Source organism: Scardinius erythrophthalmus, assembly GCF_964197995.2.
Source record: "Scardinius erythrophthalmus genome assembly, chromosome: 10".
Taxonomy (NCBI): Eukaryota; Metazoa; Chordata; class Actinopteri; order Cypriniformes; family Leuciscidae; genus Scardinius; species Scardinius erythrophthalmus.
In genome coordinates this window covers 14,936,246-15,069,503 of record NC_138230.1, presented here as the reverse complement: position 1 = coordinate 15,069,503, position 133,258 = coordinate 14,936,246, and the positions used below count along the sequence as shown (strand labels likewise).

The 133,258-nt window shown below is 39.6% G+C and overlaps 2 protein-coding genes across 2 annotated transcripts in view; both read left to right on the top strand.

The window, feature by feature from the left end:
• Positions 1 to 18,533: 18,533 nt before the first annotated feature.
• Positions 18,534 to 76,470, top strand: grin2da (glutamate receptor, ionotropic, N-methyl D-aspartate 2D, a; the record flags this gene model as incomplete). Its single annotated transcript, XM_081376521.1, has 13 exons — positions 18,534 to 18,614; positions 34,064 to 34,330; positions 42,937 to 43,265; positions 56,827 to 56,941; positions 58,180 to 58,385; positions 60,762 to 60,930; positions 61,221 to 61,374; positions 63,217 to 63,342; positions 63,578 to 63,807; positions 66,588 to 66,748; positions 70,513 to 70,700; positions 71,863 to 72,095; positions 73,450 to 76,470. 13 exons carry the CDS (start codon positions 18,534 to 18,536, stop codon positions 76,468 to 76,470), a joined length of 5,280 nt encoding a protein of 1,759 aa, XP_081232647.1.
• Positions 76,471 to 119,547: 43,077 nt separating this feature from the next.
• Positions 119,548 to 133,258, top strand: part of cacng7a (calcium channel, voltage-dependent, gamma subunit 7a) — a gene marked incomplete at its 5' end in the record, with an annotated part of 16,943 nt that continues 3,232 nt past the window's right edge. The window contains 4 exons of the mRNA XM_081376910.1: positions 119,548 to 119,743; positions 124,428 to 124,514; positions 127,582 to 127,722; positions 133,179 to 133,258. The exon at positions 133,179 to 133,258 is cut by the window's right edge and continues 66 nt beyond it. Coding sequence (XP_081233036.1) covers positions 119,548 to 119,743; positions 124,428 to 124,514; positions 127,582 to 127,722; positions 133,179 to 133,258 — 504 coding nt within the window. The remainder of the gene's footprint in view (positions 119,744 to 124,427; positions 124,515 to 127,581; positions 127,723 to 133,178) is intronic.

Sequence of the window (133,258 nt, the reverse complement as noted above, 5' to 3'; positions counted from 1 at the left end):
TGGTTTTATACATTTTGACAGATTCTGCACATCTTGTTCGTAAATTAGACGGAAATTTTCAGTCTGTCCAACTTCCAACGTTGTTTTCTGCGTATTTTTGACTCAATAAGCTGTTCATGAAAGTCAACATCGTCAATGACATTTTCCTGTTTTTTTTTTGTTTTTTTGATGATTTTTTTTTTCCTGTCCAATGTTCATAAGAATATAGCTTTAGGCTGACGAAGTTAACATGTTAATAGTGCGTTAACACAATCTGTATGATCTTTAAATTTGATAGTATGATGACAGGTTATTTTAATGTGTTATGAACTTGTTCTATTCTTTGCCAGTTTTCATGAAATGGTATTATTTTGTGTTACAGAGGCAATCTTGCAGGATTGTTTAATTTTTTCCGTCCACGTTACACACGTTATAACTTAGCACACTTGTAGGAGTTCCTTTGTCTTCTACATTTGGCAAATAAATTTGAAAAATATACCTGTGGTATTTGTTAGTATTTTGCTGGCTTTCAGTTTATGAACATACCAGACTCAAAAATGCACCTTTAGGTTTATAGAACAGATAATATTAGATGGCTACCCTGCCTGCATGGAAGTCCTATTACCAGTTTTGTGAACCATACACAACGCATGACTCATAACTATACCAAATTAGGAACAAAGTAAAACATGAACTGGGATTCAACCAGAATTTTATTAAACTGAATTAGATTAAGTACACTTTCTGCTTGAACTTACATTGTTTTTCCGTCCATGTTACATACGTTAAATTTGACATCAACTCAACTTTGATCAAAGTTTACTAGTTTACCATTGCCAGATTTATCCTGCCTTTCACACAGCTGTACCCCAGGTTTTCTCAGGATGTTAACCTGAGGACAATGGCTTTCTCCATGAAGATTGATTTTGCAGGCTGTTGTCCTTGCAGTTGGCCCTAAACTGTGGAATCGCCCTCTATCCATGAAATAACTGCTTCCTTCTTTGAGCTGAGTTTTCTATTTACTTCAACTGCTCAGTGCTCTGGTAATATCAATGGTATGACCCATTTCATGAGCTGCCATAATTAAAATTTAAAATCAGAATATGAGCATAGCTCACTTACATTAACCAAAATACAGATTCAAAACGCGTGCACCAGTGATTGAATGTCAAAGCGCGGTTTGAACGCCCCGCCCCGGAGTTGAACTGGAAGTTTTGATTGGTTTTGCACCCGAGTCAAAGGTTGCTCCGTTGCAAAATAAATGTAGCGAAGTTGAATAATTTATTTTGATTTCAACTCAAGTAAAAGTACCACAATTTAATTTATAAAAATTTTAAAAATGTAAAGAAAGTATCACCGGTAATACCGGTATCACCGGGGGTGGATGTTGGAGTTTTTCCCTCTTTTCCACCTCGCTTTTAAATCTCTTATGAATGCCTGTGCGGCCGTGCACATTTTACTTTCGCGGCAATTCGGGGGCGGCAATTTCTTGAATGGTGAGTTCATTATTATTCTTAATGAAAAGCAAAACAGTACAGTGACACACTTAAAACATAGAACTGTCAGTAACAAAACAAGTAACGGCAGCCTCATTCTCGTGTGTGTATGTAAATGAGTGTTACCTCTGAAATCTTGAAACCAAATCTTCTGCCATCAGCTTGCCTCACTCTCGTCACATAAATGAAATCTTACTCCTGTTGCTGATCTGTGCTGCGACTCTCGGTTTGCTGAATTAAGTATACACTGAATTAAGCAGACGCGTTCAGATTTTAATTGCAGTGTCTGTTCTCTAACTGAACTAAATGCTTTTTATTACTAAAAATCGTTGCTGTGGGCAAGTGATGTAATCGGTGTGCGGCTTGCAGCAAGCCTACTTGGAGGTTGCTCTGTCACAGCTCAGGGAACTCAGGGAAGTCTCGTATTCTTTTAAATAAATATTCCGTGTTCAGTACAAGTCAAGCTCAAACAAAAGTGTTTTTTGTATAATGTTGATTACCATAAAAATATTTAGGCTTGTCCCTCGTTTCTATTTAAAAAAGAAAGAACAAAAAAGCAACAATCAAGGTTGCAGTGAGGCATTTACAATAAGTGAATGAGGCCAATTTTTTGAAATGTGAAGCTTACATTAACTTGTTTTATCTGTTTGTGTATTAAAGTTGTAAAGCTTTTTAAGTAGCCTACTTTTTACTGTCATTTAGGTGATTGTTGTCATGGTGACAAAGTTTTGAAATACAGTTTTAAATACAACTTAACCTGATTTTAGTTCGAGAAAAGAAAAAAATACTTTGTAAACACAGTTTACATCTTGTAGCTATACAATTAACAGAATTTTAACATTTATGGATTGCCCCCATTCATTGCACCCCATTGTCAGTGCCTCACTGTTACCCAGATTTTTGCTATTTTTCCCTCAGATGTTTCAGTTACAATTCCTTAGGATGTATAAAAATGAAATAAAATGAGATAATTGTTGGAAAACAGAAAACTTGTGTAGAAACAGAAAATTCATGTGGATAGCTTGTGGATTTAATCACACCGCTGGAGAAACAGTATTAAACAATTGAGTTTATTTTTATTTCTTACTGGCTATTCCTCTAAAACTGTTATAGCTTGAAACATATGTCAGGCTAGCATTCAGAAGCCACACGGTTTGCTCATCAGAGCCACACTTAAAGTGATTGTATTGAAGATGAAGAAGCCCATTTGACGGATAAATCCAATGACACCAGTATCAAAGGATGAGAAGAGTGACTATGAAGCATTCAACTGTAACACTCACCCTGGGATTGTTTCTCATTATCTCTAATAAAGTGCAGGGTTCTCGTGTAATGAAATAAGCCTTCAGGTGTGTTGTCAATGCTTTTCTGTTTATTATTTATCATCCCCCATTTTTATTACTTTAGTCCACTTCACACAACAATGCCCCTAGTCGTAACAATGCTTTCGGAGTAGAGCATCACAGCCAGATGTTTCTGCCCACTCCATTACTCATCATCTTTATTTAAGTGCATTGGCAAGCACGGCAACTGCGCTGTCGTTCTGGACATGGCCGGAATCTGTCCTTTGTGTGCAATTTTTTTTAGTTCAATGCCTCAATGTTATCTCTATGCCTGGACTACGCTGTTTTTAGTAGATGCATCTCCAAGAATATTGTCCATGCATATTTCAGAAAGAGAAAACAACATAGGAAACTTAAAAAATGAAGTTAAGTCACCTTTATTTCTATATGCCTTCATACAAAACAGATTGCTTCAAAGCAGCTTTACATTGATCAACAGGAAAATAATGATTCAATGATGCAAACTGGGTTCAGTTAAAAGAAAAATAGTGTCATTGTTTAGCATAAGTCAGTTCATTTCCCTTGTACGGATCGTCAATTTTTAAATTGGTTCAGTTCGGCTGTAAAGCAGCTCTGCAGAAAACTGTGACGTCATCGTCTAGCTCAGTCCAATTCTCTTCAGATAGTGTCATTGTTCAGCTGAAGTCAGTTCGGTGTTGATTCAGTTCCGTTCAAAAACTGTAAAGACCATCAAATATAAAATTAGTTCTATTCAGCTGTAAAGCAGCTGTGCAGAAAACAGTGATGTCATCATCTATCTCAGTTCAGTTCTCATCCGATAGAGTCAGTGCAATGAAATCAAATCAACAATATTGTTGAATATTGTGTGTCCCCAACTAAGCAAGCCATAGGCAACAGTGGCAAGAAACCCAAACTCCATCAGGTAATGGATAGAAATGGAGAATAAACCTTGGGAGAATCCAGGCTCAGTCTGGGGGCCAGTTCTTCTGTGGCCGGCCAACAAATGAACATGGTGTAATTATGATTTAAGGACATCACTTATAATATTTCATTCAGTTCTTTTTGCTTGAAGATCGGGATTCATCATGCCAGTATTGAGATGAAGCTGGCATAAGGGATCTGTGCAGAGGACTCCAGAGGATCTGTGCTGATGGCTGTCGTGTCAAATGGGGATCCGTTTCTAGGGCTCATCAAGTTGACATGGTCTCTGCTGACATTCAAGGATACGTTGTGGTTGTATCTAGGTGCAGGTCCATAATCTGATGTGGATACTGACCGGATCTGGCTGACTACGTTAACCTCTGGATAAGGATGAGAGAGACAGACCAATATTAGCATATATGCCTTTCCTCTGACGAGGTAACAAGTACATCGGGTGTTATAGGAAGTGATCCTGGTTCCGGTTGATCTAATTTATGCTGCCTAACAATTAGTTATCTGATTTGAATAATAGAAATTGATTATGTGTTCGGTGACGTGTATGCCAGGTTAAAGAGATGTTTTTAGACTAGATTTAAACTGACAGAGTGTGTCTGCTTCCCGAACATAGGAAGACTGTTCCAGAGTTTAGGTGCTAAATAGGAAAAGAATATACCGCCTGTGGTCTGTTTTGTCATTCTAGGTATTATCAACTGGCCAGAATTTTTAGACCGCAAGACGTGAAGGACTTTAATGCGTCAAGAGCTCGCTCAAGTACCGAGGCAGGGCTTGACTGCAAGAATTTCACTCGCATTTGCGCAAAGATGCGCTGAATGAAAATGCACATTCATTCTCTGACAGTAGATGGCACTTATGGAACAGCAGAAATTCAGCCGTTACCCGGGTAACCCTGTAAACAAAGCAGCTGCTTCTTTTGTTTCTGAACAGTATTTAAATGTTTCAAACAGCCAGTCAGATTTATCTATTCGCTATGGTGTTCATCTCAGCACCTATTACTTAATACTTAAAGACTTAATAGATAGTTGTTTAAATTTTAATCTGGACTAAAACATGCCCCGATATTGATCGAAAATGTTCTGATTTCTTATTACTGCTCGGTAACACTTTAGTTGACATTTGTTAATTCATGTTCATTATTTAAATTCATTATTTAGATCAAAAGTTGTATTTGTTAATATTATTTAATGCACTTGAGCTAACATGAACTAACAATGAACCGTTGTGTTTCTGTTAACTAACATTAACAAAGAATAAATAACTACTGTAACACATACTATTTCTCATTGTTAGTTAATGCATTGACTAATGTTGACTAGCGAGACCTTATTGTAAAGTGCTTTACAAAAATTTAAAAAATTATATTTTTTTTGCACTTTAATATATTTGAAACATTTATTTACTTTATAAATGAGTTTTTATAAATGATTTTTTTTATTGTATTTAAATGTTATTATTATAAAAAAAATTATATATAATAAAAAGTTATTAAACCTGTTTGGAGGACAACACTTTTTTTGTAACTTAATTCAGTACAGTGATAATACCATATACTGTGATGAAAGCTTCAGCAATTATTGTGACATGTCTAGTATATATATAATATTATTATTATTATTATTATTATTATTATTAATAATATATATATATATACATTTTTTTTTTTTTGCTTGTAAATATCTCATTTTATCCATTTATTAAGGTAAAACACATTATTTTATAAATATGCATTTATCAACATTTTTTTTAAATGCGCTCTGAAATATATTTCAACTCACGAGCACATGTGCTGCTTGGGGAAAAAAGGAAGCATCAAGCCCTGTGAGCTGCTAAACCATTTAGCCAGAACCAAATATGGTCGTACTTCCTGGTTCTAGTAAGAACTCTAGCTGCTGCATTTTGGAGCATATGCAGTAAGTGATTGTGGGATGAAAATAAAGATTAGGATGAACTAGGAAAATTACATTTAGGGCTATGTATATTAGATCAACAGCAAAAGTAAAGTTGCAAGAAACTCCGAGACACCAGCTGGAATTTTATTGATTGAACCACGTTGGCTTTAACTTAATATGCATTACTCGCTCTAATACCATCAGTCAATCAAGGCTTAAAGTGGAGAGCACATCAATCACTAAAGTCCAAAGCAGATTCTCTTTTGTGTAAAGACACTGGGGTGCATACTGATTGTGCCAAATCTTGTCGTCTTGATCCATGTAGCAAATGCTTTTGTGATTTAGGTTTTCAGATTTGGATAATGTGTCTACTTAGGTCAAAAAGCTCTTTAGTGTACAAGCAAATAGGCCTATTTGTGGTGAATCTGACCATTTTGTCTTTTTTTTTTTTATTCACAGAGCTAACACTCACTACAATGTTGAATTTGTGCGAATCTCAATTTGTAGGAATTCTAGCTGAGCAGCTGCCAGTTTCATACACCAGTGAGCAAGACGACCCGCTCCGCTGATGCCGGGAAAGTTATCGCTTCAGGTCGCCGAACCGCGATGGTTGGCTACTGGCAGGCCTTCAGTAAATTTAATGTTACAGCCAAACATAACAGATATAACACTCATTGATGGCACTGATCCAGATTCAGTGGCATCTCTAATCTAGCTGCAAATCCCATAACTGGGTATGGTTAATTTATTAATGATGCAGTCATAGTTATTATCTATAAAGCATGCATACATTTAGTATTTATTAGTGGATGGATGAAGAGCAAGGTGATTAAAAGCAACAGTGCAGATTGCTCATGAGGCATAGTTTTAAAATAGTGATATTATTAAATACAAGACTCATTAGGCATCCAAATGAAGACAACAGATTTAATAGATCATATTACAGTAGGGATTAGGGATGTCAAAAGTTTGACCAAGTTCATCCTCGTCATGTGCGTATAAGTGAATGATCTGTGAAGAGTGCTTGCATCTCGTGTTAATACTGCTGCAATGTGAGCGATGCGCTACTTGAAAATGCAGTCTTGGCAAGATATTAATATGAACACAGCCGGTTTTGTGAATGTAACTTATAGCGTTAATTAATGTTGTTAAACAACAATATTGATGAGAAAACCAGTTTCTTTTATTCATTTATTTATCTCTTGTTCAATTATTAGAAATGATTAAAGGCCCAATTTTCTTTTTATTCAACTAGATTTAAATATTTATTTATTAAATCGTGTTTAATATAACTAGTTTTTGCTGTGAAAACTGTTTATAGAATTAGGCTATGTAATTTCAGTGTGGCACTTAACTACTGAAATTTTGGTATTGTGTCAATCCATAATCCAAAATCAAGGAGACTAACATGTATATTGTACAGTTTAACCTGAAAATTTAAGCTTCGCTACAACCTCAAGAAAACTAACCTTTAAAATATATTTTATTTAAATAATTTAAATAATATAATATAGATAATTGACCCAAAAGTCATGCATGTATTTGAGTCCCTTGGTCTGCAGTAAAGTGTATGTCTATGTCTGTCTCTCTCTCTCTCTCTCACACTCACTCACTCACTCACTCACACACACACACACACACACACACACACACGTATTTTTTATTTTTTTTCTTTACATTAGAAAAAATGGCACAGTATGACCCACTCACAGATAACTAGTAGATGTCATCAGGGACGGTTCTGTTAGAAATACTCGACAGCTCCATGATCCACCGCAGTCTTGGAGATTGCAGTGATGTTTCCTGATGTGGTAAATGCAGTCTAAAATCTATTACATCAGCATCAGGCTGCATGCCTTGTGCATGTCATTTTATAGCTTTCTTTTTTGAATCCTTCATTAACAGAGCATTGACACATTTGTTGCTACTATGCTCGCATCTATTAACTGAAATTCTACAATTTATGGCCGAAATTGTGAGTACTCAATGATTTCCATTTCATCAGTGTTGGAATTTTTCTTCTCCTATATTAATTTCTTTATAAATACCACAATATATATACAAGATTATACTGTATTCAATTTTATAATTAATTGTGGATAATTATTATATATGGTATATTTAATAATTAGGTCTATTCATTTATTATTAAATATACAATATATTTGTAACAATTATTAAAGGGCCCCTATTATGGATTTTTGAAAATGCCCTTTCATGTAGTGTGTAACATGGCTCTAAGTGAATGAAAACATCCTGCAAAGTTTTAAATCTGAAAGTGCACCGTATATAAAGTTAGTGTCTTTCAAAAGTAAGAGTCGACTCTGAGTCAATGAAATGAATTGTTTTTCAAACGAGTCATAAGCCGTTTCGTTGTGACGTCAAGACGAAACATTAGCATATTGCCTGCCCACTTATTGCGCGCAGACACCAGGGAAAATTGAACCTCAAACCGGCAGCTGATTCCTGTGGATACGGGATAGCATCATGTCGTGAAGACGCTGTGCTCTACAATGTGAAGGTAAAGCCAGTTTTTTTTTTTTCACTGCCCAAGGACGAGCATGTGTAGAAACAGTGGTTAAAATTAATCTTTACCACGATATCACAGCAGTATAATCCTAAACTTTTGCTGTGTTGAAGAACCCTTTATTTTACTGACGACTGCTTCTCAAATCTCGGAGTTCAATGCAGGATTTGCAAACCGCTTGCTCTTGAAAGATGGTGTTAAAAATACTTAATTTTGAGTTTTATATTGTGTAGGTCTCAAGCTAACTGGTTAACTCACATTATTACTGTCTTACTAGTCTCAGTCTCAGACGTCACGCCCACGGAACGTTGGCTAAACGTCTGATGCATATGGTACACTTAACTGGAAACACTTCAGGAATGTCGAAGTCGTCATCTGATTGGTTGAATTTTATCGGATTTCCGGGGGGCGCAAGTGTCGCGTTTATTTTCGGTCAGCCGGGAAACAAAGCGCAGACGTGTGATTGCGGAAGAAAAACTGTTGTGTTTACATGAGTGACAATGAGCATTTATCAAGATCAGCTAAACGTAGGATTCTCAAAAGTATACGTGCACGAACAGATCAATGACTTACTGCTTGTTTTCTTCTCCTTCTTTGATTTTCTATGCTGACTGACTTGTTGCACGCCAGTCTATTGTTGTGGGGACATTTCCACGCCCCGAAACGTGACGCTGAACGAAACGAACTGTAATGGGGTTGTTTGACATGTCGGTCAAGCGGCCTTATGGGCGGGCCTTGGCCAAAGAAAGCTGCGCGAGACTACTGTCTTACTGAAATTCTTCTGCTAATCAGTTGTGGGCCACTGTTACCTAAAACTGTCTGTTAATGCAGATCGTTCTCACTACTTTGAGGAAAGATTAAGCATGGAGCAAGATTAGTTTTACCAACGTTTATGTTATATCAGTCACGCTAGAACTCAGCTAATGCACTGTTATTGATACAGTTCCCACATGTTCACCACAATAAATTAGAAAAATATTCTGTAAATAAATTAATACAAGTAAAATAATTGATTTGTTGATGGACATGCACTTTTTCATGCTGATGGTGAGGAATTAACGTTGCAACATCTCATAATGTACCTCAAACGGAGTAGTGAATCAGCACTGAGAAACGTCCTGCTCGAGTCGTCTTTGCGATGGGTTGAATAACTAGTTCTTCCGGTGTTTCATCATCGGTCTCGCTCTCGGGATTGATATGGTAAAATCGACGTCATTGTTCGTTACTGTATTTAGTTTACGGTGTAGGAAGCCTCAGGACAGCTGACGTTGTTATGGCAATGGGCGTTTTTGTTTTCAACGTGTGCGCTGTACGCAGTAAACCAATCACAACATACTGAGCTGTCTGGCCAATCAGAGCAGAGTAGCTCGCGGAAAGGAGGGATTTAGAGAGATTTATTCATTTGACGAGTCGTTTGAGAATCATTGAAAATGTGGTGATGTGCAAATTTATATTATGAGGAAATTAAACAGTTTTCTGACCTTTGATGCATGTAAATCTGTTGTAGGAGACTCCAAAACAACATTAGAAAACTTTAAAATAGCATAATAGGGGCACTTTAATTGTTTTTTATAATGAATTAATTCTTCTCTCTGTGTGCGTGTGTATAAATATATAATAGTTTTAATTTTTTTTGCAAGAGATGAAGAATTAGGGAAAGGGTTGTTTTTATAACAGAACATGTTTTAGATTGTGTGAGATTCACCCAGTTTTAATTAAAGGTTGCAAATTGACAAAAAAAGGTAGGCCTAATGGTTATTAGTGAGTTTTTGTCACATTGTTTTTGTCTTTTAGATTTAACGTCAGCTGTGCAAGGAAACTCAACACTTGCTGTTTGTGGTTCTTCTTTATTACATATTTTTGTTACATTTGAAATGGCCTTGTGTTTGTAAACCTATCACTGACCCTATTTAAGTGTGAGAGTTCCATCTGCATGGTGGAGAGGGCCCTGAGGCCCCCGGCCGGCCTGCAATTCCCAGCAGCTCTCTTTAAGAGCCTGTGTCTGAGCCAGCTAAATATCAACTCATTAGCTCAGGCAAATGGGACTGCAATATATAAATAAATAAAAAACGGAAAGAGAAAAGAAAGAATACTGAATCCATTTAAGCCCTGGTGAGAAGCACAGGAAACACATGAGAGGGAAAGGGTAGAAATGAGTTTTCTTCCCATATTTTTTGCTTGTTTCAGACCTTCTTGCTACTGTCCTTGGTCTGTCCTCATATTTCTTGTTCCTCCCCTCTCTGTTTCTATCCCCCCTCTCGCTCCCTGATTTTTCTTTTTTTGGTATGTCTGTTCCTCCCTGTCTGTGGCCTATATCTTTTGCTCACACTTCTATCTGCTCGCAACCTCTTTCACCTCTTGTGGTCTGTAATTTCCTGGAATATTCAGCCATGCTGAATTTCGCCCTCATGTTCCCAAGCCTCTTTCAAATCTGATTAATTAAATTATTGTTAAGAACACTGGAAACAAGGTCACAGCGATGCCTGTTGATTACTTTCCCCTTGTTGCAGAATACAGCAGAGCCGGATGGCATGTGTTGATTCATGGATGCTTGGAGCCTCACAGATACCGTAACACCCTTTTTTTTTTTCTTCAGTTTTTTAACACCTCATTTACAACAACAATATTTTCATCATGTCGTCCTTTTGTGGACACAAAAGACTGCACCAGTGCCCAATCAACTGAAAAGTTATTTTACCTTCTTCTGCTTTTACCTTCTTTTACCTACTGTTCTCAGGTGTAATCTGCTCTCTCGCAGCGACACGCTCTTGAAGCGTATGCATGAAGTAAAGCATCTATGGTGCAATAATTTGCTATTCCGTGCTCCTCGTGCTAGTGGACGCGTGCCAAACTGCGTGGAAGACCGAATGAAGATGTTGTTTCATAAAATGACAGAACCGATTTTGCCAGGTGGGTCTGTGAAATGGAAATGGCAATTTGCACCCAGGGACTAATGATGGCATTATCGTACGCAAAACAAATATGCGATTAAATATTAATTTAATGCTGTAAAGATGGGCTTGTGTGTCGAGGCACGCTGAAATGAGTGCCTGTTGCACAGGGGATGGAGGTGCCCTGAAGCGGACCGGCACATCAGCATATGAATTAAATATTTTTTTAGGTGCTCCGTGTGCATCACCCCTGTTGCAAGGGACAAGGCTGGGCCTGATGGAAAGGAAGCCATCTTTAGCTGCATGAAATTCCATCTCTGTCAGAGCCGGGGCCCTGCAGTGGCGTGAAAAGCCGTTCGATCTTGACAGAATTTAATTTGTTTTTCTTCACTTTTCTCCGCCTTTCTTTTGGGTTGAGGCTGTGCAATATGTTGCTAAGAGGATGTTTTTTGTTGGGAGGGGAGCTTCAGTTTGATTGTGAATCCAGAGATAACACCTCACTATAGAATCCTTTTCCACAGAGAAAGTTATTGCATTGCACGGAGAGCACTTGTGTGTGTGTTCTTTTGCACTTGCAAGACCGAGGGGACGGTGGCTTACGTCAAGGTTGCTCGCTGTAATGTATTCAATGAATGGGGTCTCTGCTCTGCTAAGTATCCAAAGTAATTAACAGCAGGTTTTCAAGGTATTGCATATCATTATGTCATTAAAACTGTCCTTTGTGGAGGAGTGTGGGAGTCAGTGGTGGACTGCATGACCTCTGAAGTGACCGTGGGGCGTGGGTGGATATTTTCTCATGCATTGCATTGTACAATAACATCACTCTGAACTCTGTGTTATAACCACACCTAGGCTTATATGCTGTGAAATGGGTTGCAAAGGGCAGTGGGATCCGTCTTTGTTAAAGTCAACATGAAATCAAAATTGACCTTATTTACTTGCTTGGAATACACACTCCTGCTCATATTTTACACTGATGCACATTATTCAAAAGATTTTTTTTTGTATTCATATTTTCTGTATTTTTTTGTCTTTATGTTCTTTCATCAAAATGTATTAACTTGCTCCACCTCTGAAACAAGCAACAACAAAAAGTCTTTGTAATCTTTCATCATGATGTAATAATTTGCTCTCCTCTGAAACAAGTCGACAATTCCTCTTATTTTTCAATCGTTTCCACCTGGACCCTTTCTGATATGCAACAACCACGTTCACAACCCAATCAATTCCAATGGATTAAATTAAGTCCTGCCCTAGACTAAGAAAAACACTTAACTTTCTTTGTTGGAAAGTATTCCTTCATGAAGGGGTTTCATAGCAATACCATAAAAGAACAATTTATGATTCCCCAATGAACCTGTCAGTAAAATATTCTTAGAAAAACCATTTTTTTCTACGTGTGAAGAACTTTTTTTCTACTTCATTGATGTTTAAGGTTCTTTGTGGAACCATAATGCCAATAAAGAGACATTATTTTTAAGAGTGACAAAGTGGAAGAAAATTGTTTCTTTGGGGTACCAAAAATGGTTCCTCTATGACCCTTTTGATTTTTGTTTCTAAAAATGTACTTTTTCTCTTGTTGAATATCCCATTTTACCATAACATAAATAGGTTATGACAAACGTTTTGATGTTTACTGTATTTTTTTAAGCAATAGAAATGTTGAATCCACCCAGAAAAGTCTTTGTAAAACCTGCACCATGAGTTGTGAATGATGAAGGGCTCATGCTGTTATATGAGACACGGCAGACTCCACTATAGCTCATCTCCATGTAAGAATCACAGACGACCGCATGCAAGACAGGCACTGCTCGACGCAGAGACAGTGATCTACCCACATCCCTTACAGCAAAAACAACAAAAAAGACCTGCAGGGCTGGTGGCTTGCTCAGCATCCAGGTCTTTCACAAAAAAAGAGGCTTTGATAGTGATGTTGAAGTCAATACTGCCCAGACATAGGAAATGGCAAGGAAGAGGTCCATGGTGGGCTTTTTCAGAAGCTGATGCATGACATACCCACATTAGCATCTCTTATATATTTATTTATTTTTATTTCTCTTTTTTTTTTCCCCCGAGAGAGTTCAAGTTCAAGTTCAAATTACTTTATTGTCCTCCTTGAGGCAAATTGTTTTGGATAAGTGCTTCTCTCTGGGAAGCACAGCACTGCACTGCAGACCTATGATCTGAACAAGTGACCATCTGTTCAGCCCTCCATTGTTCTCCCAAAAAGCAACTTGAACTTGTTAGAAGAAATCTGCAAGCTACTCAAAACTCCCCACACAGATCTTACAGTGCTACACACCGGCATATTTAAAGGGGTTCATTGAGGAACACTGCAAGATTTTTGCAGTCATTCAAGTCTGATGAAAGAGCACTGCTGTAAATGTACCTGCAGCAAAACCCTTGTGAGGTGGAGGGATGGGGAGCAGCTGAAAAGTGAATGATCCTAGAGATGTCATTTAGGGACAGAATGTTATTTAAATGTGCATTATTAACATGAAAATGTCCTGAAGAGCCAGCATTTTCCAAAGGTTTGGAGTAAAGAGTCTTTTGAGGGGGAGAAAACGACTATTGCTCTACAGATTACAAAAGCACAACCAGTACTTGTCAAAGCACTGTACTTAGCCTTAGACATCCGTAGAAGCACAAATTTGTTTTGAAAATAGGGCAATTTTAGATGTAGAATACCTGTGACTATAAGAGCAATACATTCTTGTTAGCTTTGTGAATAGATCCTGTTTGGCAGCATATGCCAAGTCATACGCATACTGGAAAGTCATGAGGACTAGGAGAACAGATTCCAAGCCAGTCAATTTCTCAGAGTCACTCAGTCGGATACAGAGCTCCACAAATGTACTGCCGCGTATGCTAGTACCTCAAGCTGAACCACGCTGAAAAGGACTTGCTTGTTGAGCAGCGAGCAGCACTTATTTGATTTTCGCCCTTCAGTTACCTTGACAATTTCCACGGTTTATCTTTTTTGTAGTTCTGAAAGACTAAAAGGACAGTTCACTCAAATTTTGTTGTTATTTACCAACCCTCATGTCGTTCCAAATCCGTGTGATTTTTCTTTTTCAAGTGGAGCACAGAAGGTGAGTTTTAAAAAATATCCTGCCACTCTTTTCTATATATTGAAAGTGAATTTGGGCTGGAGCTGTCAAAAATGATAAAAGCCCCACCATAAAGGTATTATCAAGATGGTTCAAACAACTTGTATGTTCTGGTCTTCTGAAGTCACAAGATAACTTTTAAAGACGTTTTTCAGACACGTGTTGTTGTTTTTTTCTAACAAATTAGCTGAAATTCTATTCTTAAATATTTGATTAAATGCCATCTTCATTTCAATTTATTCCCAATATTGTCAGTGGCTAAATGATTTTTCATATGTGAATAAAATTGACATTTACTGAAATATAGTCTACTCGAATGAATCCGAACCAAATTAAGAGCTTGTGAACCGGAATCTAGGCCTAATCAACTGGCAAACCTGTAGGCTATTGATACCAATTCATATTGCTACTTCTTTCATGAATGTCTATATTACTAACATTAAACAACATTTGTTAAAATGCTAGTTTGGCTCATTTTGCTTAAGATTACTTTGCTTAATATTATTGGTTCAGCTTCTTGAGCATCAGAAACTGTCTGTACAGTACATATTGGAGAGCAGTGATGTGCTAAGATGTGGTCACAAAGCAGAAAATGTATTTTGCCTTTACTGTGCACCACAGAAATCTCAAGACATTTTCTCTTTGACTCATTTCATCATGGGGTCACTCGTCCCAGAATGAGTCGATTCTGTTTATCAGCCCTGAATGGAAACTTAAATCTTTATTGCCATCAGACTCTTGGGGAGACAGCATGAACTCACACAACAATATTTACTAATATGTTTACTATCCATTTAGAGTTCTACATAGGCTACCATTTACATATTTTATTCTCTAATCAACAATAGCAGAATTTGAATAAGACGAGTTAAGTTGTGGGGTCGTTGTCGATTTATTTTAGACCTGTGGGTTATTCCGAGGCTGGGGTATAACTCGTTTAATTCTGTGATCGCAGCATTAAGTTATTTTTTTGTTTTCCAGCAGCTGCTTTGTCACAAAATCAAGCATGTAATAATGAAATGTTTGCAATTGTAAAAAAACATCAAAATGTTTACCAAATGATTGTGAATTTATTGCTTGGTGCCGTTTTTATCTCTGTGGGCAAGTTCATTCATAAGTGTGGTTTCTTGAAGGTTACTTGTCATTTAACAGAAGCTTTCTACTAGTACACAAATGGCAGGAGCTGTTTCCCCTAGAGCAACACGGTATTAAGTGCCTTGATGAAAGACTTGATTGTGTTAGGCTTCACTTAGAAACTCCCCAGTTTATGTGTCAGCCCTGCCTAGGATCACATTTGTGACGTCTGTTTTATCAGCCCAGTCTTAATCACCAGACGGCTACTCACAGAGGCAATGACTGGCCAAATTGCCTGACTTAGAGTGTTTTCACACTTTATACGATTGCTTCAGTCCATACCCAATTTCAGCTGCTCCCCTCTGTTCTGCTCTCACACTTTTCTCCCGATGTGCCGAACCGCTTCTGTCATCAACATGTGGCAACAAGCTTTTAAATTATGTTTATGCTCATTAACGTTTGCTTCACCTTTTTCGGTTTTGCAAATTTATTTCAAGCACATTATTTTATAAAAGCATAATTCATATCCAATACATTTTTATATGTATGAATTTGAAACAATGTGGTGTGTCTTAAAGCTTCTCCTTTCTGTTTAGAAGGGCTTGAACTTCTCCGTCTGGTTTCTTGTCGATATTGTTGCTGAATTCAGTGTTCCAGCGTCAAAAGCAGCTCACTGTTTAAGCTCGCCTTTAGAAAGTCAAGCTCACAGAATTTAAGGGCAAAATGTCTTGCCGTTTTGTCAATCACCTCCGTTTTTGCACTTTAAATACACCTATTAGCAAAACTTAACCACTGGCCTTGATGACAAGAACCCTCGACCTCATTGTCACAAGAAAGCATGCAGTTCCTTGTATTTCTTCATTAAAATAAAAACACCTGTCAACGCAAACTACCAAACCGGACTTCAAAAGTCTGAAAAATTGGGTTTTAGTGGGGCACATAATTTATTTTCGTGAATTTAGATGTTTTCACCTCGCAAAAATGTAACTTTATTTGCAATTCACTGCATGTTTAGATGAAAGTCTAATGATTTTGAAGTCTAATGAGGTGTGTGCTGGACTTCCTACTCTACTGTGTTTTAAAGAACCTTTTTTCCACTTTCTTACTAATAACCCATTTGGATCAAACATAAGGAGCTTTATACCTCCACAGTTTCATTTATAAGCATACTTAACTATCCAGAACAGATGTTCCTATCTAGATTCGGTCTACTGTACGGGTTATTGTTTTCTTCTTCATCCGTTACTTTGGATTTCTTTGAAGCGGAATTATAGTTTTAATGGATTTTTATGCTTGATGCACAAAAAAGTCACCTTCTCTTGTCTTCAATCACTTTGGATTTCAACACATGGAATGAGAGCTGAAACGTATAGCCCTTTTTAAAAGCCTGCTGTCCACTTTGAAGTACTGTGCGCTAGACATATTAGTCAAATAAATTTTGTTTGTGTTCTTCCGTTTAGTCCGCAGTATTTTTGCCCTACTCGCCACTGCAGTTTTTGCCCATAGGCCCATAGTAATGATGTCCTGAATTATGCAGCAGACCCTCTTGATAGTCCCTTTTGCCTTTACTCAGAACTCCCTTATAGGCATCTGTCCTTTACGTTATTGAACTCACTCTTAAATATTTCTCTTTTTACCTCCTTTGCTCCTACATTTCCACCCACCCTCTCTTTTTTCCCACTTCCACTTTTTGCTTCCATTCAAACGTCCACTTCTCTTTCATTTTTTTTTCACCCCCTATCCTCTGCCTATTGGTCTTTCCCAAACGGATCTTGCTTTCCCAAGTCTTAATCCCCCATTCTGTGTCTTTTTCCCAGTGTCAAAAGAACTGCAAGGAGAATTAATGGGGGAGAGAGAAGGAGGAAAATGAGAAGAAATTATGACGTCAGCGTGCCTTCTGGTTCAAAGCTATGACATTAGCAGCTCCAGCTCTGAAACGTAGCCAGTATGACGGAGAGATAGATGTTCATTTGCGTTTGTGTGCATGTGGGTGTGTGAATGTGCTGCCAGACCCTGAGTCAGTGCATTACTTAATATACACGTTAGTGCAAGTATAGGTACGTTTGTGCTATACATCACACAGTATATCGCACTATTGCTTGTCTGTGCACTCGCGTACATGTTGTTTGTGCATAAATAAGTGTGTTTAGTGGGAGGTTAATTAAAGAGAGTGTGTATGTGCACGTCTACTGCAAAGGCGGAGGGATGGGTGGGTAGGTTTTGATGGCTGGCGTACAAAGTGACTTGAAAATGATTCATGGTGTTGCTGGCGCTTACATGGCCTGCCATTTGTATCAGCACAAGCACGCCGTCTCTCCCTCCCTCTCTCGTTCTCGTGCGCTCTCGCTTTTTTCTCTCATTGAATGAGGAACACAAACAAAAGGCACAGAGGGTGGCCCTTATCCCCTCTGTTCTTCTTTATTTTCACTTTTATTTACTCTGTCTGCTCTGGATCCACCCAGGCAGAGATGGATGCTTTGCGACCAGGCAGATTTATAGCGGAGATTCGAGACACTGTCCTGCGTTAAAGGATCTAATGCATGAATCAATGCAGAGGAGGTAATGATTTCCCACGTTCCCCGGGGAATGGTGAGGTTCAGGGAGGTGAGATGTGTCAGCTTTCTTCTCCAATTCCCATGCAGGGACTTAACTACCTCTGCCAGGTTAATGTATCTTGCTGTCTGGTGGTGTCCTAATTGATGTTGATGGACTGTACGCTGATGGCTTGCCTTTCATGTTTTCCCTCGGTTCAGTTACATTGTTTCTAACAGTCCTTCTTTCTTTTCTCCCTCTAGGTCTCGTTCCAGCATAAAGCGCTACCCACCCAAGTGACTCTCTGCCCGTGTTATGGCGGCGAGGCCCGCCCTTTCGTTTCTATTGGCTGTGCTGGCGTGCACTGGGCCGGCCCAGCCCTCCCCCCCACTGCTGCTCCGCCCCCGGGAGAGAGAGAGGGACTCAGGAGGGGCTTCGGGCGGAGTCAACATCGCTGTGGTTCACTCTGGCTCCTCCCACCTCCCGGAAACGAGCGCTGGGGTGGGGGGCGTGGGCGGGGCCTCTTCAGCGGGCTCTGGCTCCGGTGCCGGGCCAAGCAGCAGCAGCAGCAACTCGGGGACGGGTTTTCTAAGTCGGGCCTGGTCAGGACAGGTGGGTGAAGGTGTGATGACACCGTGGGGTCCCGCGAACGTGATCTGGCTGGCCGTGAACGAGAGCAGTCCTGGAAGCCTCTTGCTACAGTTATGCGAGTTACTGGCTACCACTCCACTACAAGGCCTTGTGTTTGAGGAAGAGAAGCCACCACCGCCCAACCGGGCACCGTTAGCACCTATGCTGGAATTTGTCTCGGCCCAGACAGGAGTGCCTGTCATTGCTGTGGGAGGAGGGGCTGGTTTGGGGAGGGAGCCACAGGTAAGAGTTAAGATTCATTCATAAGATTCTTAGATATAATGGTTCTTTATGAATTTGAGAGAATAGAATCGGGTGTGGTGTTCGTACAATTATGCAAAACTGACATTTCCAGGGTCTTAGAAGCAGAAGTTATCATAGTTAGGTAAACTTCTATAGTGGTGAACTGAAACCACAACAAATATAATTTTGTGTTCCCATTTGCACCAATAGCAAATTGTAAAAAATAGTACAATTTCATACTTCCGGGTTTTTGGCTTCTGGATTGGCCCACGCTGTTTTTTTTTTTGTTTTTTTTTTGTTTTTTTGCGGTAACAGCAATGGCTGAGCCTAAATAGAATTGTACGAATTAAATACCATGAAAATGTTTGAACTGTCTTGATGATTTTTTTGGTGAGTCTACAAAGCTCTAATTAAGAGCTAAATTTAAGAACTAATTCGAAATGACGGCACTTTGGTTATATCATTCTCTGTGTCTGTTTGGTGGGACTGTACATGATCACACTGTTTTTCGCGATGTGCTGGGGAAATCATCGGCTGGCAGCTCCGTTCTCGCACAGACCTGATCTGCTGATTCATAATAAGAGCAGGACCGCTTGCACCCAGGACAAGCATACGTTTCTGGACATATCTATCATAAACTGCAACACTTCTGTCATCTTTAAATTATATTTCATCTCCTTCACTCACATATGCTCCAGTCGCCATCATCTTAAAATCTGTAATAATGCACAGACTTAACAAACCCATTAGAAGCAGTATTGTTGCTGTTGCACATTGTATAGTTGCTCTGCTTATAGATTAATGAAAAGACTGTGATTAAGGTAAGTTGTATACAATGTGGTCATGAAAATAAATAGTTTTAGTTTCATTATTTTAATCGGTCAGGATTAGTAATAACATATGCTTGAATGCGGGATATTATGTTGTGACATATCCGACAGAACGGCGAAACCAAGACATAAGATATTTATATTATAAATAAATGCTCATCATATGGTGATACGAGCAGGGATATTACTGAATGAGTACATATTTCGGTGACATGACAGCCAGTGAATTAAGAAACAGAGAGTGGCTGTCTAGCTACAAAAAAGTACAAATTAATTTATTTGTACATTTTATAACAGCAACTTGGAAAACAAGCAAAACAGAAAAGTTAAGAAGCGATATTTAAGAAAAGAGCGTACTAATGTAATAGTTGCAGACCCGTAGTGGAACTAATTTTACACCGCAGTGACGTAATTTCCAATTCTTGAGAAATTAGCCTTTAGCGTTACATATGAAAATATAAAAAACTTGATGGATTTACATTGTTAATCATTGTGGAAACGTGAGATCACATTCTGTGAAAATAGTCCATTGGTGTGGCTGTCTGTTAGAGCTGTAAATATGACACTATATATGACAACAGATTGGCTGATGACAGTAAATGAGCATGCACAGGTCACAAGCTATTCGTTAGCGACTATTCTGAGCTCTGACATGGAAAATAAAAGTTAATTTGACGCTTTTAGGAGCCCTTTGAAAACGTATTTATCATGGGTAAAATTTCTATTATATAATATGATTTATTTGTTTATATGTTGCTTGCAGAAAAATTGGCATGAATCAACAAAGATGCTCTTTGTATCTAGCAGCAGGTACTAACTGGACTAGACTAGCCAGACAAACCCTGACCTAGTCTAATTGAAATAGACTAAAGCTCATTATCCTTTTTTTTTCCTGGAATGCACAATAACACTTTCCCCAGAGATATAATGGTATTTGGTCATTTTTCAGCCATGACCTCAGTTGTCCTATCTGTGCACACTGCTCTCAGCGGCCTGGAAAAGCACTGAGCTGTCTCCTAGATATGCCTCTTCTAATTTTAGCAAAACAGTGAATAAAATAATTATTCAAAGTATTACGCATTAGTCAACAATACAGGTCAGCCGGGGTTTGAATGGGCAGTAAACTGAGTAAAATGTTGTGTAAGAGGCCTGTGTACAATAGTAAAAATATTTGACCAAAGTTATGGTAATTACTTTTTGAGCTACGGTGCCTATACACAATAGAATGTAAGTATTGGCACAGAGGAAAAAATACAAGGGTTTGCAAAAGTAATACTCCATCATTTGACCATAAGTTGAGAAAATTGCCCTCCAAAGTAGTGTCTTCCCTCCAAAGACATGTCAGAATGTCAGATGCATGAAAGCATTTCTGATTGACTGAAAATGTGTGTGGGCCACTCCCAGATGTTTATAGAGCCTAGGGCTGTCACAGAGACAGGTGGGATGTTTCAGGACACATTTAAGTGATTGTCAGGATTTGATTCAATGGATTCTAAAGAAAACAGCTTAAAGCCCCTTTAATCTAAATGTAAACTAGGAAAATGACACTGTTTTTATAGTAAGGTGCCATCAGCAACTGAAAATCATGTGATGTAGGCCTATGTAGTGTTTTGTACCCACTCTGTGATACACAAACACATCCGGTACAACTATTATGTTCAGAAATGAATCAGTCAGAGGCCTTTTGAAGGTCTCTTTTGTCACGTAAGCCTCATGCTGTCTTCACATGCCCTGGATTTACAATATTTAAAATCTCTGTCTGTTTCGTACTTCTTTTCCATCCTTTGAACAAACACCGTCTAGGCTTGTTTGGAAAAATCCCTACTTAAATTATTCATTCTGCAGCAACCAGTATCTGCCTCTCGCATGTGACGGTGGACTAAAAATTCACCGTGTCGTACCACTTAATAAGATTTCAGCATAATTAAGGTGACCAATTAAACTCGAATAAGTTTCAGGCTACCTGTGTTGTTTTACTCACTCTCAGGAGACATCCTCTCTGCCAGTATATTTCTCTCCTGTGGAAAAATATTACATTACTTTTTCATTTGCTTGCTTGGGCTTTAATTAACTACATTTAGAAAGGCTCATGTGTTGTGGATTGGTGTGAGCGTGGGTTTGGAGTCATGGAGTTAACTCTGTCTCGCAGAGCACGTCTCCAGAGACTTCCTTTACCTCTTCACAAACCGCCAACCAGAGCACGGCACGAAGGAGTCACAACTGGTTTAATTAGGACAGTAATTAATTACATTATGTGGTTAAATATTCTGGTGTGAGAAGAACGTAGATGTTTCAGCCACTACTTTTGCACCCTCTGCATGAGCTTCGAAATCTGATGCTGAAAATCCATTTTCAAGTGTTCAATGTAGATTGATTTCAGCCGAATCAAAGCTGCGGAATCAGAAGAGACTGAAGTAATACTGGTATTCTTTTGAAAACACAAACACCTCAGGCACTCGCTCCCCCCCAAAACAATGAAAAAGATACATGGAATTGCATATTTCTTCAGATTTTGGTAAACATAGCCTTCCAGGGTCCATTTTATTCTTTGAAAGCTTTTGAATAAAATAAAATAAAATGCATCACTTAGTCCATCTGGACCTCAATATGGCGCATAATGCAGTACATATGATTATTGGCGTCTCAGGGGCACAAGCTTAGCACATGCACAACTTCTGGTTCAACTCTAGTGCGACGCATATGAAACCAGCAGAATACGGACGCTGATGCAGAGCTATGCAATGCTATAAAATGTATGACATTCATGCAACACTTCAATACATCCTGAAGTCTTTCAAATCTCCCCAGCAACAGCACTAAATGTGTCATTGTGGATTCCAGTAATTTCAAAGGCTGTGACCTCTGAATATAAGTGGGCAAATGTTAAAAACATTATATTAATAGCTGTTGAAGTGTTCCTAAAGGAAGGCAGGCCACTTAGATCGCTGGACTCTTCAATTATCTATTTGTGATATGAGTGAGAAATTGGGACAAATGCATCTAAACTTCTACTCCTAAAACAATAGAGTTAAAATAAAAAAATGTCTCTTGTCTCTTTTAAATAGGTCATTTTTAAAGGGGGAAAAAATGAACATTGATTTAGATATTTTTGACCAATAGACTTGATCTATATGTTTCCAGAAATGTGATGTGTTTGGTTTGGTTGCTGAGAGGATGCAGAGCAGGCTGTTCCATTTCTCTATGTACAGAATGTAATCGCTAACAGAAGGTACTTCATTAGCACAGATTTACATCTGAGGTCATTTAGAGCAGAAATTGATTTAGTGGTGTGTTTAATGTACTGTATATTGTGTTGCAATTTAATCTAAACCTTCCCACTTGCAATGGATTTGATGCATGCAGCAAATCTAGTTTCAAGTGTTCAATGTGATTGATTTTTATTTTGCCGAATCAAAGTTGCTGCATCAGAAGAAACTGAAGCCTGTTTGTACTGGGAGTCTTTTGAAAACACAAACACCTTGGGCACTCATTCTCCTTCCATAAAAGAATGAAAAAGAAATGCAGGATTTCATATGCATTTGAGTTTAAAAGCAGTAAAGAAATTACTTCTACTGCTACTAATATTAATAATTATACATATTTACTATTTATGGCAATGTTATAGGTCAGGATAGTATTTATCAAGATTTTAAATATGGTTATTATTATTATTACATATTCTTATAAATCATTTAAAACAAATAAAATCATCATAATGTATAATTACAATTTAATGTATGTATGTTTTCCATTTTTCATATGCATGTCAAGATCTGACTCTCCCTTCGTCTTGCCCTCAGTAAAATATAATAAAAGATATAGCCTATAACTGCTCCAATTTCAGTGCATCAAATTTATCAAGATGATTCCAATACGAAGTTGAAGGAAATGTAGAAATGTAGTCCTGTGGAAAATGTAACCTGACCCATTTAAGTGCTTCACTGTTGCAAGTTACTGTACAACTGTAAGCTCTTTCAGCTTTTACAAGCTGGTCTTCATTTAAATATAGAGCGGAGGTGAGCCTTTATGCTCGGTTAATGCTTCTCTGCAGTCGTGACATTTTTGTGCTCATCAGGTTTGCGGCTCCTCTGTCTGGTTATTATTTGAAAGACTCAGTGTAATAGCCTGGCTTTATCCTTTGGTCACACAGTATGAACACTTGTTTTGCATGTTTGAGGCGGTTGTATTCTAATGAGCCTGTTGGAATATGTGCTGATTGCCTTGAATTTTGACAGATATGCTAAAAATTCCTCAGCTACAGGTATGCATTATGACTATACTAACAGTCAAAGTGTAATTATGACACACACACACACACACACACAAAAAAAAAAGAAAAAGAAAAAAAAACTGCCAGATTGCCAAGGTAATGCCTAGGGGGAAATTATTCATACGGGGAAAGTACTGTGGAGTTAATTGAGACTTTATTTGCATAAGAAGTGTTTGTATCATGGAAAAGCTGTTCTAGATGAAGAAAAACTTATCAGTGAGTTCAACCGCAAGTTGTTAGTCATTTAGTTGATTATTATTTCAGGCGTCTATACTCTAAAAAAAAAAAAAAAAATGCTGGGTTAAAACAAGCCAAAATTTGTAGTTTTTAAACACACTGTTGGGTAAATAATAGTCTGAAGACATGCTGTGTTAATCTCATCTGACAAGTTGGGGTGCTCATTTAGCCTAACCCAGCTTGCTAGGTTACAAATTTAGCACAGATGGTAGCTTATTTTGAGAAAAATTCTGGGTTGATTTTACATCGTAAAATGGTTATTTTAATATTTATAGAAGTCTATAAAGAAATTGGTTACCAATAAACTCGAATTGGAAATTTTGGCTGACATAAAATTATGGAATCATGAATAGATGACGCATTCATTTTAAATAAAATTGTCAGCTTTCTATTTCAACATCATGTCAATTATTAAAATCCATAAATAATCATTTATTTAAGGCTTTAAGAAGCTGAGCCAGTACAACCGTGGAAATATAACTATGGACTCAATTATATATAATATCAATTATATTATATTATAGATCTGCAAAGATGGGATTAAATACAATTCAGTGTATGAAATCCTAAGCTAATATTCATATTTACAAAGGGATGTCAATGGAAAAAAATGCATTAAAAATAACAACAAAGTTTTCCTTGTGTAAATGTTCTCTGTTAGACATTGGAGATCACCTCCATATAGTGGTGCAGGTATGACATCACTTTGTAGGTCAAAACGCGGAAACAAGTATTTTAGCACTTCCGTTCCATCGTCCTGAAGTCAGTGGGTTTTTTAAATGGGAATTTTGGTTAAATGGAACACAAGCTCAAGACACTTTCCAGTTTTATTCTATGACATAAAATTCTGTAGTACCCCACTCGTGATTTTATTAAGCTGTTACGTGTCTTAAAAGTTGTATCAGTGATTTCAGGCCCAAAAATAAATGATCACATTCATCTAATCTTTCCTAACGATCCGCTAGCTGCCCGCCCCATAAGCATGCCGTCAAAAAAACGCGTCTCTCTAGGCAGCCTAGGCTCTGAGATCTGCACACAAAAACAGTTGCTTTCACTACCACTCAAAACCAAAATAAATAGTGTTCCAACCAATCACAGACAGGGGTGGGTGTTGTGAGGTTTTCGCGTGCAGCCATCATAGGCAGCCGTGCACGAGCGCAAAACCTCACAACACCCACCCCTGTCGGTGATTGGTTGGAGCACTATTTATTTTGGTTTTGAGTGGTAGTGAAAGCAACTGTTTTTGTGTGCAGATCTCAGAGCCTAGGCTGCCTAGAGAGACGCGTTTTTTTTGACGGCATGCTTATGGGGTGGGCAGCTAGCGGATCGTTAGGAAAGATTAGATGAATGTGATCATTTATTTTTGGGCCTGAAATCACTGATACAACTTTTAAAAACGATGGTTGCTAACAAGTGGCTAAATGGGACAACAGCGGCAGTCGGGAACATTAAAAATCGTCGGAAGCTCAGTGTGGTTGAATTCATGGGCCCATGGTGTAGTTCATTTATAGTTCCCTTTCAGTCGCTCACGTTCGACGTAACGTCGACGTGACGACGTAATTGGGATCACTTCAGGGAGCCCTATCAACTTCGAGTGTCTACAGAACGAGCCAATGAACGTTGGCGTGCGTGAATCGCGTCACGCGCCCCGCCCCGCCGCGCGGGTATAAACAGGAAGCGGGCGCACGCACACATTGTCTTTCACTTCGGAGCCGAGCTTTCGTGAGACTTCTGTCTACAAAGAGATTCAGCCCTTGAAGACTTCAAAGAGATCTACTCTCTGCCTACAGTGTTGGTGTGACGGCGCGATCAGCGGTGGCCGCGAGCATTGCAGCTCACAAACTGCTGTTTTCACAGCACTATTGTTCTGTGTTTGTGTGTGTGTGTGTCGGTTCGGTGGGCGTTTCCTTGTGTGTTTATTCACACCGCGGCTACCCCTGGGTGCCTCAGCACTGAGAGAGTATTTTTTCAACCTTTTTTATTTTTACTAAAAGAGCAACACAAGCGTGACCCTGCGTCTTTTTCAAGATGTCATTCCGCTTGTGCGTTTCTGGATGCCGTCGTTCCCTGGCGCCAGACGATGGCCACAGCAGTTGCCTCTCGTGTTTGGGCATTCAACACGCTGAGGCAGCTTTTGTGGATAGTTCATGTTCCCATTGCGGGAATATGACTATCGCAGCGCTTAGATCGAGACTGGCTTACCTCAAGAGAGGTGCAGTCCCCTCGCCTATGCCCCGATCTAGTGTCTATTCTGCCCCGCAGAATAGACCTACTTCGGTGCATGACCAGGGTGATCTGAGGATTACCGTGAGGGCTTCCCCGTCGAGTCATCCTCCGCGGGCCCCTCACGCCTCACAAGCGCTGTCGCCATTGGGGCTCCTTAGTGAACGTCTTGGTCCTTCTCCGGAACGGCCAACCGTTTCCTTTGGGGCTCCGGCTGATGACCAGATGTCGATCGCAGCATCGGAGGGGGAGCTGTCCTCTGGAAATGACGACTCGGCTGCGTTGCCCCCCTCGGGGTGTGTAGCGTTGTCCGAGCCGGATCCAGAATGGACTGCTATGCTTTCCCGGGCCGCCGAGAAGGTCGGGCTTGCGTGGAATCCTCCACCACGTCCCGAACCTTCTCGGTTGGACGATTGGTTTCTCGGGGCGGGCCGTGCTGGTTCTCAGTGCGCCGCCCCGGTACCTTTCTTTCCGGAAGTGCATGAGGAGCTTTCTAGGACGTGGAAGGCACCGTATAGTGCCCGAAGCCGTTCTAGTGGCTCCTCACCCCTCGCCACCCTCGACGGCGGGGCAGCTAAGGGGTATGTGGATATCCCCCCGGTGGAGCGGGCCGTCGCGATGCAGCTGTGTCCGGCGTCCGCTTCCTCTTGGCGGGGTAATCCACGCCTCCCGTCCAAGGCCTGTAGGTTTTCGTCCGGTCTAACGGCGAAGGCTTACAAGGCCTGTGGACAGGCTGCTTCCGCCCTCCATGCCATGGCGCTCTTGCAGGTCCACCAGGCCCAGGCGCTCATGGACATGAACGAGGGTGGTTCTGACCCAGAGCTCCTCCGGGAGCTCCGTGTGGCAACCGACCTCGCCCTCCGGGCGACGAAGGAAACCGCACGTTCTGTCGGTCAGGCGATGTCCACCTTGGTGTCCAGGAGCGCCACCTTTGGCTCAACCTGGCGGATATGAGGGACACCGATAAATATCGGTTCCTGGATGCCCCTCTTTCCCAGGTTGGGTTGTTCGGCGACGCGGTCGAGAGCTTTGCCCAACAGTTCTCGGCCGCACAGAAGCAGACGGAGGCCATCCGGCACATCCTGCCCCGGCGGACCGCTGCTGCTCCCACCCGTCCGCCGGCCGCAGACCCTCCGTCTACTCGTCGCCGAGGTCGGCCTTCTGCGGCGTCCTCCGCTCCCGCTAAGCCCCAGCAGCAGCAGCAACCATCCAGGCCTCAGCGCGGAGCAAGCCGTAGGAAGCCGACCCCGCCCGTCCAGGCCGCTGCCAAACCAGGAGGCAAGCGACGGTGCAAACGACCCTGAGACGGGCGGCCCGGAGATGGATCAAGTTGCTCTTCAGGAGATGGCGAAGGCGCCACTCCTTCCCCCGGTGGAGGGCCGGGCGGAGAATCTTTTGTTTCCTTTTCTTTTTGTTCCGCCTCTGACCCACGGGTCAGTGGTACCCACATTTTCAAAAAAAGAGCAATTTCTGAAACCTCTGGGCCCCAAGAGGGCGTGCTTGGCAGTCGACGACGCCGCCATGCCTTGTCACTCCCGAGCCCCTCTTTCATCGCCAGTGAGCAGCAGTGGCTGTGTTCCGGACGTGCTCTCGCCTCCTCACACTCACTCTGCCCTTCGACGGAAGCAGGTATGTGCTGCACCACACACTCAGACCCCACTTCGGGCCGCTGTGCCGTCCGAGTCGGGTCCCTGCATTCCGCCGCGCTGCCCCACCCCGGGTACGTCTGTGGTGCCGTTAGTCCCGCTTGCTCGGTCTCTGGGAGCCTGGTTAACGCTTCCCAGCCCGTCTCGCTGGCTCATCCGTACCATCAGACTCGGCTATGCGATTCAGTTCGCCCGGCGCCCCCCTGCTTTCAAGGGCATCCTGTTCACCCGTGTTCTGGCGGACAATGCCCCTGTGCTCAGGGCAGAGATCGCAGTCCTACTGGCGAAGGACGCGATCGAGCCGGTCCCTCCAGCCGATATGAAGACCGGCTTCTACAGCCCGTACTTCATTGTACCCAAGAAAGGTGGTGGGTTACGACCAATCTTGGACCTGCGCGTCCTGAACCGGTCCCTTCACAGGCTACCGTTCAAGATGCTTACGCAGAAACGCATTTTCAAATGCATCCGTCCCCAAGATTGGTTTGCAGCGATCGACCTGAAGGACGCGTACTTTCATGTCTCGATTCTCCCTCGACACAGACCGTTTCTCCGCTTTGCGTTCGAGGGACGGGCATATCAGTACAAGGTCTTACCCTTCGGGCTGGCCCTGTCGCCCCGCGTCTTCACGAAAGTCGCGGAGGCGGCCATTGCTCCCATGTGCGAGCGTGGTGTTCGCATCCTCAACTACCTCGACGACTGGCTTATTCTGGCCCAGTCGAGAGAGCAGTTGTGCGAACACAGGGACATGGTGCTCAGTCACCTCAGCCACATAGGGCTTCGGGTCAACTGGGAAAAGAGCAAACTCACCCCCGGGCAGAGGATCTCTTTTCTTGGTATGGAGTTGGACTCGATCAACATGACAGCGCGCCTCACCGAGGCCCGTGTCCAGTCAGTGTTGAACTGCGTGAGCATGCTCAGACGCAGAACAGCGGCACCACTGAAACTGTTTCAGAGGCTCCTGGGGCATATGGCATCTGCAGCCGCGGTTACGCCGCTCGGATTGCTTCATATGAGGCCGCTCCAACACTGGCTCCACGATCGAGTCCCGAGATGGGCGTGGCAGAGCGGCTCGTGCCGGGTCCAAGTGACTCCGCACTGTCGCCAAACTCTCAGCTTGTGGTCGGACCCTTCCTTCCTGCGGGCAGGTGTTCCCCTGGAACAAGTGTCCAGGCACTCTGTGGTCTCCACGGATGCCTCTACCACCGGCTGGGGGGCCACGTACAACGGGCATGCAGCTTCAGGTCTGTGGACGGGGCCTCAACTGCATTGGCACATCAACTGCCTCGAGTTGTTAGCAGTACGTCTTGCACTGAGCCGTTTCAAAACGCTGCTACTAGGCAAGCACGTACTGGTCCGTACGGACAGCACTGCGACCGTTGCGTACATCAACCGCCAAGGTGGTCTACGTTCCCGCCGCATGTCACAACTCGCCCGCCATCTCCTCCTCTGGAGTCAGAAGCATCTGAGGTCGCTTCGTGCCATTTACATTCCGGGCCTGCTCAACCGTGCAGCCGACGAGCTCTCACGGCAGCAGGTGCTACCGGGAGAATGGCGACTCCATCCCCAGGTGGTCCAGCTGATTTTCAGGCGCTTCGGGACCGCTCATGTAGATCTGTTTGCCGCCCCGGACACGTCTCATTGCCAGTTGTTCTATTCTCTGACCGAGGGGACCCTCGGCACGGATGCTCTGGCACACAGCTGGCCCCGGGGCCTTCGCAAGTATGCGTTTCCCCCAGTGAGCCTTCTTGCACAGACCTTGTGCAAAGTCAGGGAGGACGAGGAGCAGGTCTTGTTAGTTGCGCCGTATTCGCCCAACCGGACCTGGTTCCCGGAACTAGTGCTCCTCGCGACAGCCCCTCCCTGGCCCATTCCTCTGAGAGAAGACCTGCTCTCTCAGAGACGGGGCACCTTATGGCACCCGCGTCCAGACCTCTGGAAACTCCATGTCTGGTCCCTGGACGGGACGCGGAGGTTCTAGGTGACCTACCCCCTGCGGTAGTTGACACCATCACTTCCGCTAGAGCCCCCTCTACGAGGCGCCTCTATGCGTTGAAGTGGAACCTGTTCGTTGACTGGTGCTCCTCTCACGAGGAGAACCCCCGATCTTGCTCGATCAGAGCCGTGCTTTCCTTCCTGCAAGAAGGGCTGGAGCGAAGGCTGTCTCCCTCCACCCTTAAAGTGTATGTTGCCGCTATTGCCGCACATCACGATGCTGTTGATGGTAAGTCTTTGGGAAAGCATGACCTGATCGTCAGGTTCCTGAGGGGAGCAAGGAGACTGAATCCTCCTCGCCCACTCTCTATACCCTCTTGGGACTTGTCTCTGGTCCTTTCGGCACTTCAGAGACCACCCTTTGAGCCTCTGCAATCAGCTGAGTTAAAAATTCTGTCCTGTAAGACAGTACTCCTGGTTGCATTGGCCTCTATCAAGAGGGTAGGGGACCTGCATGCATTTTCGGTCGACGAATCGTGCCTAGAATTCGGCCCGGATAACTCTCACGTCATCCTGAGACCCCGGCCCGGATACGTGCCCAAGGTTCCTACCACTCCCTTCCGGGACCAGGTAGTGAACCTGCAAGCGCTGCCTTCGGAGGAGGCAGACCCAGCCCTGGCTTTTCTCTGTCCCGTTCGCGCTCTGCGTCTGTACGTGGACAGAACGCAAAGCCTCAGGACCTCAGATCAGCTCTTCGTCTGTTACGGAGGCCAGCAGAAAGGGAAGGCTGTCTCCAAGCAGAGGATGGCCCACTGGATAGTGGATGCCATCGCCTTGGCTTACGAAGCCCAAGGCGTGCCCTGCCCGCCTGGGTTGAAAGCCCACTCCACTAGGAGTGTCGCTTCTTCCTGGGCGCTGGCTCACGGCGCCTCGCTGACAGACATCTGTAGAGCTGCGGGCTGGGCGACACCTAACACGTTCGCTAGGTTTTATAGCTTACGTGTTGAGCCGGTTTCTTCCTGTGTGCTCGCTTCTACTAGCCGGTAACACCGAAGTTCCCGCTCTAGTGTCGGCTTGCTGCGCCACTCCCTTCCTAGGAACGGATACGTGGGCTTTTTACTCCAGTCGAGTTCCCCATTGGCGAACCCTGTGAGTTCCTCCGCACCCCTTCGGCAGTCGGACGTTGCGGAGCGTCCGACGCCAGGCCTAGTGCTCGTATGCTTGTGTAACTTGTGCTAGGCTGGGTTCCATATGTGGTGATCCCTGCGGCGATCCCATACGTGTATTCTTCCACGACCAGTTCCCTGCGGTGAGCCCGTGTCTTCCCTTGGCAGAGTCTGCTCTGCCGTCACTGTCCGGTGTGTCTCCCCCTTCGGGTGGAGCCACCCCAGTGACATTCCATATGTCGCACTGCCCCTTCGGCCAGTCCATATGTGTATTCTCCACATGTTACCTCCCTTCGGGCAGGATGTGGCTCCGCAGCGTTCTTTCCCCTGGAGAGGTACGCTTTCCCAGTGTTATCCAAGAGTTCCGCTGTGTGGGGTATAATGGAACAGCAGTTGAACTCCCTCTACGCAGATCTTCCGCCCCAGCAGTTGGGGGTCTGAGAGTCTTGCGTAGGGCGCTGGATGTGGCAGCAACCGTGGCGTTTTCCATGGGATCCCAATTACGTCGTCACGTCGACGTTACGTCGAACGTGAGCGACTGAAAGGGAACGTCTCGGTTACTGATGTAACCCTCGTTCCCTGAAGGAGGGAACGGGAGACGTAACGTCCCGTCGCCACCGTTGCTGACCATCGCTGCATGGCCGTCACAAATCTCGGCTCCTCAGCGAAAAACAATGTGTGCGTGCGCCCGCTTCCTGTTTATACCCGCGCGGCGGGGCGGGGCGCGTGACGCGATTCACGCACGCCAACGTTCATTGGCTCGTTCTGTAGACACTCGAAGTTGATAGGGCTCCCTGAAGTGATCCCAATTACGTCGTCACGTCGACGTTACGTCTCCCGTTTCCTCCTTCAGGGAACGAGGGTTACATCAGTAACCGAGACGTTTTTTTTATTTCTGGTGACTGCATTAGGCTTCAATATCATAAACTTTTGTTGATCACAGAGCTTGTTTTTTTTTGCGATTATCCAAAAGCCTATGCAAAAATCCCATTGGGTTTTTGATGAGGGAACCAGGGTCATACCTCCACCACTGTACCTGTGTGCAGTGACAGCTTTGTTGATTATAATGGGTTCCATCTTGTATAGTCATATCTCTTCAATTGCTCTGACACGGTGGATGTTTGTTTGTGCAAACCTAGTGTAAGGAATGCCAGTAAGAGTAAAGGCTGTGGTCTTTAGCGTCCTTTTTAGCGCATCCGCCTCCCACGCCGGAGGGTTTGAAGTAGGACCGATTACACTTGCAACCCTAGCAAATGAAATTAGTGCAAACTAAAGTGATGTTAAGCAACAAATAGATATTCTGAGACTTACAATTATATTTTGGTGCAAATAAAGCAGGCGTTTTAAACTAACCAGTTTTAGAGTGTTCAGACACAAACCCCTCGCTCTCGCTGAGCACTTCACACTAACATTTCTGTATGTAAACTTCTCTTAAGGCATAAATGTTTTTAATATGCTATAAGCTTTTTTTTTCCAGCCAGGTCATGCTGTTGATATGCATCGGTGCGGTTAAAATATTGACTCTAATGTGTTGTTTTAGCAAATGCAGGATACACAAAACATCTGCCCACAAATAATTCTTCAAAGATTTACAGAGGTCATGCTCAGCTTGCCTAAAAAAATAGACAATTATAAAGGCAGCACACTTCTCATTTAATGGCCAGTGTCACCAGCAGGCACAAAACAGGTGTCATGCCACATTCATGATATATTTGATCATGATTATGATGCATTAGCAAGTGTCAGACTAAGCGTTGCTATTTTTCACTATCAGAAATACGGCTTTATGTCAGGGTCATAAATCTCCTCGATTGTACAGTGGAATGGTCACCTTCCGGGGTATATAAAAAAAGACAGTGAGGTGAGCTGAAGCCGAACAAACTGTTTCGAATCCCAAAGCAGCCAAGGACACTAATGTCAGCTGAAACACAGGCTTATGAATAGCAATGAATCCTTTACGTCATGCTGTGTGGGTATTAAGAATAACTGTATTGATCTGAATGAGTAAGAAGCAGAGAGTAAATGGAGGGAAGGGAAAAATACCGGATGAATGAGAAATGCTGAAATCTAGAACTACAAACAGAAATTTAAAAATGATTGCTATTTACTTAAAAAAAATTCTTGCAACAATATTACACATTATATTTTTGAGTAGTTAAGGCTTGATTTCTTTCATGGAATCTACCTGAATAAATCATGTAAAATCCCTTAAATTATTAGTTTATGACACAATGAATTCAATATTTTTTATTTTAAGTTGATGCTCAAAGGTGTGTGAATTAGAGTAAATGGAAATAACCTGTTTATATTTGACTGAGTTTTATTGTATAATTAAAAGATTGTATGGTGCTCTGCACAGAAACAAACTTGTTACTGCTCTAGCATTATAACAAAGTTATTGCTCAATGAATAAAGCAACATGCTTTAGAGTATCAATACATGCAGTTATTCACAACCTAACCATAAGCCCCACTCCTCTGCCCAATGGTAACGATCAAAACTTCAAGAAACTTTCAAATGTCAAACATAGCTGAACATTAAACATTAACAGATGTTTCCCTTTATTCAAAAACACTTAAAATAACACTTCATTTCAATATTTACTCTCCATTTCCAGCCATGTGTTTTTCTCTTAATTTGATCAGCTTAATCGGTTCCTCAATTCAAGCCTCAAAACTGCTTCCTTGAAACAATTAGGAACATGTATCTCTTCTAAATTTTTTCTATACAACATGTCACTGAACCACAATTTTCCTAAAATATTTAAACAATATTTTTAATTATCACCTTAATTTTTTTTGAAAATTACAAGAACCATGATTAAATTTTTTACTGTGATTTGGAATCTGGCTATGATGCCCTAGACCAGAGGTGCCCAATCCTGCTCCTGCCGATCGACTGTCCTGCACAGTTCATCTCCAACCCTAATCAAACACGCCTGTCTTTAATTTTCAAGTGAACCCGAAGACCTTAATTGATTGCTACAGGTGTGTTTGATTAGGGTTGGAGATGAACTGTGCAGGACAGTCGATCGGCAGGAGCAGGATTGGGCACCCCTGTTCTAGGCCTTTTAGAAGTACCCCTCTTTATGCAAAATATTATGTTGGAAAGTTTTACTATGTCCCAAATTTTCTTATTCTTACAGGAGAGCGGCTCCGTCTACTTGCAGTTCTTGTGCTCCACTAGCCTGCAGCTGGATGTCATTTTTGAAGTCCTGGAGGAGTTTGATTGGACGGCGTTCTCTGTGGTTACCACACGCCACCACGGCTATGAGGATTTTCTGGCCATGGTAGAAGGCATGATAGATGGCTCCTTCATCGGTTGGGAGAGAAAGAGTGTGGTGATGCTCAACCTGACCGATGACCCGGGAGGGGCTCGTACCCGCAGGCTGCTAAAGGAGAATGAAGCACAGGTCAGGAGTGGGAATGGAAAAAATGCTTCCCCTTTGAATCCTTTCGTAATTTAACACATTATATTATCAGCATAAAACTTGTAGTGAATGTAAAATTTAAACTAACCTGAATTTCAGAATGTCTTAGTATTTGGTTCGTCTCTCTTCTGCTTTAATGACAGCAGCACTCAAGCAGCTGCTTGAACTCAACAAGTTTGTGTAAAACCTGATGATCATGTTCTCCAGCGTGATCAAAGAGCATCTTGAGCTTCAATGGAAGCAAGAACATCTGACTGCCTGTACAAAGAAGTCACATGATCAATGCTACAATTTTTTTTTTACATGTGATTAGTGATATAGAATTAGTGCAGGGTAGTTTTTTTTTTTTTTCTTCATATCATTATTATGGAAGCTTGTTTCTGCCATGGAATAAAACAATTTTAAAGATAATTGGAACGTTTTATCTCACAATTCTGACTTTTATTTCTTAATTGCGAGTTTATATCTTGAAATTCTCTCTTTATAACTTTTTATAATAAACATGACTTTATAACATGCAATTCTGACTATAACTTGCTATTGCAAGTTTATATCTCGCAATTCTGACTATAACTCGTAATTGCAAGTTTATCTCGCAATTCTGACAGTATAACTCGCAATTCAGACTTTATAATTCGCAATTGCGAGTTTATATCACGCAATTCTGAGAGAAAAAAAATCTGAATTGTAAGATAAAAAGTCTCTATTACCTTTTCATTTTTATCCAGTGGCAGAAACAAGCTTCCATACATTATGTATTTTTACATTTTATTAAAAACAGCTGAAATGGTTCATTTCCAGATTTTATTTATTTATTTTAATTTCATTTTCTTGTATATCAATTTACTATTTTCTTTTTTCAGTCTAAAATTTAAGGTTCATAGTCCAGATTATTTATGTGATCTGACTTTTTGTCCCACTTTTTTTATTAATTGTCATTCATTAAGTAATGTTACATATTTATAAATTCTAAAATGATTTATTCCAGGGTTAATGCACAGATCAAAAAAATAACAAATAAATAAATGATTATGACAGCTCACATTAAATATCCCAAATCTTGGTATTTTCAAAGGGTTCACAATCAGCGTTTTTGTTTAATCTGTTCATTTTTCTGTTCATTTATCTTCATGTAAATCATGTAAACCTTTTTTTAACTGCACTGCAGCTCTTTTTCTCAATTGTGGCTGAACAGTTCATACTCTTCCACGGTTTCTTTTCCTTTCATTGAACTAGCGTTCCCACTCCACCGCTCCACCAGCTCCCTGTTAATTTTTTCCCATTTTAATTCAAAGTGGCTTCACTGGCAGCACAATTAACAATTGTATTACAAAATCAGTCTTGGTTAATTATAGAAGTATGAATATGACAAAGAAAAGAGAGAAGCCAGCTCTAATGCCCCAGAGCAATTATTCTACAGAAATTCAAAATAAGAAAAATATGGTAAAGCTCCTCATGCATTCTGTAAGTCGCTTCCTCCATATTCCCAACTTGATTTCTCGATTAACCTTCCCTCTCATCGCTCATGTATTCGTTCCACTCTTTCTTTTTCTTCTCTCTTTCTCTGACTCTACTGCATACTTTGGCCTTTACGTGAAGGCTCCAAAAGAGAAGGAGGTCATGTGACCTACGAAAGGGGAGATGGCATCAGTAATGTTAGAGAGCAGCGTGACAATAAATGACAGTTTCCATCTGACCCAAAGGTGGCCAACTCAATTCCCCACAGGACTGGTCACGCCAGCAGACATCCTCTACGTTCAACAACTTGACTGATTAATTCTCCACAGTGTCCAAGTACCCAGACTTTCAGCCCCTAATCAGTGACTGATACAGGAGCACATTCAAAGTGCCTGTCACGTTTCCCGCATGGAAAAGAATGAGGAAAAAATTGGGGTCAGCTTGATGCTATGCTATTTTTTTTTTTCTCCTCAAAATTATTAAACATCAGTTCGGTTTTTGTAAGGGCTCAACAGACACACATTACATCAAAGTGCAGATTTTATCAGCAAGCTTTGTTATAAATGTAAAAACTCTGCCTCCAGTGATTCGCTTTAAAGCATAAGCTTACTCGCTATATTTTATTTTAATAAGCTTGACAAGAAAGAGCAGCATGATGATAAATTGTAAACTGCTCCATTGTCAAAGCTGCTATAAGACTAAATAATCCATTCCCTCTTCCCATGTGTGTTTAACCCTCAGAGACCCAGTGTAGCAGAATTGCAAAGTTTGTATAAAGCAATGAAAAAATGCATAACAATCTCAATTGAAATTGATTTCAAAACTTTCACTTAGTGCATCAAAAAAATACAGTGGTGAAATTTTTTTCTCGCTCTTCGCTTGGGGGATAAAAAGAAGTTTGAAATGCGTGACCAGTGGTGTATCGTTTGAAATCGTTAATTAAAATATCTTCATTTGTGTTTTGAAGGTGAACGAAAGTCTTACGGGTTTAGAACGACACGAGGGCAAGTAAAGGACGATTTTAAGTTTTGGGTGAACTAACCCTTTAATCATAAAAGAAACAACAACAAATAAAAACCCAGTATGTGCAAAATAAAACCAGTTGGTATGCTTTGCTTATTACTGTGACAAGACAACTTCATTAAAGGAATATTTCACCCAAAAAATAGTGACTTCAAAAATCGGAGCGCTGTAGGCCAATAGAACGCAAGTGAACGTGTGAAATCCCTTTGAGAGTCCAAAAGGTACATTTAGGCTATGTTCAGACTCACTCCAAATCGAGTTTTTGTGCATATCTGATTGGAATCCGATCACATTTAGCAAGTGTGAATGGCAAAAAAATCGCAAGAAATGCAATGAAACGTGGATTGAAATCCTATTTAAATCGCATTTTCTGGAAATCTGTTTCAGTCTGAACGCTCTATTCGGATTTCACGGTTTATGCCACTTTCTCACACCATGTAAACATGGCCAACGTTGTTATAGGAAACATTCTGAAAGTCACTGCAGAAACAAGGTTGTGTTTATGCAAAGTGCCAGTCTGGCAGAACTGTACAATGTAATGGAGACATGCTGAATTTTGCTCATTTTTGCTGCCTCAGAAGATGTAGTAGTTCAGCATGGTGGATATACTTTTTCATGTTGTAAATAAGACAACATCTGTATTGCAAGTCGCTCCATGTCACGTTTTTTTTTTTTTTGGCTTATACCTACCTTCGCAACGTCATTGCCATAGAAACTAATGCAGTCATTCCTGAAAAGAAAAGAGCAGCAAGGGACACACAAATTGGATCTGAACAGTTGTGATGCACGATGTAGATGATCAGATTCCAATCGCATACACAAATAATCGTATTTGGACTGACAATGTGAACGTAGCCTAAGACGGTGTCACATTATGACAGTGGTTTTCAACTCTACACATTTTGAATGTCCTTATTTAACACCCCTGACAGATCATCAGCTTGTTTGGAGAGAGCTTCATGAACTGAACTGAGTGTGTCAGGCAAGAAAGACAAACAAAATTTGCAGAGAGGTGGGTTATAGGACCAGGATTGAAAACCACTGCATTATGGTTTTTACAACCATGATCCTAATTTGAAAATTAAAACAAAATTGTGATTTATACCTTATGGAATTGTACAAGTCTGTCAACAGCCTCTGTTGGACTGATCTTAGTCTCCTTCCCTGAAGCACTTCCTCACCACCAGATTGTTTTTCCAGGAGGTCTTGGACAATCTGATTAAAAACATGCTCGAGGTCCAAGGCTATTGCCCCCCCACCCCCCTCCCCGGCACATTGTTAGCCCTGGTTTGCACTGGCCCGACAGTGGAAAAGCGGGTAATACAGGTGACAACTTAAGGCTATAAAATAATGGAAGGGAATAATTACATGGACAAATTAGTCATGAAGAAAAACACATGAATACATAGCTGTTTTGGCTTATCAGCATCTATGCTAAAGCTGTTGCTGGCCCTTATTGATTGATTTTGCACTGCTCTCTCTGTCTCTTTATGGTCATTTAAAGAGAGTGAAGAGTATCAGTAGACTACCTTCAATTCATGGAAGATGTCCTCTTCCACACTGGTGTCTGTCAAAGACTTGAAGGGCTGCAGTTCTTGCTACCTGAATTTGCTTTTCACTGAAAAGTAATTTTAACAATAGCATGAATATAGACATTTCGGGGGTTTTCATATTTAAGTAAAACCTAATTGACCTAATTGGCCGCAAACAGCAAAGCTTTGAAACCTAAAAACAAGCCCTGTGGACTTTCTAATTTCAGCTTATGCTTTAAGCATGGTTGCTTTAATTAGCACATTTCTTAGCAGTAGCACATTTACTTACCTACATTGCTTAACAATTGTACATTCCAAGATTTTCTCAGTTTCAAACATCTTCACACCTTGATATTGAACTTTCACCAGCACGATGAAAGCTGTTGGTCAAGAAAAACACAAATTATAACGTCGCTAATGATAAATGAAGTCCAGCGAGCCGTTGCAGTCAGAAGCTCCATATGTCATCTCACAAATGTTACATTAAAGTGAAATTGCAGCTAATTTGCAGTTAATTTGCATTTACTTGAATGTAAACAAATGATTGCAGATGAAGCGTGCATGTCACATATGATAAGTGAAAATAAACTGTTCTTTTCATACCCAGCCAGAACATAAAAAGTTCAACAAAACGCCTCTTGCTGGATTGGATGATCATTTTTCTGCACTGCCTTAGTTTTGGAGAAGGGTGTAACCGCACATGTAAATTCCTGATTATCTAAGGCTGAGCACGTGGGGATGCACATAAAAAACTGAATTACTGTATGGTGCTCACTATTATTTGTGGAACGTATTGTATTGCACGGCTATACTATAGTATGAGACATAAAATGCGTTTTACTGTCAAAATTTGCCAGCACAAATGACTTGAAAACATCTAAATTAAGCAGTTAAAAAATATGTTCTATCTGTTGGAATTATATCTGTACTCTCATGGTCGTCCCCCATTAATCAAAGAGGAAATAATTTTCAAGGACCAGGAATAAGATCCACTCATCACCAGTGTCAATTATGTAAACTCACTGTAATTACACTAACTTTGACCACTGATTTACACTGCAAGTGTTGATGTCATTTAAATCAACACCAGAATCAACACTTTTTAACTCTGGTAAATTAACACCATAAAACAACTCTAAACATCACTGCATATTTTGCTGGTGAGAAGCATCTGATTATACTATAGCAGGGTTTCTCAAACTCCTGCACAGTTTAGCTCCAACCGTGATCAAACACACCTAGCTGTGAGTTTCTAGTGATCCTGAAGACATTGATTAGCTTGCTCAGGTGTGTTTGATCAGGGTTGGAGCTAAACTGTGCAGGACAGTGGCCCTCCAGGACCGAGTTTGAGAAACCCTGCACTATAGCAATATGGATATGATCGCACAAGCTCTGCAATTTGGCTCTCCTGATAAGTCATGTCACGTCATGTCATGTAAAAAATAATAATGACAGTTTCACTTTCAATTAAAATTAATACTTCATTTTCCACTAAAGTGGCTCTTCAGTGTTTTCATGTTTTTACTCACGGATGTCCGACTTCGGCAATCTGAACAGAGGAAATAAACCATAGAAGGACCATGTCAAAGGCGGTGGAGCCTCAGAGCACACCTTCCTATTGCATCATCGCCACGGACAAATGAACCAGCCGAAGCAAACTTTTCCAGAAAGTTCGCTGTGGCAAGCTGTTTCGGACTCTCGATACGAACTCCAAACGTACTTCATTTTGTCCTGATTTTGTTCGAAATGATGTCGCATCAGTCCGTTCTTCGATTTCACAAGTTCTAAATTATACCCTGATGCAAATTCATCTATATGTTTTCTTTTTAAACAACTAATGGCTTCCTAGAGCAGTGCTTGACATTAATGCTTTTTTTGAAGGGGCAAGTAAAAGTAGCCTGATTAAAATGTCATTAATAAAACATCACTAGCCACCAAAAATGTGGGTGCAAAAAGGATTCAGATTTGATTACATTCAGTGTAAATGGCGATAGATAATGGACAATGAATTGACATTAAAGGGGTGGTTGATTATGATTTCACTTTTCTAACTTTAGTTAGTGTGTAATGTTGCTGTTTGAGCATAAACAATATCTGCAAAGTTGCAACGCTCAAAGTTTAAAGCAAAGGAAGCTGTTAAAAAAAATAGTTTTTTAAGGACTAACGGCTGGTAGGGACTACATGACATTCCTCCCGAGTTAGTGACATCACTAACCCTAAAATTGACATAAACCCCGCCCCCGGGAACACGCAGTCCATGTTGAGAAGAGGAAGAGTTGTTGTAGTAGAGCGCATTTGATAGTCTGCTCAAGATGTCGCATCCGTCTTTTCACATGCAATAACACAAATGAAATAGCATGTCACTGTGTAGAGATCTTACAACAGTTCCCAGACAAGCGATTTCTAGATAATCATGACTAATTCATCAACTAACCATTCAGAAACGTCCTGTTGCATTCTACGTTGTCACTTCTTGAGTCTCTCCATCATTGTCCGACTCCAGTTTAACCATTTTAACATTTACATTTTATTGAGTTTTTATATTTATAACATCTTGACCCACTGCTCTGCACATTTTGTATGCCCTTATTTAATAGTTAATAGTACATGAGTTACGAGTGAGACACAATATTGATTTTTTTTTGTTCTCGTCAACCAAAGTAGTTCCAAACAAAGCCAAAGCAGAACTGTTGTGTGTGTCCAAACAACACACTGCAGTGATTTGTTTTTGAATGAATCGGGTGGGTCTGTGATTCAATGACAGACAGTCACTTGTTCATAAAGACAGACAGTCACTTGTTTTATTCTTGAATGAATCAGCCGTTTGAATGAATCCATTGCATGAACCACCTACTGGTGGTTTAGTTCATTTTTATGTTTAAACATATCTTTTAATATTTATTTATTTTTTCAATATTTTATATTTGGATATTTACAAAAATGTAATTTAAAACATTAATCTCATAACATTATTTATTCAGTTTAAATGCATCCATGCCACCTCTAAGCTTCATTAAACAGTCTGTGTACATACATCTAAATACCACTTTAATTGCAGCTTTCCTCTGCAGTGAAAATATGGATTTTGTTCTTACTGATTTCATTTAATTGGTAACAGCCCTTCAGTGTCTTATTATTATAATTGAATATATTGATAAAATGTAAGAATTTGACACACAAGATGAATATTAAGAAATAATGCTATTTATAAAGGTACAAAATTCCCTGGAAATCAAGGGGACTAATATCACAAAACAAATCTGCTGATTTAAGCAAGTAAGCACCAATAGAACACTGATGAGAATATTGTTTCAGAATTACATTTACATTCTTTTCGGACAGGATTTTTTTTTTTTTTTACTTAGACAAGCACATAACAAGGCTTAATGTCGAGCCCTGTCTACAGAAATACTGAAAGGTGAAAAAACATCATCACATCATGAATGTCAATGCTTGGGTGTCTGAGGTTAAAATGTGCAGAATGAATGGAACCAGTGCCACGTGACAGGATTGTCATCAACCTCAAGTTTATTTTAACTGCCCAATTTTTATATATATATATGAAAAATACCACAAAAAGGGTGTACCATTTTTGGTAAAATGGATGAATGCCATTTAGGGGTGTAGTCCAATAGCCAGGGCATAGTCTTGCCCATGCTGTCTATTGATTCCACACTACTACTATCGCTACAATTGTTATACTGTTTGAGTTTTTGGAGGATTGCAGGTCACCAGTTAACAACCCTCAAGAGTAGTTTTATCTCCCTGTGAGAAGCCTGTGGCTACATCTCAACAAGTGGGATAAGCAATACATCTCCAGCAAGAAAAACAAGACCCGTATCAAAGTAATTTTAAGATGTCTGACATCTCTGACCTTTTTTTGAAATGTGTGTGTAAAAAGCCCTCGTACATCACTTCCCGGGTTTGAGTTTTATAAAAACACCTTTTGGTCGTGCTAAAGATATTGCCGAACATGTGCTAGCGCATGGATAACAAGCTCACCGAATCACTCTGTTCCGATAGGAAATTTTCTCAAATCATTGAAGTATTATGAGCAGCCAGAAAGAGCTTATTGAGCTTGATGACTGTAATATGTTTTTTGTTTTTTCGCCGGAGACTCTTTAAGTTAAAGTCGACATGATATTCATGTTGCAATGATATTCGTGTTCTTCGTTATTCTTAGCAGGACCAATGATGTTTTTATTACATTAAAGGGATTGTTCCCCCAAAAGTGAAAATTGTCATCACTTACTCGCCCTCAAGGTGTTTCCAAACCTTTATGAGTTTCTTTCTTCTGTTTAACACAAAAGAAGATATTTTAAAGAATGTTGGTAATCAACATTTGACGTAAGCCACTGACTTCCATAGTCAGTGGCTACCATCAACTATCTGAACACAAAATATCTACTTTTGTGTTCAGCAGAAGAAAGAAACTCATACAGGTTTGGAACAACATGAGGATGAGTAAGTGAACTTTCTCTTTAAGTAAATGCATTTTGATTTTATGCTGACTTTAAAAGGACAAAGTGGTCCATTTGAATACTTATTCTATTCTCGCTCTACCACTCTTTACAGGTGCGACTCCTGTATTGCTCACAGGAAGAGGCAGGGCACATTTTTAAGGCTGCATGGGCATCAGGGCAGGCTACTCCCTCACATATGTGGTTTGCGGTGGGCCCGGGTCTGGCAGGACTTGGTCTTGAGGGTCTACCCAAGGCTGTGTTTGCTGTGAGGCCACAGGGATGGAGGGACGAGCCACGACGGCGAATCGCAAAGGGTGTGTCGGTACTGACGCACGGTGCTATGGCTTTGCGTAGGGAGTATCCTGGGGCTCGAGGGACGAGCTTCGCGGGGAACTGCATGATGGATGGAAATCAAACCCAGAGGGTGCCAGATAGGATCAGGTAAGAAAATCGACTTGATTGCTGATAGGTTCACAACTTTGTTTGATGTACATCCATGTCTCGTACAAAAAACAAGAAAGAAAAACAATATACCGTGCAAAAGGTTTGGGTCAGTACAGGTTTTTTTTTGTTTGTTTTTTTGAAAAAAGTATCTTATGCTCACCTAGGGTGTATTTATTTGTGACAAAATTCAGTAAAACAGTAATATTGTGAAATTATTGCAATTTAAAAGAATGGTTTTCTATTTAAATATTGTTTAAAATATAATTTATTCCTGTGATGGCAAAGCTGAATTTTCAGCAGTCAGTCACATTATCCTTCAGAAATCATTCTATAATGCAGATTTGGTTTTAAAGAAACATTTCTTATGAATGTTAAAAACAGTTATGCTGCTTAATTTAATTGAGAAAACCATGGTTTCTTTAATGAACTGAAATTTGAAAATAGATAAGTCTCTAAAAGCAGATTGTCACTTTTAAGAGTACACTAGCATATCAATGGCATGCAAGCTAAAACTTGGCAAAACATGTGTGAGGTCTTTAGATAATCATGAACAAGTCTTTTATATTTTAACCATGATCTGCACAAACATGATCCAGCTGCATTTAAAAGAATAAAAGAATACTGACCATAATGCATTCCAGACTGTTCCATTTAAAATTGTTAAAGCTTTCATTTGATAAATATGTATTACATTTTGGTTGTAATATATCTCCCCACAGTCTCCTAACACAAACTGAAACTCTTTATTTCAAGCTGTGCATAACTGGTGTTAATTATGTATGAACACTACATTGACTTTGCACTGTTAGAGGAAATGGCCCTAAACCGGGTACATCATGAGCAGCAAAGCAAAACAAAAAAGAATCTAACGAGTTCCTGTTTCATCTCTTGCCGTGCAAAATTCAAAGACTAGTGCGATTGTGATGACTGAATCAAAACCCTGTGTTGTCTGTTACCTGGGTCTCTTTTCACCCATAACCCCAGTGAGGCCACATGTGTTCAGTCACACACACAAGCCCTTAACCTGAATTTGATTTGTGTTTGACAGGCCATACTGCAGGGATTTGCTGCCTGTCAGTCATGCTTCTCACAATTCAAAAAAAAAAAAAAAAAAAAAATTCTGGCCTCAAACAGCACAGTTGACTTGTCTTTTATGGTGGAGTGAGCTCTCTTGGAAGTGTTTGTGTCACTCAGGCATGAACTGCGGGAATCATAAATCTTTAAAGCACCTTCAAAAGTCAATCACTTAAACATGCCATCAATTTAGGTTAGCTGACCTGGCCAGTTCATTTCCATTTTGAGCCTTCTCTCAAGCCCACTTTACCAGCGCGATTATCAATCATCAGATTTTGTTCAATGTGACATCTGCATATTAGGTGTAACCAAGTTGTCCATGTTTTAAAGTTAATATTTTTGCCTGAAAAGGGATTTGCAGCTCTACCTCAAAGTATTGCAACATCTATTCCTTTAGGGGAGCCAGTGGACAATCTGTACACTTTAGAATTCGCAGCTATTTTTTACTCAAGGTTTTCCCATTGATCTCTTTTCATTAGCGCTGAGCACGGAATCACATCTATAGATCTTTTGCAAGTGTTTTTATATAGCCCAGCCCCCCCCCCCCCCCATCATTTCTCTTTCATTTAATTATTTAATTTTCTAAAACAAATGTATGAGTATCCAAAGCACACCGTGTCTTATTTCAGTTCTAAAATAAAACAAATAAAAATAGAAGTTCTACTATGCATATTGCCTATTTTTAGGACCATTAAGATTGTGACACTGCAACATTATTTTCATGACAAATAAGCATATTTTCCTTCCACATTTCAGTACGGCAATATATCAGGATATTTTACTTTCAAGTTTGTGTTACTCTCATTATTTTCAAACGTGATTCTCATTAGTTTCTTATTAAATAACTCACAATTTAAATAATATACCATTATTTGTTTCATTATATGGTAATGAGCGAGACTTTTTTTTTTTTTTTTGTGGCACATTGCAATAATGAGAATAAAAATAATGTCACAATCAGGCCCGTAGCTATTGAATTCTGGGCCCCCATAAAAAAAAAAAACATTGATGTGGGCCCCCAATGTCCTCCACTCATGTCATGTACCATAACGGTAGGCCTATAATATATGGGCATGGAGGCTCACATCTGGTGCCATGCACCTAATAAGGATTTCTTACAAAATAACAAAACATACAAATAAATAAATGCATACAGGTTTTTGCTTTTACTTATTTTATATAAATTTATATACAAAGTTGATTATAAATATTATATCAAAACAGTGGCATTTAGCGATTAATAACTACTTATTGTTTAAAGTCATCAAGCAATTATGCAAGACAAAATAATAAAATAACAACAAAAGACAAGAAATTAATAAAATGATCAAATAAACTTTTTTTTTTTAAAGTAGGCATACCAGCAATATAATAGGCCTATAAAATGTCAGTAACAAGGTTCATTAGTTAACATTAGTTAATGTATTAACTAACAACAAGAAATACATTTATTATAGTGCTTATTAATCTTTGGTAATGTTAGTTAAGAAATATACAGCTGTTCATTGTTTGTTCATGTTAGTTCACAGTGCATTAATGTTAACAAATACAACCTTTGATTTTAATAATGTATTAGTAAATGTTGAAATTAATATTAACTAAGAATAATAAATGCTGTAGAAGTATTGTTCATTCTTAGTTCATGTTAACTAATGAACCTTATTGTACAGTGTTACCAAATTGTCTTTCCAGGCAGTCTCATGTCTAACAGCTGAGATAAATATTCAGAAATTAAAAAGAATGCAGTCAGATGTAATAAAACCACTTAAGTTTCTCATTGTCTTCATTTTTGATGAAGATAATGTACTGCTATTTGATTAAATAAAGCTAAAAAAAATGTATCCATCAAGAGCAGTGAGTTGTATTCGTGTTTTCTTGACAGTATTATCTTAAACATTTCTCATAAGCAGCCGGCAGGTCTGTGTTCAATGTGAAACGCATATCCATTTTTCTGTGTGTTATACAAACCAACAAACTACATAATAGCGCAATAGACTGAAACTAATCAGACGCCGGTATACGGTAGCGTAATGAAATGTACCAGCAGGAGGGCTCAGGCAGCAGCTCTTATTAAACCTATTCCCACAAAATGATCAGGGCACGGCATGATCGGCATCCCACCACATTGACATCCCTACACTGACTGCACTAACCTGTCTTGTTAAAGAACGTTTTGATAGGCTGATTAAGCAGTTCTCCTGGCCTTCCTCTCCTTTTCATGATGTTACTAGTACCCAGATTTCCCCCACTGACAGTTTCAGTCAGTCTCACTTACAATGAAATTTTACTAACTTTAACCGTTCTCGGAGCTGCCTAAACTCTGATTGGTTCTGTTTACTAGCTGGGGTGGGACTTGCGATTTTATTGGGTCCCTCCGCTGTTTGTCGCTGACTGAGCTGAAATAATAAATAACCATTGGACTGAACCATTTTTAGGAAGGAGAGTGAGAGGAGATATTTGGAAAATGTTAGTTTTCATTGAACTCTCAGGCATACAAATCAATGATTAATAAGAGTAGGGCAATATATAGCATAACTACTGGATTTAGCGGGGCCACTATAATTGTTATCACCTTTCACCCCACTAGCGAAGGCCCTGGTCACAATGCAAAGACAATGTTCCCTTGGACACCATTAGCTTTAATTGTATGGACAAACACGGTATTAAAAAGATCACCTTTTTGTGGTAAGGAAATACTGGTTTAGAACGACATTAGGGTAATTGATGATTGACTTTTTGAACAAATAGGCTGCATTTTCTTCAAGCAAAATATCATTTCTATTTCTTTACATTTTTCAAGTGAAATATGACCTGAAAATGTTTCATGACAGGAATGGTGAAATTCATGTAGTCTCTTTGTGGTTTATGATCATGTTATTGACCAAGCTTTCTGACCTATGAAGCACTCATGTTTGATATTTGAGCTTGTGGTCATTTTAGTGAAGTTAAATTGATTAGAATAATAGTGGTCAGTTGGATAATATCGAATCTAGTTTTAATATGATTAATCTAAGGTCCACTTTTGAGTTGACGAAATAATGAAATCTCTTTGATTCTTTGACCTCACTATATTCCAGCATGATCTGCTTTCCAATCAACGGCACAAGTTCACAGATTTACAGGCACGTTTACTGAATTTATATTGAGATTTTGTCTCTGACCATCGCACTTACGGCCATCTACTCCGGGAACAGTATATTCCAGTTACTCAAGTTTAAATATGGTGGCAGATGTGCCGCGAGCTGTTCCTAAATCAGTCATTAGAGGCTGGTGCAGGAGACAAGAGCGCTGGCATTACTATGAGTAAGCATATTGCAACAGACCTGTTGCCCCCTACTGCTAAAATTTTGTTACTGCCTAAGCTAATAGAGTGTGATGAATGCTCACCTGCACTCCTGCCCACTGTTATTCATCTCCTTTCAACTTTTTCACCCTCTTTTTGGGTTGTTTTTTTCTCTTCTCATTCTTGCTCTGTCATTCTTTTCCCCTCTTTTTCACGTCCTCCCACTCTTTCATGCCCATGCGTTTCTCAGTCCCTGCACTCTTTCATAATAACTCTCCTCTCTCATCATGTCGACATTACTTCCCCCCACTCTAATTCCATCTCTTTATCTCATACTCTTCGCTCTTTCTCGCACTCATTCTTTCCTGTCCCCCTCCTTTTCTCCCACCCTTTTGTTGGCCCCCACTGTCTTATCCCTTCATTTTTCCTCTCCGCTCTCGTCTTGCCCCTGCGGGCGGCTATAAAGAGGCATACATGCAGTGTCGTTTTGCATGTAAATAGGATAATTGGTTATGGTGCGCTGAGTGGGGGAAATATCACAGACTGTCACCAATGGAACTGATCTCACAGCCACACGGCTTCACCCACACACACTCAAACTCAATCTTATTCTCACTCATTCATTCACTCAAGGTCTGCTCCATCCCTCATTCGCTCACTCTTACACCCACTTCCTCTTATTAACTCATGCTGTCTGTGCAGGATGTCGCTGCAGTATTGACGTCTTCAGCCAACTTTGCCAACTTCCCCTCTCTCTCCCTCTCCCTCTCTCTCTCTCTCTCTCTCTCTCTCTCTCTCTCTCTCTCTCTCTATATATATATATATATATATATATGTCTATCTATCTATCTCTGGTTGTGTCTCAAAACTTTGTGAGCTGCTTACCTAGACCTTTTTTTAGACATCACAGGCATATAGGAACATTTCTACTTTTGTTGCATTTTTGTGCATTATTGATGTGTGTGAATTTTCCTGCATAGGCTTAATTTCTGGGCATCATACAGTACTAGGTGCATTCAACATTTTTACAGACATTTTTTTGGCCATCCTGACTGCATTATGGGTGGGTTTTAATAGTCATATGTAGAACATGTTTGAGCATCATTAGATTCATTTGAAGGATCATACTGTAGATGCGTTTGAAGGATTCTACAGCTACTGCAAAGCACATTTTTGGGCATCATAGGCACATTAAAACATTGCTAAACAGCATTTTTAACCATTAGGTACATGCAAATGTTTTTAAACATTCTACATTGACAATTGTTGAGCATCATAGATATGTTAGAAGGGTCCGATCTTGTCCATTTCAACAAGCAGAATTTTTGGACGGCGTATGTGTGTCAAACGTTCATAGACAGCAGTTTTGGGCGTCATTAAAGGGCACCTATTATGACTCTTTTCACAAGATGTAAAATAAGTCTCTGATGTCCCCAGAGTATGTATGTGAAGTTTTAGCTCAAAATACCCAACAGATCATTTTTTACAGCATGTTTAAATTTAATTAATTTTTTGGGGCTCAGAAAAACGCGCTGTTTTAGTGTGTGCCCTTTAAATGCAAATTAACTGCTGCTGCACGTCACAGGGGCGGAGCCTCACGAGCTCGCGCTCAGAGCCAGCAGGACAATCTCATCTGATAATATCAGAACAGAAACTCAGTTGCGGTGTTCATTTCGACTCGGAGTCGGACAATAATGGCCACAGAGCCAGAGAATATATGCTGTATAGAACAGGTATAGTTTAATTATGGTTATAACTTATTTGTCATCTGCTTTTATCCACTAATACAAGCCTGCTGTAGCAAAACCCGTCCGAATGATGACCAAAATATATTGATGAGTTCAGTGAAGTTTATTGTACATCACACAAAAGATGAGCGTTAGTTTTACTCCAGAGAATCTCTGTAAGAGCTGAATAAACAAGAAGTGCGCATTAAAGTCTTATCCATAAACTCTCTCTCTCTCCCTTTCATTATCAACAACATACACAGCGAAGTACACAAAACACTCATTACAACTAACAGTAAACAAATATACACACCTTTTCAGTGGGTGCTAAATAAACTGGTAAACCTTATATCCGTAAAATGACTCGAAGAGCTGTCATAAAGAGCGCGCTCGCACTTTCATTTCTTCCGTGTCCAGTCACGTTAGGCCTGTTGCTCCGGAGAGTGTAAGCTTGATCACAAACAGTACAGATCCATCCTTGAGTAACAACAGGAGTAAATGAAGACTGCTATGTTCATTCTTACATCCATCAACAACACACCTCAATCGCTTACGAGACATTCTTGTCTACAGCTGCTCAAGCGTCGAGCAATGGCGGACTCTGTGTCCAGCTCACTCAGGGCGGGTCTAGGCTCAAACTGAAGTGTCACTCAACAATCGTGGGAGGGGCCTGCTCAATTCTATTGCTGAGTCCCAATTCGCCTACTTATACTACGACCTAAAAGTATGTACTTTTTTTGTGATGAAAAAGTACATACTTTTGAGTGTGTAGCAAAAAAAGTATGCACGTTCTGGGACATACTTCGATGACGTCATGCAACGTGAACTTGAACGTGGTTGCCTAGTTACGCACACCTCGACTGTTAACAAAACATTTAACATTTCATCATTCTTATATATCCAATATAATTTTATTTAGCTACTATTCCCATCTTTTTTCCACAATACATTTACAACGTGTTTACCAAATTGAGGAGTGAAGTAGGGCGTCGTCGTAGATCAACCAAACGCAGGTCGTTTGTGAGGCGGCTGGTTCTGACGTTCATGTGCAAATGTGTGTAACGAAAGCTAGCGCTACTTATTTTCTGAGTTAAAATATTTAAAGTTTATAGTGTAACTATTGTTTGACGTATTTTATACTTAATCTTATACTTATGTATAATACTTAAAAATACCCCGATGAAAATGAACCATGCTTTTACTATAGTAAAAGTGTAGTAACCATGTTTCTTTTGATTGGACTGATAAAGTTAACATATGTACAGCCACAGTATTACTACAAATAAGTCAGACAGAAACATCAAAAGAAATACGTTAAAAAAAGACACTTGCATGACACTGTACTAGAGCCTTTTTATTTATTGTTTTGTAGCCTGCAATGAGGCGCTCGTTATCTTCATCGGACCCTACAAGATAAACACGGTACTTTTTTGGCACAACATAAACCCATTAATATTACGAGACTATAAAATATAAGTTTAATTAGGGTTAAACATTTTAATTCTTACACTTAAAAACTGAGGGCGCATCTCCGTTGCTGCATCCGACTGCCAGGTTTACATCACCATCATCACCGCAAAGCTCCTCCCTCCCGCACGCAATGGGTTGTGGGCAATATTAGCCGTTAGAGTGTGCATTGATCTGCACTTCGAATTCTAACCGGAAATAGTAGACCATCCGGGTATCTTTGGATTACTCATTTCAACATGCTACGATTTGGGACGTACTAATTCTAGTTTCGCATACTATTTAGGACGAATAGTATGCGAATTGGGACTCAGCTACTGTCACATTGCACCGAATCTGAGAACAGCTCATTCTGAGACAGTGCTTATGATTTATTGAGATTGTAAAAAAACCACTGGGTGGATTTTTATCATTCTAGGGTGGTTTTGCTCACACACTGCCAACACACATTTATGTTCAAACACCATGTAAAAGTGAAAAAGTGAACATTCCTGCCTAGATAAACCTATAGGCCTTTTTTGGGCATCATGCACATTTGAACTCTACCTCGACTGTTTTTTGGGGTTTTTTTGGACATTATGCCCTTGCATCCTGGAAAACCTTGAAAACCTGGAAAATTGATGGTAAATTTTTCAGTCCTGGAAAACACATGGGAAATTAGAGAAAATGTAAAATATTCTGGAAAATCTTGTTGTCATGGAATTTCTTTTAACAAAAGAGTAGATTTCTGGCCCAAAACAATTAATGTTAGTTGCAGAAAGTGCTGTGTTCAGGGATGCTGAATTTTGACATGTAGGAGAAGTATTTTGAATGATGATGTTTAGTCATGTGTTGCCACTTGCAGCCGTTAGCTAATGTTATTAACTGCTCAAATATATGCAGCGAATGTCAACTGGTAAGCACCTAATTTGGTAACTTTTCTAACTAAAGCAGCCACAGTCTTTTTTATTTAGATCATGGGATCATGGGTACGTTTAAATGTTCTTAAACAGCTTTTTTAAGAATTAGGCACGTGAAAGTGTTCCATCATGGGTTCTTTCAAACATTCTTACATAGAACTTTTTGGGCATTTAGATCTACACTGTTAAAAATTGTGTAATTACAGTATATTCCAGGTTAATAATTGCATTCATTTCACAGTAATTCCATAGTAGGACTTGCATTTAACTGCACTCTTGGAAATTTCCTGTAAAATCTACAATATCATACTGCATTTCTACAGTACATATGTACTTTTAATGTACCCAGCATGCAGTGCGCCATTAATAAATTATGCTGTGGAGTTTCTTGATTCCTGTTGGTTTTATCTGTGCTGCTGAACTTAATTTTGGTTCACTTTTAGCAGTTTGTGTTGTTTGTTTATTTTGTAATGTTCAGAATTTATCTTTTATTATTATTATTTGTTGTCACCATGTTGTGTTTTGTATGTCGAGGATTGATGTCTGTGCATCATTAGGTGATGGAAGAAAAAAAATCTTGTGTTGCAAGATGATGTCATACCTTTCAAAGATAAATCTCAGCAGCTGCTTTATTGTGAAATATCCATCTACAAATAATTATGAATTTAAAATAAATTCTTTATGCTGAATAACGCTAATACTTAAAAGCAGCCAATTCACTTATTTTAAGTTCTAGCTTGTTTTAACAAATATCTTCATTTGTCACACTTCTTACTTGACTAGATCAGAAATTTTAATATGAATATACAAGGTCCCAAGCAAATGGAACACTAATCACCATTATAGTGACTTCAAAACAATTACAGTAATAAACAGTATAACCGTACAGTGGCATGGTTAAAGACAACTTTATAATGTGAATTCAGAGTTAAACAAGAGCAGTACATTACTGTGAGTGTGATGTCATTATCATTTTGCTGTTGATTTAACAATAATTCATAAGAAAATTACCCAGGCCAGCATGCATTCATTTCACTGTAAATTCCGGATTACAGTAATTTATTGTAAAATAACACTCTTTAATCCTGAAAATTCCTGGAATTTTTTTACAATGTAGACTTTTTCAACAAGCAGCATTTTTGGAAATGACGTTGATTTTGGACGTGCACTCAGGTCTTGCATATTTTGCAGGATATTGTATTAAGGAAAGAAGTTAAAAGATGTTCTATAGACTTGCCTTTTTTATTCCACTGCCTTGCATCTGATTTGTAAAACACGTTTTGTGTGAATGGCCCCTTAGAACGTTCCTGCTTAGATAACTCTATATAGCCCTAAAGGCCCTTTTTGGGGATCATAGGGATGTTAAATGTGCATATAATAATTTTTAGGCATCATAGGTGAGCTTGAATATTCCTTCATTTGTGGTCTTTTCAAAATTACCCTTTGAACCTGCCCATGATCCCCCCCCCCCGCGTTTCCACTATCCTTCAAATTGCGCAAATTGAAATTGTGAATTGAAAGTAGGCCCAATGGAAAAACGTCAATTTAGCTAAAACTCCCATATATCGCAAAAATATTTTTACCCTCGCATGAGGTATTTTTTCAGGCAATTCGAAAAAGGAATATTTTGCAAAACTGCAATGGAAACAGTTTTTGCGCTTTTACAGTTCTTCATAAAGTCATAAAAGACAAAAGTATTACGGGAATACTGGATTCTAAACAACAAAGAAATGCCACATTTTATCAAGACCTTGAAGCAGATAGGACGGAGAAACACCTCGTATGTGCCGCTCCCAAGTATATTAAAAATAATGGCTAGTGCGGTGGCTGAGATATGCGTAAACCTACCAACATCCATTGCCATGATTTTTGGAATGACTTTTCGTGAGAGAAAAAAAAAAGGTTTTAGTCGCATAACATCGGTTAATGGAAACACCATAATTTCGCAATCGTTTATTGTCAACATTATCGCAAAGTTTTGCAAAAATCTGTAATGGAAATGCGGCTTATTTCTCAGGCTATGGAACACCCTCTCTCTTTTATAACTTTCACTTATAGGGTAACCATATTGCCAGTGTATAAAGTCATATTGAAACTGCTTTGAGAAACTCTGTCTTACACACACACACACACACACACACACACACACACACAGCCAGCTGCAGAGGGCAGTGCCTCTGTTCATCTCCATACTAATGCCGCTTTAATGGACACATTAAAACCCCTGGAATATTTCTGATGTTTAAACACCCTTGTGATGTTTAAACATTCAACATTTCTCCTTATCCTGTCCTAGTGTGTGTGCGCCTCACACTTTCCCCCCCTGCTTCCTCTTCCTTGTGTCTCCAGGCCTTTTCATTTTACATTCTGTGTGACAGTACATCACTGCTACGTTTCCATTTTGTGTCAGGCTCACGCTCTCTTTTTCCTTCCTCTCTCTTTCTCGTCTTCATTGTGATGACACAAGTGACATCTGTATTCCGCTACGTGCTGTGCTTTAGGTTGTTTGTTCACCCCACAATGTAAGGCATTAGCGGAACACATGTAATGTCAATGGCTGCGTCGCTATGACAACCATGCAGGGGTCTAGAGCGAGGGAACGAGGAAAGTGTGAGTGCTGGCATCGCAGACTCGAGGTTGTTAAGATTGTCACGCTCTCCATTGCACTCTCGTAATGAGTGAGAGATAAATGAGTTACACCGGGTCGGACGTTTTCTTTAATTGCCGATCCGGAGCAGATATCGTGTGTGACGGATCGAAGAAGTTTGAGAGTGATTTGTAAACTCGATTATGATTCCCTTGTGCTAAATCTAAGTGTACATGAAAAAAATGTGCCATGAAAAATGAGCAGTGGTCATTCAAAATCTTCATTCCGTATTCCTAAAAGTGTCTAGTGTGGCATTTCAAGATGGAGGAATGAAGTTTGGCTAAGCAATGCCGCTCACATTCTATTAAATGGGGCATTAAACAGATGGGCCCGTTGCCGTCAATCCGACCAACGCTTTGAAATGAACATAATCTCTCATATATAGATCCTGTCATAAATTATGGATTAGATATCAAATGCAATTTCTCCCAAAGACAGAAGTGGAAAGACTTATGAGACACGTCTCATAAAAACGAGCCGAGCATCCCGTGCAATGACGGGCTACAATAAAAAAAAAAAAAAGAAGAAAAACGGGCTGGTTGAAAGAGTCGTTTTCTCTGGCCATTACCGCATCAGCAGTAAAAAGAAAACTGCTGACAAATGCCTGATGAGAGATGCAGCTTACACATGCGGAGGGGAGAAAAATACTCTGTTGTGATGTTCACGTTTCGCGTCCCTCTGTTCCGGAGTTTCAATGCTACTCTCATGCTCCTAGTTGTCATGGCGACTAACAAGAGCATCTCAGCAGCATCCTAAGAGCTCCAAACACTGAATATTGAAAACAAGCCACTGGCGAGATGACTGCCGTGTCCTGCCGCCGATCTGGAAGTGTGATAAAAGTGCAGCCGGAGCCATGGCTGCAGTGCTTTAGGGCATGTCATTCATCCTCCATCCAAGACTTCCTCTTTTTAAGATTCATCGATTCATTCCCTCTGTGAAGTTTATCCTTTGTTACCCATGTTTTGTTGTTTTTTTCATTCGTCCATCTATCCGTTACAATTTTGTCTACATAAATACAATTTTCATGCATTTATTCTTGTTTTCGTTTATCTTTTTGTTCTATAATTATATTCCATGAATCCATTCCTAGACACTAATCCAATTTTTCCTCTCTATATAGCTACTCATTCACTGTTTTCTCATTTTACCCTTTAAACATGAAATTGCTTGTCTTTACTCTCCTTCATATTTTATCCGTCTGGTCCTCTTCCTTTTCCTCTATTTATTCATTCTTTCATTTATAAATTTATGAGGTTGATCTTTCAGTAGCCTTCATTTTTAATTTTTTTCATCCATGAGTCCATCTACCCTTTCTTCAAATATTGTCCCTATTTTTTTTTTTTATTAATTCATCACACACACACACACACACACACACACACACACACACACACACACACACACACACAGTGTTGGGTTTACAAATTACTGTGAGTTAATAATGTACTTAGATTACTTTTTCAAGTAAAGAGTAAAGTGATGGATTACTTTTAAATTTACAATAAAATACTTACTTTTTCAAATAAGTAATGCAAGTTTTTTTAGTTTAAAGTTATTTTATTTTTTTTTCATTTATTGACTGACACCTCCCCTGACACATGCAAAGGCGTTGTGTGCGCTGTGTTAACATGATGGTTATTATTAGTTGTAGTCTAATGTGATCATGCATTTACTCATCTCACTTGGATAAAAACAGCTTCATTATTCCTCAAAACGAATAAAAACTGTAAATGCAAACATAGAATATTATGTAAACCTGCAATAATTAGATTTGCTAATTAATACATATATATGTTATGTATTTAATCACATTTTATTAACCAATGTCTTTGCTGCTTGACGGTCGATGATCCAATTCAACCAACCATTTGGTGTGAAAGGATCTTTACATTTGTCAAACCTTTTTTTAATTAAAAATCAATTTAAGTCTTAAATTTTTTAATTAAAAATTAATTTAAGTCTTGTCCAGGTGAGAAAAAGTAATACAAACGTAAAATAACACATTACTTTCCATAAAAAGTAACTATAAAGCAATTAGTTACTTTTTTAAGGAAGTAACGCAATATTGAGTATATATATATATATGTGTATACACACACACACACACACTATTTATTACTCTTTTTTTTTTATCCATCCATACTGTCTATTTTACTCTGTATTGATTAATTCATTTGGTTATACCTTCAGTTTTCTGTCATTCTGTAAATGAATTTCTTGTATAATTATGTTCCTTGAGATTTAGTGTTGTCATTTCTGTTTAATGTTCAGCAGAGAAGGTTTACTTAAGTCCCTTAAGCATTCAGCACAAATCACACACACCACCCCAAGTGGAGAGGTGACTAATGGAACTCCCATCTATCACTCTTTATCTCTCGCTGCTCGCTCTCCTTCTCTTTATCACTTTCACTCAGACTCCTCCTTTATCACCCTTCTCTTTTTCCCCCTTTTTCTCCTGCAGGTTCTTCAGTAACATAACTCTATCTGGACGGGACTATTCCTTTAATAATGACGGTTATCTGGCAAATCCGCTTCTGGATGTTATCTCCTACACTGCAGGAAGAAGCTGGGAGGAGGTAGGGGTGGAGCCATTAGTATGCTTAAATGTGTTTAGATATTCATGGTTATCACTGAACTGTTTTAAATGCAGCTTCCAAGTGAGTTCACATTTTGCCTTGCCATTTAAATGCAATATAATTGAAATGTGAAGAATGCATTTGAAATGAACCGTGTGTCGCATACAGAAGGAACTGAAGTGCATCAAATAAAAAAATATATGCACATTTTATTACAATACATTTTGTGCAAAGCAAATCAAATTAAGGAAGTTGAGGTCATATGGTGCTTTTTCATTTGAATTGTAATTTTTACTGCAATGAAATTTGTGTTTATAAACATAACTATCTTTATCATTTTATTGTGTTCTTTTGTACTTTGTACATGACCGTATTAACCAATAATTTTCATATTCAGTACTTTTAGTACATATACTTCTACATATCATGCAGCAAAATAGTCAACCTACAGGACACTTAGTTTGTAATCTCTCTCTCCCATATTCAAAACTTTAAATTCAGGGTAAAAAAAAAAAAGAATTATAAAAATAAGTAGTCTGCACTGCAGTTCATACCTGTTAATGCTTTACTGTATTATTCGTAATGTTCCTGTTTTTCAATAACTTGTCTGTTATTTTAAATTACTCTCAAAAGGGAAATTGTTAACAGGGCAGTGCACTTGAATGCAATTGAGTGGCAGTTGCAAATAATTGCACATACAGCTTTTTTCTGGCAAATGTCAATAAGCCAAGGAATAAAAGTATTTTTGCAGTTTATTAGTTATTCATTCCCTTTTTGACAGTTTGAAATGGCTGGTTTCAGAACTGCCAAAAGAGCTGCAGAAAACCGTAAATCATTCATTGTTGAGCTTGTACAAAAGTCTTTCTTTTATTTTTTACATTTAATTGCCATGTTCACTGACAGATAGTTAACACTTGAGATTGGGAATCATGTGAACTTACAAAGGTGTCATGCTGCAGTAGCTTTGAAAGGTTTGGGTTGTACGTGTCTTGTTGAAAGCTAAAATAGCTGTCACTTGGAAGACAGGCATTTTATATGTTCTGTAGTTTCAAGTATCTAACTTAATAAAGTCGGGACTACATCCACTAACGATGTAAAGAATATCAGAAAGGAAACAGACCTGCCAACACCAATCATTATTTAACTTCATCAAAGCAACATTATGAAACATTTTGCATCTGTCTTAGGTCTCAAAAACTTGTTTGTACCGTTTTAATGGCGTCTTGCTATTGTTGTAGGTGGGTTGGTGGGAGAATGGAGTGCTGCGTCTGCGTTACCCGCCCTGGTCCCGGTACGGCCCCTTCCTCAAACCTCTGGATGATTCCCAGCACTTGCGCGTTGTTACTTTGGAGGAGAGGCCCTTCGTCATCGTAGAGCCTGCTGATCCTGGAACAGGCTCCTGCATCAGAGACTCTGTTCCGTGCCGTCTGCCACTCAACAACAGGTCAAGGTTCAGTCTGTGCATTTTTAGACTAGAAATGTTCAACATTTGAGGTTATCACTTTAGCAAATGTGGCAGTGAATATGCAGATGTTGCAAATTACATTCACATTACCCCAGGGGCATTAATTCCCCGTCCTGTCGCTAGCACTGATGGAATTTAAATAAATTAGAAATTCACGTAGAAATAGAAGAGGTTGATCAATGATTGTTCTGTGTTAGAGCACTTTACTTCATTTACCTTATTTAAATGGAGAATTTCTCAAAACTCTTCCTGGTCTAGCATACAGAGCCTAGGTGAATAGCAGAAAAACTGTAAGAATAACATGCCCAGGTGATATTTCACCTCAAAATTAAGAAAGATAATGGAAATTGGATTTCAATTAATTAGATTATGATTTTGTTTAACCAACAAAATTTTTTTAGTTTGTTCATGACATTTTCATTATAATTAAGCATATTTACCGTAAATATGCTTAATTATAATGGAAATGTCATGAAAAATGTAGTTGGTTAAACAAAATCATAATGGAATTAATTAAAATGTAATTTCCATTATCTTTCTTAATAATTTATCCCACAGATTCTCGTTCTCATTTTTGGAAAGATGTATATGTTTATATATGATAGTTATTGCAGTGGCGAATCTCATTTGATTCTTAATGAGAATTACTAAATGCTCAAAAGTAGTTACGGTAATGACAGTAAGGGGAAATGTACTTAAAGGGGTCCTATTATGCCATTTTACGAAGTATTGATTTTGTTTTTTGGGGGTGTACTAGAATATGTTTTAATGCTTGATTGTTCAAAAAACGCCTTATTTTTTCACATATTTACATTTATTACAGCTCCTCTTTCCCTAGTCTGGTTGAACGCGTCGTTTTTGATGAAGCCCCTCCTTACGAAATACGAAATGTGCTGTGATTGGTTAGCTGGCCCAGTGTGTGTCGTGATTGGCACCGCTTAGCGTGTGTTCGGGAAATGTCCCGCCCCTCCATAACCAAGAGCTCTACTCAGATGTAAATATTAACGATGGCGATTCGAGCCCGATTCAGACTCTGACAATGTTAACGAACAAGAGGAACGTGCAGAACGGATTTCAAGCATGGACTTTGCAACCACGGATTTCACAGGACGTTTCAGAGTGGTATTTTATTTATTTTTATATATATATATATATATAGATAAGATGTTATCCACAATTGAATCATATTTGTTGGAAAACTATGGTAATACAAACAGTAATTAATCACAAAATCATGGATAATTTTTCTAAGGGGCAGTCTTACAAAAGCAAGAGCGTACAAAAGCTACAGTAAACAAAACATCTATACTGTAATGTTAATTAGCAGGCTAGCGGAGGCAAAGCTTTGGCCTTCGTTTACATCATAGCTATCATAGCAACTATATAAAACGTATAATTGGAACTGTTAATAGAAAACACAACTACAGATAAAAGACAAACACATACTTACAAGTTGTGATCCCGGGTCAATTTGCTGTTTATAGATCATAACTTGAATGTATGTCTTTTATTTGTAGTTGGGAAAATGGGAACTGCTACATCTTTCAGGAGAAGCTTTTGAGCCTAGCCTGCATTGTACTCTCTTCTGGAAGCTGTTCTCCGTAAAATGTGCAGCACACAGACAAACATTGAGGTTATAATGTTCAAGAACATTGTTTAAAATCAATTTTTAACCACTCTAAGTTCATCAGCCTTAGGACAAACTTTTTCCAGGATGGAAAAAAACAGCGACAACACACTTCATCTTCCCTAGCGCAGCTCATCCAGGCCTCGTCAACTTTTTTGCGTATTCCGTGGGCGGAGATTATTTAAATGAGGAACATTATGACTTCATAAGATCCGGAAAAAAGGTAAAAGTTGATTTTGTTAAATAAAATATCTCCCTTTGGATTGGTCTTTGAGCTTTGTAACCTTGCGGATCTTTTTTATGCTCAAACAGCAACATTACACACTAACTAAAATTGAAAAAAATTGCATAATAGAACCCCTTTAATATGCAAAAGTCACATTGTCTTCAAATTTTTTTTTTTGTGTTATATTTTTGGTTGAAATATGGAATACAATATTTTGATAAATAGCCTATTTCTATTTGATCAAAACTCCAGTTTCTATGGAGTAGTGCTGTTTTTTAAAACAGCAGAACCATTTCCTTTAAGAATCGTAATGCTTTATGCTGATAGACCCCAGATCATGTGTGTTTGCTTTAGGTGACACAGCACTGAATTCTAAGCAGGGACGTTCATTTAGTTTCTTTGGCTTGGTTTCTCTACATTATTTCTTTCTTTTGTCACTGTCCCCTTTCTGTTTCTTTTTTCCCTTTCTATGTCTTTCTCTTCTTCTTCTTTTCAATTACAGCATGGTTGTTGAGGGCATTCAATCCATGAAGCACTGCTGCAAAGGCTTCTGTATTGATGTTCTCAAGCGTCTGGCTAAAATAGTGGGCTTCACCTATGACCTCTATCTGGTGACCAATGGCAGGCATGGAAAGAACATAGATGGAGAGTGGAATGGAATGGTCGGGGAGGTCAGGCCCTCATCTTATCTCTTGACTATTTATTGACCCTGATTTTATTATCACAAAGTTCACTGAATTCAGGTCCAAAAATTGTGACACACACAGATGAAGCACCAGGCTAAATATGCAAGCTAATGTTCTTGAATATAAATTATAAATGTATCATTTCACTTTTTTATATGTCCAAACTCTGCAACATTCAAATAATAAAAGTCAGTAATAGTTACAATCTTGACAAATCTGTTCACTTTTAATCCTATTTCTCTGTTCGTAATGTTATTAGCCTCTTTCCCCACCAGGTGGTGTCCAAGCGGGCCGACATGGCGATCGGCTCCCTGACTATTAATGAAGAGAGGTCAGAGGTTGTGGAGTTCTCTGTTCCGTTTGTGGAGACTGGCATCAGTGTCATGGTATCTCGTAGCAACGGCACTGTGTCACCATCTGCTTTCCTCGGTAAGAAAGTAGGAAGGAGCATTAGACTTCATTTTTACATTTAGGCATTTGACAGACAGTATCTGTTTCCTTGGGAATCAAACCCTTGACCTTGGTTTTGCCAGCACTGTGCTCTGCCAATTGAGCTACAGGCTTCATATTACTTCTGGTTTAGTGTTATATCATGTTGCACACTTGCCAAATGAGGATTTTTATACAAATCTTTAAATAATCTCGTACTTTGCAAACCAACTTGGCTTCTTCCTAACAATGAATGTTTTTTAAATGTTAAGCTGGCATACATACAACCGGCGTAGCGTCATAGAACGTCTCTGAAAAGGTTCATGCCCACTTTTAGGGGAAAACAATCCGGCGAGCACCATACACAGTAACGGATTGAGGACGTGTACTAATCCTTACAAACATGTAATTTGTATTTAAACATTTTTTTTTCACACAGTAGGCTACCCCTATTATGCATTTGTATTTAATTATTTTTTTCCACACAGTATTTTTTATTTTTTATTTTATTTTAAATACATTTCCATGTATTTATGCCCATCTCTGCCTGCCATCATCATCAATATCTTGCTATTATGGAAATATCATGAATTACGGATGATGCTATCGAAAGCTAAATCAGGCTAGTTGTATAGCTGGACAGAAAAGTGCACTCAGTAGCTACTCTAAATATAAAGACACAATATTATACATTTAAAGATACAATATTATACATTTAAAGATGTTTACTTCTTAAACCCGTAGTAAAATCATTCACTGGCTACCTGGTGACTCGATGAGGTACGAGTAAATGTCCGGGTAAACCACTGGGTTGGGTTGTTAGACCAATTTGACGCTGGTAGAATGAAAAGGATATGTTTTTAAGTTGCCCAAATTAAGTTTATAAATGTATCGTTCATGCTCTATGGAAGGCAGGGTGGACATATAATTACTCGACATATTTCATCTAAGTGATTTCTGAAGTTATACACGTCTGCCGGCTGTGTACGGACGTTGTTTTGTGCCGCTATTTTGTATTGAAGTCTATGGGAAGTCTGGCTTGTTTTCCCCTAAAAAGGGGCGGTTACGAAATTGACAGTTAAGTTCCCGGATGTGCCGGTTGTATGTATAAGGAATCAAATTTTCCTTGACAACTAATTTTGTATACAGATAAATGCATTAACAAATGACAAATCAATGACATCTATTGGGTAATTGGAAGCTTGAGATAAAAAGGAGAAAATATGATATATGCTATTATTACTAAACAATGAGAATGGTGATTTGTGAGAGAGTTCTTTAAGTCTTGTGTTGTTCCTGGCTAGGTGTGTAGCACCTACTGCTCTGCGTTTGTGCAGATTTTTTTTTTTTTTTAAGTTTGCAAAGAGGCTGTTAAATAGGCTGTTTTATTCAAAGTCATTTAGACTGGTCAATTAAATTTCAATTAAATTAAGGGAACCTTATGGCACGCGGAGGGGTAATCACAGAAGCACGCCCCTCCGGTCACGCAAATGGATTGTCAAATCTGCGCGTTATCGCAGGTTAAAATGTCACACTTTAATAGCATGTATTATAGCGCCTAACTTAAAACAGGCTGTGTGACTATGAGGAATAATTACCTCAAAATGTACTCTCACATGCAAGTTTATTTTAATAAAGTTCAACAAGCACTTTATTTTAATTAAATGCATACCTTTTTAGCTATTGTCACGTGCCAGTGATTATCCACGTGTGCCATGGGTTTCCGACCCCTGCTAGACTTATTGGCACAAAATACAAACACATTATAAATGGAGCTCAGAGGAAATATAAAGTGTTTTGAATGTCATCTATTCATTTGTTTTTGTTTTTCCACTATTGTAGAGCCGTACAGCCCAGCTGTGTGGGTTATGATGTTCGTCATGTGCCTGTCTGTGGTGGCTGTGACCGTATTTATATTCGAGTTCCTCAGCCCTGTTGGATATAACCGAAGCTTACAGAGCGGGAAGAGTATGTTATTTCTATGTTTTAAGGTTTCGCTCTAGACATTTCTTGAATGTAATCAGCAATGAAAGATTTGTTTACAGATTGTTATTATCATTGTAAGCATGTTCCACAATTCACCTCGAGCTATCTTCTCTCTTTTCTCATGTGTCTTACTGTTGTCTCTCTTTACACTTCCTGTTATCATCATGTCATAATAAGACATGTCTCATTTGGCCTTCCTGTGTTTTTCTTCTCCCAGAGTTAGGAGGTTCAAAGTTCACCATAGGGAAATCTATTTGGCTGCTATGGGCTCTGGTGTTTAATAACTCTGTTCCTGTGGAAAACCCGAGAGGCACCACCAGTAAGATAATGGTGCTGGTCTGGGCTTTCTTTGCTGTCATCTTCCTAGCCAGCTACACCGCTAACCTGGCTGCTTTCATGATCCAAGAAGAATACATCGACACTGTGTCGGGCCTCAGTGATAAGAAGGTAGACAGTAATATTATTGTTTAATTAGTAACAAATGTCCCTCTTTTTAGCTATTACGTTGAAAAATAATGGCCTGGTTTCACAGACGACTTAGATTAAGCCAGGATTAGACCATAGTTCAATTAGAACAATTAAGTGGCTTTTATAAACATTCCTTAGAAAAAAAAAACTTTACTGGTGTGTATCTTGAGACAAAACAACAGCACTGACATGTTTTAAGATATGCCAGAGAAAATTGCTTTTAGTTAAAACAGTTCAGACATGCATTTTAGTCTGAGACTAGGCTTAAGCCTTGTCTGTGAAACCGGGGGAATAATTATGATTAGATATGTTTTATATTTGTGTAATAATACATATTGTTTGCAAATAAGATGATTGTTATATTGAGGTGTTTTCAATGTATAATTGTATACGTATTTATCATTTATAATCATCATAATGTATCTACCACTATTGAATATTTAATTGTTTCTCCCTTTTTTAAGGCTTAGATTACCATTTAGCACTAACTTATATTGATAGATTATGGTAATGCATAATATTGTGACGCCTAATTTAAAAACAAACAAAAAACATTGTTTGGTTTTAGCAATGCAGGGTATGAATCAAATATTTATCATATCAGCAGTGTAATTTTAGTATTATTTATATACTACAGTATTTATTAACTTATTGAATTAACTTTTTTGTATATTTTCAGTTTGATTAATTTTAGTACTTAAACTTATTTCAGTTAGTTGCCAACTCAACATTTCTAATTTTCATTAACCCTTTTTTTTAGTTTGTCATTTATAATTTATATTTGATTTTATTTCAGTTAAAACAGTTGGTAACACTTTCTATGAAGCCCAATGCTTATAATTATTTATATACCCCATTTATACTTAAGTATGACTATTCTATAAATATATTTATAAAGACTCATTAAGACCTTTACTGCTTTATAAGAACAGTTATAGTTTCATTTATATTATTTTTTATAATTACTTAAGTCATGCATTTGCTTTTTTCATTCACATTCTCATAATCCATTATACACTGATTTATAAATGATCAAATATAAAATAGTTCCAGAGACACTTGTTTGCTGTACCAGTTATTTATCAATTATGTCTTTAATGGCTAACGTTTGCATTAGAGGTCATGAATGGCAATTTTGATTTGTTAAAATCTATATGTCAGCCATATGCATAGTATTGCTTATAGCAGTTTGGAATTATACTTTAAAAAAATATTGTTGCAGTGTTTTGCTAGTATGTAACATTAAAAAAGATGATTTATTTCCCAACTATTTGTATTAATGATTTTTGTGTTGTTGTTTTTTTCATTATTTTATTACAGGAATTATTGTTCATTAGTTACATTTACACATCTTCATGATTTCTTAACATTTGCTTTAGGAAAATTGCATCCTATGTTTTCACTTTATTTAAAGCCATCAATGATGCATTTATAGAGGTTAGTAACTGTATTATCACTTACAATAAGTGTTTATAAGATCACTGCTATTAATAACAATATCTCACTTATTTGACAGAAATAATAAACAATTAATAATATTAAAAAGTCATAGTAACCATAATATAATAACATTAAAGCAATGCAGGTTGCATCTTTATAAATACATTTATGGATCCATGTGACATACGACTAATTAATACTTATAAATCAGTGTATAATGGATTATAAGCATGCGCATTGAGACAGCCAAATGAATCTATGTGACTTATAAGTTATTATAAAAATTATATAAATGTAACTTAACTGTTCTTATAATGCAGAATAGGTCTTAATGAGTCTTTATAACTATATTTATAAAATAGTTATACTTATAAATAAGTATAAATGGAGCTATAATTCATTATTCATAAGTAATCGGTTTACTTTAGCTCAACTTAAAAAAAAATTTACACATCACATTTCTATAGTCGATTGAAAGTAAAAATACTCTTTCAACCAAAGAGATTTGTTTAATTAGCATTAAATTATAAATTATTATAGAAAGTACAATGCACAATATGGTTGAATAAGTCCCGCCTTCTAAATAAAACAGCCAATCGCTGATTGATAAAGTCACTGCAGCTGCCGTTAGAAGCTCTGGTTGCTATAGAACAGTCAGTGTTCTGAGACGCATGCTTAGGACTGCAGGTGTGCATCGGCTGGTCCAACCTGAAAAATAAGCTTTTTTTAACGCTATTTGAGAATAAGAAATGAGACCGTTGTTCTCAGATTTCATTGGTGATTTAAAATTCTTAAATATATTCATAAGCTTGGTTCAACAGCTTTGGAGAATTTGATGAGATAAAGATATTTCAAAGATGGCCGCCGAGTGAAATAACTTGCCTAAAGGGACTTTGGTATTGGTCACAATTTTAATATCGGTGCATCCCTATTTACTGGACCTAAAGTGTACTAAACTGAGCTGTGAATTTTTTATATAAGCTGAAATTGTGATTTATAACAATAACTGACATCACTGTAATATTATCACACACTGTTAATCTTTTGAAACTGGCCTCATTTGAATGTGAACCAGACATTTGTTTGTGTGGAGGAGTTGGGGCCAAATTATGCAAATAAATCATCGGCCTATAATCACATAAAGCAATGATTTGATTTTCATTCTTTTAAACCCCCATTAGAATCCCCCTCCCCCCTCCCCCACCCCTTGGGTTTCCCATCATTGTTAGCCAAATGATTAATTAACTAAAACTCAGAGGCCTAAACTGTAATCTCATATTTCAGAAACCTAATGAAGTATCTCCCACTGTCGTTTTCAGTTTCAACATCCCACAGATCAGTATCCTCCCTTACGATTCGGCACTGTCCCAAACGGGAGTACGGAAGAGAATATACGGAGCAATTACCCCAACATGCATCAGTACATGGTGAGGAACAACCAGAGAGGAGTGGAAGAAGCCATCGACAACCTTAAAACCGGGTGAGTGAATGACGACCAGTGTTAAAGACAATATAAAAATGATACGAATGACTCTAAAATCTGATTGGGTGATCCAGGTTCAAATGTGTACACGCACTCTCGGAAGAATCTATAGGTTAATCCATGTGTATAAACTGTATCTATAATGAGCGTTTTACATGGCCAGCTTGACAAAAAAAAAAAATCTTCCAAACTCTAGCTTCAATCCTGTCTTTTCGTCTCTATTTCCAAGGAGGGTGTGAAGATTGACTTTCATCCTTGGTGCTATGTCACTGGAAGGACCAAACATTCAGCAGGCATTACTATCACCACAGGATACTACTCATTTAACTTGATTTGTTACAGTTCTTGCAGGGCGAGCATGTTTTTGATGTCTCTCGCTTACTCCAGTCAAACTTCATTTATTTTATTTACGTTTTCATTTCATTTATTTATATTTAAAATGTATTCATGTAGCAGATATTTTTATCCAAAGTGACTTACAAGTGAGGAACATCACAAGCAATTTGTTATAATGGTGCAGTAACTAGTTACACTACCGTTCAAAAGTCAGTTAGGTTTTTTTAAAGAAAGTAATCCTTTTATTCAGCAAAAATGCATTAAATCATTCAAAATTAACTGTGAAGACCTTTGCATTGTTTTAAAGGAATTCTCTTTCAAATAAATGCTGCTCTTTTGAACTTTCTATTCTTCAAAGAATCATAAAAAAGCATCACGTTTTTCACAAATATTAAGCAGCGCAACTGTTTTCAATACTGATAATAATAAGAAATGATCCTTAAACACGAATAAATTACATTTTAAAATATACTGAAATAGAAAAATACTTTTTATTTATTATCTATTAAATATTTTTTGTCAAATGTTGTCAAATCAATTTTCGAACGTAACGTGACAGCCCTACTTCAGAGTAGTCTCAGCCTCTGACGCCATGTCCACGAACTGATAGCTAAACGTCTAACGCACATGGCACGCAAAATTGGAAACACTTCAGGAGTTTCAAAGCTGCCATCTGATTGGTTGAATTCTACCAGATTTCCGGGAGTGTCGCATTCTTTAAACAAACCCCCTCATGGAGGAAAGTCGTTGTGTTTACAACTGTGACAATGAGTACTTATCAGGGTCAACTAAATGCTAGATATTCAAAAGTATGTGAAGTTCACGGCATAGACTCTTTAAAATACGTCCAAGAATTTGGAAACGAACTGTGATTGGTTGCTTTACATGCCAATCAGCCGACCTCTAAGCGTTCCTTGGCCAATGAAAGCTGCACTGGAGTTCGGACCTTGTGCCGTCAGCCTGAAGTTCTGGCCACACGAGACTACCTTAATAGTAGCAGAATGTGTTTTATTAGTGTCATATTGAGAGTGACCATAGTTGTGGCAGCCTTAGTGTAGAGGCATTGGTGGTATTATAGTTTTCCTGTAATGGTGCTTTAATGTGTCGAGTCAGTTGACACCACTCTGCATGATACTAGTTTAGGAAACAAACTTTTTAAAAAAGCTTTGTCAGACTTTGTTATACAAAGAAAATTTGACGTCATTCGATTTTCTTCTGGTAGTGTTTATTCATTTAAAGAAGCAATTCTGCACTTGTGCATTATTAATTTGCTGCTCCGCATCATAAGATGCCATGATAGTTCCACAATTATTAAATAGTTGTGTAGTATCAACACGGCCTCACTGCCCTTGGATCTGTCTGCTCGAGTGTGTGTGTGTGTGTGTGTATAGGCGCCTTAAAACTCAAGTCCCTGCATTATGCATACAAAGGGCGTGAATATGCGTCCCATTTCAAAAAAAGGTTATGCTTGCAGGCTAGAATATACACCTTTGCAATTTCTCGTGAAGATTTCATCTGGCGTTCATCAGCACTTGGTTTGTATAATAGTTGCAGCCTGCAGAGTGAGTCTTTCACTTTCAAGCCGCGCAATTCAAGGCAGGCCTGCCAGCCAGGCCACCATCTAGGTGCCAGCTGACTCTCAAAGGCACTTGTTTACCTCAGTAGCCTACCTATTTCAGTGTTGCACTGTGGGGTAGTATTCTGCACTATCAAACACCTGTCTGTGTGTGTTCTGTTCGTTTGGTTTCACCCTTACTGAAATGTGTGACTCATTTTCCCCCAAGGGCTCTGTTATGTTGGATTCAACACTTCTGACAAAAGCTTCCACCTTGAATGCTAATGCGGCGCTTGTTGGTCTTAGAGGGCCAAGTTGGGCTTGTTAATAACCTCAAGGTGTTCTTAGCAGGAGTTTGAAGAGTACCCAGTAATAAGCTGTCAATTTGGGTTTTTGCTGCAAAGACGTTGGCATGTTACAAGGTGGGGAAAATACGATCAAAGAAAAGAGGCATTCCAGTGCATCTGACTCTGATAAGGCACAATGCTTCCTTGACTTTTGCAACTTTCTTTTATGTCTTGACTGTAATAGACTCACCTGCTAAATTATTTAGCACTGTGAATATGCAGTAATAAGATTAAAGAGGAGTGTTGCATTATTTTAAGAACGCAAGTGGTGCCTGTAGATGCAGATGTCCCCTTTTTTGCCTGTTTTATCACGCAGCAAGGTGGACGGTTTTAGTCTGATTGCTTAGAAAAATAATTGCACAAATGACACATGATGATGAGCATTACATTACAAACTGTGGAAGAAATATGTATTTGTATGACGCAGCACAGCCACAGCTCAGATATCGTGGGATACTTGAGCCTGCCAATCTGGTCCCAATTTCAGGTGGGATTTTTTTTATTTGAAGACCAGTGTCTCCACAAATTAGTCGTCCTATTATGCGCTGCTCATTTCAGCATGCGCACAGCCAGACAATAACAACGTTCTTTGGTGCTATTCTGCAAAGTGCTTGTGCGCATAAATTATCACATTTATGGCAAAGAAACAAAACGTGTCTCAGAAAACTCTTGAGGTATTTGATTATCCGCCTGTATGTAAAAACAGACTATTCATGGATGAAGTAGCTCTTTACTTTAGGCTTATTCATGCTTCCCTAGGAGCTTGTCATTTCCTTTTCTTCACCTTTTAATTTTTTTAATATGTTTAATACTGAATTTTTAGCAGTATTTTTATTACTCCAGTCTTCAGCGTCACACAATCCTTCAGAAATCATTCTAATATGCTGATTTGGTGGTCTAGAAACATTTCTTCTTATTATTATAAGTGTTGAAACCAGTTTGCTGCTCAATATTTTTGTGGAACATTTTTGTTTCAGGATTTTTAATAAATTTAAAGTTTAAAAGAATGGCATTTATGTAAAATAGATTTTTTTTTTTAACAACATAAAATTCTTTACCGTCACTATTAATCAATTTAATACATCCTTGCTGAATAAAAGTATTCATTGCATAAATAAATAAAAAAAATAAAAAAAGATTTTGAGATATTTTGAGTAAAATCTCTATAAAATTATTTGTAAAAATTCTAACTCATAGAAAGGTAATAGAAAAAGAATGGAAATCCATGGGTCTTTTAAGGCAGGTGCCAGTAGAAATACAGGAGTAATAAAAAAAAAAATCCAAGTCCTAAACAGGATTTTCAGTGCTGTTAAGCCAACAGATGCATGGTGTAGGTGATTGGTGCTTGATTGGCTCCACTAATTACCCATTACAAACTATTTAGTTTCGGAATGGGATTTCCCTAAAGATCATCAATGTTTTTGTCTTTACATGTAACAATCAATAAAGTGATAATTAGTCTCTTAAAGTGATTTCCCAATGTCTTGTTGTTTTGTTTCCGATTTTCCTTTTTCTCTCTCCAGCAAACTGGATGCATTCATATATGATGCGGCCGTCCTGAATTACATGGCTCGTAAAGACGAGGGCTGCAAAGTAATGACCATCGGCTCTGGTAAAGTGTTCGCTACAACAGGATATGGCATTGCCTTACACAAGAACTCCCGCTGGAAGCGGCCGCTAGATCTTGCCCTGCTGCAGCTTGTTGGAGATGGTAAGAGAATGTTTTTTTTTTTTTTTTTTTGAGTGGTGTTAAACTTGTTATTCAGATTTTCTGGGGTGTCTCCCTCTCTCCCCATCTCCCATATGCATACATTCACATGCTTTTCTCCAGAATTACTTGTTTTTTGCTTTGATGAGGCTCTTTGATGAGGAACCTAGTGAGTTGCCCCATACTGATTAAACACTAAATGTGAAAGGGAGCTGGAAGTCTCATTGAAATATGATAAATGAAATTAGAAAAAGTGTCACAGCAAATGAACACAATTATGAATAGCCAAAGGGTCACTTCAGTAAACGGTGCGGTAGTCGAACGCCTCGATTTTTAATTTTGACGCGTTCCAATTTGGATTGGAATTCTCATTAGGGCTGGTTTTTGCTTGTTTGAATAAATAAATATAATGAAAAATATTATGATTTCAGTTCCTGTGATTAAATTTCCCATTACCTAAGCCATAGTTCAAGGCCATATTATCATGAATTGAAACACATTATTAACCCATGGGTCAATGCAGTTATGTTTTTGTTTTGTTTCATATGAAAAGAGGATTTAGTCTTATCTCTTTCCCTCCTTCGGAGTGAAGGAATAATCCCCGATATAAATCCTACATCTAAATGCATATGTCGTTTTCTTTCTTTTTTCTCCCAGAAATATGATCTTGTCATTCCTTTATTTTTTCCACAGTGACATTTTCACTCTGATAAATGCACTAATGGCTATTGTTGGGAGGTAGGCCCATCAGTCTAGAGCTTTCATCTCCAAACTACTCTGGGCCTGTCTTATCACAAGAGCCTCAAAACCAGGCCATTTCAGACCTCCATCAAAGCTGTTATTATCCTCCAGTCTCTCTTTCTCTGCCTCTCTCTTTCCTCCTCCTTGCCTTTCATGATTCTTTTGCTCTCTTTTTTCTTTTCCATTTTCACCTTTTTGTGAACATAGTGTAATAATAATCGAAGCTAAACCAAGATCTCCACTGTCAGGAGATTTGAATTAAAGACTCACTTTTCCCAACAATACGGTTAGTTTCTAGTACTATTTTACTTTTTTTTACTTTTTTTTCATTCTCTACCTTCTGTCCATCTGTCTGTTTGCTTGACTGCTTATCTTTCGTGCTTCTTATCTCCTGTCATTGTGCCCATCTTTTCATTAATTTCAGATGAGATTGACATGCTTGAACGACTCTGGTTGTCTGGGATCTGCCATAATGATAAGATTGAGGTGATGAGTTCCAAACTAGACATAGACAACATGGCAGGAGTCTTCTATATGCTTCTGGTTGCCATGGGCCTAAGTCTGCTGGTGTTTGCATGGGAGCATCTTGTCTACTGGAAGCTTCGCCACTGTATGGGCCGCTCAGGAGGACTTGACTTCCTGCTGGCTTTCAGTCGGGTGAGTGACCCTAATAATATAGAAATATTATGTCTTTGAATTAATTTAGTTAAAATGTTAATGCATTCAGTTCATTTTTAAGGGACGTTAACTAAATGATATAGGGTACTTATTGTTCTTCAATTTGTGTTAATGGCACTCAGAATATATATGCATTTTTTTTTTCAACCACTGACCCACAGTCCTCCGCTGGTGATTGCATTAACATTTTTATGAATGATGGTGTTTCATTTTTTGAGCTTCAATGATTATTCAATTTCATTATATAAAGGCTGCAAATTACTTTTATTAAACGTCCCATCTGGGTTTGATTTATAAAAAAATAATTTGTAGGAGAATGGTTTTCTTGGTAATTTAGGCTGCTGATAAACAGGTGCTCATGTAGAGGAGTGTGTCTCTGTGTAAGAGAGAGATTTTTCAAACTGTTTCATCAGTTCTGAATTATTCCTATTATTATTATATTTTTAAATGACAAAAAACAGATTAATTTTAATATCAAATTAAATAAATATGTTAATGGTGCTTAAAATAGTGTTAAAAACTAATAATGCACTAATAAATGTATTAATGATTATTTCTTATGAAACTCTGTTGATATTAGAGAAAGGTAATAAAATACATTAAGAAACAACAATAATTGTGCCATAATAATTGTGACTTCATTCCAGCTCTGCAAACTAAAACCAGTAACTCAGGAAATGTAAAAATGAACCTAAACAAAACGGAAATGATTAGAATTTCTTTGCAAGTAAAAGTCAAGATTACCCTTTTTGCAATTCTTGTTACTTGCAACAAGAACAAAGACTGACACGCAGTAATCTGGTGTTAAATCCTTAGAAGGGAACTTTGCAGCACACTCCTTTAATTCCTGTCATTTCTGAAATGTGATGGCATATCCAGCATTTCCACTGCACACAGAGAGGGATTTTATGAAAGCCCCTAACTTCTCTCATAGTAATGAATAACAGAGGAAGATGACAGAAGATGGATTACTTATTCATTCTGTATTATCAATGTGTGTCTTTGTTTACATTATGGAAAGAATGAGAAGAACCTTAAATTCCCAAACAGGCTTTCTTTGAGACAAATGTCAGGCAGTTAGGTTAGATGGGACACTCAAACAGTGAGGTCAGCACTGCCATTACCTCAGAGAAAGGTTAGCTGAGCTTTACAGTGTGTACTCTTGCATCATCAAAGCACTGGGAGCTTTACAGTTTCATTATTATGGTAATGTTTCACGTCTTTACAGAGACATTTTCCAAGCATCTAAATCTGTTTGTATGTCACCGAGGGGAAATATTATGATATCCTGAACTGTTTGCTAAATAAATATTTTGCTTGTTATTTCTTACAGGGAATGTACAGCTGCTGCAATTTTGAGGATGAAAGAGATCATGGATGTTCCCAAAGCACACTTCCTCAATATCATCATGTTTCTACAGTTCCTCCTCCTCCGCCACCTCATGTGATCTCTACAGCCATGGCCAATCCCACTATCACTAAGGCACAACAACAGCAGCAACAACAAAAGCAACACCACCAGCAGCCACCACCAGTATACAATACTCTTCTTCCCGGCTCTCCTCCGTCAGGTGGACATTCTGGAATGGCTCTAGGGCCATCGAACAGTCCCATTCTTGGAGCACCTATGCCTTGCTCTACTTTCCTACCACGCCATGATCGCCGATTAGCTGTGGTAGATCGGTGGACACGTCCAAAGGTGGGCCCTGAGAAGCCCGTTGGTGTGAGCAGTGGGATTACAGACTTAACACAATTCCAAGGCATGCCCCCTCACTGGGGTGCAGGAATAACTGGAGGGGACGGGGGTCTGGATGAGTACAAGAGATACTATGGGCCAATTGATCCAGAGGGCTTAGGGGTATCTGCAGAGCCTCAAAACATGGGCACTCAAACTCCAAAAACTAAGCATCGAGGGACAAAATCCTCTGGAAATCCACGGTTACCTCCTAAAGGTCAAGCTTCTGGACACTTGCCAATTAACCCTACTTTGCCACATCCTTCTCCACCCCATCAATCTATCTGGAGGAGAAGCAGCTTCTCAAAAAGGAAGGGCTCAGGGCCACTGTACGAAAACATCCTTCCACTTGGAAGAAGAGGTGGCGGCAGATATGGAATGAGGGATTCTGGTGGAAGAAGAGGACGTCGTCCTCCTCCCCTTCCCCTGCCTATACCGGTGCCCCTCTCTTCCCCAACACAAACTCCACCCTCGCCTTCTCCATCTATATGTTACACATCCACTTCCTCCAGCAGCTCCAGCACCTCCAGTTCATCCTCTTCTACAGAGTCAGTTTCCCGATCCAATTCTCCCTCCTCTTCATCATCGTACACATCATCACAGAGCTTCAGATACCGGGCAGATGTTCAAGACATGTATGAGGACTACGACACCGATGAGCTTACAGAGGAATCAAGCTTGCTTTTGGGGAGGAGAAAAAGTCGTTCTCGTATGTCTTCTCGATCCCTGCCCAGCAGTCCCCCACCTCCACCTATACCACCCCGTAAACCTTGCCCACAAAGGGCGCAGGTGAGAGATAGAGCAGGCAGTCAGCTTGCACAGCTTCAAGAGTGGTGGGCGTCTTGGGGGGAGAAAGAAAAAGGTAGAAGAGCAGCTGGAGATAGAAACGTTAAGGAGGAGAAACGGCATCACAAAGAAAGGGAAAGGGAGAGAAAGAGGAGGAAGAAGGGTAGAAAGAAAAAGAAGAGAGAAGAGCGTGAAAGAGAAAGGGAGCGTAAAAGACGTAAAGTGAAAAAGAAAAAGAAAAAAGAGGAGAAATCCAGAAGAAGAGAGAGGGAAAAGCGACCTGAACAAGGGGAAGTGGATGTGGACAGGAAAGATGTTTTTGAAAAAGGAATGGGACAGGAATGTTATTCCTATCCTGCACTGAGGCGGAGCTCTTTCCGAAAAAAGAGTGAAAGCTCTACCAAGAGTTATGAGTGGGATATTATCAGAGATGGAGTAAAAAGAGATAGGGATGATCAAGGAGGAGATAATGAAGAAGGCAGTAGGGGAAAGGAAAGGCATCACAGAAGCCCAAAATCCCTTCGCCACTCCAGGCCAAGGTCCAACAACAAGCATTTTTCCACCTCAAACAAACCTTCTTCAACCGTCAAATTTTGGGGTAGTGGGAACCCAACTTCAGAGTCCCCATCGCCTTTTGTACCCCTACTTCCCATCACCTCTAAAAGACGAAAGTCTGTAGGCGCTGAGAGAGATGAGCATGGAAGAGCTGTAGAGAGTCGGCCCCTTTTGGAAAATCACAGTAGAGGTAAGCCTTGCTCGAGAGAAGGCCTGTCGTTTCACGAATGGGAATCCGAGGAAGAAGATGAAGAGTCTGAAGTGGAAAGAAGTAGGCCAGAAGAACAGGGGAGACGGCGAGAAAGCAGAGGAATGAACTCAGAGTCCGAAAGGGACAGAGAAAAAACTGTTGAGATATACACAGATGATGAAGGTTCCTCTGGAGAGTTTGGTAAGTTTGAGAGATACTGGGAGGGTCACGAAGGAAGGGCAGTTGGAGGCATTGGAGGAGGAGGATGGTTCTTTGGCACCTACCCTGCCAGAGAAAGAGGAAGCAGTATAAACAGTAGAGATGACTCCTTTTTGGGATTGGGTGGCAGAGAAAGTAGCTTGGGGTTCGGTGCAGGAACAGGATGGGGATCAGGAGGCTTAGGATCAAACCAGTGTCCTCCAACTCCATTGACTCCCCCACCACCTCGAAGATACTGGTCTGTAGATAAATTACCAGTCAAGACTGAAAAGAAATCTAAAAGCAGGTCTCAAGAGAAGAGTCGAGGCCATACATCCTGTTCCTGCCAGTCGCCCCATCACTCTGCCAGCACTCACTCCAAATGGAATCGTGTGACTTCTAGGAGTCAGGAGGAACTACTCCCCCACTGCCACAGTTTCAGCAGCAGCGTAAGGCCCAAACGGCAATCATCCAAACCAGATCGGGCTCAGAGCCAGGCAAAATCTGGAAGCCAATCCAACATCAATGCACAAAGACCACAGCGCTCAGACCGGTCCCGACAACCGCCATCCCCTCCTCAAAGTCTACCACCTTCTTTACCCTCTCCAATGGTCCCTGCACTCCCAGCACCACCCTCTTCCTCTCACCATATACATGTACCACCACCTACCTCCTCCTCCTCAGTTTCCTCCCCTTCAGTTGTCTCATCTACACCCGGTGCCCCACAGCCCTCCTCTTTGTCCTCCTCTAGTGCTAAGCTCCAATACCAGAAACTGCGGTCAGTTCCCCAACCCCAAAGGTATCAGTCCCCACATCTGCCCCTCAAAACCAAGAGCCTATGCTCCCGTCGAGGCTCTGCCCAATTCTCCAGTGTGGAGAGTGAGGTTTGAGGAACATAATTAAATGAAGAACATCAGCAAATAGCCCCAGGGGTGATCAAGTCACCTGCTCCTGCCACAAACTGTTAACTGTTCACAGCGGTCGAGTTGGGTTGTTTTCGCTGGCACCCTCCTCTTGCACAAAGCTCTAATGCTCCTTAGAGACAAACCTGGATTGGGATGTCACATAAATTGTAGCCCTTTCCCTTTTCTTGTGTAGGAATGGAATACTGCCATGCTGACAAATCTTGGTGATGTTAGCGAGGCTGTTCATATGGAATTGGCTTTGCTTCTCTTAACTTATTGGGGGCTTTAAGGTGGTGCGTCGATCATGTGGGTAAATGTGATTTTTGTTTTTTTGCTGCTCGATGGCTCAGGAATGATTTTTTCAAAGGGAGATTCTGAGGTCATAATACAACACCCTAACGATAGGGGTGTAACGATGCATTGTCATATCGAGATATCACGACATAAAAAAAATGCAACCAGATGTATAGTTGATGTAAATGATATGATTCACATAGTTAGTTTTATCCAAGGCTCAACTTACTGTATTTATATGGTATAATTCGCCCCAAAAAATGTATTCTGTCATCATGTACTCACCCTCATGTCGTTTCAAACTTATATGATTTTCGTTGAACTTCCAAACACAAATGAAGATATTTTTAATGAAACCTGAGAGATTTCTGTCCCTCCATTTAAAGTCCATTCCTCTTAAACTTAAAAGATCCAAAAAATGTCATAAAGGCATCGTAAAAATAATCAATCAAGTGGACTCTAATCCAAATTCAAGTCTTCTGAAAAGACACGGTGGATTTATATGATGAACTTCTTCTTATGATGAAGATTTACAACCATGCGCATACTGTAGTAAACACGGATGTTAAAATGCTTGCGCGACTTTAAAAAACAAAACAAAATTTGGATTAACTAACGATTTACAGTTTGGGAATTTTTACATTTTTGCAATTAGAACTGTGATTGATTGCATTGATCATCTGAAGCGCACACATAGGGGAACCGCGCTCTCAAAGTGAAAGCGTAAACATAATTTAAATCAATACATCACATTTAGTTTTAGTAGTATGATTATTCAAAGCATTTAAAAAATGTTTTAATGTTTATGAAGTTTCAGAGACATTATTACATTAAACTATTCTATATAATGTTGAATGTATAATAATGCAATGAGGGAATATTTGTGGGTCCTGATAATAAAATAATAATAATAATAAGTTGTAATAAAGTTGTAATCATAAAAACTCTCTTCTTTATTTTGGCTTAAAATATTGCTATGGTATCGTGAGTTTAGTATAAAATCGTGACATGAGCGTATCGTTACACCCCTACCTAACGCCCCACGCCTATCTTTTTTTTTTCCGCTCCTTTACTCTGAGCTCTGGATCATGATGTAGTTGTTGTGTATATTTGTTCAAAATATCTCAAGGGAAGCATACACAAAGAAAAGTAGCAATCCATTTTTCTCCTCTCGGAGCATTTTCCTTGACCTCCACCTTCTGCAAATTGACATATAGCACTCTGTGCGTTGTCGTCAGTGTTCGCATTCTTAGAAACAGGGTAAGTTAGCCATGACTGATAACATACAGTATTGTTTTACTGAAGCTGAATGCCAAACTTAAGTGGAGCTGATGTAGAGTCCTGTTCTGTTGAAACCATTTCACAGGTCCTCACCTTTCATTCTTATCCCTTGAGCAATACATAATTAACTACAATCAGCATTCAATACATATATTTTATATTTAAAAGTTATTTTATTATATATAATATATATGTTTTGTGATCTGGTTCAAAACAGTTGTGTCAAGTTATTAAAACTAAGAATATTAGCACTGTGCTGTATTACTACTAGGGCACATGCAATGTTTCAACTACCTATAATCGGTGACAGCCCTTCCCATCTCGACTGAATGTACATGTTGCCATGACAACACGGTGTGCTGCAACCAAGACACTTTTAAGATCGTACCTTTCTCAGCGTCTGAGCCAGTTAAGGTAGCTTTGAGCGCTGATGTTGTGAGTGCCAGGACGACAGGGCTAGCCATACTCCAGCACTGCACTCGCTAACTGTCAGTGATGAAAGACGCATCATCATTCAGAGAGCGATAAGCGAAGGAGAGCACTGTTTACAGTTTAACACTGTGTTTTTACACATTTTTTACAAGCTGCTCTGCTCTGCCATTTATTAGCTTCGGACACAATATCCATACTTGCTTAGCAAGTTTGCTTACGCTGTAGAATTAGCAAGCAAGGATAAACATGTCAAATGAGAGCAAAATAGAGCTGCAATTTTGTGCTTTTACTAGACATATGTTAATAAAAAAAAAATAAAAAAAGCCAGATCAAGTATTCTGTTAACTGTGAGGAAAAGACTGATTAGCAAACCAGTCAGGTAGATCTTTCGTTATATTTTGCGTTTACCATTAGCCAAAAGCTAGCATTTTTGAAGTGATCGCTATAATTGACTGTGAATAATGCTAAGGGCAATGCGTGTTGGCAGCAGGTCTGAGTCAACTATTTATTTTGTTTATACAGTATTTAAGTTTTTTCATTGTCTTTTAAGATTAATGGTCAATTTTGTAATTATATTGCCTTGGCAAAGCCAGCGTACTGTATTGAATCAAAATCCCCTCACCTTTCTGAACAAATCGGATGATGTTCAAGCTACATCGACCCCATCCAATAAGTGTGTGCCACTCAAACCAGCAACAGATAAAGGAGCAAACCATCATCTAAATCAGACTGTACTTTGCTGTTTGCTGATCAGTATCACACTGATGTTTCAGAGATGAATATATGCAGGTTATAAAATGTTTTAGGTTTCTTCTGATCACGTAAGCACATTACATGTTTTCACCAATGGAAAAATATTTACAGGTGACTACTATATACCAAACAAAATGCTGAAAATAATGCCGTAGGAATCATTTATGTTACATGTGGTCTAAAAAAAAAATGAGTCTGGAAAAATATGGAATTTAACTTTCAGACATGGCTTTGTCAAGCCAGCAGCAAAGTTTGGCCATTTTAAATTTGATTTGAAACATTGTATGTACTATGTTGTTATTTATACTTGTATGTACATTTATGTTATTGCATATTTGACACGGAACCACGCACAGTCCAACAAGCTAATTGTTTTTTGTGTGTGCTTGTAACTGCATCTGAGCCATATTTAGCTTATTTGTTGTATGCTGAGCTTTTTACAAGTAGTACTAATTAATTGGGGTATATTTTGTTGTCAACGGGGTAAAGCGTAATGTCAATAGACAATGAAGTACCAGAAACAATGGGTGATGATTGTTTTAATTTTTTAAACACAGATGACTTTTGTTTGGAGAAACCAGGAGGGCAGTAAAAAATCTTGTCAAATCTGACCAGAATCATAACACTCTGCCTCACTGTCATGAATTTCAGAGTAGTATTAATATTTAGAATATTTGGCAGCTTATGTATGTATATCCTTTTGACTCCAACTTTGTTGTGTAATATATGTGTCTGGATTACTTTATATATAGATGTACCTCATATATGTGTTTGTGTCGTTTAGATAGCAATAGAGAAATAGCTGTTCAGCTAAGCAGTATAGCTGAAGACAACTTCTGTTGGCAGACTTTATAATTAAGATGTGTTTCATGTATTAGCTGCGAAAAATATTTTTCAATTCTCTTTCCGTTCCATTGCGCACATCTTTGATAAAATATTTGGGCTGAATCAGCAAGGACCTTAAGATAATGCCCCACCCCCCCATTTTATTCATTCAAAATGATCAAATATCAGGCATATTGCACATGTTTTATTAGGAACCACCGCCACAAAGAATCTTAAAAAGGCCTTTTCTAGACATGCGTCTTGTTGTGTTGATGGTGTCTATGAAAGTAAATGTTTTGTTTGTTTGTTAATTACTCTAAGGAGAAGTCTCTTATCGAACAGCAGCAAATAAATATATACATATAGATATAAATTATATATTTCAACAGATAACATGCATATATATATATAATGTTTATCTACTAAATTGATTCTCTTTGAATTGATCTTCTTTTGTCTCTTTGTCCTCTTTCATCTCATAACAGCTGACATCAGAGACCAGTTTTCAACTGTGTTTTTATGAATAACATGGCCGACCACAATGAATTTATGTTGCAAATAACCAATGGCGTGTATGTGTCACTGTGGTGAAAGTTTTGGGACGAGGTGATGAAACTTTTGAGAACAGCTGTAGGCTCCACACTGGGATCACTATGAGCGTCCATCTTGACGTAGTAATAGATTTGACCTGGCTACGTCAAAACCATTGCAGTCTCCACGTGTCACACAGTTCTGGCTTTGAAAGCGGTGTGTGTGTGCGCTCTGTCTTTGCCAAGCTGCAGTGTGTTATGCTGAAAACTAATTCTAACACATGCGACGCTGCTCTGTAATACTTTATGATAATGTAGCTGAGCAGAGCCAGTTATGTTTTATGCCACTCTGTGCCAGGACGGTAGTGCCCCCCGGTACCACTGTGTTAGGTTCTTGTGCCATACTCCTCTCAGTAGGGGAGCCTCACCAGGGGGGCCACTCGCTGGGCCGCTCGACCATGGAAGACTATACTATGCTGTGCTACGAGCAGAACAGAATAAAAGACTTTTAATACGACTCTGTTTGGTCTGTTTTGTTGTTTCCAGCATGTGTTCAACAGAGAATGTTTGTGATTGACAACAAAAAGCGGCGAAGAATTGTTTAAGTCTTTGTTTTCTAGATTTCTGGGGAGAGGGGACTTAAAAAGAAAGAGTGAAAAGCCTTTTGAAATCGCTGGTGCAGGACGCCTATGTTTTGCCTTGATTAAAGCAGAGAATCTTTAGCAAGTTTTAATTGAGTTGGGAGAAAAGTTTGGAAACTTTAGTCTCTTATGCTCACCAAGGCTGCATTATTTGATTAAAAATACAGTAAAAACAGTAATGCGAAATAGAACTGTTTTCTATATGAATATATTTGAAATGTAATTTATTCCTGGGTTGGCAAAATTTTCTGCATCATTACTTCAGTGTCACGTGATCCATAAGAAATTATGCTAATTTGCTGCTCAAGAAACGACAAGGATAACATTGCAATTATCATTACCCTTCAAATAGCGCAAATTGAAATTGCGAATTGAAAATACGCCCAATGGAAACACGTCAATTGCGCAAAAACTCCCATTTATCGCAAAAAAGTTTTTACGCTCGCATGAGGTGGTTTTTCAGGCAATTCGAAAAAGGAATATTTCGCAAAACTGAAATAGTTTTTGCGCATTTACAGGTCACCTGACTTAGAAGGCGCGATGTGTTTGGACAGAATACGATACAGAGTTCTTTATTAAATTCATAAAACACAAAAGAATGACAGAAATACTGGATTCTAAACCTCAAAGAAATGTCACAATCAAGACCTCGGAGCAGAAATGAGTGAGAAAAACCCAGAAACACCTCATATGTGCCGCTCATAAGGGTCTTTCCTTGCCATTAATGCTTGGATAACACGCCTACGTTTCCTTTCATTAATATTAATAATGTCTAGTGTGGTACGTGGCTGTGATATATATAAACCTACCAACGTCCGTTGCCATGATTTTTGGAATGACTTATCGCGAGAGGAAAAAAATGACGCTTTAGTCGCATAACATCGGTTAATGGATAAGCCGTCATTTCGCAATAGTTTTTTTATCGATGTTTAGAAAAAAATCGCAAAAGTTTTGCGCAAATCTGTAATGGAAACGCGCCTAGTGTTGAAAACAGTTGTGCTGCTTAAATTTTTGTGGAAATGGTGATGCTTTTTGTAGGATTATTTGTAAGTTCAATGAACAGCATTTATTTGAATTTATTCAATTTATGTATTACATAAATTTAAAGCATTTATTAAATAGAAATATTTTGTAACATTACAAATGTATTCACTGTCACTTTCGAACAAGTTAATGCATCCTTGATGAATAAAAGATAAAATATTTTTTTTTTACCACAAATATTTTGTAGCAAATAAGTAAAAGTACTTATAAAAAAGCACAAAAGTAGCTAAACCCGTTTTCAACATTGAGAATAATAAGAAAAAGAAATGTTCTTGAGCAGCAAGAATGATTTCTGAAGAATCATGTGACACTGAAGTAATGATGCTGAAAATTCAGCTTTGCCTCACAGGAGTAAATTACATTTTTAAATTTATTAAAATAGAAAATTATTTTTTGTTCATTATTTGTTAATTATTTTAAATTGTAATAATATTTCACAAAATTACTGTTTTTTTTTATTATTAAAAAAAATTTAAATAAATGCAGCCTTGGTGAGCAAAAGAGACTACTTTCAAAAACTTTTGACAGGTGTACTGTATATACACTGTGTAATTTTAAAATTATATACTATAGTTTAATATTTACAAATATTTTGAATTTGTTTTTGTATTTTCAGTTTTATTAAGCTTTATTTTAATTTACTTTTAATATTTTTAAGTTTAACAATAACGTTGCAGTATAGCCTACACACAATTTTGTATATTTTTATCCTGTATATCTCCTAATATTTCTAAAGGCATTTTTTATTACTATTTTTTTTTTTTTTAAGACATTTTAAGAGAAACATCTGAAACTAAACTCTGAACTCTATTAAGTATCCAAAAATGTTCCTCTGGATAAATTAGATTCAAACATCACAGTAGCCTATACTTTTACAAAAACTTTGAGGGATGTAAATTCTACAAAACTGTAACTCGTATCTTAACACCTTGGCCATATTGAATTGCATGATGTCCACGGGTGTTGGCTTTGCAGTGGCATTACTTACTATTCACTATCCTAAGCAGGATTCCCAGATAAATCTACCATTTATTATTCGATTCCAAATATGCTAGCATCTGCTGTGAATTGAGCATGTGTGCTCTGCGAGAGTGAGTGAATTCTGCGGGAAATATTGGAAACATGAGATAAGAAAGCTACTGGACAACGGACACAAGCAGTTGTTATGCAGGAACATTAGAGATTGTATAACCCAAGAGAAACATAAGCATGTAAAATGCAGGTGACAGCAAATTTGCAGAAAGCGTTGCCTCCTCTTTTCACACTGAGGTGAAAGTAACTAGTATTACTCACTCCAGAGAGAAAAGCGAGAATGAGAGGTTACTGCGGGTTACCGAAGTAATAGATTGAGCATTTATCAAACATCAAACATTTTGAACAGACTGTTGCTGCAATCCCCCTCCTCATCTCTCTCTCTCTCTATCTCGTGTCATAAGTCTGAACTCTCTTCCCCATTTTTTAATTAGTTACAAATGCAAGATTTATGTAACCACACTGTTTCCATGCCAATATAATTACTCGATGGTGGCCATTTACTGGAGATTAATGGAGGAAATAAAAGGCGAGCTGTAAGAAAATCTTTACGTTTCAGAGCTGCAGTTGGAGGGTGTGAAGAGGAAGGAGAAACAGAGAAAGGCTTGTTCAATATACGCTTACTTGTAGGATTATATATAAATGAGTAGGTCTATACACCGATAGTGTTCGGTATTGATTTCATATCAAACTTTCTTTGCATCTGTTGCGTTGCTCTGAACGGCAATGCTTGTGATAGATGGTAATTCAAACAAACACTGATTCCGAATCTTTCAATTATGTCTTATCCCCGAACCAATTCTATTTGATGATGTGCCAGTGCAGGGGCGAGTATCTCTCCAGACTTTCGAAAGATTTTTCTCTCTCACCTCCTTTTCTGTGTAGTAGGATGTAGAGCAGAAATCAGGCCAAGGAGAAAGACGATAAGAGATGGAAAAAATCATATAGGCGGGTTTGAGAAAGATTGGGAGAAGGACAGACATACACAAAAGAGAGAAATCTGGGATTTGGGGGAGGGACTGGCTGGGAAAGCCAGATAAAATGACAAACATTAATTTGAAATTAATTTAACGGTGTGATTTACGAAAATGCACTGATAAACTGCTGCCTCTGGTGAAATGCACTCAGGAAAATTTCTATCTTGATAGAGCTCCTGCTATTGTATGGAAGTTGGATTACAGCATCACAGGAAATGGATGCCTGCAGTGAGATTATCCGACTTGAATCCTGAGAGGTGGAGGGCAGGAGCTCGCTAATCACTGTGACAATTAAAAGATACTCGAGGCACCATTTGGGGTTCCTCGGATCGTCACGCTGATAGAACCCTGAGGAGAACATCTACACATCCTTTTGAAGGTATCTCTAATACCTATTCCTTACTGACAAAACTTCAAATATGTGTTTCGAGTGCCTGAAGTGTTTTTAGAGATCTTGCAGGAACTTCCATTTTTAAAGGGTACCTAGAGGTTCTCCAGAGGTTTCTGCCTGCAGTGTGGCAATCTGAGAAACCCCAAATGGGGCATCTATCTTTTTGTTATAGTAATCTGTTTCTGTTCAAAACGAATCTTTAAAAACTTTTTCACTCAACAAGCCTCTTATATGTTTTGGCATATAGACCTTATTCAGAGCAGCGCCATAACAGGTATGAACGCAAGGCTGTGAGGGATAGGCTTACCGTGTTATCAATGGCAGCCATCCGCCGCTGTAAAAAAAAAGCTGGATAAAGCTCCTATTGCTGTTGTCTGGAGTTTTTTGTCAACTAAAATTTCTTGGAAAGATATTTTTGCAGTGTTTTGTTAGCAGAACGATCCAAAAACATTAAATAGCAGTACAACCCACTGAAGAGATGTAGGCCTACGTCTATCCCTCACACAGCCGTCTTTTCCGTTAAAAATCAAACATGGCGCTGATGTGAATAAGGTCTATATGCAAAATGATAAACTATCCTGGTATAAATTCAGATCACTGATGAAAATGCTTTAAATGCCTGTTATGAGGTCATAAATGAACATGCTTGTTTTATTGGCATAACAATTTGAGTGAATCCCAGATGTTCAATGTTTTCTCAGACTTTCGGATTCCACTGTATGCTCAGCGATAGAACATTTCCAATGTAATGAAATTACGAATAAAAGGCCCATATATCATGGCATTCTCATACCATGCCACAAGGGGACAGCATTTCCATACTTCCTTATAGGAAATCCCAAACAGAGACGTTCAACAGCATAGCTCATAAATCTGAATGACAACCAATTACACCGCCTTCTGCCTATTAAATCCACTAGTACAGCCACATTTAGGCCAAGAATCTCCGTGGCAGAAAACATACAAAGAAAATATGGCCCGCCTGTCTTGACGCATTAAATATACCAATAAACTCCAGAGTGGTGGATAAATTTATCCTGCGCATGTGCTACAACTGACAGCAGTGGGGCGCTCTCAGGCTGAACTGGGGCAGCTTGACAGAGGGAATATCTTTATATACATGCATGTGCTGGATAATATGTTGGACGTGTAATAATGACGCGGAAAATTTTTATTTGCATCGCTAAAAAAAACTCGTAACAAGTCACTGTCAATTTAAAGCGGTATCGACCAGAAATACTCAGGAATGAGAAAACTGCAGTTGGGGGCTAATAATGATTATGTGGTGCAGTAAATAGACCAGCCTACTAGAGATTGTTATTATTATTTTTCTACCCGAACAAGTTAGTTCAGGCAAGAATTTGAAAAATAGATCCATAGATCGCTTTCTGCCAGGACTTTTACAGGCTTTTCCCAAATCACGTAAGTGACCTCGCATCCAGGTTAGCGGTAGCATAAGCCATCAGGCAAGTGTTATTTAAATAAACTCCTGATGTACTTACAAACTTTCCAATGCCTCATTTTATGAGTACAGAACCTATTTGTACTACTGTAGAAGTTTGGTACCATTCCGGGCATTATTAGTGGGGTAATTTACGAGATACAACCTTGGATCCATTAGCGCCTGCACTAAGCCATTCGGTTGATATCTCTAAATAAGCTCTAACTTTAATAATGTTGGACCAAGGAAAAAAAAAAAGCTTCTGGGGCTCGAGGTCATGGTGAAAAGGACCCTAGGTTGAAATTACTCTAAACCATCCCTTTAAATCTTCAGACTAAATGAGCATAAGTAACTAACAGAAACCAAAGGATGAAAGAACAAAACAGTTTTTTCTCACTTGTCAAAGGTCAGATATGGGAAATAAACAGTTACAAGCTGTAATGACATGAGAGAGATAAAAGAGTCGTGCTACAGTACACAACTGTTTCAAACATGCAGTCCAAACATCATTAGATACAAATGGCAAGCTGGCCTTAAGATATGAGAAACTGTGATCTGACATCTTAAGCTGCTGCACACTCAATTGTGTCTGTTAGATAATCGAGGGGAGCCGGAGTGAGTGGGTGTATGGCAATTTCAAATGTCCTTTTAGTTATGACATTTTCTAGGTAATAATATGTTCTGAGCTATAACTAATGGCAAAGTCAAGGTGATAATTAAAAAAGGCTTGTTTAAACTGTTGGCCACTGAAGCATTCCTAGTTCATTTCTGACTCACCTTAGTATCATAATTAGTCAAATTAATTAATAAATGGGCCTAGTTTCTCCTAATAAGTCTATTAGCAGCCCTGTATGAGTGTAGCTAATAAGAACAGATTGCGCCTGTATTTTGACCTAAAGGGGCTTATGTAATTTATGAGTTTCTAAGCATGCTTGTGTGCACTAGTGCATGTCTTTTATTTTTTATTTTTTTGCACTTTTTGCAGTCTTCTGACAGTAATGAGGAACTGTATAAGAAAATAAACAAAGACTTGTTCCACATAATCGTTTCTATATAATCCTTGAATGAATTTAACTACATTGCTTTCTTTATGTCATTATTTCTCTCTATTTCTCTAAACTTCACAAGTTTACATGCATTTTGCAGAGAGTTGGGGGTAATGATAACCGTAATGCAAATAACTTCAAATTAGAAAAATGTATAATTATTATTTAGTCTGGTCTTTAAGATGTACACTACCATTCAAAAGTCTGCGGTTGGTAAGATTTTTAAAATGTTTTTGAAAGAAATCTCATGCTCACCATGCGAGAATGTAATATGTAACATAATAGCATGTATTTAATCAAAATACAATAAAAAGTGTAATTTATTCCTGAAATGGCAAAGCTGAATTTTCAGCCTCATTACTCCAGCCTTTGTCACATGATCTTTTAGAAATCTTTCTAATATGCTGATTTGCTGATCAAGAACATTTATATCATGACAACTCTCTGAAGATTTGTAACATGGTAATGGATATGACAATGTTAATGTATTTGGTCTTGGTGGAATAGATTGTTACGGGTAATGAAGACAGAAGATGCAAATGCAAGAACTCAATTTTATTGAATGAACACGTAGAAAGAGTAGTCCAACACTCAATACTCAGTCCATATATCCCTGGTAGCGCAGGGAGCAGATGGGCAACCCGAATCCCGTGGTGATGTGATGAGAAGGGATAAATCCTCAGATGACGTGGGCTGACAGGAACACAACACGAACCAGTGAAGTGCAGAGACGAAACAGGATCCTTGAACAAGAACAGGCAGGCAGAACTCAACGTGAACATCCAAACGGGAACCGGGAACACCAATGAAGACCAACAGCACAGGGAGAACTCTCGCAACGATCTGACAAACACAAGACGAAACACCATGAGCTTAAATAGAGATCGCTGATCAGAATCAGCTGGCGCTGATGACAATCAGCAACTGATCAGCGACCACGCCCACAACACACACACACACACAACACAACACAGCGCGAGAAAGAGTCAGTGAATTCATGAACCGTGACATTACCCCTCCCCCTAGGAGCGCCTCCTGGCGCTCCCAGGAGGACCTACCTGTTGATTGTAATCATCAATAAGGGAGTGATCCAGAATGTCTCTGGCAGGAACCCAACTTCTCTCCTCCGGACCATAACCTTCCCAGTCCACCAGATACTGAAATCCGCGTCCCCTCCGCCTTGAGTCCAGAATACGATTTACCGAATACGTAGGTTCCCCATCTACGAGTCGCGGCGGTGGGGGAACCGGGACTGGCGGATTAAGCTGAGAATGAAACACGGGCTTTAATTTGGAGACATGAAAGGCGGGGTGAATTCTCCTGTACGCTGGAGGAAGTTTAAGGCGGACTGTCACCGGACTAATGATCTTGGTGACAGTGAATGGGCCAATGAATTTAGGAGCTAGTTTGTTAGACACGGAGCGGAGCGGAATGTTTCTAGTAGAAAGCCATACTTTTTGACCCACAACGTATACGGGAGGCTTTGACCGGTGGCGATCGGCCTTAGCCTTGGTGCGTGCCCTCACTTGGAGAAGAGTCTCACGGGCTCTGTTCCATGTGCGACAACACCTCTGGACGAAGGCGTGAGCGGAGGGGACCGCAACTTCGGATTCCAGGCTAGAAAAAACTGGTGGCTGGTACCCTAAACTGCACTGAAACGGAGATAGGCCCGTGGATGACACTGGTAACGAGTTATGGGCGTACTCCACTAATGAAAGTTGCTGACTCCAGGAGGAAGGATTCTTGGACACCAAACATCGCAACATTCTCTCAAGATCTTGGTTGGCCCTCTCCGTTTGCCCATTGCTCTGGGGATGGTAACCCGAAGACAGACTGACAGTCGCGCCCAGTAATTTACAAAACTCCTGCCAAAATTTGGACACAAATTGGGACCCTCTGTCAGAAACCACATCAGTCGGGAGGCCATGTAACCGAAAGACGTGATCTATGACAGCCACCGCTGTCTCCTTGGCTGAAGGTAATTTGGGCAAGGGAATAAAATGAGCCGCCTTCGAGAACCGGTCCACTACGGTCAAAACGACCGTCTTACCCTGGGAGGGTGGGAGGGCGGTTATAAAATCTAGCGCTATATGGGACCAGGGTCTCGAAGGGACAGACAGCGGTTGGAGTAACCCATCTGGGGGTCGATTGGAAGTCTTACCAGTGGCACAAACCGAGCAAGCCAAAACAAAACTCCGAATGTCGCGAGCCATTAATGGCCACCAGAATCGTTGCTTGACCAAAAAACTGGTACGATTAACCCCTGGATGACATGCTACGCTGGAACAGTGACCCCATCGAATAACGTCGGACCGAACCCCCTCTGGCACAAACAAACGACTCGGTGGGCAACCGGGCGGAGGCATTACCCCTTCTAAGGCCGTCTTGACCTTCGATTCGACCTCCCATGTGAGTGTGGAGATAACTACTTTCTCAGGTAAAATGCACTCGGGAGTAACCGGGCGTTCGGATGGGTCAAAAATACGAGATAAAGAGTCGGGCTTGATGTTTTTGGAGCCCGGGCGGTACGAGAGAACAAAGTCAAAACGTCCGAAAAAAAGTGCCCATCGAGCCTGCCTGGAGTTGAGTCTTTTGGCAGATCTAATATATTCCAAGTTCTTATGATCGGTCCAAACGATAAAAGGTACCCCCGACCCCTCTAACCAATGACGCCACTCCTCCAGCGCTAACTTGACTGCCAACAACTCTCTGTTACCAATGTCATAGTTACGTTCGGCAGGAGATAAACGATGGGACAAAAACGCGCAAGGGTGCATCTTGTCATCTGAGGAAGAACGTTGGGATAGAACTGCACCTACCCCCACCTCTGACGCGTCGACCTCCACCACGAACTGACGGGAGGAATCAGGGGCAATCAGAATGGGAGCTGAACTGAAGCGGCTCTTGAGGTTGGCGAACACAGCCTCGGCTGTATTCGACCACCTGAACGTCGTTCTGGGGGAGGTCAAGGCAGTCAGAGGCGCGGCTAGTTGGCTGAAGTTGCGAATAAAACGCCGATAGAAATTGGCAAACCCCAGAAACCTCTGTAGGGCCTTACGGGAATCTGGACTTGGCCAATCCATCACAGCCTTAACCTTGTCAGGATCCATGCGTATTCCCTCAGATGAGATGATGTAACCTAAGAAAGGAACAGACTGTGCATGAAAAGCGCATTTCTCCGCCTTGACAAAAAGCCCATTCTCTAGCAACCTCTGAAGCACTCGTCTGACATGCTGAACGTGTTCCTGGAGAGAAGACGAAAAAATCAATATGTCATCCAGGTAAACATATATGAACTGGTCAACCATATCTCTCAGCACGTCATTGACGAGTGCCTGGAAAACTGCTGGGGAGTTGGACAGGCCGAAGGGCATGACCAAATATTCAAAATGGCCCCTGGGGGTATTGAAAGCGGTTTTCCATTCATCCCCCTTCCTGATGCGAACCAAATGATATGCATTGCACAAGTCCAGTTTTGTGAATATGGAGGCTCCCTGCAACCGCTCGAAGGCTGAAGACATCAACGGCAAAGGATAAGTATTCTTTACCATGATGTTGTTCAACCCCCGGTAATCAATACACGGTCGCAGAGATCCATCCTTCTTACCCACAAAAAAGAACCCCGCCCCCGCTGGAGAAGAGGAAGGACGAATGAATTCGGAAGCTAGAGAATCAGAAATGTATTTCTCCATGGCCTCCCTCTCAGGAACAGAAAGAGAGTATAACTTGCCCTTAGGCGGAGACGTACCTGGCATAAGATCTATAGCACAGTCATAGGGACGATGCGGAGGAAGAGAAGCAGCCCGAGACTTACTGAACACTTCCTTCAGGTCGAGGTACTCCGCGGGCACGTTAGATAAATTCACCGACTCCTCCTGCAAGACAGAACTGGACACCAAAGAACAGGCAGACATTAAACAAGACGCATAACAATTGGTGCTCCAAGCAGACACAGAATTGTGACCCCAGTCAACCCTGGGATTATGCTGTGTGAGCCAGGGATGACCGAGGACCACCGGGGAATGAGGAGAGTCCAGGAGTAAGAAAGATAGTTCTTCTGTATGGTTGCCTGAGGTTATGAGTGTCAGCTTATCAGTGGTGAGTGTAATGACCGGTAGTTCTTGTCCGTTAAGTGCATTGACAGAAATCGGACTGGTGAGTGATCTGATGGGAATTTGCAGCTTACGTGCCATGGATAAATCCATAAAATTCCCCTCGGCCCCAGAATCCAGAAGTGCGTGGCAGTTGAAAAATCGGGTTGCCCATTGCAGTCTCACCGGGAGGAGAGTGGAGGAGGTCTTGTTGGTGGAGATCCCGCCCGACAGTAGCCTCCCGCTTACTGTCGAGCTCGATCTTTTACGGGGCAGATATTGATGAAATGACCAGCCCCACCGCAGTACAGGCACAGGCCCCGGGATCTCCGTCGTTCTCTCTCCTCCCGGGAGAGCCGAGCTCTACCCACCTGCATGGGCTCGTGATCGAAGGTATGGCTGACCGTATCACCACCACTGGCTCGAGGGGCTGCGAAGGTCTCCGGAACCAGAGTCCTGCGGGAATGTTGTTCCACCCGTTGCAGTCGGGCATCCACCCGCAGGGCCAACTCGATTAGTCCATTAAGATCCTTTGGGAGATCCAAAGCATATATCTCTCGTTGGATACGGTCAGCCAGCCCATGCAGGAAGCGATCCCACTGCGCCTCCTCGTTCCAGTTACACTCCGCGGCGAGAGTGCGAAACTCAATCGAGTAGTCGGTGACTGATTGGCTTCCTTGGCGAAGATCAGCTAGTTGACGTGCAGCTTCTCTTCCAGCCACCGCTCGATCAAACACTCTCTTTATCTCCACCGCGAGTGACTGGAACGAGGAACAGCATGGATCTTGACTCTCCCACACCGCCGTTCCCCACTGAGCCGCACGTCCAGATAGTAGCGTGAGAACCAGAGCTACCTTTGCGTCTTCCGAAGCAAAAGTCTGGGGTTGCAGAGCAAAGAACATGGAACACTTGGTTAGAAATGCTCTACATAAATGTGGCTCACCGCTGTATCTCTCAGGAGCTGGTAATCTGGGCTCATGTGGCTGGTTAGTTGACGGGGTTGTAGGCGGGGTTGGCGGTGTGGGTGGCGCAGTGGGAGGAGTTAGATCTTGAATTCGCTGGGTGAGCTCGGTCACCTGCGCTACCAAGGCTTGCACAGCGCGTCCAGTCAGGGATAAATTCTCCTCCTGCTGGTCCATCCTCGTCGTGCTTCGGGACAGAAACTCTGCCAGGTCTGTGCTTCTCGCTGCATCCATGATGGTCAGATCGTTCTGTTACGGGTAATGAAGACAGAAGATGCAAATGCAAGAACTCAATTTTATTGAATGAACACGTAGAAAGAGTAGTCCAACACTCAATACTCAGTCCATATATCCCTGGTAGCGCAGGGAGCAGATGGGCAACCCGAATCCCGTGGTGATGTGATGAGAAGGGATAAATCCTCAGATGACGTGGGCTGACAGGAACACAACACGAACCAGTGAAGTGCAGAGACGAAACAGGATCCTTGAACAAGAACAGGCAGGCAGAACTCAACGTGAACATCCAAACGGGAACCGGGAACACCAATGAAGACCAACAGCACAGGGAGAACTCTCGCAACGATCTGACAAACACAAGACGAAACACCATGAGCTTAAATAGAGATCGCTGATCAGAATCAGCTGGCGCTGATGACAATCAGCAACTGATCAGCGACCACGCCCACAACACACACACACACACAACACAACACAGCGCGAGAAAGAGTCAGTGAATTCATGAACCGTGACATAGATCTGCTATCCTGCTGCTCAATTGCTGCTACAAAGTACAGGAACTTGCTACTGCCAATTCGCCGATACGCTGCTGTGAGTATGTAAGACAAACTGCTGCTGCACAAATAGCATATATATAAATTATCCCACAGCAGATCTATACAGGTGGAGCTGGGGAAGGTGGAAGGTTCCAGAGGAACTCTGAAAGTGTGCTGCAAACTGCTATAGTGAATGTTATCCAGCTATTTCACTGTTGAGCTCATTGGCTACAGATGCAACATGCACCAATCAGCTTGTGCCAAGTAGTTAATGCTGTGAATATCATCAGCTTGTGTTTAAAGGGATAGTTCATCCAAAAATGAAAATTACCCCATGATTTACTTACTCTCAAGTCATCCTAGGTGTATATGACATTCTTCTTTCAGACAAATACAATCAGAGTTATATAAAAAAAATGCCCTGGCTCTTCCTAGCTTTATAATGGGAGTGAAAATTTTAAGCCCAATGTCGTTTTTGGATGAACTATCTCTTTAACACAAGCTGATGATATTCACAGCATTAACTACTTATTGAGACATTGAGTGTCATTGAGACATTGACATTGTTCATTGAGATGTGTGCATGTCGCAAAGACAAAGTCAAATTAAAGAGCTGATCGGAATGCCATAGATTACAGCATTAAGCAGGTTCTCCCTACTTAGTGACGCACCCACTGAGAATCCTGTTGAAAGTGCCCTAGTTATTGGCGATTCTATTACACGGAACGTGAAAATAGAGACACCAGCCACCATAGTCACATGTTTGCCGGGAGCCCGAGCGCCTGACATCAAAGCAAATGTAAAACTGCTGGCTAAAACTAATCGTAAATTCTCTAAGATTATTATTCACATCGGAACTAATGATGTTCGACTACGCCAGTCGGAGATCACTAAAATTAATGTTAAAGAGGTGTGTGAACTCGCAACTACGATGTCAGACACTGTAATTTGTTCTGGCCCCCTTCCTGTTCGCCGGAGTGATGAGATACTTAGTATACTGTCCTCATTCAATGGCTGGCTGTCTAAGTGGTGTCCGCAAAATAATATAGGGTTCATAGACAATTGAAAAGGTTTTGGGGAAGACCTGACCTGTTAAAAAGAGATGGTATTCATCCCTCCTGGGATGGTGCTGCTCTTCTCTCTAGTAATATGGCACATAGTCTTAGAGCTCAAACATGAATTGGGGCTCAGGTCAGGAAGTAGACAGACTGGCTAAACCGACCCATATAGAACCTTTGTCTGTTCCCCGAATTAGGAAATACAAAAAACTCCCAAACCCATTCAAAATTTTAATTGATGTTCAACAAATAGAAAATTGATATAATACAGATGAACAAATTTCTTACCTCTCAGATGCAACATGAACCAATGCTTTTCTTACCTCTTAGGTAGGTCCTTTAGGGTATCGTGGAGGGGTGTGATGTCTATGTAATGGGTAGAGAAAATGACCACATATATTAGTTTAATTGAAAAAAACCTTCTTCTGTTTTGTTACTTTTTTTAAAAAAAAAGCCGTTACACTGTTTCAGTTGGGTTGCCGTGGAGACGGTAACTCAAGCGCTCAGAAATAAACATCCAGCGCTTGAGAAAGACATAATTTTTGTATCTCCACTTCTTTCCAACCCACAGGTATGTTTTAAACCTTTCCAATCTCTGTCAAAAGTTATCGAAAGAGTATATAACCAGTACGGTTGTTTAGGTGATGTGTGTTGCCATGTTCCGTGTAGAAAGATATTATGCTGTGTTTATACTGTATGTATTGGCTTGCCGCTTTCGCTGGCGAGCTAGTTGAACTGTCACCGTTAATGAAGGTTCCGTTCTCTCGTCTTTTTGTACTGACTGTAAACAGTAGTGTCAAGTGAACATCGATATGTTTAAAGTGTATGGTGTAATGTCTACATATTTGAATGTGCTAAAGCAATTGTTTCAAGATATAATATAATATATAGTGTCATTTGTTGATGTATATTTGATATATTATACAGTAAGACTGATATCTATTTCACAATATGTTATTAATGTGTTTTGTATTTTATCTGATATATACCAATGCTTTTCATATTGGTTTGTTTATTGTATTCAGTATTATAGACCATTTCTATATTATATTGTCCACGTAATGGCTGAAGTTACGGTTTATGATCTCATAGTATTATTGAGATATTTGATCCAAAAGAGAGAAAAGAAATAAACATCCAGCGCTTGAGAAAGACATAATTTTTGTATCTCCACTTCTTTCCAACCCACAGTGCTATCCAGCCTGTGGTTTTGTACCTGCCCAGATTCCCCTAGGTCTGAGGCTGGTAACAATTGGGGGCTCGTCCGCAGGATCCGTTGAGTTAAAAGCGAGGTGAGCAGTCATTGCAACGGTGAGACCAGGGGTTCAAGCTTCAGGGAAGGCTGCTAGGTTGAGCGTCATCCAGAGAGCAACAGTCACCGGTGAGACGTCACGATGACTACAGTAGCCCCACGGCAAATGTTGATCTTCCAGATCATCAAACAGCTTCCAGCGATGAGTTTAAGCCAACTGCAGTTGGTTGCCAGGTCAATTGAAGATGGCAGTGAAAGCACTGAGGGCCTCAGTGAACCAGAGCTCTATGACTTCATCATCGACTACATCAGGAGTGAGAGGTTGAAGGCGATGGAAGATGAAGGCATGGCTCAACTCCTCTCCCTCCAGGATCTGCTGCAGGAACTGACATCGACCGACTCCGGGTCTGGTGAGGTCTGTGTTTCCACTGTTCACATGGACGGCACACTGACGCCTACACATCAACTCTTACCTCCCTCCACAAGAGATATCCACACACCATCCATGGACATGCACACACACACGTCACTCATGGACAGAGACATTAATGTACCTGTTACTACGGGGAGGCAAGCCCAGCCGAGCGTCACTGGCACCCGTGATGCCCACCATGGTAGGACAAGCCTGTCCTCAACTGTAACAGACCAGGTAGTAAGACTGTCTTATGTTACTGCTCTGCTTCCACGTAGAGAGTGTAAAATACACGGTGGTCAGGTATCTGACATGGGTTCTGACATATCCTTTAATGGTCTTTGTAAGCAGATTGATGCTGCTTTACAAGAGGGGTTTAGCGAGGCTGAAACTATTAGAGCTGTACTTAAGATTACTAAGCCAGGTACATTCAGGGAAATGCTCACTAACCATGATGATTTAACAGTGAAGGGGTTAAAAAGGTTTCTCCGCTCTCACATCAGGGATAAAAGTGTAACCGAGCTCTTTCAAGAGCTCAGTAATGCTAGACAGCATGACAGAGAGAGTCCACAGCAGTTTCTCTACAGGCTTATGGGGTTAAAGCAGAGAGTCATTTTTGAGTCACAGCAACCTGGCGTAGAGTTCAGTTATGACAGAAGGCTTGTACAGGGTACTTTTCTACACACACTCTACCAAGGTCTAAATGAGAGAAACACTTATGTTAGACATGACATCAAACCTTTCCTTTCTGACATGCAGGCTAGCGATGACTTTCTGTTAGAACAGATGACCAAGTCCATGACTGAGGAAGAGGGGAGGTTAAAACGCCTGGGTGCTGTAGCTAAGTATAGACCGGTGACTGTAAGCAGTGCCCGATATGACCATGACGGACAGACTGATGCAACCAAACCGAGTTCAGTTGACGCTGAGTTACAGGCTAACCGTGACGCTATCAGAGAGCTGACTGCCCAAGTGTCCTCACTGACAAGGCACATGACACTTGTTGAAAAGTCTGCAGAACGTGTACAGTCTGGTTGCCCTAGCACATCTGTTAGTCTTCCACGGACACTGTCAGCTGACAAAAAGGGTAGATGCCACGACTGCGTAGTGAACGGAACCATGAGCTGTCCCCATTGTTTTGTCTGTGGCCAGGCAGGACACCGAGCTATTGGCTGTTTACAGAGGAAGTCGTCGGGAAACGGGAGGAAGTCGCTGGAGTAGGGCAGCCAGTGACTGTGAACAGCATTCAGCCCACTGTTAAGATCAAACCGCTACCCATACCATGCCAAGCTGGTCCAAAAAAACGCATCGCCCAGCTCATAGGAAAACGATGTACCGTCTCTTGCAACATCAATGGTGTGCCAATTGAAATGCTTTTAGACTCAGGGGCTCAGGTGACGATGGTCAGCAAAACCTGGATAGACAGAGCAGCACCCCATGTCAAAATCCAACCACTTCAATCCCTCTTTGCCGATCAGCCTCTTGAAGTATCAGCAGCAAATGGTACACAAGTTCCCCTTGATGGATGGGCAGAGGTTGACCTGCAAATTTGTAGTGAGCGCCATGGGTCAGTGACAATTGGAGTGCCCCTACTGGTCAGTCAGACTTGTCAGTGTCCCCTGTTAGGGAGTAACGTCATAGCTGAGATCATCAAAGAGCATGACAACACTGTGAATGTGACTGCTATTCTGACCGACGCTTTAAGTGTCCCTGAGAACACAGTTGAGGCTTTGGTCTCTGCCCTTCAGATAACTACCACTGTCGAGACAGCCCTGTGTACTGTACACACAGGCAAGAAAGGTGTCACTATCCCTGCTGGTAGAGTCTATGAAGTCAGGTGCCGGGTTAGGGGGTTGCCAGGGAATTGTACAGTACTGTTCCAGCCTCTCATAGAAAACACCTGCCCTGAGGGCCTTGAACTGTTTCCTGCATTAGTTGACATTCCTTGTGGACCCTCAAAATGCATTAAAATTCCTATACAAAATGCAACCCGACATGCCATTTATTTGACCCCAAGAATCACTCTCGGCACTCTTGAGGAAGTGGCTGATGTTAAACCTGTCCCGAGTCTTGAGCACATGCCGAATGACGTTGTCCAAACCTTTTCAGCTCAATTAAGTACAGATCCAACGGCTTACATGAACAACGAGCAGGACAGACAGATCAGGTCTAAAGCTAAAGAAAAGTGGCACCCTCCTGTTGACGTATCACATCTAGCTGAGGATGAACAGAGGTTAGTTAAGGAAATGTTGTTCGAGCAGTCTGAGGTGTTTGCCAAAGACGATGCTGACATTGGTTGTATTCCTGACCTCCAACTTAGAGTCAATCTTACAGATGAAACACCTGTCCAAAAGTCTTACAATTCCATCCCAAAGCCCTTGTATCAAGAGGTAAAAGACTATGTTCAGAACTTGCTTGACCGTGGTTGGATCAGAAAATCCACCTCATCATACTCTTCTCCTGTGGTCTGTGTGAGAAAAAAGGACAAAAGCCTACGTCTCTGTGTTGACTTCCGGGGGCTGAACAGCAAAACCATCCAGGACCGCCACCCCCTTCCACGCATCCAGGACCTGCTTGACAATTTAGGAGGCAACTCATGGTTTTCCATACTTGACCAGGGCAGTGCTTACCACCAAGGCTTTGTTGAAGAGAGCTGCCGGCACCTGACAGCTTTTAGCACACCCTGGGGGTTTTACGAGTGGATACGCCTCCCATTTGGCCTCACCAACGCTCCGGCAGCATTCCAACGCTGCATGGAGGGAGTGCTGGCCGGTCTAAGAGATGAATGCTGTTCTCCTTACCTGGATGATGTGCTCTGCTTTTCCAAGACTTTCCAGGGCCATGTTGAGGACTTAAAACAAGTTCTGTGTCGCTTAAGGGAGCATGGTGTGAAGCTGTGCCTGAAAAAATGTGAGCTGTTCAAACGCCAAGTGAGATATGTTGGACGCCTGGTCACAAGTGAGGGTGTTCAGGTAGAACCCAAAGACCTAGAAGCTGTGTTGCAGATGAAGGAGAGAGAGCCAAAGAACGTTGGAGAGGTCTGAGCTCTACTTGGTTTCCTGGGCTACTATCGCTCTTTCATCCAGGACTTTTCCAGAATAGCCCGGCCACTGTTTAAGCTTCAAGAACATCCTGCCTTGTCCAACAAGAGCCCAGTTGCAGCCAAGTCCACCCAAAAAGGCCAGAGCAGTGGTCAGTTACCATCCCGGACACCAGTTCAGTGGTCCCCCGAACACAGTGCTGTTGTGTCCCGCCTTGTGGACATGCTGATCAAACCCCCCATTTTGGCCTACCCCGACTTCGATTTGCCATTCATCCTACACACTGATGCATCCAATGAAGGGTTGGGGGCGGTGCTCTACCAGGAACAGAACAGCAAACTCCGGGTTATTGCTTATGGGTCCAGGTCACTCACGCCTGCTGAAAAGAATTACCACCTCCATTCCAGTAAGCTTGAGTTTCTCGCTCTGAAGTGGGCCATATGTGATAAATTCCGTGATTATCTGTATTACGCAACAACATTCACTGTATATACAGATAACAATCCCCTCACCTACGTCCTGAGCACGGCCAAGCTGAACGCTGTTGGACATCGCTGGGTTGGTGAATTAGCCGACTTCCACTTCAACATCAAGTACAGGCCAGGCAAGGTGAATGTGGATGCAGATACCCTGTCCAGGTTTCCAGTGAAACTCCAAGACAACCTGAAGGAGTACACCGAGACAATGCCACCTGAGGTTGTATCTGCCATCTGGCAGGGGAATAAAGCTCAGAGAGATGAGGATGTGTCCTGGGCTGCCGCCCTTCAGATCTCCGCCTTTGATGACGACTCTCCCCCGATGAGTGCGCCCATGTTCACCCCAGAAGACATCAGAGCCGCCCAGAAAGGAGATGAGCCCATTTCAGAGGTGATTCGGTTGAAAGGGAGCGGATGGAATCCGAGAGACAAAGACTGGAGTCCAATACAACCAGAAACACGACGACTTATACGTGAGTGGAACAGGCTCAAACTGGATAATGGTATTCTGTACAGGCATGCAGGACAAAATCAACAACTGGTCCTCCCCAAAGCACTCAAGTCAACCGTGCTCAAACACCTGCACGATGACATGGGACACGTTGGCGCTGATAAAGTCACCCACCTTGCAAGGCAACGGTTCTACTGGCCTTTTATGCAGCGCGACATCGAAGACTATGTCATCCGCCAATGCCCATGCATCAAACAAAAACGACCTGCTGTCCATGAGAAAGCACCAATGGGCTCAATCACAACTAACGCACCTTTTGAACTGCTCTCTGTTGATTACCTTCACCTTGATCCCAGTAAAGGAGGCTACGAGTACATCCTTGTGGTAGTAGATCACTTCACCCGTTTTGCTCAGGCCTACGCAACTCGAAACAAGTCTGGCAAAACAGCGGCCGAAAAGATCTTCTACGACTTCATTCCACGCTTCGGGTACCCTCAAAAGCTCCACCATGACCAGGGTCGGGAATTCGAGAACACCCTATTCCAGAGACTTCAGCAGCTGGCAGGAATATCTCACTCCCGAACTACTCCTTACCATCCGCAGGGGAATCCTGTTGAACGCCTGAACAGGACACTCCTCCAGATGCTCAGAACACTCCATGAGGAAAAGAAGGCAGAGTGGAAAGACCATCTCCCCAGCATAGTACATGCCTACAACTGCACGAAGCATGAGTCTACAGGCTATTCACCATTCTTCCTCCTCTTTGGAAGACATCCACAGCTGCCCATTGACCTTATATTCAATCTCGACCCAGATCGGCTGGTACAGACACGCCAGGAGTATGCACAGACCTGGGCTTCCCGGATGCAGGATGCATACCGGATTGCCTCTGAGAACAGCAAGAAGTCTTCTGAGAAAGGGAAAAGGCACTACGACCGAGGTGCCAGAGGAGCCTTGCTGCAACCAGGTGATCGTGTGCTTGTCAAGAACCTGTCGGAGAGAGGTGGCCCAGGCAAACTTCGATCTTACTGGGAACAGAAGATCCACCGTGTCATAGAGAGGCTGGGAGATGGACCTGTATATCGAATCCAAGCTGAAACAGGTGACCAGACTCTCCGGGTGCTCCACCGCAACCTCCTCTTGCCTGTCAGTGACTTGCCAGTCAACCATGAGGAACGTGACACTGGTGTGGAGCGAAAGTCCCAAGGACAGAGACGTCATATGCCAACCAGAGAAGCAACTAAGTCTGATGTCGGCACCTCAGATGATGAGGGGGAGTGCTCCTACAACCTTAGACCCTTGCCTGTGTATGAGAGGAGGGCTGTCAGATACCACCCACATCAACCCGAGCTACACAGTGAGCTAAGGGCTGGGGCTCCCGAATATCAACCGTTGAGCCGTGCACCTGAGTCTGAGAATGTATGGCAGCCAGGACCATCTGACCCTTTGGTGACAGCAGAGCCAATGCCGGTACCAAGAGGGGTAGATCCGTCCCCTGCTGTGGAAGGACCGGATCAACACAGAGATGATGCTATGGAGAGTGAAAGCCCTCAGGATCCTGAGATAGATGCTGTGCCTGTTCCTCAGCCAGTAAGAGAGGTAGATCAGCAACTGCGGAGGTCCAGTCGACCCGTCAAATCCAGAAACATCTTCATGTATGACCAGCCAGGAGAACCTTCCTACCAGCCCTGGAGAATGGGAACTAATGCCATGTACTGTACCCCTTCTTCCATGCTGGCCTACCCAGTGTTTCATGAGAGATGCAACTATCCTCCACCTGCTGTATGGACATACAGTAGAATTGACATGGACCAGGACATGAAAGACATTGATATCAACATACAATCTTACCTTCATACTACTTATCTGTGATTGACATACTGCAGGCTTACTTCCTGTTCAGACTGATGACTCTTGAAGACCATACTTACCTGAGGTCCTGACCGATAGTTTGAGAGTACCACTGTAGCCAGTAGTTCAGTTTAGTACTGGATGTCGGGAGACATCTCTTAAAGTAGGGGAGAGTGTAATGGGTAGAGAAAATGACCACATATATTAGTTTAATTGAAAAAAACCTTCTTCTGTTTTGTTACTTTTTTAAAAAAAAAAGCCGTTACACTGTTTCAGTTGGGTTGCCGTGGAGACGGTAACTCAAGAGCTCAGAAATAAACATCCAGCGCTTGAGAAAGACATAATTTTTGTATCTCCACTTCTTTCCAACCCACAGGTATGTTTTAAACCTTTCCAATCTCTGTCAAAAGTTATCGAAAGAGTATATAACCAGTACGGTTGTTTAGGTGATGTGTGTTGCCATGTTCCGTGTAGAAAGATATTATGCTGTGTTTATACTGTATGTATTGGCTTGCCGCTTTCGCTGGCGAGCTAGTTGAACTGTCACCGTTAATGAAGGTTCCGTTCTCTCGTCTTTTTGTACTGACTGTAAACAGTAGTGTCAAGTGAACATCGATATGTTTAAAGTGTATGGTGTAATGTCTACATATTTGAATGTGCTAAAGCAATTGTTTCAAGATATAATATAATATATAGTGTCATTTGTTGATGTATATTTGATATATTATACAGTAAGACTGATATCTATTTCACAATATGTTATTAATGTGTTTTGTATTTTATCTGATATATACCAATGCTTTTCATATTGGTTTGTTTATTGTATTCAGTATTATAGACCATTTCTATATTATATAGTCCACGTAATGGCTGAAGTTACGGTTTATGATCTCATAGTATTATTGAGATATTTGATCCAAAAGAGAGAAAAGAAATAAACATCCAGCGCTTGAGAAAGACATAATTTTTGTATCTCCACTTCTTTCCAACCCACAGTGCTATCCAGCCTGTGGTTTTGTACCTGCCCAGATTCCCCTAGGTCTGAGGCTGGTAACATCTAAGACCCAACATCTAGCTACTGGAGTGCCTCAGGGCTCAGTGCTTGGACCACTTCTCTTCTCCATCTACATGACATCACTAGGATCTGTGATTCAGAAACATGGCTTTTCCTATCACTGCTATGCTGATGACACACAACTCTACCTCTCATTCCAGCCTGACGATCCGACGGTAGCTGATCGTATCTCAGCCTGCCTGACAGACATTTCTGGCTTGATGAAGGACCACCACCTTCAACTAAACCTTGTGAAAACAGAGCCACTTGTGGTCCCGGCCAACCCAACACTTCATCACAACTTCACCATTCAGCTAGGCTCGTCATCCATAACTCCATCAAGGTCAGCCAGGAACCTTGGAATGGTAATTGATGATCAATTGAACTTCACAGACCACATTGCTAGAACTGCCCGGTCATGTAGATTTGCCTTGTACAACATTAGGAGGATCAGGCCCTTCCTATCAGAGCATGCTACACAACTCCTTGTCCAAGCACTAGTTCTATCCAGACTGGACTATTGTATTGCTCTCCTAGCTGGTCTTTCAGCTTGCACGGTCAAACCTCTGCAACTGATCCAGAATGCTGCAGCCAGAGTGGTCTTTAACGAGCCAAAGAGAGCACATGTCACTCCTCTTCTCACAAAATTGCACTGGTTGCCAGATAACAAAAAAGACACATTGGGATTGGCATTTAGAGACATTCTGAACTCTATTGGAGTTAGACAACACGTGTCAGGACCCACTCATTGTCATAATCATTCTTTAGATCAATATTGTCAGATGGAATCAATGTTGATATCATTGAAATTCTGCAGCAGAGCGATGCCATCTCAGATCATTATCTAGTCTCGTGTATACTCCATTTAGCCAAGGCTGCAAAGCCGACTCCGTGTTACAAATATGTTAGAACTATCACTTCTGCCACTAAAGATTTCTTTATAAATAATCTTCCTGATCAGTTTCATCACCTCAGCATCCCAGATAGCTTAGAAGAACTCGATATTGCGACATAAACTTTTGACTCTCTCTTTTCCAGCACTTTAGACACAATTGCTTCTTTGCGCTTAAAGAAGATTAAAGAAAATAGTCCAACGCCGTGGTACAACGAGCAAACTCTGGCCCTTAAGAGAGCAGCCAGAAAAATGGAGCATAACTGGAAGAAAACAAAACTAGACGTTTTTTTTTTTATAGATTTAGAACACAGCTCTTCCTCTCATTTCAACCAGATGATCCCACAATAGCTACACATATCTCAAGCTGTCTGGCGGACATCTCGGCATGGATGAAGGAACATCACCTGCAGCTCAACCTGGCAAAGACTGAGCTTCTCTGCCTCCCTGCCAATCCGTCTCTACAGCACGACTTCACTATCCAGCTAGGTTCATCACCAATTACCCCATCAAGGTCGGTCAGAAATCTTGGAGTAATATTTGATGACCAGCTGACCTTCACAGACCAAATTACAAAGACAGCTCGATCATGCAGGTTTGCACTGCACAACATCAGGAAGATCAATGCTCTTCTGGCTGGACTTCCATCATGTGCAACTAAACCTCTACAAATGATTCAGAATGCTGTAGCCCGTCTTGTCTTCATAGAGCCCAAAAGGGCCCACATCACTCCTCTGTTCATCTCTCTGCACTGGCTACTTCTCGCTGCTCGCATCAAGTTCAAGGCATTGACGCTTGCTTACAGATCTACCACAGGCTCAGCTCCCTCCTACTTTCACTCACTCCTACGGAGGTGGACAGTAACAAAGTACATTTTGAGTACTGTACTTAAGTACACTTTTTGAGTATCTGTACTTTACTTGAGTACTATCTTTTCTGGAAACTTTTTACTTTAACTTCACTACTTTTAAAAGACAAATATCATACTTTTTACTCCACTACAATTCTGTCAAAGTCCTTGAGTGATGTCAGTCAGGGGATGATTTTGGTTTGGAAATGAAAGTCGGGTTGACGTCAAAACCGATGTCAGATTTACATCAGAACCCGACGTCGGACAGACGTTGGATTTTGGTTGGAAATGAAAGTCGGGTTGACGTCAAAGCCAAAAAACTAAGCCAAGGGCACTATTTGAGGGAACAGCCATTTGGGTGTCCGAAACCATTGTAGACGTTATTGAGTGCACTTATTCAATCTCATATTCAATCCCACTACTGGAACTGTGTTCTAGAAATAAATGTGATATTGATATGAGGGTAGGCAGGCATAGATTCAGAGGCATACGGTACTGTAAGTATTACATTCAACAGTGCAACAATAATAAAACAATGCATTGACATTTACTTTTTACTTTTGATACTTAAGTACTTTTAAAAACGAGTACTTCTGTACTTTTACTTAAGTAAGAATCGGTCTTTACAACTTTTACTTGTAACGGAGTAATATTTGACCAGTAGCATCTGTACTTTCACTCAAGTAAGGAAGTTGTGTACTTTGTCCACCTCTGCGAGTCTACATCCCTACCAGAAGCCTACGATTGGTCAATGAGCGACGGCTGGTGGTACCAACACAGAGAGCCACAAAATCACTCTCTAGAACATTCTCATTCACGGTTCCATGCTGTTGGAATGCTCTCCCCACCCTCATCCGGAATGCAGAATCCCTGACAACATTCAAAAGACAACTGAAAACTCATCTCTTCCGTGAGCACTTACTGTAACCTCATAAAAAATAAAAAATAAATTTCCTTTTCCTTTAATCCTCCCTTGTCGGGCTTATGCTACTCTAAGCAATGCCTGAACTTTGTATTTTTAGCACTTCTTGCATTGTTTTTGCCTCCTCACGATGACTTGCTTAAAGGGCATTATTTTCCTGTTATCTCTGTAAAGCTGCTTTGAAACCATCTGTATTGTAAAAAGGGCTATATAAATCAATGTGACTTGACTATAGTGTATTTGTGCAGATACAAATACGTGTGAGTGCTAACTCCTGTACACTCCACTGCACACTGACCAAGCAAAAGATGCAAGATAGAAGTGTATTACATTTTTCACATCCATGTTTAGTTTGGCGTGTATATGGCCAAACATTTGATGTTTTTTTGCATAGAGTTAGGCAACTATGCAAAAACCAAAACATTTTTACAAGAGTTTTGAATGAAGTGTTTGACTTTTGCAAGAGATGTGTGACATTTTACATGTTTTGTGTATGTTTTGTGGTTTTGTGTGTAGAGTTTTGAGAAATGGAGCCATAGTTTCAGAAATTGTCTGTAAGCAATTTTTTAAAAACTATAAGATATTTGCATAACAAATATTTTATAGTTTACATATTTGCTTTTCTTGTCAGTAAGGATGGTCTGTTCAGATACTCGTGTGACACAAAGAATGGGGCATTTTTGAATGATTATCTTCCTGGAGGCTGTGTATGAATGTGCATGTAATTTGTAATTAAAGCTCTGAGAATGCCACAAACAAACAAATAAACAAACAAACAAACAAACAAACAAACAAATACATTCTGCTCCATGTAAAATAAAACCACTTTTTACTAAGCCTCTGGATATAGTTGGAGTTTTGGAGTTTTAACATATTTTTAAAAAAAGTACCATTCATTTCTCTGTGTGCAATGTTTAATGGGAAAACATATTTCAGCATTGTAAATGCAATTCTCACAGGTTCCTATTCTATGTTTTTGACAAATGTGTCAGATCAAAAGTGATCCGTTTTTTATATCAGAGGGATATCCTGCATACTGAAGGCAACTCAAGATATCTTGGAACATCTCAGAACTAAGTCCTGAAAAAGTTCTCAGTGATTTTTGTCACAGATGTGGCAGAGCTGGACAGCTCGAGGCCACAAACACACACACACACACACACACACACACAAACACACACACAGAGAGAGAGAGAGAACATCAAGGCACAGCACATCGCTGCCCTGAACTGGGTCACAGCCACAAAACATAACAGTCCTAAAAACACCCAGTGCATCACACAGACATTTTTAATCATTTCCATGCACTATATTTACATGAACTCACTTATATCCTGGTAAACCCTTCGCTGTGTGGACCAATACAAGTGTCCCCAAAAACATAGCAATAGCAGAAATCTTTGACCTTGAGGGATCCCCATGAGGAAAACAGCTTATAAATCATATTATGATGTTTTTTGAAAAAGGGATAATGCAGAAAGTTTTCTGTGAGGGTTGTGTTTAGGGGTAGTGTTAAGGGGTTAGAATAATCATTATCCCTATATAAAGTCGCCATAAAACATTGAAATCCAGTGTGTGTGTGTGTGTGTGTGTGTGTGTGTGTGTGTGTGTGAGAGAGAGAGAGAGAGAGAGATTGTCTTTCAGTGCAACTGTTCAACACAGCTAAGCTTGTATATATGTATCATGAGTGCTCATTATGCTTACAGTTTTTGCCCGTTGCTTGAACAGGTTTTGCAAAACTTGGCTCATTGTGTCAAAACTTTACACACAAGCAAATAAGACACAACACTGGGAAATAAACCATTCACATCTATGTCAAATTGAAACTCATTGCCTGCAGAAGAGGCATGCGGGCATGTTGTTGGCGGTCATATACGCGCCATCTCCAAGCGGAAAAAAATTCCTCTATAGGATTTAGAAATGGCGAGTAAGGGGGCAAGTACACAACTTCAAATTGATCATGGTTGGTGAACCAGTTGGACCAGAGCAGCCTGATGGAAACTAACATTATCCCAGACAACAACAAACCTGGGCTGCTCTGGTCCATCCTGTACAACTGCATAATGAAGTGCATCTAGAAATGTGATCATGTGTTGCGCATTATATGGACCCAGTTTGGCATGATGGTACAGCAGCCCTCGAAGACTTATGGCAGCACACAATGTGATATTTCCCCCGCGCTGCCCCGGGACGTGCACAATTGCCCTTTGGCCAATTATATTACGTCCCCGTCATCTGTTTTTGCTAAGGTTGAATCCAGCCTCGTCAATGTAAATACTGTACATTCATGCCGCTGGGCAGCTCCATCCATGTCCAAGATTCTCTGTAACAAAAAATACATATTGTGGATGGCTTTACTCAATGCTCACACCTACACAACTACACATACAGAACCGACCCACCCCACTACCCCATTAGTATGTGGTACTAATCCAGAGGTAAATATTCATCTGTTACTGGACTGCACCCATTCTTTATTGTAAATGTAAAGGACTGAAACACTTACCTGTACATATTAATGTCGAAGTTCTTTGACCCTGACACAGTTCCTTTCAAATGGCACCCTGTACAATTGCTTCATGGTCATGTTGTGCTTTACCAAGATGCGTCTGATAGTTGTAATGCTTACTTGATTTATGTTGTTGAATACTTGCCTATCTGCAAGTATTTGTTGCTGTAGCTGGTGGAGACGGATTGCATTTTTTGCTCTGACTAGGTTCACAATGGCAAGTTCCTGCTGTTGGGTGAACAGGCGTTGGCGTCCACCCCCAGTAGGTCTTCTAGCCATTCTGTAGAAAAATGCAACCACAAATTGTTCTCGTTTGCTTCTTTTTTACAGTATGCTGTGTATACTGAACTTTACTGTATTTACAATACACAGTACTGAAACATCTCAACAAGTTATCATGGTATGTTTCACAAAACTACCACTTTTTTACCTAGACCCACACTTTTGTGAATATTCAATTTATCCTGTTAAAATGTTTTTGTTTGTTTTTTTTTTCATTTCATAATGCTATAAATCCATCCATTTGTTTCCCCAAAACGTTATAAATCCAGCCATTTTATTCCAAAACGCTATAAATCCATATTTTTTTTCCAAAAAATGATGGTTTGTCTTTTTAAAAAAGTCTTTTGTTTTTTATTTTTCGTTTTCGTATTTATGAGGAAAAAAACAATGTTAGGCTGACAGTTCTCCAGAAGCGGTACTAAAAGACTTTAAAACTTTCACAGAGACCTCAAACAGAAAGCACAAAGACTTTCTTTAAATCGAATTTCGTTTTGTATTAATTGTATCTTAATTTTAATACATTTTCCATTAACCAATTTCCTGTATTTAATAGCCAAAATAAAAAGTAGGCTAAATATAGCCTATATAATCCAACCGGCGCCTGAACTAGAGCTTAAGAACATCCCGAAACTCAGCGTATAAAAGGTAGCCTACTCACCTCACAGACCTATTTTTTTTTTAAATATTATCTATTATCTACAGAAAGCTTGAAATCTTTACTTTTAAACAGAACCATTCAAAACAAAATAAAACTATGTAATCGAAATATGCATTTCTCTCCGGCCCAGCGCATTAACTACTGAAGATCGCGAGTCAGTAGCCTATCGTCAACTTAATCTTTGCAATAAACAATTAAAATGTCTCATTGCAATATTTTTACCGCACCGAAAACTCTGCGTGAGTAAGATGTGTGGTGTGACTCGTGAGTAACTAAAGAAGGGTCTATTGCAAATGGTCAATTAATAATATTAATAATGATACCATGATAATGCATGTAATTTACGGCAAAGCGCCACCAAGTAACTGGGCTGATTTGTGTGGGGCGTGGTAAGACTTTGGCAATCAGCGTTACCAATGGCTAGTCATATGCTCCACAGCCAATCACGGGCCCCCTCCTTGCTCGGGCCCCGGGGCTTTAGCCCCGCCTAGCCCTATGGTTAATACGGCCCTGGTAGAGCTGAGTAAACACAGTAAGTTATTAGAAGTGCGCAAGTACATAAACGAATTTCGGTAGAGTTGAGGGAGCATTCCTGTGGGCGGAGGTTAGTCAAAGAACGGTTTTAATGATGTCATTAAAGAAGGAAGTAGAGGGATGTAGTCCAAACGGGCTGTTCGATGTAGGCGACTTCTGTTAAATAAAATATCTCGCTTGGCATTGAACTTTGAGCTTTATCATTTTACAGATATTATTTATACTCTAACAACAACATTACACACTAACTAAAGTTTGAAACATGGGATCACGAAGAACGGGACCTTTAAGGTTACACTTTGTTTAAGGTAACAACAACTTCAAGTTATGTTACTTTGGTTTAAGCATGTGTTCAAGCAACGGGCAAAAACTGTCAAATTTACTCCGTAAGGAATTTCAGGACTGCCTTCGCTCTCAGAGAAAAGAGAAGGGAGATAAATGCTAGTTTAGATTTAAAACAAAAAATACTATAGGCACTATATTGCGTGTGTGTGACACTTACATAATATTCCTTTTCAATGAACTGATTTCATCTTCTGTGTGAAGCTACAGGGTGCTATAGGCAAAGCTGTTAAAAATATTATTTTACTTTATTTTTTTAAAGGCCAAAAATGACACACATCACTTTTAACAAACGTAGAAAAATGATTTACACTTCTTTTTTTTCAGCCTCCGTAAAATAGTTTTCTCCCTGTTGCTCAGCTCGTTCCGTCTCCATCCATCTTTCCCTGTACGAACTGCCTATATCCCTACGAGTTCTCCCCATATATGCATAAATTAATTCCAATCGTCTGTACATGTCCCTATAATCTGTGTCCTTATTTGCATAATCTTCACTTGGGTGCTTGTGCATTTCCCTCTCTCTGTTCTCTCTGGCTGGACTGTGAGCTTCTCCCTCTTGCATCCCTGCCTTCCCCTGTCCTCTTCCATCAAACTCTTACTCTCTCTCTTTCTCTTTCTGTTGATTTCATGTTTTAACTCGCCCCTACTTCCCGCCTCTCTCTGATGAGACCTCTTTGAAGTCACGGTTGTCACAGCAACGACATGATAGTGAGGGGATGGTTGCGGGCTATCTCTCTGTGGAACGCTGGGGATTCTCTGATCGTCCCAAGTCTATAAATCAAACTCTAAAATTAGCATTTTTCTTGGTGAGTGAATATGTCCATCATTCAAACACAATCGTAAACGTTCACCAGCAGTAGTGTAATGCACTACTTATTTAACAACGTGAGCATCACTGAATGCTGCGAAAGCCCTTTGATTGATTTTAAATGTCACGCTGTCTGTGATATTTGAGAGTGCAATATTTCGTAGGAGATATGAATGCAGATTTTAGGCCATCCTTGAATGGAGATATCAGGTCACTCAACAGCACTGTGTTTTATTTTTGTCACACATGTATTGGGTTTCCCCACCAGGCGTCTAAAAATAGACAAAAAAAAAAGAAAAAAAAGGAAGGGAGAGGCAGTTTAGTGGGGAGTGAGAGGGAGGAAGAGGAGAGAAAAGAAGAATGAGCAAGTGAAAGACTAGCCCGCTCCTCCTCTTGTGTCCTCTCTTCTGGAGTGGATCGATCACAAAGACTCTCAGAGGGTCTCAATATCGAGACCACCATAAAGTGAATCCTTCATTACACACTGCCAGTGGCCAAGCCTTTTTTGTTGTGTGAGTGCAAATTGAAGCCTGAGTTCAGTGAAAGCTCTAGAAATTGGATGAAGCCATATTAGAGCAAATCACTGGAAAATGGCCTGTAATAGTATATGACAGATTTATGCATTTAGCTAAAGCTGTTTTATGAAATATTATCACTATATATTTTAAAGCCTTGTCTACTTCAATTTACACGCACACACACACACACACACACACACACACACACACACACTGCACTTTCCATATACAACATGATTTTTATACTGTACAAATTCAACCCTAAACTTACCCCTTAAAGGGATAGTTCACCCAAAAATGAAAATTAGCCAATGATTTACTCACCCTCAAGCCATCCTAGTTGTATATGACATTCTTCTTTTAGACGAATACAATCGGAGTTATATTAAAGCTACACTGTGTAATTTTTAAGTTGATTCTTAGCAAAAAACCACTTTGTTCATTCAAAATGATATATGCTCATTAATGTGTACTTACCTCTACCAACTAATCAAGTATTCTCGTGAGCGTAGAATCTGCCATTTAGAACACATACGAGCGAGTCGCTCAAATGGCAGCGGCCATGTTGCGCCTCCTTCTTGAAAATACATTAGCCAAAGATAGACATACCTGGAAATTCAAGCTTCGCCTTTCGCGTTTTTACACTCAGTGGCACCGTGACGAATGCGAGGGGGAGATTACTCGCGACTGCCGGCAGATTTGAATTAATACAGCCACCGTAGGAGTTAAAACGCCCTCGGAATGGGAGGGGCTAGTGGTAATAAAGGCCTTCTGAAGCGAAGCGATGCGTTCGTGTAAGAAAAAAATCCATATTTAAAACTTTATCGACTAAAATAACTAGTTTCCGGCAGACGGCCGTACGCATTGATTTACAGCGAAAGAGTGACCCTTGACTTGAAGCATTGACGAACGTGGGAGTGCAGAGGACAGAGCAAAACAAAACACCAGTCACGAATTAGAAGTCTAAAACGAGAATTTTTAAAGAGAAATGTCGGAGGAGCTTGATTTTGTTGACCAGCCGTTTTTTTTTTAACCGTGAGAGGCGTCAAAGCTTACGCTACTCCTTCATGCTACGTCATACATCGTCAAGTCTTTCGCCGTAAATCGATGCGTACGGCCGTCTGCCAGAAGATATTTTAGTTGAAGGTAGGTTTAGGTAGAAATAATAGCCTGCATAGGCTATTCTCCATTGTTTGGTGCATTTATTTTACCTTTTTCTTTCTTTCTTTCTTTCTTTCTTTCTTTCTTTCTTTCTTTCTTTCTTTCTTTCTTTCTTTCTTTCTTTCTTTCTTTCTTTCTTTCTCTCTTTCTTTCTTTCTTTCTTTCTTTCTTTCTTTCTTTCTTTCTTTCTTTGTATCACTGTCAGATAGAATAAATAGCAAAGCATAAAACATGAGAATGTTTCAGATATCTGTTGAATTAACCTCAAAATCTATTTTTCAACTCTATTATTGATCCTGATAGAATTGACTGAATGTTAAATGTTTTACAAAGAAAAAAAAACGAGGAGAAAACGTGGGTGTGTGATTGTTGGTGTATATGCAGTCTGTTTTGGTATAATCTAAATGTTTCCAAATGACAGGCTTTTGTTTTTCACCTTATGCTTCCTTGTTCAATCACACATGCAGAAATGCATATGCTCCACAAATGCCAGTGCTTCTCTGCTGCATGGAGTTAAAAGCTCAAGGCTGTGTAGTGCTGCACCATGGACCACACACAGTTTTTCTTTATCACATAAAGCATAAAGGTTTATCACATACAGACACAAATAGAGAGGTGTATACAACACACACACACACACACTCGGTTTCACTATCTTTGTTGGGCCTCTCCATAGTCGTGATGATTTTTATGTTGTTCAAACTGTATTTTCTATTCCCCTACACTAACCCTTCCCCTAAACCTACCCATCACAGAAAACTTTCTGCATTTTAAAAAAAACAACAACAACATAATTTAGTATGTTTATTAATCAATAATTAACTGGTGGGTCCCCACAATGTAGGTGATCTCAGGTTTTACTGTCCTTGTGGGGACATTTAGTCACTGTAACTTAAACCTGTACACACACACACACACACACACACACACACACACACACACATGTACACACACTCGCACATACCTCACTGCAGTGTTATAAACATCTGCTCATGTGCTGCAGTGGTATCTCTTAAGTTTCCCACAGCAGAATTAGTTTTCTTTTACTGCAGTATAGTAGACATGTGACAGTGCGTTATGGACCTAAACATCTGTTATTCATCACCCTTTCATATTGCATTTCACACACAAATTTGTAGTTGTTCTCCTTGAGAGTTAAGGTTATAGATATTGGGCATCTAAATCCTGTTTATGTTTCTCATAGCTTTTATTTAAAAAAAAAAAAAAAGAAGAAGAAGAAAAAGAAGAAAAAATGCATATGAAAACCATTAGAAAACGTTAACAGTAGAAAATGTTAGTAAAAAGGTACCTAACTACACAGTGGAGAATATTACATTTTAAAATGTCAAATTAGGCCTATTAATTTAATATATCTTGTAGCCTACTTCATATATTTTTTAAGACTGTATTTTAATGTAAAAGTATATTGTTAAAATTATGTTTTAGAAGTACATTTTGGACATTAATTTGAACTTTATGACATCATTTAGCACTTTTGTGCTGTCTGTGAATATCCATTCATTTTCCTGGGAAAAAAAAATTGAATGGCTCTAATTGGTCGTTATATTAACATTACTTTATACTTTAATGCCATACAAACATGTAGACTCACCCAAATGACATTGTAAATATGTGCTGTATAAAATGTTAGCAAAAATGACCTTAGTTACCTTAAAATATATTTTAAAAGACAATATATGTATTTTTAATTTAAGACCATACATATACTTATAGTAAAAGTATATTGTTAAAATTAAGTTTTTGAAGTACAAAAGTGTGAATCTCTCTCTCTCTCTCCTCTCTCTCTCACACACACACACACACACACACACACACACACACACACACACACACACACACACACACACATATATATCATATACAGTTATACAGTAGGCTATATACAGTATATATATATTTATATTTATATATATATTTCTTCTATATATATATAGGCTACTTACATATATTTTTAAAGGACACAATTTTTGTTGTTTAGGGAATCTGCTAATTAAACGTTAACCGTGTACTGTATGACTCACATGCCTTCACCGACATATGCAGACCTAAAACTAACTGTGACCTTATTGAGCCTCATCAACGTCAAACTGAGTGAAAGTCTCTCTTCTGTCATCCCATCCTCATTCAGCCAAATCACCGCAGTGCTGAAAGAGTGAGAGCGAGCGAGCGACGTGAGAGAGCGCGAGAAAGAGAGGGAGAGAACACGCGTGTGTGTGCTGTGTGTGTGTGTGTGTGTGTGTTTGTGTGTGTGTGTGTTAGTGTGTGAAAGAGCGAGTGAGGTAGAGAGAGAAGAAAACTGCGAAATCTGTCAAGGTTTTTCAGGCGTTTGGTTATTCCTCTCGACGCCTGTGCAGCGCTGACTCGGGTCGCGTGCTGGAGGGTGAGTGCTCGTGCTCTTCTTTCTTCATGCACATTACAGTCGCTGAATGAGTGGCGCGTGATTAGACAGCATAGTTTGAAGTCGAGAGATCGATTCGTTACGGTGCTCTCGAGCCAAGTATGACAGATCCATTCAATTCATGTCCAATAGTCCTGCGGACCACGTACTATAGTGAAACGCTGATTTTTATTTATTTATTTATTTATTTATTTTTAACATGTATTAATTTAACATTACTTTCTCTATTTTGCGACCAAAGTCGAAATTGTAAGATGTGAGTTTTGTATCGTTATTTTTTTTTTTTGTCGCACTTGGCGCGAGACTCGTAGTTAGGTTAGACTAGCGCTCGTGTCGTGGACGGACTGGTATGTGTCATGGATGTTGCTCATTTCTCTAGTGCTGACTTTGGGAACGCTACGTGAAAAGAGAGTAGGCTACTGCGGTTGTGAGGATTTGACAAGGAGTAGACACGATGTTTGTGTGTGGGACAGGATCTGCCTTCATTGTAAGGAAGAGATAGTAAAACGTGAAATCAACTACATAGTGGGGACCAGCTGACATACTGTAGAAATGCTAAATAATGTGCTAATGATATGTAGGACTGAAATGTTTCTGTAAGGGTTGTGTTTAGAGGCAAGGGATAGAGTATAAAACAGATAAGGAAGTCCCCATGATGATTGAGAAAAGATATAGGTGTTTGTGAGCGTCACGTTTGTCTGTATTCTAGGGACCAAATGATTGCAAAGATAGTAAAATCTGAAATCACTTTGTGAAATGACTTTGTAGGGTCCAACTAACTGTCCCCATGAGGAAAAACGGCTTAAAATGCTAATGTTCTAATGAAAAAAGGCTTCTGTAAGGTTTAAAGAGGATATGGAATATCATTACCTCAATATAAAAACAATATAACTCCAAGGAAGTCTCCTTTATGATGATGTGTGTGAGAGAGAGAGATGAGGACAAAGTGACGTGTAGAATGGCCAAATTATTTATATATATATTTGATTCTGCCTTGAGTCAGGTATGATTATTTTCTGCCTTCTTGTGCCTATGCCGGAATGAAGATCAGTTTGAGCTTTATGAATGGTGCTCTGTATCTCCGTGAAGTGAGCTGAAATCATGAATGTGCACATGTGAATGCATGTGCGTGTGTTATTGAAAGCTCGCACATGCGTGCAGGCCTGCATTCGTGACTGTCCTCTGAGATATTTTGGGCCAAGGTCTTTCCCCAGACCCCTTCCTTTTTTTCTCTCTCTCTCATTCCTTTTGCTCTAAATACTTGAATACCATCTTTTCATAAGCACGCATTTCTCTGTTTTCTCTACTCATTTCCTCCCACACTCTTCCCACTTGCCAGTTGGCCTAACCTGCTGACAGGGGAACATATTGCCATCTCTACAGAAAACTACACTCCCCTTGGGCTCTTGCTCCCCAGTCGAGTGGACACACCATCTGTGGAACTCCCAGTACACCACGAGGGCTGTCTTTCTAGATGTGGTCATGTCTGGCATATATTGAACGCCCCCCTGCGTAAGACCTATATTGCCCAAATCCCCTGGAAGAAATAAAGGACGACTGGATATTGTTCTGTTGTGCTGTAAGGCTAATAGGGGCCGATGTTTTAGATTGGTTGAGTTATGTTTTAGTGTTTTTAATGGTCACAGCACTGAGGGTTTTATTACGTTCATAACCGGACTGCCAGATTTTCAGCCCAATGTAGATTGCAGCACTGTACAGTTACGTTACGTTGTCCGTCTTTTTAGGTGGGCACAAAAGTTTTAGAATTTTTTCCGGATCCACACATTTTTAGTTCAGTTTTTATAGAGTGCAGTTTTGTTATACATATATGCATGTTGTACATAAATATAATACTTTATACTTTGCATTTTCACAAACATGTGACCGAAATCGCTAACCCCCCAGAAACCCTTCTTGGTCAAGATTACAAAGTTTTGGTCTGTGCGTCGCCTGATTTCAGCACCACTGTGGTGGACAGCTCCCAATTGTCTGTTTCCTCTCCTACCCTGTATGCCTTGATTTGCTCTCTTTTATCTTTTTCTCTTTCACTGAGTGTCTTTCTACTTGCTTCGCCCCTCATGTCATTAAAATGGGTTACATTGGTACCTGCACATTTACATTTCAATAGCTGTATCACATGACCAGCTGTTTCTGCAGTATGCACATTTTGACCACTATGATTTATTCATGTATTTTTTTTTATGGTATGACCATATGCTACTTGTACACTATTCACACACTCATATTTAAGTAATTTAAAAGTAATCTAAATGATTAAATTATTCAAATGATTTTTTTAAAATAATTTAGATATTTTTTTATTTTAATAATTTAAAATTTTGGCTTAAATATATATATATATATATATATATATATATATATATATATATATTATTTAAGCCAAAATTTTTTACATTTTGTAAAGCCAAAATTATATATAAAATCGCGATTAATCGCATCCAAAATAAAAGTTTGTTTACATAATATATGTGTGTGTACTGTGTATATTTATTTTGTATATATAAATACACACACATGCATATATATATATATATATATATATAATATTTTTTTTATTTATATTTAAAATATTTATATTTAAATATAATATAAATTATGAAATTATGTATAAATATATATATATATATATATATATATATATATATATATATATATGTATATATATATATATATATATGTATATATATGTATATATATATATATATATATATATATCAACGATTTATTGCAATTAATTGCATCCAAAAAATATATATATATATTTTTAGATATATTATATATATTTTTTTTTTACTGGACAATGAATACCATACCATCACATAGATTGAGCAACACAAGCAATTTTTTTAGCTTGTTGAATTTGTTGTTGACTTGGGCCAGTAACCAACCATCCAGAGTTCCCTAGCTGCTCAGAACACTTTAGACGCTGTGCAGCAATGCCCTGGCAACCACCCACAATATCCTTGAAAGAGATTTTGCATATGCACTACTTCATAAAATGCACTACTATTGCAACGCACGTACACCGAGTGCTAATGCATTCTTCAGAGGAACTTCATTATTCACCATATTATCTTTCCTGCAGCCATTTTTCCTCACCTTTAACTTCTTCAAAGCTCCTCTTTTCTCCTCTGCTCTGTCAATGCTCTATGGATTATCTTAACCCTCACACATAAACCACCATTCACTACGAATCCTTCATTCATATCAAACACACCCTGGGGCTCCCAACACTAACTGGAGAGGATTTCACCAATAATAACCCATTATTGTGTTCTTCTCCCCCTGCCAAAAACCAAGCCTAAAAAAATAAAGTTTTTTTTTCCGGGCGTCTAATCCAGCGGCTATATGGTACCATTCCGTGAATTAAGGGAATTGTGGCTCTTCTGGAGGCATGCCAATCAAATCCTCACTCTTGTTCCAGAGCGTGAGTGCAAGCCATGTAACAATCCAGGAGGCATTACATTGCAAAATCTTTCCGATACTATTCACGTTCTCTATTTCTTGCTTATTCTTTCTGATTCTCTCTTTCCATGTTTACCTTCAAGCTTTGATGTGTCAATCTATTCATCAGATATAAAGCAGTACACAGCTGTGATGTTTCACTGCTGGGTATTACCACAACCATCAGTTCTATAACCCCAAACAATGAATGTAGCTAATGATTTGTTTTTGTAATCGCCTATTTGTCAGAATACAGACCTTTTCGTGGCTAGTTGATTAATAGCTAGCATTGCGCCATGGCACAGTGGGTAGTGCACGGGCTCACATGGGGTGCAGAATCCAGTTTGTGTCCCAATCTCATTCTCCCTCTCGCTCTCTCTCCCTTGCACTTTCCTGCTATTCCGTCTTGTTCATTAGAGGCAAAAGCCATAAAAATAAAATAACTAATGATTTATAGTGTCTTTAAGCACTCGTATAATTCTGAAGATATGTCTTAGTGCACGCTTGCCCCTAATCATTTTAGTCATACACTATTTAAAGGACACTGTTTGTCCTTCATCTGTTTGTTCTGTTGATGAGTCACACACTTCAGTAGTCGATGGAGGGGAATTTTTCATCAAGCCCTTCAGGCACAGCTAATATAATAATTCTTGACCTATAGTTATTATAGTGCACTCTATTTGCCTTAATTGGCAAGTGGTTGATATTAAAACAAAACCCGTAAAACAATTCATCAGTTTTTCCACATGATTACCGCTTTTGCACAAATTAAGAAAGAAGAATTCATCGGCAAATGGTTGTTTCACCTCTTTGCAGAGATTTAAGTTGTTGAACAATTTCTGATTGGTTCAAATTGAGTAGAATTATTTTATTTATATTTAATAATTGTGACTACTCAAGTGACTACATAAGTTGGTTTGAAAGCAGCAACATTATTACATACAAATGGCAGGATAGAATTACTTATATATAAGGTTATGTGTTATTTTATTTGTTTGTTTATTTATGTGGTCAGACCGATCGTTTATTGCCCAGAACATACACTAGTGTTCAAAAGTTCAAGGTCAGTAAGAATATTTTTCATGTTTTTAAAGTCTATTGTGCTCACCAATGCTGCATTTATTTGATCAAACATATAGTAATATTTTGTAATATTTTTACAATTTAAAATAACTATTTTCTACTTTAATATATTTTAAAACGTAATTTATTCCTGTGATGGAAAAGCTGAATTTATAGTAGCCATTACTCCAATCTTCAGTGTCACATGATCCTTCAGAAATCATTCCAATATGCTGGTTTGGTGCTCAAGAAACATTTGTTCTCATCAATACTGAAACCAGTCATGCTGCTTCATATCATATAGTTCAAAAGAATGTTTGTATCTTATAGTTCAAAAGAAAACACTTTTGATCCATTTAATGCATCCTCGCTGAGTAAAAGTTTTTATTTTATTTTTTAATGTTAGTGTATCTAGAGATCACAATATTACTAGGGTGTTCTTGTTTGACTAGGGCCAGTAACCAACAACCCATTTAATTGCATGTTTGTATGTTTATTTATTTATTCATGTTCTTCTCTCCCATCTTTTTAGATGAGTTCATTTAGCACCAGGGCACTGACGCTCCTGTCGTCTGTGTTTGGGGCGTGCGGGCTGCTCCTGGTTGGTGTGGCTGTGTCGACGGACTACTGGCTGTTAATGGAAGAGGGCATTGTCCTGCAGCAGAACCAGACCAATGAGGTGAAGATGGCTCTGCATTCTGGACTCTGGAGGGTCTGTTTTGTGGCTGGTAGGTACCATTACTGATAGAGCAGCATCCTCTTCTATCACCTGACCAGGGCTGCGTTTCCCCAAAGCATCGTTAACCAACTATAGTCGCATGTTCCGTCATTACCAACTTAATTCAACGATTTGCCGTTTCCTGAAACCATAGTTTCAATGAACATTCGCGTACAGCATCGCAAAAAAGCATATTTTCTTGTTAAATGGCACATGGACTTAAATAGATCATGCTATTGAGCACAATAAGCAGCCTAACATTCAGTACATTCTTTGGGCCCTAATATACACCCAGCACAATGCGGAGCCAGGCGCGACGCAAGTGTTTTTTGCTAGTTTCAGCCTGACGCAGTTATCATTTTCACGTCCTGCGCTATGTTGTTTAAATAGCAAATGGCATGGGCATGCGTGTTCGCATTGTTGACGCGTTGCTATTTTGAGGCAACTGAAATATACTGTGCCATTGACCAAATGAAAACTGGTCTAAAGTCAATGGCGCAGTATTTTTAGCGCAATTTTCCACCGGACAAAATTGCGATTGTTAACTCATGATTTCTGTTCTGTCTGTGCGCACCAATCTTGCACTTCTATCTACTCCTCAACCAGACCACCTAGAGACTTCGGGTTTTCGGCATTATGTTAAGGAAGGTCTAATCTCGGGAACGCACAAAAAAAATCCAGGAAAAGATTTACTATCTCTTAGTGTTGTGATCCCATGACGTGAGAAAATTGCGCTAAAACACTCACTGAGTTTTTATTACTTGTTTTAGAGTGTGTTAGTAAAGATTAAAAGAACGTGTTAGTAACGTGGGCCTATAGGCGGGTGCACAACGCGCGTACACTCTGCTTATTACACACACAGGGACACAAACCAGCCAAATATTAAAAATAAAAGCATCACAATGTAAAAGATTATTATTGTGTACATAAAGATATGGTGGAATCCGGCTTTTCCCGTTGATGATCTGCTTAAGATGAGACTCTGATTAGTTTATTGCACGTTACGCCCAAAACACACCCATTACTCAACAACTCTTTTAGACCATGCGCCGGGCGCACCGACCATTTGTCCTGTCGTTAAGTAAAAGTGGATTCAGACACGCCCTAAGTGCACTTGCACTGTGTGCTTTAGACCATGCGCTTAGATTGTTAAAATAAGGCTCTATATCTTTCATTCTAGTTAAATATACATATATATTAAACTAGCAGAAGTTATTACTCCTCTAGCTGTGACAGTCCTATGTTGTTGAACCAGTGTGGTTCAAACAACAGAGAGGTGCAATCATGTTACCACGGTTTTGGGAAACAGTTGTGACTAGTTGGTTATTTCTCCAGTGATGCATCAAACTAGATAATCAATGAGTTACATAGTTGTATGGGAAACGCACCCCAGTTTGTTGCTGAGACAGATGCCTGATTAAAAACCAAATGGAAAATGATTGTGGTTTCATGTTGTGTCAAGCATCACTTGACGTTGACTCTTGCATCAGGTGTTGCTCACAGATTCAAAGGTGAATCCCTTTGCATCTGTGTATCATCAAATGGCAGTGTCATCTAAATGGGTAAGATGCAGTTTATTTGTGGGGCGTCCTGCTGTGTTATGCAGCTGGTCTTCAGTGTCCCTGCACTGCACTGGTGTGGCATCCTATTGCATCACCCTCCCAAATCGTGCCACACATTGAAACAGGAACTAGTGAGGCTGTGTGGGCAAACCACTGCAAGATGCCAGATCAGTAACCACATAAAATTCCTAGGCTAATAAAAGATGCAATGAAACACGCCTTTTTTAGTTTTGCTGAAAGTGCACCTATTATGCTATTTTAAAGGTTCCTCTTTTTTTTTTTTTGAGGTCTCCTACAATAGGTTTACATACATTTAAGGTAAAAAAACACTCAGTGTCTGAAACGGTTTGATCAAGGATCCGGTCTCTCTAAACCCCTCCTTTCCGAGAGCTACTCTGCTCTGATTGGTCAGATGGCCCAGTCTGTTGTGATTGGTCTACCGCTTACAGCACGTATCAGAAACAAAACTCCCATTACCATCTGAATTTTGCTCCAGAGGCTTCCTCAGCACTTTTATACACAGTTACAGTATATGTACAGTAGCGATGGCGTCAGTTTTACCGTATCAAACCGAACTCCTCCAGGCCTCAGCTACAACTACAGTTAAGGGTCAAAGTAGATGTTGTTCATGGGCAGCCAATGAAGATCTGGCATTATGCAAATTTGTTGCAAACCTACTTAGGTTCATACAGGAAGTAAGACTGGAATTACTGACGACTCGTTTCAGACAGTTCAGAATCAGTTCTTTCTTTTGGGAGACAATAACTTTATTTATCATGCACTTTGATCTGTAGATCTTTAACCTTCAAAAAACAGCTATATTACACACTACATGAAAGGTAATATCCGAATAAGCATAATAGGGGCACTGTAAGATAAAGACTATATATTTTTTTGTGTTGCAATTGTATATGTTGCTTTGCATCGCATGCTGGTTTGTTTTCATGACACTGACAGGAAGTGCTGAGGTGGACTGAAACGATGCCACACCAGCTGGTGGCAAATGGCTGACTGCGAGAAGTGTGAGGATGATGTCACCTTGTTTCTAGCTTAACCAGTTCTGGTATTTAGTTTGCCTGTATGGGGGTGTTTGACAAATCACTTCAGGAAGACTTTTTGCCCATTAGGTGTGTTGTGTGAATAATTTGCACTCTTTACATGCGCTCTAGAGAGCATATGATTTATATGTTTAAAAATGATCTTTTATATGTGTGTGTGCCGAGAGGGAGGTCTAATGTGCCCTTCTTTCATGTACTTTATGCAGAAGCGTCATGCTCTTTTAGTGCCTCTTCAGATTTTTGTGTTAAGTTGATTTAAAATAATAAAATGATTTAAAATAATTGTAGGATAAAATAGTTTGCTAAAACATGTTTTCAAACTTGGGGCCACAAAGGGGCGCTAGGTGGTCTGCGAAAAATTTGAGAGAAAAACACATTTTAGCAATGTCAATGTTAATGTGTGCTTTTAAGATTTTTTAATGAAATATGTTTAATGTTACTATTAATTTATATTTACTTTTACTATATTTTATTATATTTTATTCTGCTTACCAAAGACTGGCCAAAAGTCATAAAATAAATCGTGCTTATTTGAACATTTTGACCTTTTTTAACAGAAATTTAAAGCTACAGTGTGTAATTTTTTTAGTTGATTCTTAGCAAAAAACACTTAGTTCTTTCAAAAATATATGTGCTCATTAATGTATATTTACTTCTTTCAAGTAATAAAGTATTCTCGTAAGTTTATAATCTGCCATTGAAAGTACATACGGGTGAGGGGTTCGAATTCCGGTCGCCATGTTGTCCCTCCATCTTGAAACTACATTAGCCAAAGAGGGACATACCTGTAAATTCAAGCTTCGCCTTTCGCGCTTTACACTCAGTGACACAGAGACGAATGCGAGGGGGAGATTACTCGCGACTGCCGGCAGATTTGATTTTGCTGATGGAGGATCACGCCTATTTTCGAGGACATGTAGCAGAGTCGCCAAGGAAGCGAAAGAGAGAATTAAAACGTCGACGCGACAGGCAAATCAGCAAGACCAAAGTCAATACTGGAGTAACTTTTCCCAGATGGAAAGAGCTCATGAGGAGCAAAGATTTTAAAATGGACGTCAAAGTTGCCTGCTTTCTTCTCGACAGGTAATTCAGCCTATTTGTGTGAATTCAAAGTTTTATAGTTGCTTGTCTAACCATAGCATGGTTGTGCATAACGCCAGAACGACCTCTAGTATAACTTGCGTTACTTTTCCTCGCGTCAATGGTGAAAAAGTATTGTTTACCTTGTAACATAAATCTGTGCTGCGACGGATCACAGGTGATGAGTAGTTTTAAAGGCGCAATTGGACGAAGTCGAACTGGAAGCCATGTTAATCTTGGAATAATACGGCCACCGTAGGAGTTAAAACGCCCTCGAAATTGAAAGGAACAGAAACTAATATTCACTGGGTAGTCATATACAATTTCACCGCTAGATGGGGGAAAATATCACACAGTGTAGCTTTAAGAGAAATTATTATTTCAATGCTTTAGCTGGCAAAATATTTGCCTTCTCTCACAAAAACATTGCATTTCCCCCAAAATGTTCGCATTTGCTCGCAAAAGTACAGATATAGTTTTCCCTCCCTCCTCATATTATTTCCTTCACAAGTGTTTTGCGAGCAAATGCAAAGTTATAAATATAATTTTTGGCCCCATCTAATTTTTTTTTTTTTTTTTTACTATCCCCATTTCCATTTAAGGGCTATGTAAAGATATGCTGTAAACCTATTTTCCAGGTAATATTTAACAAATAATATTTGCCAGTTATTTAAATTAGTTGTCTTCATATCAACATTTTTCTCACAAAATGCATACATGAAATTATTTAGCAGCCTTTAAAAAACTGCATGATGCTTCTGACTATAAGTGCAGTGTATACGTGTAATGCATGTCAGTTTTTTCGCCTCTCTTCTTAGTGTTTGAACCAAAATCATTGCTGTGTTTCTTTCTGTTTGTCCCTGTCTCCCCTACTGTCATTGTCAATCTCTGTCCCGCTCTGCCTGTACACCCTCTCTCTGTCTCTCTTTGTGTCCCTGTCTCTCTTTGTTCCTCTGTCTCTCTCTCTTTCTCTCTGTCTCTCTTTCTATCTCAGGGCCAGAGAAGGGGAGATGTGTGGCATCTGAATACTTCACCGAGCCAGAAATAGAGATCACTACTGAGAACACAGCCAATATACTGAGTAAGAAAAATGAATGCACTTATTGTGTATAAATACACTTGGAAAAAACAACGGTTTGAGTGCAAGATGTTAAATTCAATATAGTTCCTCTAAAATGCTGTAAAAGAGAATATTCATTCAATGAATTGTATTCTGTAAATGGATATATACAAAAAATCATGGGCATGACCTTTTTGTTTTGCAAAATCTAGATTTTAGGTTAAAATGTATAGAAAGCATATATAATATAATATAATTAATATAATATAATATAATATAATATAATATAATATAATATAATATAATATAATATAATATAATGTCACATTATATTCTATTCTATTCTATTCTATTATATTATATTATATTATATTATATTATATTATATTATATTATATTATATTATATTATATTATTGTCATGTTACAACGGTCAAATAGCACAACGAAGGAGATATACTTAAATAGGTTTTCTTCAAAATACTCAGGACACAGGAATACGCAGGAGAAAACACAAACTAGACTTCCACATACACGTTAATGAGAGCCGACAACTATGAACTGAAGCAGAGGGATATAAAAACAAAGGAAACAAAACAAGCGAAGAAATAAACAAAGGGAACTAGATGAACAGAATCTAATCAATGATTAACGACCAACAATCTAGAGAGTGTTTTGAACACAGGCAAACGAGAACAGAGCAGACAGAGTGAAAACTAAACTAAAACAGAACAAAGGATATACACATTACAATTATTATATTATGTTATATTACATTACATTACATTATTTTATATTATGTATTTACAGTGAGTGCTATAACTTTTTTTAAATTGTTTTAAGCAGTTTAACCATCTATTAGTCAATTTAAATAGTCTTTCAGTGTGACAATTATTTTTAACAGTATAATATGAGGTCATCAAAACTGCATGTATAATAATTATACAAAAATATTATGTCAAATACTATTATATTATATTATATTGTATTATATTATATTATATTATATTATATTATATTATATTATATTATATTATATTATATTATATTATATTATATTATATTATAACTATTCTAGTATACTTTAGGTGCTGTAAATGGTAATGTATTTGTATTATTAATTGCTTCAATGTTTAAGCATTTTAATCACCTTTTAGTTTATTATCAAATATCTTTAGATGTCACAATCATTTTTAAACTTACAGTTTATTGCGTTTCTGTATTTTTGTAATAATTATACAAAAATAGTATTATATTATATTATATTATAATCACATTTTAGTTTAGTTTATTAGTTATTTACTTTATTTTTTTCAGTCAGTGTGGAAATTCTTCTTTTAATGCTAAATGCTTTTTAAATGTACAATTTAAAGTTTTTCAATATAATATGAGGCCATAAAATGTACACACATTTTACAAATACACACACACACACAGATATACATATATATATATATACAGTGAGGAAAATAAGTATTTGAACACCCTGCTATTTTGCAAGTTCTCCCACTTAGAAATCATGGAGGGGTCTGAAATTGTCATCGTAGGTGCATGTCCACTGTGAGAGACATAATCTAAAAAAAAAATCCAGAAATCACAATATATGATTTTTTAACTATTTATTTGTATGATACAGCTGCAAATAAGTATTTGAACACCTGAAAAAATCAATGTTAATATTTGGTACAGTAGCCTTTGTTTGCAATTACAGAGGTCAAACGTTTCCTGTAGTTTTTCACCAGGTTTGCACACACTGCAGGAGGGATTTTGGCCCACTCCTCCACACAGATCTTCTCTAGATCAGTCAGGTTTCTGGGCTGTCACTGAGTAACACGGAGTTTGAGCTCCCTCCAAAGATTCTCTATTGGGTTTAGGTCTGGAGACTGGCTAGGCCACGCCAGAACCTTGATATGCTTCTTACAGAGCCACTCCTTGGTTATCCTGGCTGTGTGCTTCGGGTCATTGTCATGTTGGAAGACCCAGCCTCGACCCATCTTCAGTGCTCTAACTGAGGGAAGGAGGTTGTTCCACAAAATCTCGCAATACATGGCCCCGGTCATCCTCTCCTTAATACAGTGCAGTCGCCCTGTCCCATGTGCAGAAAAACACCCCCAAAGCATGATGCTACCAACAGTAACCTTGGAAACGGTGGTCCCAGCTCTTTTCAGGTCATTGACCAGCTCCTCCCGTGTAGTTCTGGGCTGATTTCTCACCTTTCTTAGGATCATAGAGACCCCACGAGGTGAGATCTTGCATGGAGCCCCAGTCCGAGGGAGATTGACAGTCATGTTTAGCTTCTTCCATTTTCTAATGATTGCTCCAACAGTGGACCTTTTTTCACCAAGCTGCTTGGCAATTTCCCCGTAGGCCTTTCCAGCCTTGTGGAGGTGTACAATTTTGTCTCTAGTGTCTTTGGACAGCTCTTTGGTCTTGGCCATGTTAGTAGATGGATTCTTACTGATTGTATGGGGTGGACAGGTGTCTTTATGCAGCTAACGACCTCAAACAGGTGCATCTAATTTAGGATAATAAATGCAGTGGAGGTGGACATTTTAAAGGCAGACTAACAGGTCTTTGAGGGTCAGAATTCTAGCTGATAGACAGGTGTTCAAATACTTATTTGCAGCTGTATCATACAAATAAATAGTTAAAAAATCATATATTGTGATTTCTGGATTTTTTTTTTTTAGATTATGTCTCTCACAGTGGACATGCACCTACGATGACAATTTCAGACCCCTCCATGATTTCCAAGTGGGAGAACTTGCAAAATAGCAGGGTGTTCAAATACTTATTTTCCTCACTATGTATATATATATATATATATATATATATATATATATATATATATATATATATACAGTGCCCTCCACTAATACTAATAATACTTATAATAATCCCCCTGGTCTGCTAAAAATATTTAAATATGAATGGTAATATACTTTGAATGGGCACTGTATATATATATATATATATATATATATATATATATATATATATATATATATATACATACTGTATATACTTTGAGGGACTAACATTTCATAATTTCAATAATTAGCTCTGTCCTTTTCACTTTGCTCTGTTAGAAATGGTGAGGACTGCCACCCCCTTCCCAATGGTCTCACTCCTCTTTGTCTTCACGGCCTTTGTCATAAGCAACATCGGCCACATCCGTCCTCAGCGCACCATCCTGGCCTTCGTCTCTGGAATCTTCTTCATCTTATCAGGTAAGTTGTATGTACTTTATTATCTGAAAATCTGCTCAAAACCCTTCTTGATTCTCATCATGTTTCTCATGATGTTCACACTTTTGCAGCCTATAGCTGTGCATCCTCTTACATATCAGATTCTGTTTATTGATTTTCAGTTTCAGTGGTGAGCCTGGTAATTCTCCACAATCTGTCCGAAATCAGGCTGAGAATCCCACTGAGAGCTTTGCATATTTAATAAATGGTGTTCCCAATATCCATCTATGGTAATGTGCGATACACAATATCCATTAAATGGCCCTTTTTCTCACAAACAGTAATTAATAAGAGAGGTCTCTCTGATCCAGTCGACAGAGCTCTGCCTAACAGCTGTCATTTGCAGTCGGCTAATAGAAACAGATTATCAAGAATGTCAAAGTGTGTTTAGATTGGACTAATTTGCATGCAAAGTATGTCCTAAAACACATCTGGTGTGCACTAATGTTCTGAAAGAAATATTTATTGAAGCATTACTCTAAATACAACATCAACAATATATAAAGAATGATACTGCAGGGCTGTATTGATACCAGAAGAATAATTCAGTGTAATTGCCAATTTTTTCAAGTTGTACCAGGACATTCAGACTGTAGTGAGGAATTGTGACTTTCACAATACTCCGTGTGGCTTGAAGACAGCTATATGGCAGAACTATATCAGTTGATTGTATCAGTTGCCTGCTGACAGCTGTACAAATCAGCCTGCAGGAACAGATTTCTCATAATGGTTTAGAAAGCTTGTGTTTGAACAGTGCTAGAACACTGGAACAGGACAGGTTTTTGAATAGCTCTCTGGAATACTTGATTCTGATTGTGGAATACTGCATGTAGTCATATATTTTTGGATAATTATCCGTATAATAGTGTAATATCTGTATAATGACGATAAATGTTCATCGACAAGCTTTTTTTTCCCCAATAAGACGAGACAATGACGAGGCAACAATAAGGTCATTAAATGACAACTGTGATTATATCAACATGCAATATCGTTGACGGGAAAAAAAACAAGACTAAAATGGAGTTAAAAAATAAAAACTTTACCAAAATCTCTTTATTTTGGTTGAAAAAAAAAAAACACCCCTAAATATTACTGATGCTGTACAAGCCTCTACTACAAGCTTTCATGTTTGCGGTTATGTCAAGAGTTTAAATCCACCAATCAGAGCTTTTCTGTTAAAAGTATAAATTTTCTGCCCTTTTTTTTACTTAAAGGGATAGTTCACCTAAAAGTTCTGTCATTAATCATTCACCCTCATGTCGTTCCAAACCCATAAGACTTTCATTCATCTTTGGAACACAAATGAAGATCTTTTTGATGAAATCTGAGAGCTTTCTGTCCCTCCGTTGACATACAGTACGCAACTACCACTTTGACGCTTCAAAAAGTTCATAAAGAGATCGTAAAACGAATCCATATGAACTGAAAATTGTTTAGTTCAATTTTGTTTTTTAAGAGACCCGATCACTTTATATGATGAACAGATTTTTTTTTTAAAAATTACATTTAAACATTGATCAGCAAACATATAAAAGAATCTCAACCGAACCTGCTTGACGCACAAGAACAAACCTCATTGGTTCTTGAGGAAGCTCGTGCTGCATAACACATGAGAATGAACCTCATTTGTTCTCGCACGTTCATTTCATTGACTAAAACTAGACTAAAATGCCCAGACATTTACAGTAGGCCTTGTTTCACAGACAAAGCTTAGATTAAGCCAGGATTAGACCTTAGTTTAATTAGGGCATTTAAGTAGCTTTTATAAACGTTCCTTAGAAAAAAAAAAACATTACCGGTGTGCATCTTGAGACAAATTTTAAGACATTTTAAGATATGCCAGAGCAAGTTGCTTTCAGTTAAAACAGCTCACACATTCATTTTAGTCTGGGACTACACTGTAGGCTTTAACCTTGTCTGTAAAACCAACGCATTCTCATCCTAGGGCGTCATATACTGACGCTTTTGACATTTCGTCTACATCGAACGCACATGGCAACCTTTAGCGTCAATATTAGACGCACAGAGCTTTGTTCGGTTATGGGTAGGTTTAGGTCTTGGGTAGGGTTAGGGTTAGACCGCTAGGAGGCGCCTTCTGGCCCATATCTATCTGCGTCTCATATTGACGCTAAAGGGTGCCATGTGCGTTCGATGTGGACGAAATGTCAAAAGCGTCAGTATATGACGCCCTAGGATGAGAACGGGCTGGTAAAACTGGGTATTAGTTGACTAAAACTTGACCTAAAAACAGGACAAGGATGAATAAATATGATAGAAACTAAGAAGTATATTTGACACAGGACATTAAAAAACAGCAGACAAAATTAACACTACTATGGAATTGATTGTTGTGCCAGGCTATCAATTTTCCTCTTAGCTTTGCTTGTTTCATGTCCCTCATATCCCTCCATGGTCTCTTCTCAAATAATAAAATAGTTTCAAATAACTTAAATTAACTTCATACAGAATGCAGCAGTGGTTCTCAACTTTCTTTTGACCTTACGATTTTAAAATCTTGATGAAGTTTCCAAAAAAAAAAGTTGTATTATTATTAGCAGAGACTATATAATTCAATGTGAATCCCAAACCAAACTAAGACATTTGATGTCAGTTTTTTTATTTATTTTTAAATTTAAATTATTAGAATATTAAATTTGTGTATTCATTTAATTTATTTTTAATAATTGTTAGTAATAATCAGGCATCCCCCTTGGAAGTTTGCTAAGGCTGGACCATTGGTTGAGAACCACTAGGACACAAAAACATCCTGATCACAATGTCAATGGTCATTTTGTGATAAAGAACGACTGACTCTATTATCTTATTACACAACATGATTCTGATTGGTTAGTCACTGCATTCTGCATTCACATATTATATAACAACAGTTACATTACTGTTCAAAAGTTTTGGGGTGAGTACTCTTTTTCTTTTCTTTTTTTGCTGTTCTTTTGAGTTTTCTATTTTACAAAGAGTCCTCAAAAAATTATCACAGTTTCCACAAAAATATTAAGCAGCACAGCTGTTTGTATCGACATTGATAATGTTCTTGAGCAGAAACTCAGAATGTTAGAATGATCTCTGAAGGATAAGGTGACACTGAATACTGGAGTAATGATGCTGAAAATTCAGCTTTGCCATCACAGGTATAAATTAAATATTTAAATATATTCAAATAGAAAACAGTTATTTGAAATTGCAATAATATTTCAAATTTTTTCTGTTTTTACTATATTTTTGTTTAAACAAATGAAACCTTGGTAAGCAAAAGAGACTTTAGTTTAAAATCTTACCAACCCCACATTTTGAACGATAGCGTACATTGTTTAATTGATCATTGACCCAGGTAACTGATTTCCTACACACTGTAGCTTTGCTAATTTAATTTTTTTTTCCCCATCACTCCATCGTCTCTTTCTTTTCACATAATACGGTAATTTCAGCTCAATAACCCTGAGCTGAAATTTCTGTATTCACAATACAGCTCAGTCTATCACTTATTGCTTAATTGCAGCACTCGATTTGCACATCTACGCAATACCATTTACACTCCAATCAAAACAATCAACATTTGCTAATGAGAATACAGTAAATCATTGAGTGGCTGTTAAAATCTAATTTGCCTCACCGTCTTCATTAGATGTCAGGAAATGAACAAAGAGGCAAAAGCAAGGAGTCAGCAGCAGTGGGAGAATCAGCTCGCCCCCCAATCGTTTGCATGGGGGGTGGGGCAGAGCCCGGTCAACATGTCCCATGTGTTGCAGCCGATGCGGCTCTAATGCATGCACTACTGCGATTTAGATTTTGTAATGCAGGAGAAAGTACGACTGCAGATTCCTGTGGCTCCGCCCAGCTCTGTGCCGTGTAGCACTGCATCAGGTGCTAATGTTACATTTAGCTCAGCATTTTGTACTACAGAATTATTAATAAAGCACAAGACACCACAACAGCGCTGTTGTAAAGTGCTGAACACAGATATGCACAACGCTGCAAAAAACAAAACACAGACTGTGATGTTCCAGACTGTAGTATAGAGTAGTTTACCATTGTATAGAAGCAGGTACTATATCCAGTATGAATAGTCTTTACTCATCTTGCTTTTTTTGTCCTGAAATATATGCCCTGATGTGACATAGCAGTTTAACTTCTAATCTCTTGCATTTCTAATGTGAAAAGGAAATATATATGCACATTCCTTGTCGATATTAGCAGCATAGACAGCTGGCAGTGACAGACTGCGATAATCTGTTTGATTATGCCAAAGGCTTTTCCTTACTGCTGTCTCTCTCTCTCTCTCTCTCTCTCTCTCTCTCTCTCTCTCTCTCTCTCTCTTTTTTTCTCCTGCACTCCACAATTACCGCAGCAGAGCTTTCTCCATCATAACACAGCAAAATTTGAGCGCACTATAAATGTTAATGTCTCCTTTTATGACAGGTTGCGTGTTGGTGGGCTGATTATTATCGTTCACTCTCCACATATAGCTTACGGGAAGAAAACCGTTTTGACGGTATAGTACCGTAATAGAAAAAACACTGCAGTAATAACAACACTTTTACTTGGGTGTTTACAAGGCATATTTGCTTCTTTCATTTGCCATTTCATTGCCTTTTTGTGTATAAAATAGTTTCTCCCTTTACTAATGTGAAGGTGTAGCATACTTATTTTCCAAAACCCTTTCACACATACACGCATACAAAAAACGCTTCCCACCCTATACACAACACCTTATCATGGCAACAACCTTATTGCATTGCTAAGTAACAACGAATGAATTGCTAGTATCCCAATTCTTTCCCAGAGACTTTAGTCCCAGTAAGTAACCACCTTGCAACCACACAAAGCACACTAGCAACCACATAGTTATCACCCATAACACCCTATTAACCACATAGCAGTACACAAAAAAAACATTTAAAACACAGCAGTCTCAAATTTTGCATCTGCAAGCACCACTGACATTTCTTTAGAAAATGTTTCCTGCAAAAAAAGAAAAGAAAAAAGGTGGTTTGCTGGTCTTAGATGGCTTGGCGAGGCTCAGAGGCCAACATAAACTAGCTAAGACCCGGTTAAACCATATAAGACCAGTAAACCATAGACTGGTCAGGCTGGTCTATTGGCTGGTCTTAGAGGGGTTTTGGACACTTTTCATTTGGTCAGGCTAGGAGTCCAGCTAAACAAGCTTTTCCAGGTTAGCAGACCATCTTAAAGCAGCTTAAACCATCTAACACCAGCATACCCAAGCCTGGTTAGGCTTGTCTTTTGACTGCAGTCTAGCTAAACTCAAGCTTGGCCAGGCTGGGAAACCATCTTAAACAAGTTTTTTCAGGAGGGTTGTTTTCCAATCTTTCTACTTTACTGTTTTTCTTTTATGCACGAATTACCCTTTTTTTCAGCCATGATTTACTGCCTTTATCCTCTTTCACTCTCTTTCTCAGGTTTGAGCTTAGTGGTCGGTTTGGTGCTGTATATCTCCAGTATCAACGATGAAGTGATGAACAGGCCTCGAGAGCCAGAG